The sequence below is a fragment of the Tursiops truncatus genome, chromosome 3 (genome assembly GCF_011762595.2).
Source record: "Tursiops truncatus isolate mTurTru1 chromosome 3, mTurTru1.mat.Y, whole genome shotgun sequence".
Classification (NCBI taxonomy): Eukaryota; Metazoa; Chordata; class Mammalia; order Artiodactyla; family Delphinidae; genus Tursiops; species Tursiops truncatus.
This window is the reverse complement of record NC_047036.1, coordinates 165,600,608-165,722,503: the sequence shown is the minus strand read 5'-3', so window position 1 is coordinate 165,722,503 and position 121,896 is coordinate 165,600,608. Positions and strand designations below refer to the sequence as shown.

The following is a 121,896-nucleotide window of genomic DNA, read 5'->3' as shown; positions in this document are numbered from 1 at the left end:
TGGCCCCTTCCTCCACCTTCAAAGCCAGCAATGGCTGGCTGAATCTTTCTCATCCTGCATCACTCTGACCTCTGCCTCCATTACCCCATCTCCCTCTCTGACTCTGACCTTCCTGCTGCCATCGTGTAAGGATCTCGTGACAGCATTGGGCCCCCCCTGGGTAATCCAGGATCATCTCCCATCTCAAGATCATATCTGCAAAGCCACTTTTCTATGATTAGGTTGTTTGTGGATATTGAGCTGTATGAGTTGTTTGTATATTTTGGAGATTAATCCCTTGTCGGTTGCATCGTTTGCAAATATGTTCTCCCAGTCTGTAGGTTGTCTTTTCATTTTGTTTATGGTTCCCTTTACTGTGCAAAAGCTTTTAAGTTTAATTAGGTCCCATTTCCTCATTTTAATTTTTATTTCCATTATCCTAGGAGAGTGGTCCAAAAAGACATTGCTGCTATTTATGTCATAGAGTGTCCTCCCTATGCTTTCCTCTAGGAATTTTATAGTATCCAGTCTTACATTTAGGTCTTTAATCCATCGTGAGTTTATTTTTGTGTGTGGTGTTAGGGAATGTTCTAATTTCATTCTTTTACATGTAGCTGTTCAGTTTTCCCAGCACCACTTACTGAAGAGACTCTCTCTTTTCTCCATTGTATATTCTTGCCTCCTTTGTCGTAGATTAATTGACCATAGGTGCGTGGGTTAAAGCCCATTTTCTATGTAAGGTGACACATTCACAGGTTCCAGGAATTAGTACACATACCTCTTTGGAGGGGAGTAGACATTATTTTGCCAATCACAGCTCCCTCCCAAGTTCAGGGGCTGAGCCAGTAGGAGCCTCTCCGTGAATTACGGTTGTTACTAGCATGATCAGCTGGTCATGACTGATGTTCTGACTATTTGTACCTGGAACTTCAGCACCTCGAGGGTAGGTCTCCATTGTTGAATCAATGGCTTCTTCCTTCTGGAGAAACAGGTCTCGGGATGTCAGCACCACGGACAGCGAGGGCGCTATCCAAGGTACTGCTTAAGCCCACCCCTCTCTACCTCCCCCTCCGAGCCCCCGACATCCCTGCCCCTTCCAGATTCTGGGGGGCACATTAAGCTGAAAATTCAGCCCAAGTGTGCCCCCTGTTGACGTCTCCACCCTAACTGCCTCCCACTCCACCCTCACTTGCCCCTCAATTCCATTAGCATTTCTTCTGTTACTCAACTCTCCATAGATTCCTGCCTTGGAGCCCTTTGTAGCTGAAATGTTTGTTCTCAAATACCCCGCCTTCAGATTGTCTGAAGCTACTGTTTAAAGCATTTTCCCCACTCCCACTGCCCCGTTTTCTTGCCTTTTATTTATTATTATTTTTTAAATTTTTTATTTATTTATTTTTGGCTGCTTTGGGTCTTCGTTGCTGCGTGCAGGCTTTCTCTAGCTGTGGTGAGTGGGGGCTACTCTTCGTTGCGGTTCGCGGGCTTCTCATTGCGGTGGCTTCTCTTGTTGCAGAGCACGGGCTCTAGGCGCGCGGGCTTCAGTAGTTGTAGCACACAGGCTCAGTAGTTGTAGCTTGTGGACTCTAGAGCACAGGCTCAGTAGTTGTGTTGCACGGGTTTAGTTGCTCCGCGGCGTGTGGGATCTTCCCGGACCAGGGCTCGAACTCGTGTCCCCTGCATTGGCAGGCGGGTTCTTAACCACTGTGCCACCAGGGAAGCCCCTTTCTTGTCTTTTAATCATGCTCGCTAAACACAGTTGCTTCACTTGTTTATCATCTGTCTCTTTGAGACATGACCAAATATAAGTTCCAGCACTGGAAGAACCTTTGTGTAGAAGAGCTTCTGGCCTATGGTAGGTGCTCGGTAATGTTTGTCAAATGAGGTCAAGCTCTGAAGGTAAAGCAAAGATACCTGTGATGTCTCCCACTCTCTAGGAATCTCGAGACCCCCCACCCTGAAGCCACATAATGTCCTCTTTCCCTTAAGCACATATGAGCACCACCAATAGCAATAACAATGATAATTCATTTTTGGAGAGATTGCCATATATCAGGCCTCATGCTGATGCATGCATATTCTCCCTCTGGATTCTCACAATAGTTCTATGGAGGACATATTATTATTATTATCCCATTTCATAGAAGAGATAACTGAGGCTCAAAGAAGGGGTTAAGTGACACAGTGGCTACGAGAGGCAGCCAGGCTTCATATTCATTAGCCTACCCACCACCCTATGCTATCTCCCTGGGAAGCGGATTTATTGAGGTTTCCATGCTAGGCTGCTTTCCTGTGGACAGCACTTGATCCTCAGGAAAGAAATCTTCCATGGATCTAGAAGGAGCCCCCTGGTCACCCAGCATCAATGTCTCCTACCTTCTCTCACTGATGCTGGGAAGGCTGGGACCCCTGGCACCTTGGAGTTGGAATGGAGCTTGTTATGGGATGAATTGCATCCCCCCCCCCAAATTCATATATTGAAATCCTCATCCCCAGTACCTCAGAATGGGACTTTATTTGGAGATAGGGTCGCTAAGAGATAATAAAGTTAAAAGGAGGTAATTCAGATGGGTCCTAATCCACTATGACTGGTGTCCTTATAAAAGGGGGAATTTGAATCCAGACACACATAGAGGGACAGCGATGTGGAGACACAGGGGGAACATCATTTACAAGGCCAAGGAACACCTGAGACTTTAAGAAGCTAGGAGAGAGGCACAGAACAGGTTCTCCCTCACAGCCCTCAGAAGGCACCAACCCTCTTAACACTTTGATCTTGGACTTCTAGCCTCCAGAACTTCTAGCCTCCAGAGACAAGAAAAGTTGTTGTTTAAACTACCCAGTCTGTGGTCCTTTGCTATGGCAGCCCTATTAAACTAATAGAGAGCCCTTGGCTGGACCCAGGTACCATGATGTAGATGGGTTGGTGTATCATCAGGATAATTTGGATTATGCTAACCTGTGGGCCTGAAACAATACAAAATTAATTTCTCACTCCCAGGACGTATCCATCACAGGTCACCTGGGGATTCTTTCCCATGTGCCACACTCCATGACCCAGGTGATGAGCAGCAACTATCTGGAATGTTTCAGGTCACCATAGCTGAGGAAACTCTCTGGCGGGCCTCACACCAGCAGTTAAATACTCTGGCCCGGGAATGACACAGCATTTCTGCTCACTTCTTATTGGTCAGGACGAGTCACAGGGTCCTACCCAACCAAGAAGGGGCAGGACGGAACAGCCCTACCATGTTCTCTCAGAAGAGAGAGCATTGGAAACATTTGGTGAACGTTCATGACTAACAGAGTGAGTTGGGCTTTCACTGGAGCTTCAGACAACTTCTCTCTGAGATTTAGCTGATGCTAAGAAATCTTGGGGTTCCAGGGAGGGCCTGGGTTCTGGGTTGAGGGTCTTCCCTGCAGCCCACAGGAGCTGGACAAGAGTGGAGTCAGAGGAAGCTGATGGAGCCAGGCTCACAAGAGGGGTGTGTGTGTGTGTGTGTGTGTGTGTGTGTGTGTGTGTGTGTGTGTGTGTGTTTCTGGCCAGGTCTCTGGAAATGGCCATATAGAGATCAGACAGGGAAGTGACAACAATGTCTTATCTGGGAAGCTGAGTTAAAAGACCTCTTATACATAGAGTTAAAATATGACCCAGGGCTTCCCTGGTGGCGCAGTGGTTGAGAGTCCGCCTGCCGATGCAGGGGACATGGGTTTGTACCCCGGTCCGGGAAGATCCCACATGCCGCGGAGCAGCTGGGCCCGTGAGCCATGGCCGCTGAGCCTGCGCGTCCGGAGCCTGTGCTCCGCAATGGGAGGGGCTGCAACAGTGAGAGGCCCGCGTACCGCAAAAAAAAAAAAAAAAAATGACCCAGCAATACCACTCCTGTGAAAATATATGTCAATTGATGAGTGGGTGAACATACATATCCATACAATGGAACAGTATTTGGACCTAAAAAATAATGAAGTACTGATACATGTTACAATGTGGATGAAACTTGAAAACTATGCTAAAGGAAAGAAGCCAGATACAAAAGGCCGCATACTGTATTATCCCATTTGTATGACTGCTTCCATTAATATGAAATATCTAGAACAGGCAAATCCCTAGAGAAAGACAGATCAGTGGTTGTCAGGGGCTGGTGGGAGGGGGAAATGTGGAATGATTGCTAAGGAACACAGGGTTTCTTCCTGGGGTAATGGAAATGTCCTCTTTTTATCGAGGTATAATTGACAAAATTGTAAGATATTTAAAGTGTCCAATGTGGTGATTTGATAATGGACACAGTGGGAAAGGATGCCTCCCCAACTAGTTCATTAATACATCCATCACCTCACATGTTTACCTTTCCCTGTCTCTCCCTCTCTCTCTCTGTGAGAACACTTAAATTCTACTCTCTTAGTCAATTTCAATTACGCAATACAGTGTTATTAACTGTAGTCACCATGTTATACATTAAATCCTCAGACCTTATTTGTCTTCTAACTGAAAGATTGTACTCTTTACCAACCTCTCCCTATTTCTCCCACCCCCATTCTTTGGCAACCTCTTTTCTTCTCTCAGTTTCTATGAGTTCTACTTTTTTTTTTTTATGCTTTGTAGCTATTTTATTTATTTATTTATTTATTTGGCTGTGTTGGGCCTTCGTTTCTGTGCGAGGGCTTTCTCTAGTTGCGGCGAGCGGGGGTCACTCTTCATCGCGGTGCGCGGGCCTCTCACTGTCGCGGCCTCTCTTGCTGCGGAGCACAGGCTCCAGATGCGCAGGCTCAGTAGTTGTGGCTCATGGGCCCAGTTGCTCCACAGCATGAGGGATCTTCCCGGACCAGGGCTCGAACCCGTGTCCCCTGCATTGGCAGGCAGACTCTCAACCCCTGTGCCACCAGGGAAACCCTATGAGTTCTACTTTTTTCTTTTAGATTCCACGTACAAGTGATTGCAATATTTGTCTTTCTCTGGCTTATTTCACTTAGCAGAATGCCCTCCAGGTTCATCCATGTTGTTGCAAATGACAGAATTTCATTCTTGGGACTTCCCTGGTGGTCCAGTGGTTAAGAATCTGCTTTCCAATGCAGGGGACACGGGTTCGATCCCTGGTCGGGGAACTAAGATCACACATGCTTCGGGGTAACTAAGCAACTTCTGAACCTTCACACTCTGGAGTCCACACGCCACAACTAGAGAGAAGCCCACGTGCCACAACGAAGATCCCACATGCCGCAACTAAGACCCAATTCAGCCAAATAAATATATATATATATTATTATATATTTAATTTTTTTCATTCTTTTTATTTTTTAATTTTTTTAAAGATTTTTTTTGATGTGGATCATTTTTTAAAGTCTTTACTGAATTTATTACAATATTGCTTCTGTTTTATGTTTTGGTTTTCTGGCCCCAAGGCATGTGGGATCTTAGTTCCTCGACCAGGGATCGAACCCACACCCCCTGCATTGGAAGGCGAAGTCTGAACCACTGGACCGCCAGGAAAGTTCCCTCATTCTTTTTTTTTTTTTTTGCGGTACGCTGGCCTCTCACCGTTGTGGCCTCTCCCGCTGCGGAGCACAGGCTCCGGACGCGCAGACTCAGTGGCCGTGGCTCACGGGCCCAGCCGCTCCGCGGCATGTGGGATCTTCCCGGACCGGGGCACGAACCCGTGTCCCCTGCATCGGCAGGCGGACTCTCAACCACTGCGCCATCAGGGAAGCCCCTCCCTCATTCTTTTTAAAGGCTGATACTATTCCATCACATATACAGTGGAATGAATATATATGTATATATCTCACAGTTTCTTTACCCATTCATTCATCAAGGAACACTTAGGTTGTCTTCATACCTCGGCTATTGTGAATAATGCTGCTATGAAATAGGAGTGCAAATATCTCTTCTAGATAAGGATTTCATTTCCTTCGGATGTATATCCAGAAGTGGGATCACTGGACCATACGATAGTTCTGTTTTTAATTTCTTGTGGAAATTTTATACTATTTTCCATAATGGCTGTACCGATTTACATTCGCACCAGCAGTGCACAAGGTTTCCTGTTTCTCCGCATTCTGTGATGGAAATGTTTTCAGATTGACAGTATGATGGCTGCACAACTCTGGGAATACACTAAAACCCACTCAATTGTACACTTTCAATTGGTGAATTGTATGATATGTGAATTAGATCCAAAGACAGGGCAGGGGCCCTTTGGGAGCAGAGGACTTGGTGATTAAAAACAGGGGCCTGGGGGGAATTCCCTGGTGGTCCAGTGGTTAGGACTCTGCACTTCCACTGTAGGGGGCACGGATTTGATCCCTGGTTAGGGAATTAAGATCCCACAAGCTGTGTGGTGCGACCAAAAAGCAAAACAAACACACAAAAAACGGACCTGGACACTTCTCCAAGTTGGGTGGGGAGCTGCCCCTTGCCAGCTGGGTGACTCAGATTCCTCACCTGTGTCTTCTACATAATTTTAGTCCCCAACTCAAAGGGTTGCTTTGTGATTTAAGTTGAATGGAACAGAGCTCCTTACAGGAGGATGCGCATGTGTACGTACACACACACACACACACACGCACACACACACACACACACACACACACACACCCCTTCTTGGATCAACTCATCTCTTTGCCACCAGGGGGCGGTCCTGCTATAGTGTTTGGCCTATGGGTGGGGTTAAGTGTGGAGTCCCAAGCTAACTGCCTCCTTTTTTTTTTTGTACTTTAAGGTAAACAACATTTATTGGGCGGGGGCAGGAGGGTGCTTTTTCTCACTATAAAATGATTACCAGCGTGCTTAGTTAAAATTTTAAAACAGATAAAGCATAAAAATAAAGGTAATATATGTTCATTTGGAAATATATACTCATGATATATGCTCATTAGAACATTCAGAAAACATGGAGTATAAAAAAGGAGCATAAGTCATCTGAATTCTATCACCCAGAGGTGAACACTGCTAATAGTTTCTTCTCTTTTCCCCGTTTCTTCCTCTATGTTCAGTTTAAATGTCCCAGTTTTGCTTTTATTGAAACTCAGAGCCATGAATGAAAAGACAGACAGATTTGATGATATGGAAACACGCTGAACAAAGACAAAAGGGCCAACAAAGCAGCAGCCTGGAAGGAAATACTTGCAATAAAAATGATAGGCAAAAGGGCAATAATTGCTAATGTTTTATTAGCTGCTCACTGCATACTGGATACTGTTCTAGGTGCTTTATATACACAGCGTAATTTAATCCTCAACCCTGTGAGATGGGTACTATTATTATCTCTATTTCACAGATGAGAAACAGAGAGGTTAAGTGACTTGCCCAAGGTCACACAGCCAGTAAACAGCTGAGCTTGATTCAAAGCAGCTTGGCTGTGGGGTCCATACTCCTAACCCCTACATCATCTGGACTGTGTAAGCAAGCTAGGAATATAATAGCAGAAAAAAGAAAAAGAAGACAGCAACATGCTCTGTCTCACTAGTAATCAGACAAATTTTAGTCCTCATTCTTTAACTTGGCAAACATTAAAAATATTGCAGGCGTCAGGTCTTATGGAGAATTGGATGAATAATAATCATTGCCACACTGTCAGGAGGGGGAAATGTAAATTATTGCAAATTTTTGGGAAGGGAATTTGACTGTGGTCGAACAAAATATTTAAAGCACATCACCTTTGTTCTGGCCACTCTACAGTCAACAACTGATCCCATGAATATACGTTCCCAAGTGTGCTCATCTAAGACTTGCTTGCAATGATGCCGTTGCTTGTAAAAGCAGAACGTGGAAAACAGTCTTGATGACTGACAATAGGGGCATAGTTAGACAAATCAGGGCATGGCAGACTGTGGGAACACAGCACAGTCATTAAAAAGAATGAGACAGACCTATATTACTGACATGGAAAAAATCCCTGTGTATGTTACTGGTATATTGCTCAATGGGAAAAAAAACCACATAACATTGTATACAGTCTGACTGCATTTATATTAAAGAACACGAATGATACACAAGTATGTACGTGCATAAGACGCCCTGGGAATCTATTCGAAACAATTGACAGTAGTTCCCTCTTTGGAAGAAGTGGCAGGGCGACAGTTAAAGGGGGAACTTCTGTATCTTCACTTTTTGTATTGTTTGACCCTTTTTACAATGAGATTGTACTATTTCAATAAATTTTAAAGCCCCCAGAAAATAACTTGTTAAATATTCCTCTAAAACAGGACTACTCCTCCTCTCCCCTGCCAACATGGCTGCAAAATTATTTAACCAGTTCTTTCCTGCTGGGCATTTAAGTTGGTTCTAACTTTTCACTGTTACAAATGAAATTGGGATGAATATCCTTGTATGTTCATCTTTCTTTGCCTCTGTGATGATTCCTTTACGCTACTCCCAATGCATTAGTGAAGAAATAAATAGGCAACACGTATTTATTGTTTCTTTGCTTATGCTCTTAGGGAAAATAATGCCAGATGTGGAAATACTGGATTAAAAATAAGTGGTTGGGGAATTCCCTGGCAGTCCAGTGGTTAGGACTCCGTGCTTTCACTGCTGAGGGTACAGGTTCAATCCTGGTTGGGTGAACTAAGTTCCCACAACCTGTGCTGCGCAGCCAAAAACATAAAGAAAAAATTTAAAAATAATAAAAAATAAGTGGTTTTGTTAAAGTTCTCGATGCATTTTGCCAAGTGGCCTTGGAAAAAATGATCCTCACCACCAGCAGTGGAGGAAAAATTTCACTCCATGGAACACTTAAAGACATAGGACAGGATCCCAATTTTAAAATATCCACTGATGCAATTGAAAACCGAATAGCTCACATCCACGTAGTGTATTATGTGCCAGGCTCTGTTTTAAGCCTTTCATAAATCACTTTTTGATTTATTCCTTGCAACAATCTGACTTTGCCTCTTACTTTAAATGGAGGCAAGGAGGACGGAGTGACTTGGTCAGCGGTCTGAGTTTTTGAGTAAGAAGCCCAGAGTTGAACGTTGAACCTCTAACCAGAATGGCTTAAGGCTCTGTGTTCATGCCTTTTCTAATATCAAGGCAATCTTAACTTTTTTTGCAAATGGTAAGTTAGTAACTATTTTCCCCTTTACGGACCATAGTTTACGTCATGACTACTCCACTCTGCCCTTGTAACTCGAAAGCAATAAGACAGGATGTCTATGAGTGCACGTGGCTAGGCTCCGATAGAACTTATTTGTGGACACATGAAATTTGAATTTCCTGTAATGTTCAGGTATTGTCAAATAGTCTTCTTTGGATTTTTAAAAAAGTCAAAATCATTCTGAGCTTGCAGGCCATACAAACACACGCAGTGGGCCAGTTTTGGCAAGTGAGACATAGTTTGCCCAACCCTGTTTTATTTTTTATTTTTATTTTTATTTTTTTTGCGGTACGCGGGCCTCTCACTGTTGTGGCCTCTCCCGTTGTGGAGCACAGGCTCCGGACGCGCAGGCTCAGCAGCCATGGCTCACGGGTCCAGCCACTACGCGGCATGTGGGATCCTCCTGGACCGGGGCACGAACCCATGTCCCCTGCATCGGCAGGCGGACTCTCAACCAACTGTGACACCAGGGAAGCCTGACCCTGTTTTATTTTTATTTATTTATTTATTTATTTATTTTTTGAACAGCGGCGCACCCTGCAGGATCTTAGTTGCCTGACCGGGGATCGAACCCAGGCTCAGAGAAGTGAAAGCACGGATTCCTAACCACTGGACCGCCAGGGAGTTTCCAATGCCTACCCCTGTTTTAGATGTTCACATAAATCAAAGATATTAACCCATTGTAATTAATGTTGCAAATATTTTATACCAACTTATTTTATGGCTTGTTTGTTTGTTTGTTTGTTTTTGGCCATGCCACACGGCATGTGGGATCTTAATTTCCAGACCAGGGATCAAACCCGCGCCCCCTGCAGTGGAAGTGCGGAGTCGTAACCACTGGACTGCCAGGGAAGTCCCTTATGGCTTCATTTTTTTACTCTTAATTCTTTTATTGATCTGAAATTTATTTTGTCGCATGATGTATGATAAGGTTTGAACTAAATTTCTTTCCCAAATGGTAAACCAGTTGTCTAAGTTACATCTATCGAATATTCCATCCTTTCCCCACCAATTTGAAATGCCATCTTTATTATGAATTATTATTGAATATTTTAAAAATAAATTATGCTACATTTTTTAAAATTTTTTATTTATTTTATTTATTTATTTTTTTGGCTGCGTTTGGTCTCCGTTGCTGCACGTGGGCTTTCTCTAGTTGTCGTGAGCGGGGGCTACTCTTTGTTGCGGTGCGCGGGCTTCTCATTGTGGTGGCTTCTCGTTGTAGAGCACGGGCTCTAGGCGCGCGGGCTTCAGTAGCTGTGACACGCGACCTCTAGAGCTCAGGCTCAGTAGTTGTGGCGCACGGGCTTAGCTGCTCCGCGGCATGTGGGATCTTCCCGGACCAGGGCTCGAACCTGTGTCTCCTGCATTGGCAGGCGGATTCTTAACCACTGCGCCACCAGAGAAGCCCTATGCTACATTTTGTAGATAAGAAGAGAGATATATAGACAGTTGAAAACTAGAGTCTATTCTTTTCTGTTAATGTTTATTTATTCTTATAATAGTACCACACTATTTACATTGTTGTCATTTTATAGTAGGTTTCATTCTCTTTTCCAAAATTTTATTATGATATTCTTGCCTATTTATTCTCCCAGATATATTCGAGGTCAGTCTTCAAGGTCTTTTCCCAAGTGGCTTCCCCCAAGCCCACTGGAATGTTTATGTGTAAGTTTTTTTTGTTTTGTTTTGTTTTGTTTTTGCGGTACACGGGCCTCTCACTGTTGTGGCCTCTCCCGTTGCGGAGCACAGGCTCCGGACGCGCAGGCTCAGCGGCCATGGTTCACGGGCCCAGCCGCTCCACGGCATGTGGGATCTTCCTGGACCGGGGCACGAACCCGTGTCACCTGCATCGGCAGGCGGACTCTCAACCACTGCGCCACCAGGGAAGCCCTATTTGTAAGTTTTTTAAACCTATAAGTCAATGCAGAGAATGTCAGCAACCTTATAACATAAAGTCCCCCATTCATGAATAGGTTTTAGTTCTCCATTTAATTCAAGCCCTCTTGAGTTATATCTCACTTGTCCTGCACATTTCTTGTTGGTTTTATCTTAATTTTTATTATTATTGTGAATGAATGTATATTTTTATAAGTTGATCATCTCTGGCATTTGGGAAAGCTATTGAAGGGAGGAGATATGGGGATATATGTATAGCTGATTCACTTTGTTATAAAGCAGAAACTAACACGCCATTGTAAAGCAATTATACTCCAATAAAGATGTTTAAAAAAAAAACACACACAGGCATTTGGGTGATGTAATAATGAACTCCCAATCTGCTCACATCAATCCCTTGGAATAAATTATGGAGAAATCTGGATGACAGTCTTTCTAAAATGTATTACATGGAGTTAACTTTAATAAATTTATATAGCATTAATCCAGGTATGCCTGGAAGGCATTTAAAAAATTTTTTTTAATTAAAGAAAAGAAAAGCTATTGTTTCATATTTTTATTTTGTAACTGGCCACATTCATTAGTTCTAATAATTTTCAGTTAGCTGTCTGAGTAGACAATCATGTCAGTGGTGGACTGTCTCTGTTTCTTATTAATCGCATGGCATTTCTGATTCCTGCCTTGTTGCGTTGGCTAGCACTGTTAGAAATAAAGCGGAACAATACCGGTGATATTGGCCATCTTCATTTCTTGTAAATTTTTGTGAGAACTCACCTTGAGCATGGTGTTGGCTTTGATTTCAGAGTTTTTATCAGGAAAGAGTGTTAAATTGACTGACCCTCTGTAATGCACATTGACAGGTATGGTAGGTAAGCTGGGCTATTGAGATGATGATTGCCATATGATGTTTCCTTTTCAATTTCTTGATAGGACATATTACATTGATTTTCTAATGCCGAACCGGCCTTGCATTGCTGAGATAAACCCCACTTGATCATGATGTGTTTTCTTTTTAATATATGGCTGGACTCTATTTGCTAATATTTTTTAAGAGTTGTCTGTGTCCGTATTCATGAAAGATATTGGTCTGTGGGATTTATTTTTCTTGTAATATCCTTATCTGGTTATGGTATCAGGATAATGCTACCCTCACAGAATTAACTGGGAAGCATTCCCTCCTCTTCTTTTTCTGTAAGAGTTTGTTTAAAATCAGTATTATTTTCTTTCCTTCAGTTTTGTAGAATTCACTGGTGAAGCAATCTGGGCATGAAGTTTTCTTTATGGGAAGGTATTTAATCACAAATTCTATTTTTTAGTAGACACAGGCCTATTTAGGTATTTATTTCTTCTTTTTTTTATACGCACATATATATACATGTACATGAAATATCTTTATTGTTAGTTTTACAAAAACAGGGTCATATTATTCACACTTTTCTGCATTTTTCTTTTTTAAATTTAATTTTATTTATTTTTTTATACAGCAGGTTCTTATTAGTCATCCATTTTATACACATCAGTGTATACATGTCAATCCCAATCTCCCAATTCATCACACCCACACCCACACCCCCTGCTGCTTCCCCCCTTGGTGTCCATACATTTGTTCTTTACATCTGTTTCTCTATTTCTGCCCTGCCAACCGGTTCATCTGTACCATTTTTCTAGGTTCCACATATATGCGTTAATATACAATATTTTTTTTTCTCTTTCTGACTTACTTCACTCTGTATGACAGTCTCTAGATTCACCCACGTCTCTACAAATGACCCAATTTCATTCCTTTTTATGGCTGAGTAACATTCCATTATATATATATGTGCCACATCTTCTTTATCCATTCGTCTGTCGATGGGCATTTAGGTTGCTTCTATGACCTGGCTATTGTAAATAGCGCAGCAATGAACATTGGGGTGCGTGTGTCTTTTTGAATTATGGTTTTCTCTGGGTATATGCCCAGTAGTGGGATTGCTGGGTCATATGGTAATTCGATTTTTAGTTCTTTAAGGAACCTCCATACTGTTCTCCATAGTGGCTGTATCAGTTTACATTCCCACCAACAGTGCAAGACGGTTCCCTTTTCTCCACACCCTCTCCAGCATTTGTTGTTTGTAGATTTTCTGATGATGCCCATTCTGACCAGTGTGAGGGTCCTTTCTCCCTCTCTTCTCCTTCTGGGACCCCTATAATGTGAATGTTGTTATGTTTAACGTTGTCCCAGAGTTCTCTTAGGCTGTCTTCATTTCTTTTCATTCTTTTTTCTTTATTCTGTTCCACAGCAGTGAATTCCACCATTCTGTCTTTCAGGTCACTTATTCATTTTTCTGCCTCAGTTATTCTGCTATTGATTCCTTCTGCACTTCTAGTGCAGTTTTCATCTCAGTTATTGTATTGTTCACCTCTTTGTTTGTTCTTTAATTCTTCTAGGTCTTTGTTAAACATTTCTTGCATCATCTCGATCTTTGCCTCCATTCTTTTCCCGAGGTTCTGGATCATCTTCACTATCATTATACTGAATTCTTTTTCTGGAAGGTTGCCTATCTCCACTTCATTTAGTTGTTTTTCTGGGGTTTTATCTTGTTCCTTCATCTGGTACATAGCCCTCTGCCTTTTCATCTTGTCTATCTTTCTGTGAATGTGGTTTTTGTTCCACAGGCTGCAGGACTGTAGTTCTTCTTGCGTCTGCTGTCTGCCCTCTGGTGGATGAGGCTATCTAAGAGGCTTGTGGAAGTTTCCTGATGGGAGGGACTGGTGGTGGGTAGAGCTGGCTGTTGCTCTGGTGGGCAGAGCTCAGTAAAACTTTAATCCGCTTGTCTGCTGATGGGTGAGGCTGGGTCCCCTCCCTGTTGGTTGTTTGGCCTGAGGCGACCCAACACTGGAGCCTACCCGGGCTCTTTGGTGTGGCTAATAGCAGACTCTGGGAGGGCTCACGCCAAGGTGTACTTCCCAGAACTTCTGCTGCCAGTGTCCTTGTCCTCACGGTGAGACACAGCCACCCCGCACCTCTGCAGGAGACCCTCCAACACTAGCAGGTAGGTCTGGTTCAGTCTCCCGTGGGGTCACTGCTCCTTCCCCTGGGTCCCGATGCGCACACTACTTTGTGTGTGCCCTCCAAGAGCGGAGTCTCTGTTTCCCCCAGTCCTGCAGAAGTCCTGCAATCAAATCCCACTAGCCTTCAAAGTCTGCTTCTCTGGGAATTCCTCCTCCCGTTGCCGGACGGCCAGGTTTGGAAGCCTGACGTGGGGCTCAGAACCTTCACTCCAGTGGGTGGACTTCTGTGGTATAAGTGTTCTCCAGTTTGTGGGTCACCCACCCAGCAGTTACGGGATTTGATTTTATTGTGATTGCGTCCCCTCCTACCGTCTCATTGTGGCTTCTCCTTTGTCTTTGCATGTGGGGTATCCTTTTTGGTGAGTTCCAGTGTCTTTCTGTCGATGATTGTTCAGCAGTTCGTTGTGATTCTGGTGTTCTTGCAAGAGGGAGTGAGAGCACGTCCTTCTACTCCACCATCTTGAACCAATCTCCCCTATCTATTTCTTCTTAAGTAAGCTTTGGTAGTTTTGCATTTCAAGGAATTTGTTTATGCCATGTAAACTGTCAAATTTATCAACATAAATCTGTTCGTAAAAATACCCTCATTATCCTTTTAGTGTCTGAAGGGCCTACAGTGATATCCCCTCTTTTATGACAGTGTGAAAGTACTTTACAAACCTCTGCTTCTATCGCATTTGCCATCGTCCCGCTGGCCAAAACAGGTCGCATGGCTAAATCATTACTTCAATAATCTGCCACACGGTTCCTCTTCGTGGTAAGTTTCTGCCCCTAAGGAACAGATTTGTTCATATTACTGGCTGAGTGATTTTGCGTGACCAGTTTTATTTCTATAGGTGTAACACGATTATTGGCCATACATCAAGACTGCTTGTTGTATGGGCTACCTGTCCACACTGCACCCTGCATCTCCTCCTCTCAGAGTACTCACTGCAACTGTAATTAATGAATTGTGTCTGCAGCTATTCAGTGTCTGTTCCCACTAGAACATAAGCTCCACAAAGACAGAGACTATGTCTGTCTTTGTCTGGCTTGAATCCCCAACTTCTAGGGCCGCGTAGTTGCTCTTTAATTGATATATTCTAAATGAAAACCTACAATGCAACACATGACTTTTATCTTGACAATTATCTTCATGTCTTGGATACGTAATTTAATGGGGAAGCTGAGAAGCTAGGTGAGGGGGGCAGTGAAACTGATTCCACAAGCATGAATTGAGGACCTACTATAGGCATGATTCTGCTAAAGGAATGACTCTGTGGCCAGCAGAGCTAGAAGGGGCTGCTTCTCTCAGAAGTGAGCTCCCTGTTCATGGAAAGAATCAAGGATAGGCTGGATGAGAGGAGACAGAGATGCTCTGTGTGTGTGGGGGGGGTTGTTGGAGCTCTGGGTGAAGACTTGTACTAGCCAATGTTTTGAGTTCCTTTCGTGTCTAATATTCTTTTTTGTTTTCCCCAGAGTTTTTTTATCTTCCAGTTTTATTGAGGTATGACTGACACACAGCACTGTCTAAGTTTAAGGTGTGGAGCGTAATGACTTGACTTACATACATCATGAAATGATGACCACATAAGTGTGGTGAACGTCCATCATCTCATATTGATACAAAATTAAAGAAATAGAAAAAATTTTTTCCTTGTGATGAGAACTCTCAGGACTTATTCTTAATAACTTAATAACTCTTAATAACTCTCTGAATAGCTCTCATATGTAACATACAGCAGTGGTAATTACATTTCTCATGTTGTACGTTACATGAGGTACAGAACTTTGCACCTCTTTGGTTTCTAATAGTCTACAGTTCTGCTGCAGGGATTAAATTTGGGGAATGATAGGAAGTGGAAAAGGAGTATAAGGGAGGATGCTAGGAGGAGGAAGGGTGGAACTGTGGGGGGAGAACAGCTTTGGAGAGAGCAGAGCACAGGCATGGATGGTGGCTGGGGAATTTTAGGTGAAGTTTCCACTCTCTCTCATCTCGCTTCTTCATCTGACTCCCTCCCTTGGGCCTCCCCACACAGATACCCTTGAGACCACTTTCCCCAAGGTCACCATTGATGGCTACGTCCTTGTATCTACTTGTGATTGCTCACTCCTTCTCCCATGGACCCTCCAAGCCAGCCCCGAACACTGGGGATCCCTCTCACCTTCCAGAAGCTCTCACCTGCTTTGTCCTCAGGCTGTGTCTCATTTTCTTTGGGGCTTCAACTTCTCTGGCTCCACAGGGTATCCCCAGCCCTGACCATGACTCTCTTGAGGGGCTCACACACCATGGGATCATAGCAGATGGGGCCATCACAAGACCCCAAAGTTTGTGTGATTTGCTTTTTCCAGTGTGTCCCTTAGCTGTGCCCTTGGAGTTGAAAAGGGTGGATGGGCACAGCAATGAATTCAGAGGATGATAACAGAACCTTCATTTGTGTTGAATCCCCACAGTCTTCAGCAATGTCCAAAGAGCAATCAGAACCCCCTTCTCTCTCTTCCTCTTCCTCCTTCCCCTACGATCACCTTAGACTTTGCTTTTCTAACCTGCGAAGTCACTTCCTCCCTTCTGTCTGCCCACAGACCTCCTCCTACCAGAGGAGGGAAAGAGAGAAAAGAATGAAGTGGATAGAAAATTTCTTCCCATCAAGGACATGCAGAGGACAGAAGCCACACTTGAGATAGTCTCTTTCCCTTGACCTACATCAGTAACGAGTATCTGCATGAGTGTGTGTGTGTGTGTGTGTGCATGTACAGATACTTGCATTCATGAGTGTGATCGTATGGGTATTATTGGGTATTTTTAAAAAGCTTATTGGAGTATAGTTGATTTACAATGTTGTGTTAGTTTCAGGTTACAACATAGTGATTCAATTATACATATACATACATTCATTCTTTTTCAGATTCTTTCCCCGTATAGGTTATTACAGATTTTTTTTTTTTTTTTTTTTGGCTGCACTGCACGGGCATGTGGAATCTTAGTTCCCCAACCAGGGATCAAACCCGCAACCCCTGCATTGGAAGCACGGAGTTGTACCCACTGAACCACCAGGGAATTCCCTATTACAGAATATTGAGTAGCGTTCCCTGTCTATTTTATATATAGTAGTGTGTGTATGTTGATCCCAAGCTCCTGATTTATCTCCTCCCCGCATGTTTCCCATTAGGTATATTTTAAATGTCCAGTATGTATTCAGGGATATTTACTTAGTATTTATATATGTGTCCCACTGCATGTGTTTATTATAGACTAATTTTTAGAGCAGTTTAAGTTCACAGCAAAATTGAGCATAAAATACAGAATTCCCATACACCCCCTCCCACTCCCATGCATAGCCTCCCCCGTTCTCAACATCTCCCAGCAGACAGTACATTTGTAATGACTGACGAACCTACACTAACACATCAACATCACCCAGAGTCCATAGTTGACATTAGGGTTCACTCTTGGTGTTGTATATTCTATGGCTTTGGGCAAATGTATAATGGCATGTATCTGCCAGTATAATATCACACGGGGTGTTTTCACTGCCCTAAAAATCCTCTGTGCTCTGCCTCTTCACCCCTCCTTCCCCCGCTAACCCCTGGCAACCACTGATCCTTTAACCGTCTCCATAGCTTTGCTTTTTCAAGAATGTCCTGAAGTTGGAATCATACAGTCTGTATCATACAGCCTTTTCAGACTGGTTTCTTTCACTTAGTCGTCTGCATTTTTCAAAGTTCCTCCGTGTCTTTTCATGGCCTGACAGCTCATTTCTTTTTAGCACCAAATGACATTCCATTGTCTGAATGTCCCACAGTTTATCTATCCTGCTGAAGGGCATGTTAGTGACTTTCAAACCCTGTTGTGGGACTTGTCTGGTGGTGGAGTGGTTAAGACTCCGTGCTCCCAATGCAGGGGGCACCAGGTTTGATCCCTGGTCAGGGAACTAGATCCTACATGCATGCCGCAACCAAATTAAAAAAAAAAAAGCTCTGCTGTGTTTTTGTGTGAGGAACAAAATGGGCCAAATTATCCCTTTGAGACTATTTTACATTCTTGGAAGCACACGGGGCATCACCCATCGTGATCTGTAAAAGATTATGAACTTCTGCCCTCCTTACATCCCTCTGGGACCTGACACTCCATCTGTCCAAGACGAAACTCATCATCACCCCCTCCCTCACCCAACCCGGCCTCTCATCCCATGTCCCCATCTCAGCCCATGACTCCACTGTCTACCCAGTTGTGAAAGACAGAGATCTGAGCATCTTCCCAAACTCCTTCCCCCCCACCCCCCATCAATCAGCAAGTCCTGTCAATTCTCTCTCCCTTTTTTTTTTTTTTTTGGCCTGGCCGCATGCAGGATCTTAGTTCCCGACTAGGGATTGAACCCGGGCCCTCGGCAGTGAAAGCACCAAGTCCTAACCACTGGACCACCAGGGAATTCCCCAATTCTTTTTTTTTTTTTTTTTTTTTTTTTGCGGTAGGCGGGCCTCTCACTGTTGTGGCCTCTCCCGTTGCGGAGCACAGGCTCCGGACGCGCAGGCTCAGTGGCCATGGCTCACGGGCCCAGCTGCTCCGCGGCATGTGGGATCTTCGCGGACCGGGGCACGAACCCGTGTCCCCTGCATCGGCAGGCGGACTCTCAACCACTGTGCCACCAGGGAATTCCCCAATTCTTTCTCTTAAACACATTCTGAATCCTTGCTTTCTCTCTAGTCCCAAAGCCAAACCCTAGGATTGGCCTCCTAAGCCACGCACGCTTCTGTGGTCCACCTGGCCCGGGTAGAATTGTTTTGGAGATCCCAAGCCCCTCAAAGGCAGCCTTGAGTCTCACAGACATGCCTAGGTCTTTCTGGACTAAGTTTCCAGATTTGACCTCACCACCTGCACACCTGCATGGTTTTCAATGGGAGAGTGATTAATTCAGGCTGCCGGGGACATTTGGCAATGTCTGGAGACATTTCCGGTTGTCACAATCGGAGGGTGGCTGCTACTGGCATCTAGTGTGTTGCGGTCAGGGACGCTGCTAAACATCCTACAGCGCACAGCACGGCTTCCCACAGCAAAGAACCATCTGTCCCGAAATGTCAATAGAGCCCAGGGTGAGGAACACTGTCCTAGAACCACTCAGATCAATCCACAGACCAGTGCTGGTCCCATCCAGCTGATTACCCATCCAGATAAGAGAGTACAGAAAATAATAAGCGTTTAGAAACTTTCTAGTAACTTGGCCTCGTCATTTATGGATTATTGGGGCTTGTGATTTGCATGTTTTATACGTTCCTTATTTTTTAACCATTTTTTATTTTTTTAAGATTTGTTTTTTATGTGGACCATTTTTTTTTACAAGTCTTTATTGAATTTTGTTACAATATTGCTTCTGTTTTATGTTTTGGTTTTTTGGCCATGAGCCATGTGGGATCTTAGCTCCCCGACCAGGGATTAAACCCTCACCCCCTGCATTGGAAGGTGAAGTCTTAACCACTGGACCACCAGGGAAGTCCCCTTTAACCATTTTTTAAATTGAAGTATAGTTAATTTACAGTGTTGTGTTAGTTTCATGTGTATAGCAAAGTGATCCAGTTATACATATATACACACATATACATATATGTGTGTATATATGTATATTCTTTTTGAGATTTCTTTTCCACGTAAATTCTTTTTTTAATTAATAGGCTTTATTCTAGAACAAATTTAAATTTACAGAAAAATTGAGCAAATAGCACAGTTTCCATATAGTCTCTCCCCCAACTCACACACATAGTTTCCCCTATTAGTAACATCTTACACTAGTCTGGGACTAGTGAACCAATATCAATACATTATTATTAACTAAAGTTCACGCGTTATTCATATTCCTTCGATTTTCCCCGAATGTCTTCTTTCTGGTCCAGGATTGCACATGACATTTAGTTGACACGTCTCCTTAGGTTTCTCTTGGCTGCAACAGTTTCTTGAGCTTCCCTTGTCTTTGATGACCTTGACAGTTTTGAGGATTATGGTCGGTATACAGGAGGATGCCTCTCAACTAGAATTGTTTTTGATATTTCCCTCATGTTTAGACTAGGGTTATGGGTTTGGGGGGAGAAGGATCACAGAGGTAAAGTGCTATTTCCCTCACAGCATCTCAAGAGTACATGTTATCAACCTAATTATGACTTTGGTGTTGACCTTAATCACCCAGCCGGGTGATGTAGTGTGTTGAGCAGTTTTCTCCACTGAAAAGTTATTCTTCCCCCCAATCCCGCCCTCTTTACACACTGTTCCTTTGGGGAGGAGATCACTGTGTGCCGTTCTAACCATCCCTCAGGGTGCGGCACCTACATAAATTATCTGGAAACCTTCCATACCTGTCCTACATTTGTTAATGTATTCGATTATTTCTTTGTATCAGTGCAAACTAATGGACATTTCTTTTTATTCCTGGAGTTATAATCCAATACTATATTAGTGTCTTTGTTCACATGGCTCTGGCTTTGGCCATCGGGAACTCTTTCAGTCGGCTCTTGTGGACCCACAATATACCCCCATCCTTGATCCTTGTCGGCTGATCCTTGGTTTCTGGCACTATGCGTTTCTTTTTCTTATTTGGCCTCACCGCGCGGCTTGCGGGATCTTAGTTCCCGACCGGGGATCGAACACATGCCCTCTGCAGTGGAAGCATGGAGTCCTAATTACTGGACCGCCAGGGAAGTTCCATGCATGCCCTTTTCAATCTTCTTTTCCCATTGAAATTCATTTTTATTGCATTTTAGGGATTGGGGGAAAAAAAATTGGTCTGCACTGGCAAGAATTTGAGAAGCACTCCAAAACCTTCCAGCATCTTCCTCTATGTCCTTCACTCACACCCAGCTACAATGACCCATCCCGAGCACCAAACTTCTGCCTGCCCCAGAGCCTTTGCCCTGGCAGCTCTCTCTGCCTGGAACGCTCTCCCTCCAACTGTTCCAGGTCATCATTCCTGTCTCTGCCCATCTCCCTCTCCTCAAAGAAGCCTCCCTATTCCAAACTAAAGCAGCCGCACCCTGGTTATCTCCAGTACACTCGCTTTGTTTTGTTACGATCCCAATAGTTTGTCCGTTTCTGAAATGATGTCTTTGATGTATTTGTTTATTGCCTCTAAATGGGAGTGTCATGAGGACAGGCACAGCCCTGGGCATGCACAATAGTGTTTTGGTTTTTAAAAACATTATTTTGAAATATTTTAGAAATGTTTCCCTGAGGTCCCTGGGGGTCTGATAATAATCTCCCTCTACTCTGGCCAACCTTCAGAGGGGCCACCATGCGGTACTGTCACGGTGAGGAGGACAGAAACAGTGGCCATACCTGAATCCCATCACCACAGCTTGCTTTGGGCTTAGAGGCACAGAGAGGGGACCCCAACCCTCCTCCTCTGCTCTGAGATCCCCACAACTACAGGCCTCACCCAACCCCATTTGAAGGTCATAGATATTTAGAGAAGGTGGGCCAGCCTCGGGATGGAAGTTTCAGCGGGTGGAACTTGGATCCAGGTGACTTGGGCTCAAAGCCTCCTTCCATTCTCCTTGCCATGTGACTTCCGGGCTCTTGGCCTCAGTTCTTCTGTCTATAAGATGGGTATAATACTCACTATGCTGGGGGGGCGGTGAGGATTAGATGAGATTGTGCTGGGCATATAACACTCTCGAAAACTGTTACCTGTTAGCATGATCCCCGAAGCGCACACACGTGCAGAATTTTGCAGATGACTTTTTTTGGGTTCATACAGTTCCCTAAACCTAGTCCTGAACCCTTGACCTATACAGCCTCTAAGTCGTCCCCACCCCCAGCTTAATAAAACCAGGGCCCATCGAATGACAGGAGGCTTGAGAGCCAGGCCCCGGGTGAGCGAGGATGCTGGAAGCAAAGATGCCGGGAGGACAGAAGGGGACGGCGGGGAGGGGGCCACCTGGTGCACACAGGGGAGCCAGTGTGTCCGGAGCTGCCTGGGCCCCAGGAACAGGCCCCGGGGAGAGGTAGGACGTCGATTCCAGCAGGCGTGGGTGGGGCGGTCCAGCCCAGCAAGGCATTCCAGTCCGGCCGGTGTGGGGCTGGGCTCCAGGAGGCCCCCGGCTCCTGCTCTGACGCCGCCGGAAGCCCCCTGGCTCTCGCCTCCAAGGACGCCTGAGGGCCTGCGGGGCGCCTCCCAAGGCGGGAAAACCTTTGCCTGCATGCTCACAGCGCTTCCCCCGGCAGAGTGTACCAGCAAGCGGCAGGCACCGTCTTCACCCATGTTTACCCTTGGGGTCCACAAAGGTCACGAGAATCTCCCCAGGGAAAGCAAACACACGTGTGCGCCGGCAGGACACGCCACGCTCCCAGGAGGCGATGGGCACGAAGGCATGCGCTTCCCCGCCAGGTCACCTCCCCATGCCCTGAGCCCCAGATCCCCCGACAGAGCCGCAGATGGGGACACAGAAGCCCAGTGCGAAAAGGACTTGTCCAGGTCTTTCGCGGGGGGCGCTGGGACACGGGCCAGGGCACACGCACCACGCACATCCCACACGTGCGCTCAAACACATCTACACTAGCCCCGTGGTGCGTGCGCCCACACCTGCTACTGCACGGGCACATCCAGACAGGAGGGCCCACGCCCCAGCTCCCCTCCTTCAGGCACACCCACCCACTGCCCCATGACACCCACGCCTCAAACACGCCTGTGCAACGCATGTTAAGGGGATGGGGAATTTCTACAAAGGCTGGGGCTCAGGGACCACCATGGGTGGGGGGGAGGGGTGGTTCTCAGGAGGCTGACTTGCTGTAGTGATTTCTCATCTCATAAAAAAATTTTTTTTCATTTACTTTCTTTTTTAAATTATTTATTTATTTATTTTTGGCTGCGTTGGGTCTTTGTTGCTGCGCGTGGGCTTTCTCCAGTTGCGGTGCGCAGGCTTCTCATTGCGGTGGCTTCTCTTGTTGCAGAGCACGGGCTCTAGGTGCGTGGGATTCAGTAGTTGTGGCACGCGGGCTTCAGTAGTTGTGGCTTGCAGGCTTGGTTACTTCATGGCATGTGGGATCTTCCCGGACCAGGGCTTGAACCCGTGTCCTCTGCATTGGCAAGCGGATTCTTAACTACTGTGCCACCAGGGAAGCCCTCATCTCATAGAATTTTATACAGTCAAGAAACACTGTTCTGTGCGTGTCTGTGTATAGATTGAAAACCCCCACCGTAATTGTAAAAATTCACCCACCTGGTCTCACTTATATATGACAAACAAGTGCATCTAGATGCACACAAATACCCTTACACACCCACAAAACCATTCAAAACACAACTCCTTACACATGTACACCTACTCACACACTACAGCCATATGTTCACAACCAGGCACCCATAAATGCACTTACACATAAAGAGATACATTCAGATACTCAGTTTACATTCAGAAACCAGATACACACTCATACATGTGCAAACTCACACTCACAGATCCGTGCAAATATCCACAAATCCACACAGATGTAAACGCCAGCTTCACACACACAAATACACAAAATACACTCAGCGATACATGTCAACAAATAAGCAGATAACATATAAACCCAAACACATACGTACACTTATTATACACATGAAACTACACTCAGGTATACACATCGGGACATACACAAAGACCTCACACTCACAAGCACAAACACTTGTGCATTCACAATTACACACAGTTAAGAGGCACACAGTAGATATCTTGACAAAAAAACACAGGGGACACACAAGCAAATATTGACTATCCACAAATAGAGGCTCAGACATTTACAAGTACACCAGGCAACCTCCACACAGTTGCATCATGTATACAAATATCTGCGTTCACACACACACAAATATATTCTCTCTCACACACACACCCCTTCATACTGCCATACACAGTCAAGCTCATACCACACATAGATTTGCTCACACAAATATGCAGTTCCTAGATAAATAGGCACACTTGCACTCTCATAGATGCATCCAGAAATGGACATTCTTCTACAGTTATACCCACTTCCACTGTTTACGCACCCTGTCACACCACCTTATCTCACACCATATACCCAAACACAGTCACCCACAAATACACTCACATGTAAATACACATATCTGAGCAAAACACATTCCACAATCGCTACCCCCATACACACACCCGTGTGCACACAATCATACTCATAGACTCATATACAAATGCACTTAGATACAAATACATCATCCTCATTTACACACAACTGGAGCCCAGCCCCCAACAAATTCTGTTGATACCACAAATGCACACACAGACATTTGCAAATATACCCAGTAACAGCCATTCAACCACACTCACAGATACAAGCTGTCACACTCCTGCATAATTACACACACTCTCAGTTTGTCGCACATACTCCTTCACTGACATTCATCACACCCTGACACAAAAGAGATGTCCATTGAGATGCTCACAAATAGGAAAACTCACAAATGCACTGACAAAACACAAATACCCACACACTCCTGAATCCTCAGGACACCAACACCTACACAACACAGATCCTTGTACACACAACACACATGAAAAACAAGGACGCGCGCGTTGTCACATTCGCACAGATACGGACACGCAGACACCCTCAAACACATTCCACACCCTCCTTTCACCACCCAAACACGTCCAGAGATGCACACACTGATGCGAATACAGACACACCTTCTTGGACGCTCACAAGACACAATGAGAGACAGGTGCACACACGCGCGCGCTGCCTCCAGGCCGGGAATGACAAGCTCACACTCACATCTAAGGAAACACAGTTGGGCAGGCACACACACCCGCAAGCAGAGAGGGTCCCTCACCCTCCCCAGCGCGCGCGCGCACACAGGCGCGCGCGCGCACACACACTCCTCCGCAGCCTCCCCCGCCACCACCGCAGTGTGGGCCCGCCCCACCCTGCGGCGGCGAGGGGCCGGGAGAGGCGAGGGGACAGGGTCGGGGGCCAGGCCCGGGGGCGGGGCACACCTGGGCTCCGCCCCGGGGCGGGGCCGACGCAGCGTCGTGAGCGCGATCGGCCGCACCTGGCTCGCCTGCGGCCGCGGCGGTGACGGTGGTGGTGACGGCGGGCCCGGCCAGGGTGCTAGCGCGGCGCAGCCCAGCCCAGCTCAGCCGGAGCGAGCGCGGAGCCGGTGCCCGCAGCCCCGGCGCCGCCATGGTGGAGGCGGCGCCCCCCGGGCCCGGGCCGCTGCGGAGGACCTTCCTTGTGCCCGAGATCAAATCGCTGGACCAGTACGATTTCTCGCGGGCCAAGGCGGCGGCCAGCCTGGCGTGGGTGCTGCGGGCCGCGTTCGGGGGCGCAGGTACCAGGCCGGGGGAGAGGGGGCGGCAGGTGCGGGGGGCGGGGCGCCGCGCCGGGGAGGCCGGGGCCGTGGGAACAATAGCGCCGGTCGCCGGGGGTCCCCGGGCCCGGGCCCCTGCGCGCCGGGCCTCTGGGCTTCCTGCTCGGCCCAGGCGGTGGACTTTGCCCGGCCGGCTGCGGGAGCGCGGTGGGGGTGGGGCCGGCGGCCCAGCTCCGCGCCGGGACCCGGGCGTCCCGGACCCCAGGTGACCCGGGCAGGGTCTGCGGGCCGAGTGTTGTCTCCCACTGCGGGCCTCGCCTGGCTGCCCTCCCCCCCCTTTACACACACATCGTGCGCCCGCGAGGACCCCCGCCCCCGTCCAGCCCGGACGCACACCCCGCGTCGGCCCTGCCTGCTCTGCGGGCGGTGAGGGGAGCGGGAAGCCCCTGTTTCGCCTCCACTGCCCCGGCCGGCGGCTGGCAGCTGTGACTTATTGCCCCATTTTGCTTAGGAGGCGGGCGAGCCCAGCAGAAGGGAAATGGCTTTTCCAAGATCGCCGGGGGTGGGGGCCCAGGTGCAGGGCCTTCTCCCACTTCCTCCCCCCGGTTCACGTGTGTGAAGAACTCAGGCCACCCCACCGGGGAGGATGCGAATGGGTTCCTAGGATTTGCGGCCCAGGGAAGGCTCAGTAATGGCCCCATGCCAGAGCTGAGAGTCAGGGCCTGGCCATGGGGAAGACGAGTTAATTAAGGTCTGGGCCTTCTGGGGGGACGCCCTGCCCTCCCACTGGTCCTGCCCACTGGTCTTGGCACCAGCTGAGCACAGCCCATCATACCTTCAGTGGCCTTCCCAGAACAACCAGTTCTGGGTGTGGGTCTTGGTGACAGCTGTCCGGCTCCTGGTTCCGCCTGAGCCTGTCTTTCTCCCAGTCTCTTTCCCTGCACCCTCCCAAGCAGGGCCCACTCTGGGGCTCACCGCCCACAGGGATCTGCTTGAGAAAGGGGGTGGGGGTGGGGGGATGGTTGGCGGGGAGAGACCCACGTCTGCCCCAGCCCCTCGCATCCCAGGTTATGAGGCCACAGAGGACTCAACTTTGGGAATCAGAATTGGCATTGAGTCCCACGCTCCACCAGAATGTGGACGAATCAACCCAATTCTCTAAGCTTCTGTTTAGTCCTCTATAAAAGAAGGCATTTGTGCACTTTGTTATCCATTTCACAAATGTCTGCGGGGCACCCACTAAGTACCAGGGCAGTGCTGGGGTGATTGGGGTCCCAGTTCCTCCTCTCACAAGGTGAGAGAGACTGACCACAGGATTATTCTGTTTCTGGCGCACAAGTACACACTAAGTGGATGTTGCTATTCCTGCTGCCGTGACCAGTGGTATTTTTATTAACGATAATATTATTCATCATCTGGTCAGGGGACAGAAGAGAAATTACTGTACCATTTCCCAGAAAGAAAAGTCAGGTCCCTGGGGGACGCCCTGACTCACCCGGTTCTGTTCTCACTGACCCAGCTCCCCTGCGTTGTGTGACATCCTTCCCGAAGGTCACGTTGAATCTGCCCCCCCACCCACGTTCTCCAAACAGAGGGGGTCTGAGGAACGTGGGACCCCAGGCTCTGAGCGGGAAGTGGGGAGCAAAGCCCTGCTTGGTTCATGGACTCTGGGACTCTTTACTGATGCCTGTTGGGTGCCAGTCCAGTGCTGGGTGCTCAGGATGGAGAGAGGGGGATGAGACGAAACCAGATCATTGCTGCTAAGAGTGATAAAGTCGGTGATGTCCAGTTAATGTCGAGGCGTGCTGAGGGCCTTCCAGCGAGCAGCTGGGGGAGGAAAATCCCTGAAATCTTCCAGGGAGGGGAGGAGAAAGGAAGGCTCCCAAGAGGAGGGAGCATTTGAACCTTGAAGGGTGTGTAGGAGTTTGCCAGGGGGAGGAGACCAACAGCGAGTTCTCCAAGAAGAGTGTACAGGTCCCAGTGGTGGCCAGGAGTGGCCAGGGAGATGAGGGAGTCTGGTGCAAGTGATGAGGGCCTCTCAGGCCATGGATGGGGAATCTGAGGGCCCTGGGGAGACATGGAAGGTGTTTGGGGACTGACCAGATGAGATCAGATATGCAGTTGCCCCGGGGGAATAACGGCTGGGGGAAGGGGTAGTTCTGATGGCCCCAGGGTACAGGCCTGAAGAGGCTGGGCAGGAATGCAGGCTAGTGGGCTCCACAGAACTCAAGCTCAGAGATAAGGAAGGGTGGCATCTTTACGCAAGTTTGGAAAACACCACATGCAGTCCCTTAGGTCGCCAGAACCTCCAGGTGATGCTTAGGGAACTAGGGTCCCATCGGCTCTGCCGTTTACTATCTCTGTGATCTTGGCCAAGTCATCTTAGCTCTCTGGGCCTCGGTTTTCTTATCTGTACAACAGATAAGAATAAGTCTCGGAATAATTCAACGAGCAAATGCACACAAGGCGGCAGCGGCGGTGGTGGTCCAAGGGCTAGCTGCGCTTTAGCTGTGCTGTCCAGTGTGGTAGCCACGAGCAGCATCTGGCCAGTCTGAATTGTGAGGTGCTGTACATGTAAAATACGCAGTGGCTTTGGAAGCCTTTGTACCAAAAAAAAAAAAGTGAAATATCTCGTTAATAACGTTTTTATGTTGATGATGTGTTGAAACGATAATATTTTGGGTATATATAGGGTGAAATATATTACTAAGTTAATGTTACTTGTTGCTACTTTTTTAATGTAGTGACTATAAAATTTTAAACTTCCTGTGTGGCTCACATTCTATTCCTATCGGACAGGACTGCTCTACAGTAAATGGTCAATAGAACACTTTATAGTATAGAGCGGTGGATCTCAACCAAAGATGAGTTTGTCACTTAAGGGACATTTGGCAGTGTCTGGAGACATTTCTGGTTGTTGCTACTTGAGAGAACAGTACTCTTGCCATCTAGTGAGGAGAGACCAGGGATTCTGCTAAATATCTTAACAATGCACAGGACAGCACCCCCCTGCCCCAATTCCCCACACCTCAGCCCCACTAAACACAAAATTATCCAGCCCCAAATGCCAGGTGTGCCGAGGTGGAGACAGACTGGTGTAAAGTAAGGACTTGATAAACATTAGCTATCGGTAGCTCTAGCTCAAGTTGTCATCTTCAAGGCCCTGACAAGCCCTGCAGGAAAGAAACTTTAATTTTGCTGATGGGACCAGGAAGCAACCGGGCGCTGGAGAGAGGGGGAGGAGGGTTTGGCTTCAGGGGATGCCAGGAGCTGAAACCAGATGACTGATTGGATGTTGGAGCCGGGAGAGAGAAGGAGAGATGGTGATCTGTCTCTCACTGTGATGGGGACAGAGAGAAGGAGCACGTTTGGAGTAAGACGCTGAGCATGATGGGCGTTGCCTGGGCTGTGGCAGGTGGCAGTGTTCAGATGGCCATGGAAGCCATCATAGTAGCGGGGGCAAGTCCATTGACAGGGCTGTTCAGACAGAGCTGTTGGGAGCCCAGCATCAAAGAGGCATGTCAGGAGGTGGCCTGGCTTGAGTGGTGGGAGAGAGAGAAAAAGATGCCAGGGGGAGGAAGTTTTCTGGAAGAAGGAGGTACTCGGCAGAGAGCCCAGGCAAGATAGTGGGCATTGGAAGGCCACTGCTGGCCTTGGGGAGGCCGGGAGCTAGGAGGGCAAGGGCAGATCAGGGAGGTTGGGACAGGGGAAGGGTGGAAGGAAAGAAAACCTGGAGAACTCTTTTTTTTTTTTAATTGAAGTGTAGTTAATTTACAGTGTGTTAGTTTCAAGGGTACAGCAAAGTGATTCAGTTATACACACACATATATATATACTTTTTCAGATTCTTTTCCAGTATAGGTTATTACAAGAGAATGAGTATAGTTCCCTGTGCTATACAGTAGGTCCTTGTTGCTTACCTGTTTTATACATGGTAGTGTGTATATGTTAATCCCAAACTCCTAATTTATCTCCCCTGCCCATCATTTTTGTTTACCCTAAGTTTGTTTTCTATGTCTGTGGGTCTATTTCTGTGTTGTAAATAAGTTCATTTGTATCATCTCTTTTAGATTCCACATATAAGTGATATCACATGATATTTGTCCTTGACTGACTTCACATAATATGATAATCTCTAGGTCTGGAGAACTCTTCTTTCAAGGGGCAGAGAGATGGCCCAACTCTACATGGGGTTTGGGTATTAAGTAGGAAGGTCAAGTGTGAGTTTAGGGGGTGGGGAAAGAGTGGGGGGGTGGGGCAGGGAGGGGCTGAAAGCCAGGGTGCCTGGGTCCTTGTAGGTGAGGGTAGGGGCCTCTGGAGAGCATCGCTGTGAATTCAGGCACCTGAGGAAGGCCTGGTACGACACATTCAAATGTTCTTAAGCAGTAGAATCCTGCCCCCTTCCATCCTTTCAAACACGAAGCCCAGTATACAAAGCAGCAGCTCTGACTGGGATGAGTTGGTGCCTCCCTGGAAGACCCATAAGGGCACCTCCAACCGCCTTGGCCTCGGCTGCCTCCTGTCTACCTCCCACATCTTCCTGGCGGCTTATTCTGATCTTTCTCCTCCCCACCCTTGGGTCCCACTTGGTTGGGGCTCTGCCACCCCTCCTCCCTCCACATGCGGCTTCCTCAAGCCTCTTCCTACCCTGCCCCCCTCTTTCAGGGTTTTTGTGGCTGCCTCTAAGCTCCAGCCCCTCCTGTACCCCCATCTCAGCCACCACCCCCTTTCTCTTGCCTTCCGCCTCCCTCTGTCTCTCTTCCCCCTCACTCCCAATGGGGCCCTGGGTGCCTCTCCCCCCTCCCCTTCAGTCACCAAGTTCAGGCCATTCACCCGCCCCCCACAAAGTATTTGCAGTCTGTCCCCCTCCCCCATTGCATGTCCTGTCATCCCACCCCCTGCTTAAGGCCTGGGTTTGAATCCCAGTCCAGAGCTGTGTGGCCTTCTTGGTGCCTAGGTTTCCTCATCTGTAAAGCGGAGTTACCACGTGTGCCCTGGCTGCTTCTTCCTAGGGTTGCCTGAAGGCAAAGCGAGTCCGCTGGGGTGGTGTAGGGCACCCAGGGAGATCGATTCAGTCACACTGTCGTGCAGTCCTTAGGTGAGGGCGAGAGGGGAGGCTACAAGACCCCGCCCATCTGGCCTCCGCCCCCTCTCCTCAGGGTCCAAGAGCCCGCCATCTCCCCGAGGCATGTGCTCTCTCCCACCTCCTCGCCTTTGTATGCAGACCCCCTGCCTGGAACACCGTCACCCCTTCCTCTGGCAAACTCCCCCACACCTGCACCTCGTGTCTCAGGCCAGGTGCCATATTTTCCCGTCCCGGTGCCATCCTCCCTGGTCCAGACCCGCAACGACCCACCCCCCATAATTGGGTCCATGTAATTGTATGTATGCGGAGGGGTTATGTCCGGTAGCCCTGACCCGCCATGATCCACCCCCCCTCCTCGCCCCGGCAGAGCATGTGCCCTCGGAGCTGTGGGAGCCCTTCTACACCGACCAGTATGCACAGGAGCACGTGAAGCCCCCGGTGACGCGGCTGCTGCTCTCGGCTGAGCTCTACTGCCGGGCCTGGCGCCAGGCGCTGCCGCAGCTCGAGACGCCCCCCAGCCCCTCTGCGCTACTGGCCCTGCTGGCGCGGAGGGGCATGGTGCCCGCGCTGCCCGAGCGCCCGGTGCAGGAGGCCGACCTGAGGCACCAGCCTATCCTCATGGTAGGCCACGCCCCTACCACGTTAGGTCCCGCCCACCAGGCCTGGCTCCTCCCCTCATGGCTGCTCCCACCAGGCCAGGCTCCTCCTGCCAAGCCTGGAGCCTCCCAAAAGGCGCGAACTCTGGCTCCTGAGGGCTTGCCTACCCGGCCCACCAGATCCCTAAGGCCTAGTTTGTGACCTCAAAGCTTGGACTGCCTCCGAAGTCCCTCCCACTTCGAGCCCCTCCCACCTCCAGGTTCTTCCTCTTTCTTCTCCCTGGGAGGCGCTCTGGTCTCACCCTGCAGCTCTTTGCCTCCACAGGGAGCCCACCTAGCTGTCATTGATGCCCTCATGGTTGCCTTCGCCTTTGAGTGGACAAAGACACTGCCTGGTCCCTTGGCCCTGGCCAGCTTGGAGCACAAGCTCCTTTTCTGGGTGGACACGGTAGGTGGGGCTTGGGCCAAGGTGGGCTGGTGGGGGCCAGGATCACCCAGTGACTGGAGCACTGACCTCTCCCTGCTCCCCAGACCATCCGGCGGCTGCAGGAGAAGACAGAGCAGGAAGCTGCCCAGAGGGCATCTCCCGCGGCCCCTGCCGATGGCGTGGCCCCAGCGCAGGCTTCGGTGAGCCTGGGGCGATGGATGGAAGGAAGGGCGGCCCCTCGAGGGCTGGGTGGGCAGGTTGGAGCTGTGCCTCGAGGCCATTCCTACACTGGGGGGGCTGGAGGTGACTCTCTCTCTCTGCCCTCTCCCCTCTGCCGCCCCTGCCACTCTCCTCTCTGCCTCTCTGGCATCAGTGTCCCACACGCTGGTACTGGAAGCTGGTTCCTGTAAGTGGGGCTCTCTCTCTGCCCCGTCTGCCTGCCCTGCTTGTCGCTGTCTGTGTGTCTGTTTCTGCCTGCCTGTCCTGCTCCCTCTCCTGTCTCTCCCCAGATATGAGCAAAGGAAGTAGGACCCCAGCCCTGGGGGCACAGAGAGAAACCCTTTGGGAACCAAGGGAAGGGGGGAATCTCTGCTGTTCCTGAAAGGACAGACTTCTCCCCGGTACATGACTCACCTCCCAGTAATCAAGAGGCTTGTCCACTTGAGCCAAGGTGGGGAGAGGGAGGACCCCAGCCCATCAGACACATGGATCCTGACCCCAACAGGCAGGGCACATGGAGAAGACCCCTCTAGCCAAGAGAAAGATCCTCAAACCCAAAAGAGGGTAGAAGAACCTTCCTGAGACTCCAACTTCCCTAAGGACAGCTCCCTGCTCTCAGTTTTGGGGGCAGTGGGGTGTCCATCCCTGAAGTACAAGGGGAAAGTGACCACTGCAGGTGTCGGGGGTTGGTTTTGGGCTGAAGTCCCTGCCTTTGCTCACTTCAGGGTCTCCTTCCGCCCACACTAGGGCCGGGGTTGGGGGTTCCTCTCCTGCCTTCCTGCTTCCTCTGCATCCCCTCCCCCAGCTGTGACCTGGGTCTTGTGTTGGGAGGAGAGGATTCCCTGCATGAGTGGCTGCTCTGTGGGGTCCCTCCTGGCTGGGAGGAGCTGGGGTCCCCAAAGCCGGCCAGGGTGCAGTCAGGGAGCTGGATGGCCAGGGCTCAGGACAGGGGTCAGGGCTGTCTCCTCCCCCACCGGAGGTGTGCTTGGGGGCCCAGCAAGTCAGCACCCCTCCCGCCCCGCTGACAGCTGCTCCTCTCCCCCCAGCACGCAATTGCCTTCTGTTTGAAGGAGTCGGGGAGCAAACCCCCCATGGTAACGTATCCCCCACCCCAGGGTCCCAGGAGTCCCTGTCCCCAGCCCCCGCTGCTGGCCTGGCTGCTCGCAGACACCTCCTCTGCCTCTTGCTGCTGCCCTTCCCCTGCTCCAGGCTGGCCCCCCCCCCACTCTGGCTCTGGGACCCCCGGCTTCACGCCCCCTCGTGGCGGAAACCCCAGGCCTCCCCGCCCAGCCTGCATGACTGCTGACCTCGGAGGGGGCCAGCTTGACCTCTGACCTGACCCGGCTCCCACCCACAGATCCGATATCGCAAGGACCGCGCCGTGGCCCGACGCGCCCCCTGCTTTCCGACCGTGACCAGCCTCCAGGACCTGGCAAGTGGGGCTGCGCTGGCCGCCACGATCCACTGCTACTGTCCCCAGCTCTTGCGCCTCGAGGGTGAGTGAATGCGCCTGAGCCAGACCCCGTCCTTGCAAGCCTGGCACCCAGGCATTGGCGTCTGTCCCCAGAGTAGTACAGCGATTGTAAGTGCAGCTCCCAGAATTGGCAGACCTGGGTTTGAAGCCCTCTCTTCCCGTAATGAGCTGTGTGACCTTGCACAAGTGTCTAAACCTCTCTGTGCTTTATATAATTCACTCCTGCAGCAGATACTGATAGAGTACGAACTGCCAGGTCCTGTTTTAGGTGCCAGAGCTCCAGCCAGAACGATACAGACCCGTTCCTGACCTCAGGCGGCTCACATCCTAGTTGGGAGAGAAAGACAATAAGTTCATCGAGAGGAATGTTCCGGATGTTAGGTGCTCTGAAGGGCACTGGGTAGTCAGGATAAGCTTTCTGAGTTGAGTTCTTGGGGAACTAGCACTCCAGGTGATGGGAACAGCAGATGCAAAGGCCTGAGCAACAGCCTGTCACGGTACACACCTTGTGAAGGGGGCCTAGCCTGGCTCGTCAGAGGTCCTCTGTGCATGTTGGCTGCTGGGCCCCCGCCTCCCCGGGGCCCCATCCTCCTTCCCTCAGAGCTGGGGACGCAGGCATCCTGTCCTTACAGAGGTGTGCCTCAAGGACCCCATGTCTGTGGCGGACAGCCTCTACAACCTCCAGCTGGTGCAGGATTTCTGCGCCTCCCGCCTTCCTCGGGGCTGCCCGCTCTCTCTCGAGGACCTGCTTTATGTCCCACCGCCCCTCAAGGTAAGGCCATCTCGGGGCCTTGTGGGCAGAGGGGGTGTGTCGGGGGCCGTGCGCCTGGTTGGCTGACCCTACTTTCCACCTCCAGATCAACCTGATGGTGCTGCTAGCGGAGTTGTTCATGTGCTTCGAGGTGCTGAAACCCGACTTCGTGCAGGTCAAGGATCTGCCTGATGGTCACGGTGAGGCCCGACCCTGGGTCCGGGGGGCGTGGGAGCGGGGGAGGCCAAGCCCTGCCTGACCCTCCGCTCTGTGCTGCAGCTGCCTCCCACAGGGCCACGGAGGCCTCCCCACCTCAGAACAACAGCGGCAGCAGGTACCACTCCCCTGTTGGGTTGAGACTACACAGCCACAATGGGCTCCTCCTCCTGCGGGGACGGGGAAGGGAGATGATCTGGTCTCCACTCCCAGGAGGGCCGAGGGAGGGGGAGAGGGGGCCCCTCGGCTGACGCGCATCTCTTGGCAGTTCTCCTGTCTTCAACTTCCGCCATCCACTCCTGTCATCTGGCGGCCCCCAGTCCCCACTCCGAGGATCCACAGGTGAGGGCAGGGAGATGGCCTGTCACTGGAGACCCCCATCCAAAGACCACCCCAGCTGACCTCATGTTGTCCCTCTAGACCCCTCCATTGGGTCTCTCTGGCACCCGAATGACTCCTTGGTGACACTCGTTGTCCCCCCAGTGACCTCCCCAGTGGCTCAACAGGACCCCGTAGTGACACCACCCACAGTTATCCATCTGCATAATGACCCATCAGTGACTCACCCGTTGACAACCCGTGGCTGACGCCACCCAGGGTCCCCATTGACCCCCCGAGTGAGCACTGAGTGACCACTCACTGCCCCTCCCCAGGCTCGCTGAAGTCCTCCCCGTCCATGTCCCACGTGGAGGCCCTCGGCAAAGCCTGGAACCGTCAGCTCAGGTGAGCGCATCGCAAGGGCCCGGGCAGTGGAGCGGGTGGGGCCCAGGTTTGTCCCAGGGGCTGACCCCTCCCTCCGGCCGCCCAGCCGTCCCCTTTCCCAGGCCGTGTCGTTCAGCACTCCCTTTGGCCTGGACAGCGACGTGGATGTTGTCATGGGAGACCCCGTTCTACTCCGCTCCGTCAGCTCAGACAGCCTGGGTCCCCCGCGCTCTGTGCCAGCCCGGACCCCCACTCAACCAGCCCCGGAGACTGGCGACCTGCCTACCATCGAGGAGGCCCTGCAGATCATCCACAGTGCCGAGCCCCGGCTGCTCCCAGATGGGGCTGCCGACGGCAGCTTCTACCTCCACTCTCCCGAGGGGTCCTCCAAACTGCCACTGGCTTCCCCCTACCCACCCGAGGGGGCCACCAAAGCACCCACCTACTCGCCCCACCCCGAGGGCCTCTCGAAACCGTCTCCCTGCCCAGTGGGGGAGGTATCGAAACCGCCAGCCCTGTCTGAGGGCTCCCCGAAGGCGGCGGCTTCATCCCCAGTGGCCAGCAACTCTGAAGTGAAGATGACCAGCTTTGCTGAACGCAAGAAGCAGCTGGTGAAGGCCGAGGCTGAGGCAGGGTCCCCGGCAGCCACCCCAGTGGCACCAGAGGCCCTGAGCTCAGAGATGAGTGAGCTTGGAGCCCGGCTAGAGGAGAAACGCCGGGCCATAGAGGCTCAGAAGCGACGGATCGAGGCCATCTTTGCCAAGCACCGCCAGCGACTGGGCAAGAGCGCATTCCTGCAGGTGCAGCCGCGGGAGGCCGGCGGGGAAGCAGAGGTGGAGCCGGGCCTGGCCCCTGGTGGGGAGCGGCCGGCAGGCGAGGGCCAGGGTGAGCCGTCGCCACGGCCAAAGGCAGTGACCTTCTCGCCGGAACTGGGCCCGGTGCCCCCCGAAGGGCTGGGGGACTATAACCGGGCGGTCAGCAAGCTGAGTGCAGCGCTGAGCTCGCTGCAACGGGACATGCAGAGGCTCACGGACCAGCAGCAGCGGCTCCTGGCCCCGCAAGAGCCCTCTGGGCCTGCCCCGCCTCCCGCAGCATGGGTCATCCCTGGTCCCACGACGGGCCCCAAAGCCGCGTCCCCCAGCCCCGCCCGGCGTGCTCCAGCTGCCCGGCGCAGCCCCGGGCCTGGCCCCAGCCCCACACCCCGGAGCCCGAAGCACGCACGGCCGGCGGAGCTGCGGCTAGCACCCCTGACGAGGGTGCTCACGCCTCCCCACGATGTGGACAGCCTCCCCCACCTGCGCAAGTTCTCGCCGAGCCAGGTGCCCATGCAGACACGCTCCTCTATCCTTCTGGCGGAGGGGCCGCCTCCCGAGGAGCCCGCGGGCCGGCCTGCCCTCGTCGAGATCCCGCTGAGCAGCCTGGAAGAGCCCACGGCTGAGGATGACGGAGATGGGAGCCCCCCTGGTGCTGAGGATTCCTTAGAAGAAGAGGCATCTTCAGAGGGAGAGCCCCGGACCGGGCTGGGATTCTTCTATAAGGTGAGTCACCTGAGCAGGTGGGGGAGGGGCCAGGTGGGTAGATGGATGGATGGTCAGGGATGGGTGGGCGGGTGGGTAGACAGGCAGTCGCATGGATAGGGCTTTCCCAATGGATGGACAAACAGATGGAACTGGGGGGGGTGGGGAACAGAGGTGGACGGGTGGTTAGCCAGGTGGCAGCGGCAGACAGACAAGGTGTGTATGTCCAGATGGACACATAGATGGGGTGGGTGGATAGACAGAGGGAGAACAGGTAGTAGACAGTTGGACAGGGCTGGGCGGATGGATGGATGGGTGGGTGACGGACAGATGGACAGGAGTGGGTTTAGACAGATGGGGCTAGGGTCCTCTATGGTATCCCCTCCCTCCTGCTCCCTCCTTCATCCCCTACCGGCTCCCCTTCCTGACTCTTCCATATCCAATCACTCTTCTTCCTGTTGGCATCCCCAGCCTGGGCCACCACCTCTTACCTGGACACCAGCAGTCATGTCCTGATTGGTCTCCACTGCCCACCCCTCACCACACACCAATCCCTGGCCATTTTCAACTGAGCGGTTAGCAAAATTTATTTAAAATGTAAATTGGACCTTGTCACCCCCTTATTTCAAACCCTTCTGTAGGTCCTCTTTGCTCTTAGAATAAGTTTTTCCCACGGCTGTAGGCTCTGCTTGCCCCTGACCTCATCCTATGGCATCCTCCCCAGCTCTGCATCCCAGCCACACTGGCCTCCCTGCTGTTCCACACCTGCTAGGCTTGTTCTGGCCTCAGGGCCTTTGCACTTGCTATTCGCGCTGCCCAGAATGCTCTCCTCACCGCTCACCCCCACCCAGTTCAGTCCTCATCATCATTCTCTGAGGTTGCTTCCTCCGGGAGGCCCCCTCGGTGTCCCCAGGCCAGGATAGGTCCCTCCCCACAGTGTAGACTGACAGCAGCCTCTGCTGGTGTTCACCAATGTTGGTGTGACACCTGATTGCCTTCCTCGCTGCGTTAAGCGCTTGGTGTGCCCAGAACCCAGCATGGGGCTGTGCTACAGCAGGTGCCCACCAAGTGCCTTCAGACCAATTACAAACACTCAAGGACAGGCGAGCGGCTGGCAGGCTGGGTCGACACAAGGTCAGACTCCAGCCGAGCCAGGGGAGGGACAGCCAGCTACACTTGGTGCCTGCCCCCAGGATGAAGACAAGCCCGAGGACGAGATGGCCCAGAAGAGGGCCAGCCTGCTGGAGCGTCAGCAGCGGCGGGTGGAGGACGCACGGCGGCGGAAACAGTGGCAGGAGGCCGAGAAGGAGCAGCGGAGGGAGGAGGCTGCGAGGTGAGGCTGGACCCAGCCTGGGGAGTCTCCCGCCACTGGCGTCCCCACAACCTGACTGCTTCGATCCCCTCAATCTGCAGGCTGGCCCAGGAGGAAGCAGCCCCCGGGCCCCCGGCCCCCGCAGCTCCTGCGGCTCCTGCCTCAACCGCAGCCCCTGCCACCCGGGCCCCAGCCGAGGAGGAGGTGGGCCCCCGGCGGGGGGAGTTCACGCGGCTCGAGTATGAACGCCGGGCCCAGCTGAAGCTGATGGATGACCTCGACAAGGTGCTGCGGCCCCGGGCGATGGGGAGCGGGGGGCCGGGCCGGGGCGGTCGGAGGGCCCCCCGGCCACGCTCCGGTTGCTGTGATGACTCGGCCCTGGCGCGAAGCACAGCCCGTGGCCTGCTGGGTGAGGCCCCCGTGGGTGTGTGGGGCGGGAGGTGCAGGGCACATCCGCAGGGCCGAAGCGTGGGCTCCCAGGGGTCAAGGCTTCCACAAGGATGTGGGGCTGCAGCGGGGTAAGGGCCGTGGGCAGAGCTGGCCTGGGGTTCTCTCCACGGCTTAACAGGGGAAGGGCCGCTTCCCACAGCCTGGCGTGGTGGGGTGAGGTGGGGAGGTCATTCTCCAGCGAGGCTGCGCAGGGCGAGGGTCTCGGACAGGGCTGACCGCACATTCCCTCGCCAGCCGGCCAACTAAGGTCCCCTGGGCATATGTGGAGGTAAGGGGACTTCAGGTGGGGCCTGACCTGACACCCTCTGCTGCCAGGCTCTCGGCTCAGCAAAGTCTACTCCCAGTCCACCCTGTCTCTGTCCACTGTGGCCAACGAGGCGCCCAATAACCTCGGCGTGAAGAGGCCCACGTCTCGGTGAGTTTAGCCTGGGCGGGCAGGTGTTTGTGTTCCAGGTGGCCTCTCAGAGAGAGAGGAGAGGAGAGGAGAGAGGGAGGGAGGAGAGAGGGAGAGGGAGGGGGAGGGAGAGCGAGAGAGAGGGAGAGAGAGAGAGAGAGGGACAGGGAGAGGGAGCCTTAGGAGGGTGATATGGCACGAGGGTGTGCGTCTGCCACCAAAGATGCAAGGCTGCACACCTGAGACGGGTGTTCAATGTGCCCGGGGCCGGAAGAGGGCCCTGCGTGGACTTGGGAGCCCAGATGATGTCAGTGGATGCGTCCTGCCTGCTCGGCTGTGTCCTGGGCTCGCCCTTCCCGGGTCCCACAGCACACTGATTGGGAGGCTTCGTCCACTGCTGACCGCACCCCACCCCTCCCCCCGCAGGGCTCCATCTCCATCCAGCCTCATGTCCCCAAGCCGCCTGCCTGGCAGCCGAGAACGTGAGTGGGAGAACGGCAGCAACGCCTCCTCCCCGGCCTCAGTGCCTGAGTACACGGGTAGGTGGGACTTCGGGGGGTGAGCACCGGGCCCCACCGGCGCTCCCGGTGGTCCCTGCTGACCGCCCCGCCCCCTAGGTCCGCGGCTGTACAAGGAGCCGAGCGCCAAGTCCAACAAGTTCATCATCCACAACGCCCTGTCGCACTGCTGCCTGGCGGGCAAGGTGAACGAGCCGCAGAAGAACCGCATTCTTGAGGTGGGCCTGGGCCGGGGCTGGCGGACTGGCGGCGGGCGGGTCGCAGGGGCCCTGCTGGCCTGGCTAACTGCTTCCGCCCCCCACCCAGGAGATCGAGAAGAGCAAGGCCAACCACTTCCTGATCCTCTTCCGCGACTCAAGCTGCCAGTTCCGGGCCCTGTACACGCTGTCCGGGGAGACGGAGGAGCTGTCGCGGCTGACAGGCTATGGCCCCCGGACGGTCACGCCCGCCATGGTGGAGGGCATCTACAAGTACAACTCGGACCGAAAGCGCTTCACCCAGATCCCCGCCAAGACCATGTCCATGAGTGTGGATGCCTTCACCATCCAGGGGCACCTCTGGCAGAGCAAGAAGCCCACCACTCCCAAGAAGGGCAGCAGCACCCCCAAATAGCCCCGTCCCGGGTGGTCCGCAGGCCGGGCCCCATGTGCTCTGGCCACCGCCCTCCTGGGGGACAGCCCAGAGGACAGTCCATTGGTATGCCCGGGTCCTGTCTGTCCCCCCCGTGACCTCGCCTGGGTGGGGCTGGAGTCCCCACCCCCTTACTTTGGTCCCGTCCTGCTGTGGGGGCTGAGCTGGGAGGTTCAGGGACTCAGGGCTCAGCTCAGTCCCCCGTCTGTCCTCCCCACCTTCTCGAATAAAGTAATTTAAAGAGAGCTCGACTGAGGCTGGCTGGGGTGCCTGGTGACATCTCTGCCCGAGACGGTTTCCCATACTCGCCGGCTGTTCCCTGCCTCCCGTTCCCTCTTGAACTTGCTCCAGCCTCTCCTCTGCCCCCTCGACACGACCCGGCCCCCAGGGCCCCGTGGCTGCTTCCCAGCTGCCTCTTAACTGACTTCCTGGGCACCTGAGGCCTCTGGCCAGCCCTCCCCGCCCCCGCTCGCTTCAGTTTTCTCCTCAGTGTGGCTGTTATTATCGGCCCGTCCTGGCATTTGGTCCTTGGCCAACTGCTGAACGTGATCTCTCCTCCAGCTGCCTGCCTGCGTTTCTAGGCTCCGTGGCCGCCTCTGGGCCGGGGGTTCCTGTTTCTCTCCTCTGAGCTACACGTCCAGGGGTCTGGTTGCCGCCTTGGCACGGCCGCTGGACGTCTCAAGTGGAGAAGCTACATCACAAGCTCGAGCGGGCGGAGCTCGGGTCTCCCTGCAGCTCAGCCCCTCCACCGCCACTGGAACGCACACATTCACCTCCCGAGGGCCTCTCTGGCTCGCGCGCCTCTCTCTGTCCCCGTGACTGCGCCCCCAGTCACCTCCTGCCACAAGCCGGTCCCCACAGCAGCCTGCCTGACCCGTTCAGGGCACAAATCCGGTTAAGTCCCCGAATGCTTAAAATCCTTTACTAGCTTAGAGCCCGCTAATGGCTTCCGGGAGCTTAGGACTAAGGACCGCACCTAGGCCATGGCCCACGGCTGAGGTCTGGCTCCTGGCAGCTGTCCAGGGAGAGAAGCGCCTTGCTTAGATCACAGAGCTGGTTGGGGCCCGCCTGCCTCCGGAGCTCTCAGCCCAGCCTCTTCCCAAGGGGAGGGGGATGCCCTCATCCAAGGAAGAAGGGTTCGTGGTAGGGAGGCTGAGTATCTCTATCTGCTGAGAGGGAGGGGCGCAGGGGCCCCCTCCAGGCTCAGGGCCTCAGGCGGCAGAGAGACTGGCCTCTCGGAGCCCAGAACTGGCTCTGCGGGGTTAGGGTGGAGCGTGTGCCCTGGCCTGGAGCCCAGCTGCCCCACCTCCCCACACCGGCCAATCTGGGGGGTGGGGTGGGGGGCAGGGCGGCACTGAGCTGGCAGTCCCCAGGGGCACCGAGGCAGTAGGAGAAGGCGGGGAGGAAGGAGGCTCAGACCAGAACGTACAAACACAAGCTTCACTGGGGGAGCGGTGGAGGGGGTAGGGGATGGGAGTCAGTCTTCCTTCAGGCTCCCGAACACGGCGGCCGGCACGCTCTGCTGCTCCAGGCGCACCTCTGGGGGTGAGGCGAGGAGGACTCAGTCACCTTCCAGGAGGGGGTCCCGCCCCCGCCTCCGCCCACCAGCCCGCCTGGCCAGCCGGCCTCTTACCATTGGGCTCCAGGTCCATCTCGTCCTCGTCCTCGCCCAGCTCGATCTCCTCCGGGTTGGCCTGCTGGGCCAGCTGGGCCAGCTCCTCCCGGGAGGCGTCACTCCTGGGGAAGGCAGGCGGCCGGGGGAGGGGGCCACACTGCTCAGCTAGGCCCGGCAGCCCCCCAACCTCCCCGCCCCTCCCCCCTGCAGAGCTGGCCCGCTCCCAGCTCGGCTCCACCGCCCCGCCCTCACCTCACAAACAGGATCTTGCTCTGGGCCCGCGAGGGCTGGTCCTGCTCGGCCTCAGCCGCCAGCTGCTCGGCCCGCTGTTCCAGCAGCTTCATGTCGTCCATGCCGCTCTGCCCGGGGGCCAGGTCGGACACTGTGGGGGGAAGCGTGGGGGTCAGACGCCGTGGGCAAGCTGTCCTCAACCACGGCCTTAGGTGCCTGCCTCGGTCTGAGTGCTGCTGGGCGCCCCCCGACCTGGGCCTGAGGCCCTGGCCCTCGAGGAGCTCCCAGCCTGAGGCAGGGGAGGCAGAGGAGACCCTGATGCTCCCAGACCCGGGAGACCACCACTGGGCCACAGCTGCTCACCAGTGCCCGTGGCGCTGCCCGTCACCTTGAGCATCTGGGAGGCCATGAAGTTGACCTGAGTGTTGTACGTGGCCTGCACGCTGCGGCGGATCCGCAGCATCTCCCGGATGGTGTCCTCGTTGCCGTGCCGGACCTCGAAGTCCTTCCACGTCTGCCAGAAGGCCCCGGTCGTCTGCAGAGGGGCGGGGCCGGGGGACGTGAGCCAGCTGGCTCAGCCGCAGACTCCCACACCCACGGGCCCGGGACCCGTCCCTACCCGGGGGTCACAGATCTGCGAGCAGAAGCTGTAGATGGCCCGGGCGCGGTCGATCTCCCCGAGCTTGCACTCCATGTCCGCGAACCGCAGGCACATCTCCCGGGCGTGCTCGTCTGACAGCACCTGGGCGGGGTCGGGAGGGATCAGGGAGGGTGGGATGTGAGGCGGAGGGGGCCGCCCCTCTTGGGGAGCCCCGGTGGTTCCCAGCACACCAGGCCGGCCCCTGGGCGGGCGGGCCTCCCCACAGACGCGCGCACCGGCTCGCTCGGATACCCTGCCTACAGGACCCCTTGTTCCCCCTCTCTAGCCCCAGCTCCCCACCCCACCCCCTGCAGCGGGCACCTCGATGGCCTTCTGATAGATGCTGCGCGTGTGGGTGACCCCGTAGATCTCGGCCGCCCGCTTGATGTAGATGTTGAACATGTCGTATTGCTGGGCGGGCTCCACGGCCCTGGTGGCGCGCTCATACACGGCCATGGCGTGCCGGGCCAAGCCCCACTCCTCCTCCAGCTGCGCGTACAGCAGGTACAGGGCTGTCACAGGATGCAGCGGGGGGCGGGGATCAGAGGTCAGTGGCTGGGCCCGTGATGCCCCCTCCAACCCCCCCCCCCCACCGAGCCCACCTGGCCCTCCTCACTCTTTGCGTATTTGGGAGGGCAGCCATCCAGCGCCTGCTCAAACAGGTCCCGTGCCCGCTCCAGCTTCTGGCCCCCGTAGCGGGCGATGAACTTGGTCAGGTAGGTACTCCAGATGTCGGACACGTTGGGCCACTTGAACAGCGAGATGCCACGCTCGTATGCCTGCCCCGAGGGAGAGTCGTGTGAGTCCGCAGGGGGAGACTCCTTAGGGCTCAGCAAGTAGGCCCCTTGTCTGCCCACCTCTCCCCATCCCACTTCTCCCCGTGATCACGCAATCAAAGCCCAGCCAAGAGTGTCTGTGCACTGCCTGTCTCCCTGGACAGGCTGCAAGGACCCCGAAGACAGAGCTGGACTAGGGCTCACTAGGATCAGTCAGTGACTTTATGGCTGAAGAGGAGGGTGGAACCTCAGCTTGCAAACACTGCAGCCCGGTGTCCCGGAAGAAGGTTCACCACCCAGGCAGAGGGGCAGGGCCTGCCACTCAGGCAGAGGGGGCACTCGCGCGCATGTATGACTTCCCCGTCCATGTATGTGCACAGTCTCCACTTGTACACGACAAAACCTCAGACAGTGGGGCAAAGCCCCGCCACACGTACACATGCACATGGAAAACACCCCACGTGCCTACAACCCATCGCCTGAGCAGCAAGGCAGGGGCACCCCCGCACACACAGGCAGAACTCCGTGCCTGTGACAGGCTGACCTGTGTCCCCCCCAAATTCAAGTTGAAATCCTAACTCCCCGTACCTCAGAACGAGACTGTGTTCTGAGATAAGATCTTTAAAGAAGCAACTAAGTTAAACAGAGAGGACTTCCCTGGTGGCACAGTGGTTAAGAATCCGCCTGCCAATGCAGGGGACACGGGTTTGAGCCCTGGTCCAGGAAGATCCCACGTGCCGCAGATCAGCTAAGCCCGTGTGCCATGACTACTGAGCCCACGAGCCACAGCTACTGAAGCCCGTGCACCTAGAGTCCGTGCTCCGCAACGAGAAGCCACCTCAATGAGAAGCCCGCGCACCACAACAAAGATCAGCCCCCGCTTGCCGCAACTACAGAAAGCCTGCACGCAGCAACGGAGACCCAACGCAGCCAAAAATAAATAAATTTAAAAAAAAAAGAGATTAGGGTAAATTTCATTCCAATACAACTGACAGCCTCACAAAAGCAGAGCTGGGCACAGGAGGAACACCAAAAACACACAAAAAGGTGTCCACGTGAAGACACAGTGAGAAAACAGCCTCTACAAGCCAAGGAGAGGGGCCTCAGAGGAAACCAGCCCTGCCGACGCCTTGATCTCAGGCTTCCGACCTTCAGGACTGAGAAAACACGTCTCTGTTGTTTAAGCCTCCCAGTCGGCTGTGATGGCAGCCCGGGTAGGGACAATGCCGTCCGGGGCCCCCTCACCTTGAAGCTCTCTTCAAAGTACTTGTGCTCCTCCAGGAACATGGCGTAGTTGATGACGATTTGGGGCGTGGCGATGCGCAGGTCCAGGATGCGGTCATAGACGGCTTTGGTGGACTGTGGGGCAGGGGGCCGGTCAGAGCGTGTCCCAGGGGTGGAGTCAGCGGCCCTCCGCGGGGCGTGTCCCATCCCACGCCCCCATCCCATCCTGGCGGCTCACCTGGAAGGTGCCGAGGCTCTCCTCCAGGTCGGCCAGCATTGACCACACCTTCAGAGACTTGTATACGCGGTTCTGCACGGGCTCCGAGCCGTCGAAGTACTCGGCGCGGCGGGCGGGCAGCGCCGTCGCCTTCTGCATGGGCAGCGCCAGCAGGGGGAAAGCCGCGGGGGTGTCCAGGACCAGATCACACACCCTGAGGCTCCCCCACCCCCTCCCAACCCGGGCTTGTGTTTACTCGCAGCAGCCGCAAGGCCTGGTCGTAGTTCTCGTGCCGGAGCTCCAGCTCGCCACACTCGCACCACACGCTGGCCAGGTCGTCCACCTGCTTGAAGCTCACCTTGGTGGCTTTCTCCAGGATGATGCGGGCCTGTGGGGCGGGCAGAGGCCAAGCTGAGACCCCACCCACCCGCCCGGCTGCGGGCGCTGGGCGGAGGACCTGTAAGTACTCGTTCATGCAACGCGCACTGGCAACACGGCACTCACGTCATCCAGCTGCCCGTTGTCCTCGTAAAACTTGGCGAATGCAACCCACAGGGTGTGGGGCTTGCCGGTCGCCTTGAAGGGGTCCACAGTCTGCACTGCCTCCGTGTACGTGTTAATGATCTGGGCAGGAAGGGTTGGGTCAGGCTGGGCAGGGCCCTGGTTGGGGAGGGCGGGGCCTGGGGATGGGGGGCGGGGCCGCCACGTACCTCCCTCGGGCGGCCCTCGTGCAGGGCCACGCGCTTGTGCCACTCGTGCACGTGGTGCGGGTTCTGGCGCAGCAGGACGCTGTTGAGGAGCAGGGGCCGCCGGCTGATGAGCTGCTCAAAGCGAGCCAGGCGCAGCTCCAGGTCCACGTCGTCTGGGACCCGTGGGAAAAGACAGGAGCGGCGGGGGGAGGCCTCAGCACGCGGCCCCCGGCCACCTCCGTCTCTCAGGTCTCTCCCTTCAGCCCCCAGCTCCCCCCCACCGTCCATCCGGGCACTCCCTCCCTGAGCTGCCCCAGGGCCACCCTGACCTCACACTTGCCCTGGGGCCAGGCTACTCTGGAACCCCCTCCAATCCCCACCATTCCCCCCAGCCCTTCTTCCCTGCCAAGCTCTGGCCCAGGCCCCCCCACCATGCCTGCTGTCCAGCCAGCTCTCCCTTCCCGCCAGTGGCCGGCCCAAGCCCCACTGAGATGTGTTCCCAGTCCTGGCTACCCGCCAAGATCCCACCCGCAGTGCCCATTCAGACTCCCTCCCTGCTGGCCTCTGACCCCAAGCCCCACACCTCCCTGACCCAGCCACTCGGGACCCCTCCGAGCCCTGCGGCCCACCCCTGCTGCTCACCCTCCTCCTCCCGCCCCAGCTCCGAGGCCGTCTCCATCTTCGCCGCAATCATGCTCTCCTCGAACTGGGCATAGCTGTCGAACACCTGGGTGAAGTCCCGCACGGTCATCACGGTCCGGATGGCCTCCTCATACACGTCCCGAGCCTGTGGGGATGGGGAAAGTGCTGGCAGAGGAGAGGCACGTGTGCCCACCGCATGCACACAGGGCATCCGGCAGCACCGCCCTTGGCACCAGTCCCAAATCGGAACCCCCGGAGGGCCTTTCCCGGGCCTGCCCAGCTCCGTCAGCGCACGGCCGTGGTCGGAGCTCCCCTCCCGTCCTCTGCCAGAGTGAGCTGGAGGCTTCAGCTCCTTAGCAGTAAACTGACAGTGACAGCCCCTCACGCAGAGTCACTGCGGGGCTCGAGTGAGACGCATAAAGGGTCTGGCCCCAGTGAGACCCAATAGGTGACCAGCCACCCTGCAGGGACCCTAACCTCAGCCTGCCATGGAGTGCTCAATCGTTGCTACAAAGTACCCCTCACGCCTGCCCGATCCCCCTTCTGCAGCTCACATTCTCCCCATCACCCCCCACACCAACCCCTGAGGGCAGCATGAAAGGAAAGGGCTGGCGTGGGCGAGGCGCATCCCCACCAAGGGCGGGCCCGTTGCTCTACCCCTGGCCCTGGCTGATCCTGCCCCTCTGCCTCTGCCTGGCCGCTGGCTCCAGCAGCCTCCTGGCCGGTCTCCTGCTGCCGGCCTCGGCCTGTGCGCTCCATTCAAAGTGTCAGCCTGAAGGGTCTTTGTAAGACACACACCTGGTCAGGCCTATGTCCTGCTCACGGCTGGCTGGCTGGCGGCTCCCCGCAGCAGGACACAGCCGGCCCCTCCTCAGCCTGCAGGGCCCCCCTTCCCTAGTCCTTCACCACCCCCTCTGAGCCCCCTCCAGCTCCTCCTTCCCACTCTGCTCCCCCCGGCACCCCCCTCCCCAGCCAGTCCCAAGCCAGCCCCTCTGGGGACCTCTCAGAGCTCCACACCCCGCCCCCCACCCCGGCCCCAAGCTCGCCACTCCATGGCCCGATGAGGAGAACAGCCAACGTGGACACTGACAGAAACACCAACACCTCGGGAGGGACCCTCACACCGGACACCCGCTCGGTGCCTGAGTCCCAGTAGGCAAGGAAGTGACTGTCACTCTCATTTTGCAAATGAGGACACCCAAGCTGAAGCAGGTCCAAGGCCAGAGCAGAGAGATCCAGGTCTGGCTGGCCTGAGGTGGGTGCACTCGCCGGCAGGGCCGTGATGCCTGCCTCTCCCCACCTTCAGAAAGGCAAAAGCGGTCCACGTGCACGTCTTCTGCTCACACGCGTGTCCTCAGGCATCCCCCAATACTACGTGCTGGAGGGAGACCCCACCCCGCTCCCGGAGCCCCACGTGCTCAAGCACCTTCTCGAAGTGACCGCTGCGGATGTAGTAGTCGGCCAGCGAGCACCAGAGCTTGCCCAGTTGGTCGGTGAAGCGGGTGAGGCCCCCGCGGATGATGGCGTCCACACTGAGAGACTGCACCTTGTCTGGGTTCTGGGAGATGAGGTCGCAGAGCTCGTGCCACAGCTGCAAGGCATGGGAAGGAGCGTCAGCCTTGTCCCTGAGAGGGCGAGCCCTCCTGCCCAGCCGTCACCCCGGGGCCCACCTGGTAGTTGGACTTGCCGGCCTTGGACACGAAGCGCTCGTCGTTCACCACGGTGGCCAGGCGCTGTGCGGCCTCGTCCAGCCGGTCGCTCGACTTGAGGTACTCGATGTACTCCTCGGCACTCTCGGGGCTCAGCTGGGCACCCATCCACCCGCCAGCTGTCAGTGGGGCCACAGGGCCATGCCGCCATGCCACCATTCCCCCTCCCACTCTGGGCTTTCTGTCAGCCACCCACCACTGTCCCGGACAAGAGCTCGCCCCACACACCCAGTCATAGCCACACCTGTCCAGCCTGGGCCTCACTGGTCCAGCTCCAGCCCTGACTGGGCCCTGACTGGTCCAGCCTCAGCCCTCACTAGTCCAGCCTGGGCCCTGACTGTTCCAGCCTGAGCCTCACTGTTCCAGCCTGGGCCTCACTGGTCCACCCCCAGCCCTGACTGGTCCAGCCTGGGCCCTGACTGGTCCAGTCTCAGTCCTGACTGGTCCAGCCTGCGCCCCAGTGGTCCAGTCTCAGTCCTGACTGGTCCAGCCTGGGCCCCAGTGGTCCAGTCTCAGTCCTGACTGGTCCAGCCTGGGCCCCAGTGGTCCAGTCTCAGTCCTGACTGGTCCAGCCTGGGCCCCAGTGATCCAGTCTCAGTCCTGACTGGTCCAGCCTGGGGCCCAGTGGTCCAGTCTCAGTCCTGACTGGTCCAGCCTGGGCCCCAGTGGTCCAGTCTCAGTCCTGACTGGTCCAGCCTGCGCCCCAGTGGTCCAGTCTCAGTCCTGACTGGTCCAGCCTCGGCCCTAGTGGTCCAGTCTCAGTCCTGACTGGTCCAGCCTGCGCCCCAGTGGTCCAGTCTCAGTCCTGACTGGTCCAGCCTGCGCCCCAGTGGTCCAGTCTCAGTCCTGACTGGTCCAGCCTGCGCCCCAGTGGTCCAGTCTCAGTCCTGACTCGTCCAGCCTGGGCCCCAGTGGTCCAGTCTCAGTCCTGACTGGTCCAGCCTGGGCCCCAGTGGTCCAGTCTCAGTCCTGACTGGTCCAGCCTGCGCCCCAGTGGTCCAGTCTCAGTCCTGACTGAGCTTAGGCATCAGTGGTCCAGCCTGCACAGCCCCTAAACAGCACCATGCTAAGCTTTTCAGGACGCGTAAGAGACATTATAAGTTCAGGAAAACTACACAGTGCCTCCCCGCTATCTGCACCTCGATTGTCAGCCCTGCCTGTTATTTGTTTCCCTAGTCGTTTATTTCCTATTCCCTGCTCTCCCGTGGCTGCAGTTTTACTCTGATTTATGGGGTCAGGTAATATGTATCTGTCTGCAAAGTCAGACTGAAAGCTCCATGGAGGCAGCAACTGTCTTAGCCACACTGTCCCCGGCACCTGTCTTAATACCTGACATGGTTACTAGCAAACTGTCTGGAGATTAAACACAGAACTCACAAACAAAACCCTGTCTTAAGAAGCCTTGTTCCCATATTCTGTCTGTTAGGGCAGACAGTGTCCCAACGAGCCGGTTTCCGGAAAGTCTTGACCTGGGGGAACCGGCCCACCTGCCTGAGCCTGGCCCCATCTCGCCCTCTGAGGGGCTTACCTTGAGGAAGCGCCGGTAGCCCCGCACAGCAGTCTCAGGCAGGGGGTGTGAGCGCAGGAAGCGCAGGTACAAGGGCCAAATACGAGAGTGCTGTGTGATGGGCAACGCTCGGAGGGCACGGTCGAAAGTGCGGCGCGTGTGTGTGACGCGTCCCTGGTCCATCAGGAACTGGCAGTAATCTAGCCACAGCCGGGGCATCTGCAGGTGCGGGGAGAGGCAGGGTCTGAGCTGCCAGCACCACCACCAGGCCATAAAGACACCAGATGTCCATTGCAGCAGGACCCGGAAGTCCCGTCCCCCTGGAACCAAGTCTCGCTCAACCCTGAGTGCACAGAGGCCACAGGACTCCAACCCCCTGCTCTGTCCACCTCCGTGGACTCTGAGCCCCACCTCCCCACTCATCCCCTGGCCCAGCCAGGCCCCCTCCCCACCTTGTGCATGAACACAAAAGCCCTCTCGTGGCAGTTGTTGACATCTTCGTAGGCAGGGTCGGTCACACAGCGATGCTTCACCTGTGCCCGGCGCGCCTTCAAATAGCGGTACCAGAGTTTGTAGCTGGGGGGGTGGGGGGAGAAGGGAGGGGCAGACAATGATCGGTCAGCTTCACGGACCTCGGGACCCTTCACTCTGCCTCACGAGACAAGTGCTGGGAGAAGGGGCCCAGGGAGGGGTGACAAGTCTCTGCGACAGGGGAATGGCCGGGACGTCAGGGAAGGTGTGCTCACAGATCAGGGGATGTATATTCGGCGACACAACACATAGCAGTCACGTGGGATGTACTGGCAAGTTCTGGGTTGATTGGATAAGGTGGGGTGGGTGTGGGGCTGGGGCAGGCAGGGCAGCTGCAACCAATCTCACCTGCAGGGCAGCAGCTTCAGCGCCCGCTCATAGAGCTGATTGAGTCTGGGCTTCGGGGCACCCTGCTTAAACTCAATGTAGCGGAGCCAACATTTGACGGAGAACTGGTTCCGCATGATTTCCTCCTCATAGGGGAGGTCCTCCTCCTCCTGCCAGGGCCAGGGTACAGGGAGAAGACAGACCTGTTCTCAGAGCCTGCGCGCAGCACCACTCCACTCCAAACTCCAGACCCCTCCCCAGGTCCCAGATCCCACACTCCTCACCATCGGGAGCCCGGTCACCAGACACCCAGATACCAGGAATCTGGTCCAGACCCTTCAGAATACTACTGCCTACAATCTGACCCAGACCATCAGACTCCTTGGTCACAGCGTTCTAGGCCAGATATGAGACTGTCACCCAGACATCACTCTTTTGGCCTTCCTAATCAAGCTATCCACTCTGGCTCAGATCACCAGACTCTTTTGCCACCAAGACCCTGGTCCGACGCCAGGCCTCTGCCCTAGACGTCAAGTGTCTCCTCCTCACAACATGGCTCTTCCCAGACACGAGACGTTTGGCACCTCAGGACCCCACTAGCCAGAGTCTAGCTCAACTCTGCCCCAGAACTTGGAAGCTAGACCCTTATCTCAGAAAGAAAGGTATGTACAGGATGCCTAGCCTTTAACTCGAGACACCAAGAATCTAGTGAAGATGCCAGGCTTCTACTTCAAACACCAAGCCTTTGACTCTTCAGGAGTCCACGGGCCATCGCCTGATCAGCTCCACATCACCCGGTCTTTACTTCTGATTCCAGGGTTCTCCCGGTCCAGACACCATGCCCTTATCCCAGAAACTATAACGCTCAGGACCAAACGTAGACCGTTACCCAAGACATCAAGATTTTACCACTGAAACCAGAGACCTGGACTGGTCGTCCTGCCTTTACTTCAAACACCAGGCCTCTCAAGATTGAGCTACGCGAGTCTCCCTTCTCTCCCACTCCCATTTCCGCCCCAGGCCCGGGACGCCAGGCCCTTAACTCCAACCACCTGCTCTTTGCTCAGGTCACCTGGGCTCTAGCACCAGACCTCTGCTCCTGACCAGCCTGGCCCGTACATCATGATCCGGTCTCTGGCCCGTAAGGGTCCTCCTGCCCTCAGACCGGCATAACTTTGGCCTAGATCCCCCGGGCTGCCATGCCCGAATCTCCTGAGGCATCTAAGCCCCAGTGCCCCCAGGCAGGCCACCCCCGGGCCCGCCGCGGACTCACGAAGACAAGGTCCGGCCGCTCGGGCCTCGAGAGGCGCGCCATCACCACCATTTTTCTGGCACTCCAGCTACGCGCAGGAGTCGCGTTATAATGACGTCTCCGGCTGAAGGCCCGCCCCCTCGAACCAGGCCCATTTCCTATTGGTTGAACCCTTCCCGATTGCGCGCCCTGCGTTGTTGACTTTTACGTAGACGTCCAGCTACCGGAAACAGAGAAGAAGCGCCTGAATATGACGTCATCACGAAGCTCATCGGACCAATCAGGTTCAGCAGTGGAACCCTCGGACTCCCAATGGGCTGCTGTCTTGCTGGATGGTTGCCTTTGGGCGGAAGCGGCTTTGAAGCCTGAGAAGAGCGAGATGGGGGTGAAGCTGGAGGTGTTTCGGGTCAGTGAGCAATGGAACGGTTGCAGGCCTGGGCGCGGGGTCTTCCTGGTTGAGGAGGAGGCTCTGAAAAGGGGGACCTCTGAGAGAGGGCGCTCTGGAGCGAAAGCTCCTGAGATTTGATAGGGACCTTTACGGTTGGAACCCCAGAGAAGGGGGCACAGGGTTCGGGGCTCTGGGAGGGCTGGTGTGAGGAAAGCCTTCTGAGAAGGGTGATCTGGGGAGGGGGTGGGATAATGAGATCTCAGAGAGATGCCTTTACTGTAGTACGAGCTTTTCTGTTCCTGGGGCGACTGTGTGTGTGTGTGTGTGTGTGTGTGTGTGTGTGTGTGAGAGAGAGAGAGAGAGAGAGAGAGAGAGAGTGTGCGTGTTTCTTTGAGAGGGAGTCTCCCGGACTCGGAGGGGGCTTTTGGAGGGGGCTCTTGGATTATGGAGGCTAGACTTTAAGGTGTATGGCTTCTGTACCCTTGATGGGAGTTTTGGGGTTCTGGGGGCGCTGGGGAAGCACCACTGGTCTCTGTCAGGGGATGGTCCTCCAGGCTCTAAGCAGCCTCTGCACAGTTTGGGGGTGGTGGGGGTGACTCCTGGCTCTTCTTATCTCGCCCCTGCCCTTCCAGATGACCATCTACCTCACCTTCCCTGTGGCTATGTTCTGGATTGCCAATCAGGCCGGGTGGTTTGAGGACTATGTCATACAGCGCAAGGTGGGCACAGGTTCATTCCGGGGGTGGGGGAGGTTATGGGGCACCAAGCTGATGGGGACCAGTGTCTGCCTCCCCTGAGCCAACCCTGCCCTGGGTGTGGGGCTCTGGAGGCTCCTGGCTTGTGTATCCAGCTGTGACTTTGTCCCTACAGAGGGAGCTGTGGCCCCCTGAGAATGAAGACAAGGTAAGCAACCTCCTTTTCCTCCCACCGGAGGAGGGAGGAACGTGGGTTCCTGTGGCCATCATGGGACCCTCAGTCATGGACAGGGAACCGAGAGTGGAAGGACACGTGATTTCCTTATTGCCCTCTCCCTGAAGGTTGAAGCTAATCCCACTTGGACCTGGGTTATAATTGGCATAGGCTTCCAGTGTAGTCACTGAACTGTGAAGTGGTGGTCTGGGGGATTAAAGGGAGGGGTGCTGAGAAAGAGGTCCAGGCCCTGAGGTGTGTACGCCCCTCCTTCCTTCCCATCCCACTCCCTTACCCAGCGCCAAGAGCTAGAAGAATTCAAAGAAAGGATACGGAAGCAGCGGGAGGAAAAGCTCCTTCGTGCTGCCCAGCAGAGGTCCTGAGGCCTCCAAGTGCCTGAATCCCTGCCTCTCCACCCACAGAATGACACACATACACGGTTCTTCGTTGCTCGTGGAAGTGTTTTATTGTCTGCTTTGGGGGGCCAAGTGGGGCCCAGGACGCCTCAGGCCCTCACGGGGCTTGTGTCTGGGGCTGGGGGCTGCTGTTTCGACGGAAGCTGAGTGCAGTCGGGTCCTGAGGGGTGAGGAGGGGTTGGGGGCTGAGGGTCCCGGCTCGTTTCTGTACTCCATCCTGTAGATGCAGAGGGGTCAGCCAGAGGGCCAAGGGCAGTGCTGGCCGGTGCAGGTGGCAACCGGAGTCCCACCTCCCCCCATCTGCCCCACCATCCCTGAGCTTCTCCACTCCTCAGTTACTCAGCATTTAGGGTGGTATTTGGGAGCTGGTGGGTCTTGGGGACGTCCCTGGGATCTTGATCAGAAGCCAAGCTGTGGGTGAGTACGTGTGACATGGACACATGGGTGTCTGGAAGTGTCCTGGGCATGAGCTCGCATGCTCTCCACCCTCAAGGTGTCTTCCCAGGAGTGGGTCTATTCTCTCTCGCCTCCTTGAAGTTCTCAGACTTGGGAGCGGGAGCCACAAGTTCTGGCCACAGCTCTGACTTTAACACGCCCCCCGCATGACCTTGATGTCTTCCCAGCCCTGTCTGGGCCTTTGTCCTACCTCTGAACTGGGGTATTGGATGAGCTGGGGTCTTGTGCCTGGCAAGTACGCAGGGTGGGCGCTCCTACCAGGTGCTCATCCCCAGGGGCAGATGATGGACAGGGGTGGGGGTGGGAGGCAGGGTTAGAGGGATCAGTGTGGCTGGTCTCTCCTCAGCCCTGGCAGAACATCACCTACCTTGGGGCCCAGGGGCTGGAAGCCAGGCAAGGCGCTGACTGTCACACGCTGGTCATCCATGCGGCGGCCCTGGGTACTGGCCAGCATGTCCATGAGACTGTCCATCTCGGGTGCAGGGCCGCTCTCTGCATGAAGCAGAGGCCGTGGGGAAGAACTCAGCCCGGCTGGAGGCCCCCAACCCATCCCTCCACCCCCACTCACATTCTCCAGGAAGCATGCTCACATCTGCCCCCAACCCGCAGACATCTCTGTGCCCACTTGCCTGCTCACTTTCTCAGACCCTTGCCCACTGGTCCCCTAGATGGGCACTTGCCCCGTTCACACCCCCCCCATCACGCCCACTTCCGCACACCTCCCTGCCCGCTCTCACGGCCCTCGGAGGCTGGGCCCGGCCCCGCCTGCAGTGAGCAGCGCTGCTCCTCCATCCGGCCGCCCTGCACGTGGCTCAGCAGGTTGAAGAAGCCCTCCTGGTCTGGGGAGCCCGCCTGGGGGGCACACACACTCAGTCCGGCCGGCCCCTCAGCTGGAGGAGCCCTCAACTCCCCTCCTGGCCGGCCAGCTTCCCCCCGACCCCCGGGCCTGCCCTGCCCCTTCTGTGGCTCTCACCATGGTGCCCGCCGATGTGCTGCTCTGCAGAGCTGCTCCAAATGAGACATGAGTCTCCTTCTCAATCCCGGCCCCCGCCCCAGGGGCCACACCAGCAGTGCCATGTCACGTGGTGCTGCCCCAAGGGAGAGGGCCACCGTCCTAGATTGGGGCCTGACTGCGGGGTGGCCCGGGGGCTGGGACACGAGCCAGGGGAACGTCCCCCTGACAGCTCCTGAGTCCCAGCATCCCTCACCTCACAGGGGGTCAGAACTAAGAGCCCTGACCTCTGCCCTGGGGCTGGGTTAGGCACTCGGACCCTCCCGCCCACCAGCACCTTCTTGGGCAGCAACTGGGTCGGGGGTCCCAGGAGACTCACTTGCTAATTAGGTGCGCTACAAACTCATTAGCCTTGTCATTCACGGGTCCTTGAGTTGGTGGTGTGGGGGGGCGGGGCCTGCTCACCTTGTCGCAGGAGGCCGAGCCCCCATCCTCCTCTTCCTGGTCCATCATTGTCCCTGCTCCCCTCCCCTGGGTCCTGTCCACCTCTCCACTGGCCTCTGCCCTGGCCCCGTGCCAGAGAAGGCTTTTTAAGAGGCTGGGACGTGGCGGGGAGTGGATACCCAGCCCCAAATCCCCAGCTCACGCCCCATCTGCTCCCACCCAAGCTTAAGCCCCATAAAGATGATCCAGATAATCGTTTTTGCAGCGTGAGGCGGGGGCTGCCGTGGGGGCAGGAGGCAGAGTGACCTGGGTTCGGACATTGTTGGCCCGGCAGGACTCGCTGGGCCCCAGGGACTCTCAGGTGGGGTGCAGCAGTCGGCCAAAGCAGCGCCCCCACAGTGGGGAGCTTGGGCGGGCTTGGTCCCATAGGGAGAGGACAGGGCCCTAGGGCAGCCGAGGTGAGGTCTGAAGCTACCCAGCTTGCCCACCGATATCTGCCAGAAAGGCAGTTGCCGTCCGCAGGTGGTGGGAAGAGGGGAAGCTGGGCCCGAGGACCCCTGAGGCACCACCGGCTAGCCTCTGTCTCCTGGCCACCCTTCCTCTCTGCTCACTGTCCCCTGGTCTGGTTGCCCACCCCCTACTCCCAAAACAGGAAGGTCTGGTAGCTCCTGTCTCCCCACCACCAATGCCAGGTTGGTCTGTCTCCTCTGATCTTCCCCCCAGCCCCGCCTAGGAACTGGAGGCTAGACTCCTGGGGAGGAAGGTGCCTGCCCCCTCCGCTGAGCAGCTATGGCTCTCCCTCAGTGCCCCGGGAGAGGAGGATGCTGGGAGGATCCCACCTGCACCCCACCCCATCCCCAGGATGCCTTTCTGGAAACTAGTTAAAGTTTCTTCTCGGAATACACGGGCCACGCTCTCATCACCTCTGCTCAATTGAAAAGCTTTGTCCTCCTCTCCAGGCAGCCCTCCACCATCCGGAGCCCCCATTCACACCCTCCCCATGGCCCCAAGACCCGGATGCCAACGTGATGTCCTGCTCCTCCCCGGACATATTAGTTTCCCAGGCTGCCTTAACAAAGTGTCCCAAACTGGGTAGCTTAGAGCAACAAACGTTTATTGTCATACAGTTCTGGAGGCCGGCAGTACAGAATCGAGGTGTTGGCAGGGCTATACTCCTGTAGCATGGAAGAGACGGTCTTTCCTTGCCTCCCCCTGGGTTCTTGTGGCTGCCGGCAGTCCTTGGTGTCCCTTGGCTTGTAGCAGCAGGACTTCAGTCTCTGCCTCTGTTGTCACAGATGTCCCCCTTGTGTCCTTCACATGGCTGTCATAAGACGTGGACACCAGTCACATTGCTTTAGGGATTCACCCTCCTGCAGCACGACCTCATCTTTACTAATTGCACCTGCAGAAACCCTATTTCCAAATAAGGGCACGTTCTAAGGTTCTGGAAGTTAGGACTTCAACACACTTTTCTGTTCTGTGGGCAGCCTTGCACCCATAACAGCAGAACACCTTGGTCACCCTCACTGAGTAAAATGAGAGGCGGCAGACCCTACAGAGCCTCACCACCAGGGGACAGGCTGAGAAGCTAGAGGTGGTCCCAGCTTCCTCAGGATCTCCCAGCTCCCTCCTTTGCCCCTGCAATCCATCTTTCCTCCCAGGAGCTGCAAGGGTCCCTTCCTTCCCCTGCTCAGAACTCTCTCTTGGCCCCCACTGTCCTCAGGAGAAAACCCGAGCACCTTGGGATCATGGGAATGTTCTAAACTTGACTGGTTATGCCGGCCATCGTTTAAAAATCTACAAATAACAAATGCTAATGAGGGTGTGGAGAAAAGGGAACCCTCCTACACCATTGATGGGGATGTAAATTGGTGCAGCCACTATGGAAAACAGTGTGGAGGTTCCTCAAAAAACTAAAAATAGAACTACATTATGATCCAGCAATCCCACTCCTGGGCATATACCCAGACAAAACTATAATTTGAAAAGATACATGAAAAGATATACCCAGTGTTCATTGCAGCATTGTTTACAATAGTCAAGACATGGAAGCAATCTAAATATCCGTTGACAGAGAAATGGATAAAGAAGATGTGGTAAATATATACAATGGAACATTACTCAGTCATGAAAAAGAATGAAATAATGCCGTTTGCAGCAACATGGATGGACCTAGAGATTATCATACTAAGTGAAGTAAGTCAGAAAGAGAAAGACAAATACCATATGATATCATTTATATGTGGAATCTAAAATATGACACAAATGAACTTATCTACAAAACAAAAACAGACTCACAGACATAGAGAACAGACTTGTGGTTGCCAAGGAGGGGAGAATGGGGGATGGATTGGGAGTTTGGGATTAGCAGATGCAAACTATTATACATAGAATGGATAAACAACAAAGTCCTACTGTACAGCACAGGGAACTGTATTCAATATCCTGTGATAAACCATAATGGAAAAGAATACATACATAGGGACTCCCCTGGTAGTGCAGTGGTTAAGAATCTGCCTGCCAATGCAGGGGACACGGGTTTGAGCCCTGCTCCAGGAAGATCCCACATGCCATGGGGCAACTAAGCCCGTGAGCCACAGCTACTGAGCCTGCGCTCTAGAGCCTGCGAGCCACAACTACTGAGCCCATGAGCCACAACTAAAGAGCCCATGAGCCACAACTACTGAGCCCATGTGCCACAACTACTGAAGCCAGCACGCCCAGAGCCCTGCTCTGCAACAAACAGGCCACCGCAATAAGAAGCCCGTGCACGGCAATGAAGAGTAGCCCCCACTCACCGCAACGAGAGAAAGCCTGCGTGCAGCAAGGAAGACCCAACGCAGCCAAAAATAAATAATTAATTAAAAAAATATATATATATACATATATGTATATTCTCAGAATCACTTTGATGTACAGCACAAATTAACATTGTATATCAACTATATGTCAATAAAGTAAATTTAAAAAACAAAATTGACTGGTGATGGATACACAACTGTGAATATGCTAAAAGCCATTAAATTGTATGCTCTCCGTGATCAAATTGTATGGTATGTGAATTATATTGCAATAAAACTATGAAAGAAAGAGAGAAAAGGGGAGGATGGGAGGGAGGGGGAGAGAGAAAGAGAAGGTGAGCAGGAAAGAGAAAGAGAAAGAAATAAAAGGAAAAAGGAAAGAAAACCCCAAACTCCTACATAGAGAGAACAGCCATCCTGGTTTGCCCAGGACTGTCCCAGTTTTAGCACTGAAAGTCCTGGGTCCTGTGAACCCCTCAATCCAAGGCAAATCGGGTTAGTCCTACTACGTCCCACAGAGGTCTGGCCTCCGTAGACCCTCCATCCTCACCTCACTCCAGCCACTCCTCTGAGCTCATCCCTCCCTTCTCTCTGCATGGTTGCTCCCTGATGTCATTCAGGGTTAAGCCTAAAGGCCACACCCATAGGGTACCCCTCTGGCACCACCCTCAATAAAGCGCCCCCCACCGTGGCACTTGTTATCAGGTCACTGTTTATTTCCTTAAGGCATAACCGATTATTTTCTATCCCCTCCTCCTCCATTCAACTTTAAGTGCTGCCTGGCAGGCTTTCTTGTCTTATTCACTGTGGTCAGTCCCATGCCTGTCCCATGAAAGTGGCAGAGGACCTGGCACCTGGCCGACTCTTAAGAAACATGGTCAAATAAAAGCATGGGTTCGGGAATGAACGAGCTTAGGACTCTGCATTCACACACGTGTGTCACACTTTAAATCCTCATTTAAAGGATGAGGTGCTGCTGGACTGGGCCCTTTGCATGACAAGGTGTCAGCCCTTTGCTGGTGCACAGCAGGGGCAGGCCCTGAAATTTCTAGTCCAGCGTGAATTGAGGTGTGTGTGTGTGTGTGTGTGTGTGAGAGAGAGAGAGAGAGAGAGAGTATGCAAGCCGTTGAGCATGCCACTGAATCCACGTGCGTATCAGCAAGGCCATGACCAGCATACCTCCCGGGGACAGACTCGTGTTTCAGATTGCAATAGGCCTACTCATCACGTGGCCTTGGACAAGGGTCCGGCCTAGCCCCTGTTTCATTGTCTATCCCGCATCTCCCGTCAGGGTCTCTGGCAGGATCGACTGAGAACCTGGCACGGGTCCCTAGCACACAGTAGGTACAGGCTTAGCTTCAACCATCCCTCCAGGCCTCCTCCCCAGTTTATCAAGTGTTGCCTAAGCCCGCTGCTGCTGCTAAACTCGGGTACGTTAGATAAGTGGGGCACGGGTTTGTGGCCCCGCGGCTCCGGGTGGGCACACAGTATCTTTCAGACAAAGAGAAACTTCGGGCAGGGTGGAGCTGTGCCTGGGGAAGATGAAGAGGTTATTACTGCCTTGCGATCCCACTTTCTCGCTGCACACAAGCTAGGGAAGTGTGTCTGAGCTCACGTCTGTGAGTGCGTCGTCCGGCGACTTGGTGCGCGTCTGCGTGGACTCATTCGAGGGTCGTCTCCACACGGAACCCAGCAACCTCTCTGAAAACCGACGGCGGGGCGGGGCCAGGTGCGCAGGGGGCGGGAGCCAGGCCCCGCGGGGCGGAGTCCACGTGGATGACGTTCAGGGCCACTCCCCCACCTTGGGACAGACCCGGAAGCGGCGGCGCCCCTAGGGGAAGATGGCGCCCTCGGGGCTGAAGGCGGTGGTGGGGGAGAGTGAGTGCCGCCTCCTGGGGGCGGGGGGCCGGGTGCGCACGGACTCTGGGACCCAAGCGGCGGGGAGTTGGGGGCCTGGCTGGGCATCGAGCACCTGACGCTCGAGGGGGCGGACGGGGACTTGGCCTCAGCTGGATGTCCCGTCGCTCCCTTGAGAGAGCGGAACAAAGTTGGGAGACAGAACTCCGGGGACCTAAAGGAATCAGACTAAGGGTGGCGTAGACAGGCGCTGGGCAGGGACTCCTGGGCCCCCTAGGGTGCCAGCGGGGGGAGGGCACACCTGGACATCCAGACTCCCGGATCTCAGCCGGGCGAAGTCCGGCGAGCTGGACTCTTGGGGCCCCTGGTGCGGACGGGGTCCGGGCCTGGGTGCGCTGGTCAGCGACCCCAGGTGGTGAGAGTGCTCAGGCGACGCGTCCGGACCCCTATCCAGGTCCATGGGTGGGGGACGCCTTCCTCCTTGCCCGGTCGCTACGAACCCCATGCAGCTAGAGGACCCAGGCATCCAGGCCCCGCAGGCTGGGTTCTTGGGGGAGGGGTGGAGGTCGCCCCCTCCCCCACCTCCGGTAGTTCCGGCCTCAGCGGCTCCTTCCGCCCTGGCCGTCATGATAACTGTGGACACGACACTCTTGCCGGGCGGGGCTGCCTATCCACTCCCTCCACTAGGCAGGGGCCAGTGTGGCTCAAACCCCCAAAACCCCAACTGAAAAAGGAGTCTCCTACATAGGAGTTACTGGGGAGATAGGAGAATCGCTGATTCCATTATACAGATGAGGAAACTGAGGCTGGATGTTGGGTAATGGGATGACCACAGCCAGGCATGCCTCAGACCAGGGATCCAGGGGTCCTGTGTTCTGGTCCAGGGGAAACTGATGGAGGTCAAATGAGGGTGTGGCTGAAATATACAGGCCAGGAGTACTTGAGTAGCAGATAGGGAGGCTGAGAGCCCAGCTCTGGAGGCAGGTAGACCTGTTATGTGAGTCTTGGCTTTCCAGTTATTCCGTTTATCTGAAGCATAGTTATCCAGTGGCTACTTATGCCTCAGGGACTCGCCACTTAAGTGCTGAGGGTACTTTTGCAACTTACTTCTCTTCTCTGAACCTCAGTGGCCCTGTCTATAAATTGGGGGTGACTAGGAGCCACCTCACAGGACTGGGGGGGAGGAATAAATGTGAGTTCAGATGGAGGTCCAGCCCGGGACCCAGAAGGTTTGGGGGCACGGTGGGACCAGAGGAGCTGGCATCCTGAGCCTGCCCCTCACTTCCCCGCAGAAATTTTGAGCGGAGTCATTCGGAGCGTCAAGAAGGATGGGGAGTGGAAGGTAGGGGTGAGACAATGCCTTGTCCAAACCCATGTGGGGGGCCCTGAATGTGGGACTCCCTCCAACTCCTTAAGGAGGTTGCTGGTCCACAGAGGTGGGGTCAGGTGGGCCAGTCTGGGATGCGGTGGGTTGGGGATGGGGTCCTGGGTCCTCGTGTTCAACCAGCTCTTGAAGCTGTCAGGCCTGCCCACTGCCCCAGCCCCTCCTCAGGGACAGGTTCAGCCTCTCCCACCCTCTTGTCTGTCCGCCGGTCCATCTGTCCATCCATCTGGACAGGTGCTCATCATGGACCACCCGAGTATGCGCATCTTGTCGTCCTGCTGCAAGATGTCAGACATCCTGGCTGAGGGCATCACCAGTGAGTGGACACTCCCACCCCATGCTGCCCAGATGGGACCTGAGTGTGGGATCCCCTCAAATTCTCCAGAACTCCCAAATATGCAGCTTACCGCACAGACAGCCCTGATTTGGGAGCCCATGGCTGTGCAGCCCCTGTATGTGGAACCCCATGTAGGACTCTCAGTGCGTGACGTCCAGAATGGATAACTTTCTATGGGCGATCCCCAAGGGGTATGACTATGTGACCCCCAAATGTGCAGGACCCTGCCCATGTAGCTCTTAGCTGTGTGACCCGTGGGTGTGCACCTCCTGCTTTGGACCCTTAGGGAGTGCAGTCCCCCTGCTTCACTCCAGGATCTGACCCTCCTTCCCAAGTGTCCAGCTCCCTGAGTCAGAGACTCCCCATGTGCCCTGGCCCCACTGCCATCATGTGCCCCTTCCTCTGTTCCTACTAGTTGTGGAGGACATCAACAAACGGCGAGAACCCATCCCCAGTCTGGAGGCCATTTATCTGCTGAGCCCCACGGAGAAGGTGCCTATGTGAGCGGGTGTGTGCGCGCATGTCTGCAGTGTATGGGGGACAGGCAGCTGGCTGGAGGCTGGGGCAGGGGATGGTCAGTCTAGGGGCCAGGCCTGGAGAGTAATCCGCATTCCTCAGTCGGTGCAGGCCCTGATCGCAGACTTCCAGGGGACCCCGACCTTCACCTACAAAGCGGCACACATCTTCTTCACCGACAGTGAGTGAGGAGAGCCAGTGGGGTGGGGGTCAGGGCGAGGGGGTGTGTGGGCTGCCCTGGCCTGATGCCCCCTCTTGCCCACCCCAGCCTGCCCCGAGCCCCTGTTCTGTGAGCTGGGCCGCTCCCGGCTGGCGAAGGTGGTGAAGACGCTGAAAGAGATCCACCTTGCCTTCCTCCCGTACGAGGCTCAGGTACAGCCCAGCCTAGTCCTGGGAAGGGGTGGGGGTCTGTCACCAAACGTCCCAGGTTCCCTCAGAAACAGGCACCAAGACAAGTAAAGGGGACACTGAATCAGAAAGCAAAGGAGCCAACACCGGGCGGAATGAGCTCCTAGCGCTGTGGCACCCGGAGTACTGTCCCACTGGGTAACGGCAGGGGGCAGCATAGAGCTCACCTCAGCGTCGTCCCAAGTTGGAGGGGACTGAGGTATTTCTCCACCTCCTTCTCTAGACAGGAGTTGGGGGCTGCCCCAGGCCTGCCTCCTAGATGGCAGAGCAGGCTCCAGAGACCAGAGGAAGCCCCAGGGAGTGGCAGATGGCGGCTGCTGGAGTTGGGCAAGGCTACACCTCCAGCGGCGGCTCTGTGCCCTCCCAGGTGTTCTCCTTGGATGCCCCGCACAGCACCTACAATCTCTACTGCCCCTTCCGTGCCAGCGAGCGGGCACGGCAGCTCGAAGCGTTGGCCCAGCAGATCGCCACCCTGTGCGCCACACTGCAAGAGTACCCGGCCATCCGCTACCATAAGTGGGAACCCCACCTGGATGCCACCCTCTGACCTTGACCCCCATCCTGTTTCCAACCCCAGCCCCAGTCCTCACCCTGGTCCCTAACCCCATCCCCGACCCCCAGTCTGCGCCTGGCCCTCCCCAAGCCCACGCCCTGAGCCCCCCCCCACATCTGCCCACCCCACCCCCAGGGGCCCAGAGGACACGGCCCAGCTGGCCCACGCCGTCCTAGCCAAGCTGAACGCCTTCAAGGCAGACACTCCCAGTCTGGGCGAGGTGAGGGGGCTTTCTGGGGAGGTGGGGGGAGGGCCCAGCCAGGGTCAGGGTCAATGTCCTCATCCCTGCCCACCCCCTCCACCCCAGGGCCCTGAGAAAAGTCGCTCACAGCTCCTCATCATGGACCGGGCGGCCGACCCCGTGTCCCCACTGTTGCACGAGCTCACCTTCCAGGCCATGGCCTATGACCTGCTGGACATCGAGCAGGACACGTACAGGTGGGTGGACCCCGGGACTCGCCATCTGCCATCACTGCGGACCTGGGTCCTCAGCCAGTGCGCCCGACGCTCATGTCTCCTGCTCCCCCAGGTATGAGACCACGGGGCTCAGCGAGGCCCGGGAGAAGGCCGTGCTGCTGGACGAGGACGATGACCTGTGGGTGGACCTGCGGCACATGCACATCGCAGATGTGTCCAAGTACGGGCACGTGGTGGGCGCCGGGGGTATGGGCCCTTCCGCACGCGGTCCCCACCCCCTCCCACACCTCTGTGGACCGGGTACATGGCCTCCCGCTGTGGGTGAGCGCCCCTCCACGAGCCACACCCCTCCGCTGGCCTCCCCGGTGCGTCCCCAGTGTGGGCTCGCACGTGGCCTGTGTCTCCTGGCTCCCATCCCCTGGCCGTGCAATGCCCCCCAAGTCTGCCGTCAAACTACGGTCTTGGCACCCGTCCCCATCCTGCCCCCTGCCCACTCTCACTGCCAGGAAGGTCACGGAGCTCCTGAAGACATTCTGTGAGAGCAAGAGGCTGACCACAGACAAGGTAGGGTGTGGGCCTGTGTCAGGGTGGGCAGCTTGGGAGGAACGCCCCTCCCCCCCAAAGATGGGGGCGGGGCCTCAGTCTGGATCCCTAGCCTGCAGCAGGGGCCTCCGGTAGGCAGGGCCTGGCTCACGCTCCTTCCTGTCCCCAGGCCAACATCAAAGACCTGTCCCACATCCTGAAAAAGATGCCACAGTACCAGAAGGAGCTGAACAAGGTGAGCGGGGGCGGGGAACCTGCCCCCTCCAACTGCCACCCCGTCTCCACCCTGGCTCACCTCTGTTACCCCAATTCCCACCTCTGCCCCTCAGTATTCTACGCACCTGCATTTAGCTGATGACTGCATGAAGCACTTCAAGGGCTCTGTGGAGAAGCTGTGCAGTGTGGAGCAGGTGGGGTGAGCCCAGGGCAGGGGTGGGGGTCTGTGGAGGGGAGGCTGGGCGTGGGGGGCGGGGTCTGTGGGGAGGCAGGGCCTGTGAGGGAGGCGGGGCCTGTGAAGGGGCGTTTTCTGGGGTAGAGTATGGCTTGTGGGGGTGCCAGGCCCGTGGAAAGGTAGGACCAGGGTAAGGGGCGGGGCCTATGGAGAGGTGTGGCCTGTGTGAGGGGTGGGGCCCGTGGGGAAGAGGCTGGGGCTGCGAGGGGGTGGAGCCTATGGAGAGGACGGGCGTGTGCGAGGGGTGGGGCCTCTCTGCGAACACGTGTAGAACCTTCAGAGACCTGGTGGTCAGATGAAATGAAGCCCAAAGGTCTTGCCGAGCCCCCTGGGATGGCCCTGCCCCGCCCCGTCCCCCCACATAGTGGCTGACCCCCATGCCCCACAGGACTTAGCCATGGGCTCTGACGCAGAGGGCGAGAAGATCAAGGACGCCATGAAGCTGATCGTGCCGGTGCTTCTGGACGCCGCAGTGCCAGCCTACGACAAGATCCGGGTTCTGTTGCTCTACATTCTTCTACGGAATGGTGGGTAGGGGGCAAGGGGGGGCCTTGGTATACCGCCACTCACCGCGGTCTCCAGTGATCCTGGGACTCTCTAAACCCCACAGTTGCCCTGCCCTCGGGATGCCCCCAAACCCCACAGATACCCCTGTGGACCCTGGGCCTCCTTCCATTGGCCTCCGTTGGCATGGAGAGCCTGCAAATCTATGACGTCTCCAAATTTGGCCCCCTCAACTGATTCCAGAGGGCCCCCCAGTCTACTACTCCCTCTGGGATTCGCATCCAGAATTCTAACATCAGGAACGCCCCCGCGCCAGACTGGTGGCTCCCCTGGTCCCGAGGGTCTCTGAACTGTAGGCTGCTCCTGTCATGGTTCTGCCACCTCCTCACCCCACCGCAAGCCCCTCAACCCAGAAGTGTGCATGGCCACCTCTGTCCCCCCACCCTCCCCTCCCCCACAACCCCGTGAGCATCCCATCCACGTCAGCCCACCCATCGGCCTCCTCCAGGTGTGAGCGAGGAGAACCTGGCCAAGCTGATCCAGCACGCCAACGTGCAGGCACACAGCAGCCTCATCCAGAACCTGGAACAGCTGGGCGGCACTGTCACCAACCCCGGGGTATGCTGGGGCAGAGACTGGGGGGGAGGCGGATATGGGGGTGGGGCCGCCTGGGGAGCGGGCACTGAGTCAGAGGGCAGTGACTGGGGGCGGAGGGCACGTCACCAGGGCAGGGGTACGCAGGGCATGATGTGGTTCTTGGAGGACAGGAGGCTTGAGTGGGGTCTGGGGACCGGGGGGCACCAGGGCTGTCCCCAGCCTCGGCAGTCATAGGAGAAACAGGGCGGGCAAGGCATAGTCAGAGCCCCAGTCCATGTGGTCCGAGTCCCGGGGGCGGATAGCCGGGTCACCAGCATGGGGCACACAGTTGACCCTGGGCTCCCAGAGGTCTGAGGGCCACCGACCTGGGCGGGACACACATGGCAGCTTCCTGTGCTCCGACCTCCACACATTCCGCTTCCCCTGACCCTGCCTCCGCCTCTGGCCAGGCGCATCTCTCATGTTCTCCCCTTGCCGGTTGGTCCTCCGTCTCTCTCCCAGGCGCCCGTCTGTCGCCCTGTCCGCCACTTCTCAGTTCCCTTGCTTCTGTGTCCTCCCACATCTGTCTCCATCTTTCTCTCTTAGTCCTGATCTTTCTGTTTGTGGCATCTTTGTCTCACTGCCTCTGTATTTCTTCCTCCCTCTCTCTCATTTTCCCTTCCTCGCTCTCTCTGCGTCTGTCTCTCTCTCTGTCTCCCTCCTTCCTTCTGTCTTTCTCTCTCTCCCCTTTCTCCATCTTTGTCTGCAACCTTCCCAAGTCCGACAAGCCCCCAGCCCCATTTATGACCCGCCTCCTTCTCCCTGATTCCCCCACTGACCCCGGCCCGCCCCACCTGTAGGGCTGTGGGACCACAAGCCGGCTGGAGCGGAGGGAGCGCTCAGAGCCCACCTATCAGCTGTCCCGCTGGACCCCGATCATCAAGGATGTGATGGAGGTACCGCTGCTGGGGGGTTGGGGCCTGACCCCCATCCCCTGCCCCTATCCAGGCAACGCTCAGCCCTCTTCCTGATCACCGTCCTAAGCCCCCAGGCTTAAGGGGAAATCCTTCATTATGGGCATCCCTGTGGCATCCGATTTGCGCTGTCATGGGGGCAATCCCAGGCCCACACTGGAGGAAGTGGGGTGTCAGAGGGGTCCCTCATAGGGGAGCTTCATTTCCTCTCCACCTGCTGGTCCCCTCCTCTGTCCCCCTCTATTCACTCCTGCCCCCCAGAAAGCCCCCTGGGTCCCCCTTTGTCCTCCCCATGCCAGTCCCTGCCCGTTCTGGGAACCAAAAGTAGCAGCAACACAAAGGACTAGGCCAGGGACCTGGCTTCCTGGCCTCCTGCCGTTTGTGTGGAGTCCGGGCACCTCCGCCTGCTTGGAGACCGGTGACCTCGGCCCCCGTGTCCCCATGGACTCTGCATGCTGAGACTCCTGGGTACCTGAGGGGCAGGGAGCTCAGAATCCTGGGTTCCCAAGGGTCTGTGGGCCCACACTTCTGGGTCCCTGCGGAGCTGAGGAGGAGCAGGGTCCTTAAGAAGTTAGGGGCCCAGAGTCCTGGGTCACCAAGGGGCTGGAGACACAGATGGTGGCCCCCATCTGCCAGGATCTTGGCCCATGAACACACCCTATGGAGGGGGCCCCAGGCCGTGCACCCCGTCGCCCGGGCCCCTCTCTTCAGCCTCCTCCTCTGGCCCCAGGATGCTGTGGAGGACCGGCTGGACCGGAAGCTGTGGCCCTTCGTGTCTGACCCTGCACCCACGCCCAGCTCCCAGGCTGCTGTCAGGTGAGGCCCAGGGATGCCCCCGCCCCAGCTGTGCCCAGGCCTGTGGGAGGTGAGGCTTGGGTATGGGGGTGGTGGTCTGCTGTTGCGACTGACCTTTCCCTGTCTCCCCCGGGCAGCGCCCGCTTCGGCCACTGGCACAAGAACAAGGCGGGCGTGGAGGCCCGGGCAGGGCCCCGGCTTATCGTCTACATCGTGGGCGGTGTGGCCATGTCAGAGATGCGGGCCGCCTATGAGGTGACCAGGGCCACTGATGGCAAGTGGGAGGTGCTTATCGGTGAGTGGCCAGGACTGGGGCCCCTGGGCTGGGGTGGGGCCGGGAGCCTGCCCCTGTGTGTGGGTCCCTGGGGGACTGACAGCTGCGTGCCTTCTGGGTGCCCAAAGCCTAGAGCCTCCACAGGGCCTGGGTGAGAGGATACCGGATACCTGAGGGGCTAGGGCTTGGCTTCCCAGGGAAGGGGTCGCCTAGGAGTGGACCCCTCTCTCTCCGAGGGGTGAGCCTTCTGAGGCCTTAGGGTCAGGGCCTGGTTTCCCGAGCACCCCACCTGGGGGTGTCAGGGGCCGAGGCCAGTCCCCCAACCCCATCCTCCTGCCCAGGCTCCTCACACATCCTCACACCGACCCGCTTCCTGGATGACCTCAAGACGCTGGACCAGAAGCTGGAGGACATTTCCCTGCCCTGACCCTCCCGCCCCCGCCTGACCTGCCCCCTGCCCTTTTCAGAGAAATAAACTCCCATGTTTCTGCCAGCTGGCACCCACCTCACTTTCTTTCCATGGGAGCTAGACGAGGACTGCCACCCTTGGGTCCCATTCCCTGACCTGTGCCTCAGGCCCCACCCCATCCTGTTGTCCTTCCAGAGGGCATCCCAAGCTCTAATTTGAATATTGGCTCCAAGATCTACGAGCTGCTAGGTTTTGGCCAACTTCTTGGGTCCCCCTTCCAAAAACATGGGGGCCAATGACGCCAGTGGCTTTGCAGAGGAGGTGAAATGGCGCCGAAAGCTGACGGCACCGGAAAATGACAGCAGCTGCTCCTCTACTGGTACTAGGGTTATCTCGGCTGCTCCGATGGGACCATCAGTAGTAGTGTTAACAAGCAGAACAGGCCCTGTATCCCAGCACCCCCAGCCCTTCAGGAACTGTCTCAGTGGGGCCTGGGGCCACACGAGGCCAGGGGTCTTCTCAGGCTCCTAGGATCAGAATCTGCATTTGTGTGAGGAACACAGCAAACGATGCCCATTTCCCACCCCAGAGAGTTAGAACTCTCCCTGCTTATCCTCCTCCCCGCCCCCACTTTCTCCAGGCTGTTCACAGGGGCTCCTAACTGCAGGACTTATCAGACCCTTCACTGGGTATGTTAGTTTGCTAAGGCTGCCATAACAAAGTGCCACATTCCGGGTGACCTACACAACAGAAATTATTCTCTCACAGTTCTGGAAACCGGGAGTCCAAGATCAAGGTGTCGGCGGGGTTGATTTCTTCTAAACCCTCTCTCCTTGGCTTATAGATGGCCATCTTCTCCCTGTGTCCTCACATGCTCTTCGCTCTGTGTGTGTCTGTGTCCTAATCTCCTCTTCTTCTTCTTTTAAATTTATTTATTTTAATTTATTTTATTTTTGGCTGTATTGGGTCTTCATTGCTGCACGCGTGCTTTCTCTAGTTGCAGCGAGCGGGGGCTACCCGTCGTTGAGGTGCACGGGCTTCTCATTGCGGTGGCTTCTCTTGTTGTGGAGCACGGGCTCTAGGCGTGCGGGCTTCAGTAGTTGTGGCACGTGGGCTTCAGTAGTTGTGGCGCCCGGGCTTCAGTAGTTGTGGCTCACAGGCTCTAGAGCGCAGGCTCAGTAGTTGTGGTGCATGGGCTTAGTTGCTCCGTGGCATGTGGGATCTTCCCGGACCAGGGCTCAAACCCATGTCCCCTGCATTGGCAGGCGGATTCTTAACCACTGTGCCACCAGGGAAGCCCCTAATCTCCTCTTCTTATAAGGATACCAGTCATATTGGCTTAAAGTCTACACTAATGACCTCGTTTTGACTTAATTATCTTTTAAAAATCTTGTCTCCAAATACAGTCACATTCTGAGGCATGGGGGTTAGGATTTCAGCATATGAATTTTCTGGGGACACAGTTCAGCCCATAACACTCAGCTAAAGTGAGATGTGAATCTCACAGCCTGAATAAGATAGATGAAGGCCCTTCTCTCTGGAGCACAGACACACAGCCAGGCTGGCAGTCTGTGGCACATGTGGCTGTGGGAGCCCCAAGAACATGGTAATCCACTCAGGGGCAGCCTGGGAAGGCTTCCTGGAGGAGGTGGCACTTAAGAGAATGAAAGTGAAGAGGAGTCTGGGAAGGGAGGGGAGGGCACAGTGGAGGCAAAGGCAAGAGAGCAGAATGGAGCCAGAGGGAAAGGTCTTGAGGGACGACAAGGTCTGAGAGCCACCTGAGGCCTGAGTGAGGATTTGGCCCCTGCTGGGATGATGGGAAACTACAGAAAGGATCTGAGCAGGGTCAGGTGGGGGCCCCAAGTCTAATGTTGGCGATGGGGCTCAGCTGGGATGAGTGCCTTGGGAGGGGGCCCTGGTGGGCGGGTAAATTGGGTATAGTGCCCCCCAGCGGAGCGCTACCCATTTCCATCCTGTCATCTCTGGAGTTGTGGCCCCTCCAAGACTGGGACCAGGGGGGCATGGGTGGACACAGGACACTTGAGGCCCTCCTTCCCTGCCCACGGAAGACTTGGCCCTGATTTTGAGGTCACCTATCCTTTTGAGAATTCAGAGAAGTCTAAAGACACTCTTCCCAGAAAAATTGCACGGACAGTTTTGCAGGTAGGGCCTTGGAGAAGCAAAAACCCCTCCGATTCAGCAATTCTACTAAGATTTATGCGAAACGCGTAATAGGGCAGAAAGATGGACGTGCAAGGCTGTCGAGTAGATGAGGTGCAGGGGAGAAAGTGAGTCATCTCAGACCACTGAGACGGCTGGCCCTGGATGCCCCGCCCCCCGCCACGGCTTTGGCAGAGAAGCCTTTCTACTGGGAGACGGAGTGGGAGGGAGATGGATTTAAAAGTTTAACTTTTAGGGACTTCTCTGGTGGCGCAGTGGTTAAGAATCGGCCTGTCAATGCAGGGGAGACGGGTTCGATCCGTGGTGGGGGGAGATCCCACATGCCATGGAGCAATTAAGCCCGCGAGCCACAAATGCTGAGCCTGTGCTCTAGAGGCCGCGAGCCACAACTACTGAGCCCACACGCCTAGAGCCGGTGCTCCGCAACAAGAGAAGCCGCCGCAATGAGAAGCCCGCGCACCGCAACGAAGAGTAGCTGCCACGCCCCCACGCGCAGCAAGGAAGACCCAACACAGCCCCAAATCAATTAATTAGTTAATTTTTTTTTAAAGTTTAACTTTTAAACTCTCCTCCTTGGAAAGCCGCGGTTTTCTTCCGGGACCCGCCTAGGTAGGTAAGCGCTCCGAGCGCCAGGGGGCGCTGTGGCTCAATTTGCTGGCTGCTTTGATCTTTAGCGTCTGTAACCCGAGCTTGGGTGACCCTATTAGAGAGGGCGGGGGTGGGGGAGGAGGAGTAGGTCATGAGTTACTCAATAGTTCTCAGCGCCAGCGAAACTCTGTTGCTTAAATCGCCTCGGCCTCTGGCCCTTATTTGTACGTAGACGATGTTGTAAAGGCTCCCACCTCAGGGCATTTTGATTCTACAAATATTCACGGACCACCCCCATCCCCGCCCCCGAAAATGGGCCACAGCAGCCGGTAGTGTCAGGCCCTGACCACGCCCCAGGCACCCTGCCAAGCCCTCCACATGCATTACACAGAATTCTCAAAACCCTCGTGTGAGGGTAAAATCCACCCTCTCTCTGCGTCCTGTGAGACCTCACGTCAGGAGCTCCATGATGTCATGTCCCTACGATTGGTCGGTGGGATGGGGGCGGGCGGGAGGTGTCCCTGGTTTCCAACAATTCTCCACATAAAGGTTTTAGCAGCCATGGATTCCTTCCGATCTCTTCCTTTTTTTTTAAAATTTAATTTTATTATTTTTTTCCCCGACGCTGCGAGGCTTGTGGCATCTTAGTCCCCCAACGAGGGATCGAACCCAGGTCACCGCAGTGAAAGCGCGGATTCCTAACCACGGGACTGCCAGGGAATTCCCCAATTTTTTTTTCTGTACTTTAAAATTTTATCTATTTATTTATTGCCAATATCTCTTGAAGATTATTTTCAAACTTGTCATTCCTCCCACTGGAATCAGCTGGGATCCTTCTTGAAAGGACTCTCAGCAACTACTGAAGTTGGTTCGTATGGAAAGTTACAACCTAGCGCGTTTTGTTACGTGTTATTGTGGGTGTGGATTAGGTCGCTGAATCCCCGGGAGGCAGCTGGACACGTGAGCTCATCAGGGAGGCCTGGGGTGGGAATAGACTCCAGAGTCACTGGTGGTCATGGTATAAGCTTAGAGGCAACATCCAAGAACCACCGACTGCCACAATAATAATATATATACCACGATAATATAGTATTAATATAATAATACATCATTATTATTTAATACTGTAAGATGGCCTGGCCCCGGCTGGGCGGTAGTTCTCAGGATGTGCCAAGAAGGAGGACTCCACAAAGTGAGAAAAAAGGATTCCTCAGGTCAGCATCAGGGCTTCAGAAGGTCAGGAGGGCACCCCTGGGGTGGTGAGCACTGATGCTCTTGGTTGTGGGGACATGGGGACACATCATAGCAGGGAGGCTTCTCAGCCCATGCTGTGCAGGGCAGGGGGCTCTGCTAGAGCAATATCTCATCCAAGTTAACAGGAGGGAAAAGTTTGTGGTCTTGAATTTGCTTTACTTAAAAATAAAAGTGAGCGGGGGAGATAAATTAGGAGTTTGGATTTCTATTTTTTTGTTTGTTTTTTTTTCTGCACTGTGCAGATCTTAGTTCCCCTACCAGGGATGGAACCCCGGGCCCACGGCAATGAAAGTGCTGAGTCCTAACCACTGAACCACCAGGGAATTCCCAGGAGTTTGGAATTAACATAGACACACGACTATATATAAAATAGGTAAAAAACAAGGACCTACTGTCTAGCACAGGGAACTATACTCAGTATCTTGTAATAACCTATAATGGAAAAGAATCTGAAAAAAAATACATATATGTGTGTGTATAACTGAATCACTTGGCTGTACACTTGAAACTAACACAGCATTGTAAATCAACTCCACTTCAGTTTTTTTAAAAAACTAAAAAAATAAAAGTTTAAATACTTTACGGTACATTTAGACAATGGAAACTGACCCTGCATTAAAAAGAATTCACCCAAGAGAAAGGAAAATATACATCCACACAAAGACGTGTCCAGGAACGTTCATGGCATTATTCATAATAGCCCAAAGGTGGAAACAATCCAAATGCCCATCAGCTGGTGAATGGAAATCAATGTGGTACGTCCAGGCGATGGAACGCAGCTCAGTCAAGGACCAAAGTACATGTTATGACATTAATGAACCTCAAAACACTATGCTAAGTAAATAAGCTTGATGCAAAAGACCACATAGTGTACGATTCCACTTATATGAAATGTCCAGAGTAAGCAAATTCACAGACAGAAAGTGGTTGCCTAGGGGTGGGGGTGGGAATAGAGAGTGACTGCAAAGGAGCACAAGATTCCTTTTAGGGGTGATAGAAACTTTCCAGAATTGGATTGTGGTAATGGCTGTGCAACCCTGTGAAACTTACTACAGATCACTGAGTTGTACAATTGAAATGGAGGAATGTGGTATGTAAATTATACTTCAATAAAGCTGCTTTAAAAAAGAACGAAAAATTGAGGATCCCAGACATGGTGGAGCTGCCGGCTGGGCAGAGAGGGGTGGAGGTGGGATGGTGAAACCCGCAGGACCCTAGCAAAGCAAGAATTGCCTGAGGCCTCTGGGGGAGGGGCTGAGTGGCCCCGGGGAACCCAGCAGATGTCAAGGAAGCAAGGCAAGCTTCCCCTTTTTTTTTTTTTTCTGTAAAGTTGCTCAAAATCTGAAAACACAAGTTAACCAACAGCTACTGCCAAAAATATTGTGAAAAGACTCCTGGAGGTGAGGAAATAGCCCTGAAAGTGGGAAAGTTCTGTTCCGGTTGGGCTGAGATGGGGTCCCCAGGGCTGAGGTATTGAGGGGACAGGACAGGAAGAGGAAGTTTTGGCTGGTGGCCCCTCCACATTGAGTGACCACTCAGAGCCTTGATCCCTCTCTGTGGCTGGGGAAATTCTGGGAAAATATTGATCCCCCTCCCGAAAAAAAGCTACGTTTGAAGCATCCATTACATACCGTGCCTCATTCTGTAACGTCTACATAGATTTACATAAAGTATTTGCTGGATGAAATAAGTCAGATGGAGACAGACAAATACTTAACTGTGGAATCTGGTTTTCCCCCAGCTTCGTTGGCATAAGCTTAAGGTGTACAACGTAGTGATTTAATACATATATACTGATCAAAGAAATGTTCACATATTGAGATATAGGGAAAGTCATTCTGGCTTATACATGAGTTAACTTGAATTTTATGCCAACAGCCTGTTTGTGGCCTAAGCTAACAGCCTGTTTTATGCTAACAGCCTGTTTGTCGCCTATGAAAACTACATTGTGCATCTGCTTTAATTATTAAAGAAAAGGGCACATTGACCAGAAATAAAGAATGTCCATGTTCAAAACAAAGATTAAATGCCTCCCTTCCTGGGATGCCAGGGCTGGTCCTCCTTTGATGATAAGACTCCCTTCCCAGGCGCCGAGGTCATACCGACTCGCTGTGTACATGATGATCTGTTTTTTTTTTTTGAAACCTTGAAGGAGCATCTCCCTGACTTGTTTGATGTCCTTTGTTCTGACAAGATATAAAACTGCGCTGAAAACCATGCATCTCTGGGGCAGTTCCTCAGAGTTATCAGAGAGGCCGTCTTCCAGGCTATAGTCCTCAGTTTGGCTCAAATAAAACTCTTTCCTGGGACTTCCCTAGTAGTCCAGTGGTTAAGACTCGGCGCTTTCACTGCTGGGGGCGCAGGATCAATCCCTGGTCCGGGAAGTAAGATCCTACAAGCCAAGAGCTGCGGCCAAATAAATAAATAAATAAATAAGGACTCCGGCATCCAACAAATCTGGATCTGAAATCTCCCCTTCGGGAGTGACTCAGCCTCACCCAACATCAGTTTTCCCATCTGTGAAATGGGGCACAAGGTGGAGGCTGTCAGGAAGCTGTGGTCAGACTCTCCCTCCCGTCTCCACATCATTCCCCTTTTCTTTAAATTTTTTTTAAACATCCTTATTGGAGTATAATTGCTTTACAATGGTGTGTTAGTTTCTGCTTTATAGCAAAGTGAATCAGCTATACATATACATATATCCCCATATCTCCTCCCTCTTGCATGTCCCTCGCACCCTCCCTATCCCACCCCTCTAGGTGGTCACAAAGCACCGAGCTGATCTCCCTGTGCTATGTGGCTCCTTCCCACCAGCTATCCAGTTTACATTTGGTAGTGGTATATATGTCCATGCCACTCTCTCATTTCGTCCCAGCTTACCCTTCCCACTCCCCGTGTCCTCAAGTCCATTCTCTACGTCTGCATCTTTATTCCTGTCCTGCCCCTAGGTTCTTGAGAACCCTTTTTTTTTTTAGATTCCATATATATGTGTTAGCATACGGTACTTGTTTTTCTGTTTCTGACTTACTTCACTCTGTATGACAAACTCTAGGTCCATCCACCTCACTACAGATAACTCAATTTCATTTCTTTTTATGGCTGAGTAATATTCCATTGTATATATGTGCCACATCTTCTTTATCCATTCATCTGTCGATGGGTACTTAGGTTGCTTCCATGTCCTGGCTACTGTAAATAGAGCTGCAGTGAACATTGTGGTACATGACTCTTTTTGAATTATGGTTTTCTCATGGTATATGCCCAGTAGTGGGATTGCTGGGTCGTATGGTAGTTCTATTTTTAGTTTTTTAAGGAACCTCCATACTGTTCTCCATAGTGGCTGTACCAATTTACATTCCCACCAACAGTTTTTTTAATTTTTTAAATTTTATTATGTTTTTTATTATTGAAGTACAGTTGATTTACAATGTCATGTTAGCTTCAGGTGTACAACACAGTGATACAGTGTTGAGATATATATATATGATATTTATTGTTTGTACTTTTTGATGATGGCCATTCTGACCAGTGTGAATATATACCTCATTGTGGCTTTGATTAGCATTTCTCTAATAATTATCAAGGCTTTTACTTTTATTTTCTTTCATCCTTGTGGGACAGGAAGCAAGTGTCAATGATTCTCTTCTGATTGGCAGAGGTACCTGTCATTGCGACATTCATCACTAGGCCAAGTTATGTAGCAAGGCAACCAGTCAGAAGCGTAAGTTGCCTCTGGAAGTCAGTTTCACAACAAGTGGCAACAGTTTCCAGTCCTCTGAGTGATACAGGCCTCTTTGTTCAAAATTACTTCAAGGACAGATGTATATTAACAGAGGTGAGAACAAACTGGTAACACTTACCAATATTCACAAGATCTGCAGCACACAGGAAAACCAGTTGTATAGGTAGAAAAATCTCCTTCTCTGTTACTTCAGGACAGTTTTCCTTCAGATCTTTGGGAAACTTCCTTTTTTTTTCCAATTATAATTTAAATTATAAGTATTTGGTGGCAGTGGTTACACAACTGTATGCATTTGTCAAAACTCAGAACTCAGTAAAAAGGGCGAATTTTGCCGTATGTAAATTACACCTGATTTTTTAAAAAAGCAATACTTGGGAAAAACAAAACATTCATGCACTATGCAGGTATATAGACTTGTCAAAATGTATGCAACTGAACACTTAAGATAGATGCATTTTATTATATGGAAATTATACCTCAATAAGATTGATTTTTAAAAATTGTAGTTATGTGATTGCCCTATTGTACTTTTTAAAGACCTGGTTCTAGAATTGTATTAAGTAGTATTAGATGTAAAAGGTCACTAGAGCTCAGTTTTGCTGGTAGAAATCAGGGAGAATAAAGGGATTTTTTTTAAAGAGAATTAAGGGGCTATCGATGACAATAATCAATAAACAATCAATAATAGCAATAGAAAGAGTTTTATTTTAGCCAAACTGAGGACTATAGGCCAGAAGACAGCTTCTCAGAGGAAAACTCTGAGAAACTGCTTGGGAGAAGCAGGGTTTTCAGCACAGTTTTATATCTTGTAAGAACAGAGAACATCAAAGAAGTCAGGGAGACACTCCTTCAAGGTTTCATAAAAACAGATCAGCATGTACACAGTGAGTCGGTAGGACCTTGGCGCCTGGGAAGGGAGTCTTATCATCAAAGGAGGACCAGCCCTGGCATCCCAGGAAGAGGGGCATTTAATCTTTATTTTGAACACGGACATTCTTTACTTCTGGTCAATGTGCCCTTTTCTTTAATAATTAAAGCAGATGCACAATGTAGTTTTCATAGGCCACAAGCAGGCTGTTTTACCTAGCACAAAATTCACATTAACTCATGTATAAGCCAGAATGACTTCCCCAGACCTCAGTATGTGAACATTTCTTTACCAGGGCATATATAACTCTTTCCTGCTACTGAACTAAGGGTTTTCAAACTGAGTCCCTGGGGAGCCCCAGGGGGTTCCACACATTCTCTCTGCTTTTCACCCTGCCTGTAGTTAGAGCTGCCCACTTCTTTTGCATCCTTCAAAAGTTATTTTTTTTAATTTTTTTAAACATATTTATTGGAGTATAATTGCTTTACAATGTTGTGTTAGTTTCTGCTGTATAACAAAGTGAATCAGCTATAGGCATACGTATATCCCCATATCCCCTCCCTCTTGCGTCTCCCTCCCACCCTCCTTATCCCACCCCTCTAGGTGGTCGCAAAGCACTGAGCTGATCTCCCTGTGCTATGCAGCTGCTTCCCACTAGCTAGCTATTTTACAGTTGGTAGTGAATATATATGTCAATGTTACTCTCTCACTTCGCCCCAGCTTACTCTTCCCCCTCTCCGTGTCCTCAAGTCCATCTCTACGCCTGTGTCTTTATCCTGTCCTGCCCCTAGGTTCATAGCAGCATCCTTCACAATAGCCAAAAGGTGGGAACAACCCAACTGTCCATCAACAGATGATACACGAAATGCGGTATGGACATAAAATTGAATATTAGCCTTAAAAAGGAATGAGGTTCTGATCCATGCTGCAACATGGATGAACCTTAAAATGTTATGCTCGGTGAAATCAGGCAGGCACAAAAGGATAAATATTGTATGATTCCACTTATTTGCTATATGAATAGGCAAATTCATAGAAATAGAAACTAGATGAGAGATTACCAGGGGCTTCAAGAGGAAGTGGGACTTAGTGTTTAATAGGTAAGGTTTCAGTTTAGGATGGTAAAAAGAAAGTTCTGGAAATGGACAGGGCTGATGATTACACAACACTGTATGGCTGAAATCAAGCCATACTCCCTCTAAAGACTAGGGAAAAGTTGGTTCTTTGCTTCTTCCAGCTTCTGGTGGCTTCTGGCATTCCTTGGCTTGTGGCCACAGCATTCCAGTGTCTGCCTCGGTGGTCACACTGCCTTAAGGCTGCTGAATTTACACTTGAAAATGGCTAAAATGGTACATTTTATGTTACGGGTGTTTTATCACAATTTTTTTAAAAATCCATCCATATTGGAAACAAAACAAACCCAAACAATGTGAAAACCATTCTTAGCTCATGAGTCATACAAAAAGAGATGGTAGGCGGGACTTCCCTGGTGGTCCAGTGGTTAAGACTCCGTGCTTCCATTGCAGGGGGATGGGTGTTCGATCCCTGGTTGGGGAACTAAGATCCCGCATGATGCTCAGTGTGGCCAAAAAAAAAAAAAAAAAAGATGGTGGGCTAGATCTGGACCATGGGCCGTAGTTTGCACACTTCAATTGTCGATTATTCTATCGAAGGAATAAACCATGATTTTATCTATCTCTTCTATGGTGATAGCTTTTTGGGAATGAACATGGCATGCACTTCTCAAACAAGGACATTATTTTGGGCACGTTTGTGTGCCCCCTCCCCTCCGTGCAAGTTCCTGTATCTGTCCCTGCCCCATCGACTATGGTTCCTGGAATTATCCCCCAGGTTCTACCCTCTGGACCAGTCCCAGCCTGGATGTGGGAAGAGAAGGCTCTTGAAGGAGAGGCTGTGGCACCACTAGGTCCCTGGACTCTACCCTGGGGGCTTCCTCTTAGCCCCGGATGTGGGAAGGGAGTCCCAGGATGCCAGGGGTCTTAGCCAAGACAGGAAGCCCCACACTCGGAGGCCTTAAAGAGAGAGCTGAGGCAGAGGCACGTCATTCGTGTCCAAAATTGGGCCTGCTGAGTCCACGGAGTGGGTAAGTGACAGTTGCTCCCGCCTTTAGGGGCAAAGCTGGGCCTCCAGCCCCGTCCCCCGTGGGGACCCAGGGTTCCCGATCCCACACATTCTGTGGGCCTGACCCTTCCCAGGTTGGAGAGGGGCTGATGCAGCTGGGGTCTCTCGGTTCCCTCTTGCAGCACCTACAGGATGAAGGCTCTCTCCCTTCTCCTCCTCCCAGTCCTGGGGCTGCTGGTGTGTGGCAAGTTGACGTGTCCCATGGATAAAGCCATCAGTGAGAAGATCCAGGAACTCACCAGCTCCCTAAGTGAGCACCCTCGCATCCAACCTCGGCAGGGGCCTCAGGGGCCCCTCTGATTCCTGACATGGAGCGAACGTCAAGCCAACCCCAACTCCAACCCCAACCAAATCTCAACCCCAAACCCAACCCAACCCCATTTCCCCCAGCTCCACCTTTAGCAATAGCTCCAAACCCTCCTCCCTCCAAAACACCCACCTCAAAGCAGAATCTTGAGAGGTGATGAGCTCCCGACCCCCTGGGCCTTCCCCAGGGGCGGTTTCCTTGAGCCCCCTGCCCGTCTCCAAACCACCAGGGCCTGGGCAGCATGAGATTGGGGGAGGGGCAGCTCGGTTTCACAGTTACCTCGGTCACTCCTTCCATAGATCCTGCGGCAATAAGGAACATTGGCCTGGACTGCCGCAGTGTCACCTCCAGGGGGCACCTGGTCACTTGCCCCGCAGGTGAGTACAGAACCCGTGGTCCAGGCTCTCAGTTCTGTTCTCAGTACCCCATAACCCCCTCCCCTAGGTCCAGCCTCTATTTCTCTAGGACCACAGAGTCTCAGCCTCTACTTCTGTTAATGTCCTGGTCTGCACTCCCAGCCTTGTCCCTTCTCCCAACTCCCGGACCCCATTTCCTCAGGACACTGGTGTCCAGGCCCCCGGCCTCCCCGCCGCCCACGCTGCCATTCCCCTGGAACCCCAGGCCCGCAGCCTCTGGCTCAGAGTCCAAGCTCTCTCCTCCTCGCTCCGCCTCGTAGGTTTCGCCGTCACCAGCTGCACCTGCGGCTCTGCCTGTGGCTCGTGGGACGTGCGCGCCGAGACCACGTGCCACTGTCAGTGCGCCGGCATGGACTGGACCGGAGCTCGCTGCTGTCGCCTGCGGGCCGAATAGCCTAAGGTTGCGCTTGCGGGGCGGTGGCGCGGGCCTGGGTGTGTGGCCGGGCCTCGGAGGGGCGGGTTCCTGTCTCAGAGGGGCGGGGTTGGAAATAAACCTCCGAGAAGATGATGGAGAAAGCCCGGGACGTGTGCTGTTGTCTTCTGTGGGGTGTGGGTGACTGAGCCGGCATCTTCAAAAAGAGCAAGGCGCCAGAGGGAGGGGGGTGGGGGACAGCCGTGACTTTCTTCCGCCCCATTCCCCCCTCCTCCCTTGTCCGCCACTTCTACTTCTGAAAATGGGGCCTTAACTTCCCGTAATGACAACCACACCCAAGGCTCATGACCTAAGGGAGTGTAACCTTTATTTATTTATTTTTGGCCACACCGGGTGGGCATGTGGGATCTTAGTTCCCTGACCAGGGATCGAACCCGCGCCCCCTGCATTGGAAGCGTGGAGTCTTAACCACTGGACCAGTAGGGAGGTCCCGAGAGTGTTACCTTTGAGGCCACCTTGACGGTCACCCTAAGGTCTTGGGCCTCCTGGGAAGTTGCTGGGCCATTCTCCCCCACTGCTCACAACGAAGCCTCATCGGGATCTGGGTCTGGACAGGACAGGAACCCCCAACCCCCTACCCCACATACACTCCAGGGCCTCAAGCCACCAGCAGCCCCAGCGTCAGGGCGCATCCCTGAATCCATTGCTGAGTCCAGAGTCCTGAGCACCATCCCTCACTCCCCACCTGCATCAAGGGACATTCGTACCCCTCATGAACACTCAAATATGAAAACACAGGGCAGGGGACTTGTTTGCTCTTTGGTGTATCCTGGCGCTTAGAAGAGAGCATGGCACATAGTAGGTGCTCAGGAAAATGTCTTGAATAAATAACACACACACAGGTCAATACACCACCTAGGTACACACACTACACGTATGTACACAGTTACACACAGCCATGTGCACACACAGTGCACAACCCAGTTACCACTGTCACACAAAGACACCATGCCCACAGACACACACATGCCCACTGTGGAGAGGGACCTAGGGACACATAGACACATGTATGCCTTGGACAGACACTCGTACTTCCAACATCAAGTCCCCACCCCAGCTTGGATGACGTTGGTCTCAGTCTGGAGTCAAAGCCCTAGAAAGCAAATCCTCAGCATTGCTGCGGGCACAAATCCAGGTGATTCAAGATCCGGTTTCCTGAGAATCTTGACCCAGGAGTCTCAGCATCCAGCCCCTGAGAGATGCAGACAGAGACTTCAGAACACTTAGCACCCAGTCTTTTTTTTAATTATTCTTTTTTTAATTAATTAATTTATTTATTTATTTATTTATGGCTGTGTTGGGCGCAGGCTTTCTCTAGTTGTGGCGAGCAGGGGCTACTATTCGTTGCGGTGCGCGGGCTTCTCACTGTCCTGGCTTCTCTTGTTATGGAGCACAGGCTCTAGGTGCACAGGCTTCAGTAGTTGTGGCTCGCGGGCTATAGAGCTCAGGCTCAGTAGTTGTGGCACATGGGCTTAGTTGCTCCGCGGCATGTGGGATCTTCCCGGGCCAGGGCTCGAGCCCGTGTCCCCTGCATTGGCAGGCAGATTCTTAACCACTGCACCACCAGGGAAGCCCCAGTGCCCAGTCTTAAGAGGGACCCAAGACTTAAATGTCACAGACCCCAGCAGCACACTCCAGAGGCTGGAGAATGGGTGACAGGGTGGGTTTGTGGTTTTCAGGATGTTTTGGACTCTCTTCCCATGGACAGCCACCCCCTACGATGGTACACCCACCTGTCTGATCATGGTAGTCGTGAGCTGAGATCACACAAACACTTCTGGTGCCCATGGAGCCCACCAGACCCCAATCCGGGGATTCCCCTCCCAGGTCCTCCCTCCTAACCCCATCTTGGCCATGGGGTTGGAGTGGGACCACAGAATCAGAAGAGTGTTAGGGACCAGAGAGGGCGAGCGTAGTACCTTGTCCATCCTGCTCCCTCGCTGTCCCCTGACCCTGATGCGAATGCCTCTTTGTCTCCAAGACCCACAATTGTCCACCTGTATCTGGACCCCAAGAAGAGCCTTTTAGAGGTCTCAGTTCCAACACAGTCATCCTCCTGTCTCAGAGTGCAGACTTCGACAGGCAAAGCCCCTTCTTAAGCCTCTTTCTTCATTTGCCAACTGCCCAGCCCCCTGTAGTAGCCAAGCTTGTGCTAGTTGCAGGTGCCGCAGACCCCCCGTCAAGCTAGCTCGAGCAAAAGTGGAAGGACATTTCTGGATTATGTAACTGAGGGGCTCAGGGTTAGAACAACAGACTCAGGTATGGCTGGATCTAGGGGCTCAGATAATGTCTCCAGGACCCGACTCCGTGTCAGGTCTGCTCTCCGTAGTGCTGGCTTCACTCTCAAGCAAGTTCTCCCCTGTCACAGCACCAGACTTATATCCTGGCAGTCTGACAGAGGGGAAAAAAGAGAGAATGCCCTTTGTCCTGGTTAACCCAATAAAAGCCTCAGGCTTGGGGACTTCCCTGGTGGTCCAGTGGGTAACACTGCGTGCTCCCAATGCAGGGGGCCCAGGTTCAATCCCTGGTCAGGAAACTAGATCCCGCCTGCATGCCGGCACAACCAAAATATGCAAGCAAACAAAAGAATCCCTAAAGCCTCTGGCCTGAGTCTCATTGGTTGAGTCTGGCTCATTTTGCCCACCCCTTTGCCAAATTTTGGACTTTGATTGGCTGGGCCTGGATCATGTGCTCACCCTAAACCAATACCTGGTTAGGACACATTTTCTTTCTTAAAATTGAGACTGTTGCTCCATGAAAGGATCTGGTCAGGCAACCCCATGGGGCCCTCTTAGGCCGCCATGACACGGTTGCTTATGGATTTCCAGTTCCGGGGCTACCTTTTTCTCAAAGTCCAGAGGGCTGGAGCCTGGTCTTAGCCTCATCGGAGCCAGGGAAATGTGTAATGCCACGGCCCCGCCCCCTATGCCTGTCCATCAGAGCAGAGCCAGTTCCCCATTGGTCCATCTCTTCTGTAGCTATTACATCAGCAGGGGCGGGGTCACATCTCTCAATGGCTGACTTCTTTGTAAGAGGAGTTGGAGGAGCTGGCATCTAATCATTATTAAATTGATCGTCCTTGAACAGGCAAGATTGGCAATACTTTAGGAAAGAGAACATTATCCTCACCAGCCAGATCTCGGGGACCATTCCAAAGTTATCTAGAATTTAATCACATATTTTAAACCTAAAACATACTCACTTTCCACACATAGAAAGTTTTAAACTTATTTTTTCCAAAGGGAGTGTAACAGAGCAGGACCCTACGGGGCCTTCCCAGGACAGACACCACCTCCCCCCATGTCCTCTGCCTGCCTCTTGTCTGTAGAAAAACTTTAGCCAAAGAATAAATTTAATCAGAGAAATGAAAAAATGCAGAACCAAAGAAAAACAAATAGGACAAAATAATAGTTTTGCCATTAAGCAAAGTCAGGACCTTTAGTTCCTCCTCAAGGGCTATAGATAATATTCTGAGCCATAGGCTTTGAGCTGCTTAGTGGATACCAAAACCCCTACCAGGTGGGGGAAGTTGACTACGTGATGACCAGACTGTAGCCATGACATAAGCTGCCGCGTCTTACACAATTTTGAGAACTGGCCTCAAGGAAATGGGAACAAACCAACCCTGGAACTGAAGATTAATTGTACTTAAAACAATCCAGATGACATTGATCAGACCACTGCATGAACAACTTCAAGGTAATTGTCGGAGCCGACTCTACTGTTTCTGCATGTAGACCCCTCCCTCCATCTATCCACCCCTGAAAAGCTTTTGCCCCCTGATCGGCAGCTGGGAGATGTCTTTTGGACATGAGTCTGCCTTCTCCCCAGGTTGCTGGCCTCCTGAATAAAGCAACCTTTTCTTTTCAACCAACACTTGTCTCTCGAGTATCGGCTTTTGAGTGGTGATATGCCAAACCTGAGTTCAGTAACAGGAGAAAATTATAATATTCTAGACCAGCACTGTCCAATATGGCAGTGAAATGTAGCCAGTCCAAGTTGAAATGTGCCTTAAGTGTAAATACATGTTTGGTTTTGAAGACTTAGTACCCCCCCCAAAAAAGGTAAACTATCTCAATAAACATGTGGTTCACAAACAACTGATTAAAAAATCGTCTGAAAAGCTGAATAGACATCTTTCCAAAGAAGACATACAGATGGCTAATGGGCACATAAAAAGATGCTCAACATCACTAATTATTAAAGAAATGTAAATTAAAACCACAGTGAGATAACCCCTGAACTTATCAGAATGGCTTTTATTTAAAAGCCTACAAATGACAAATGTTGGCAAGGATGTGGAGAAAGTAGAACCCTTCTACACTGTTGGTAGGAATGTAAATTGGTCCAGCCACAATGCAAAACATTATGGTGGTTCCTCAAAAAACTAAAAATAGAACTAATATATGATCCAGAAATTCCACTCCTGGGTATATATCCAAAAAATTGAAAACACTAATTTGAAAAGATAAAGGTACCCCAATGTTCATAGCAGCATTATTTACAATAGCCGAGATATAGAAGCAACCCAAGTGTCCATCAACAGATGAATGGATAAAGAAGATGTGATATACATGTGTGTATATACGTATATACATATACATATATACACACATACATACACACAATGGAATATTACTCAACCATGAAAAAGGATGAAATGCTGCCATTTGCAACAACATGGATGGACTTGGAGGGTATTATGCCTAGTGAAATAAGCCAGACAGAGAAAGACAAATACTGTATGTTATCACTTGTATGTGGAATCTAAAAAAAATTTTTTTTAATGAACGTATATTAAAAAACAGAAACAGACTCACAGATATAAAGAACAAACTAGTGGTTACTAGTGGGGAGAGAGAAGGGGAAGGGACAATGTATGCTTAAGGGATTAAGAGATACAAACTACTATGTATAAAGTAGATAAGCAACAAGGATATATGGTACAGCACAGGGAAATACAGCCCTGGAGTATAGTCTATAAAAATATTAAGTCACTGTGCTGTACACCTGAAACTAACATAATATTATAAACCGACTATACTTCAATTTTTAAAAACCCTGCCAAAAATCCACATTATACTCTATCAGAAGGCACCACTCTAGACTTAAAGAAAAAATTCCTTATGTACTTTGTCTCATTTTAATCCCCAGTTCTCAAGGTCAGATAGACACAAAGAGAGATTTAAGACACCTAGACAGAGTGTGAGCGCATGAATATGTATAAGCATGCAAATGAGCATGCCATGTGTACATGTGAACAGATATGCGACTGGGGGTATTCAGGAGTGTGTGTGTGCAAGTGTGTGTGTGGGTCTGGGTAGGCGAGCGGATGTGTGGATGAGGCTGGGTGTGTTTCTGAGTGTTTCTCTGTCAGGGGTCTCCAGGTGGAGGAGGAACTACTTCCAGGGTTAGGTCAAGGTGATGTCTGGCATCAGTCCCAAATGTAGGGGTGGAGTTCCAGTGGTTAGTCCCATCGCCTCATATCCGTTCCTCTCCTCCAAGGGGCCTTGAAGAAGTAGAACTTCTCAGGGTGGAGCTGAGGGGTGGGACTAGGGCAGAGGGAAGGTAGGTGTGGGGACCTAGGAATCCTGCCTCCAAGGCTGGATGCCCCTGCCCCCAAAGGTGGGACTCTGGGGTGCCACAGCATTTCCCATGAGAGCAAGAGGAGATGGGAGGATGAGGTTTATCCAGGTAGACACACACACACACACACACACACAGCGCTTCCTGTAAAGTTCCTGACCATCCTCTTTTTTAAGAAAAATTATTTTATTGAATATAATTGACATATGACATTGCATAAGTTTACGGTGTACAACATGTTGATTTGATACATTTGTATATTGCAAGTTCCTGACCATCCGATTCTGTTTCTGGGTCTATGGGCGTCTCTTCTTGGTCCCCCCTGAGACCACTGGTCTCCTAAGATCCCTCTCTAGGTTGGGGTGAGAATGTCCCAGGGTGGGAGGGTCCTGCATCCCTGAAAAGAGGAGGCTGACCTCTCTTTCCTCTCCTCCACCCCGACCCAGAGACTTCCTCATCTTCCCAGACACTTTCTAGTGGGTGGGGTTGTGTGTAGACAAATTGGTAGGCTGGGGACTACGGAGGCTGAGGAGAGCTCCATGAACCAGGAGATCAAGATGCAGGCGGCAGCCTTCAAAAACAAGAAACGGGGGTCCCCAGCCAATGAAGGTTAGACACCTTGGGTGGGGAGGGGAGAGGTACAGAGCTGAAAGTGGGGGCCGGAGGGTTCCTTCCCCCACCCAAAGTGTGTGTGTGTCTGTTTATCACCCAAATGTTCACTCACATCCTCTCCGCTTAATCAAGTTGTAGATCTGAGTTCCCCACTCCTTAACTTTACACCCAGAAGCTTGTTGAGCGCAGTGTTCCGTGAACCAAGTCGTCTGAGGCCCCCTCCCACCCTCACCCCTGCCCCAGCGCTCTCGGCAGTTTTCTTCAATCCCTCTCACTGACCTGCCCACAGGTGCAGATGACCCTGCCTATGAGAATATCACCTTCAAAACCCAGCACCAGCCAAAGGGCAGTCACTCACCACCCAAGAACAAGGGTAAGCAGCCGCCCACTAGCCCACATCACACAGCCTTGGAAGGGGCCCGTGGGAGGGACAAGGGGCCGTGTGTGGAGGTCAGGGCCAATGGGGTGGGGTGTGCTGACATCAAGGCTTGTGTGGGACAGCGGTGGGGGGGTGGCTTTGAGGAGGTGGTGATGATGATGGTGTGATTGTGCCGGTGGAGGTGCTGGTGAAGGTCTGGGTGTTGGTGACGGTGAGTAGGGGACCACGTAGTGGATCGGGACAGAACCACCTAGATAGAGCTGGTGAGGGTGCTCATGAGGTCCTGGTGATGGAAACAATGCTGGCAACAACGGGCATTGATGTTGGTGGGTGTTGGTGACAGGGGTGTTAAGGGGGGCATGATGGTGACAGTGTTAGCGATAGTTGCTTGTGGCACTGGCCAGGGTGCATGCTGGTGGCAGTGTTGTTGATGGCCACAGCTGCTTATGGTATCGGGAACAGTGGGGGTAGGTGAAGAGCTGTCGCCGGCGTTACAGTCAGTGTTGATGGTCTGAGTGGCAGTGTTGGGCCCTGGAGATGACCTGTCCTGCCTCTACCCCTGTTCCAGCCCAGTCCAAGCCAGCCTCCGACCCTGCCCAGGTCCCCCATTGGTTGCCTAGAGCCACGATGAGCCTGTATGTTCTCCTCGCTCTGTCCTGCGTCGTCCTCTTAGCCTTTGTCCTGGTGAAGAGTGAGTGAGGTGTTTTGTTCTGTTTTGGTGGTGGAGGAAGGGGCTGGGGCAGTGTGGAGGGGTTCCCAGGAGCTGGGGCGGTCCAGCGCTGCTCCCAACTGCAGACCTGAGGCGATTCTAAGGTTTTCTTGCCTCCCCACCCCATCCTGAACAGATTCCAAGATGTCCCAGGAGCTGCTCGTCTTGAGAACGGAGCTCCAGAAGGGTGAGGGAAGGACCTGGGTCGAGGTGGGGGTAGGGAGAGCAGAGGTGACACAGACATCCCTGACCCACACCCTCAGTCTCTCTTTCGGTGGGAGAGTGCCAGGACGAGGAGAAGAAGCGCTGGAACGATGTCAAGCAGGGCATTGACACGGTCAAGAGCAAGGTCCATGAAGGGAACCAGAAACTGAAGACGCTGGCGACAGGTGCCCTTATAGATCTCCACTGGGCGAATTTGCCTCCATGCCCAATATTGGGCTGGGTGCTGGGGAGTTGGGGGAGGGGACAGCAAGGGTCCCGCCCTTCCAGAGCACAAGGTTTGGAGAGGTGATGGATGTCACCCTCCAAGTCACTTGGGGAGTATATAAATGCATGGGAACTCCAAGTACATGGGCTGTGTGGCACCCCACACTGGGGGCCGGGCAGGGAGAAGGCTTCCAGTAAAGCTAAGAAAGGCCCACTTCCGCTTTTGCCCGTCTCTCCCCAGCCTCAGACATGAACCAAATCAGGACTACATTACAGAAAATCCTCCAGACGCTGAAGATGCTAAATCCACGTAAGTTGGGCCCAGGGGAGGCGGATGAGGGGCCCCCTTGGATTTGGCCCCAGATTCTCTTTCAAGAGTGGGATCTGTCTGACCTCGGATCTCCACCCTTCGCCCCCGCCCCCACCCCGCAGAGCCCACACCTCAATAAAAGAAAAGACATCAAAGCCCTGGCTACACCTCGGAGGACAAGATAGCACCTCTCAGTGAAGATGGAAAATAGGGCTCCCAGCCTGGTCTGAAGCTGCGCTTTATCCCACGTGTAGAAAATCATGTGTCCTGGTGAATGTGTTGTGGAGTTGCGTGTGTGCCTATGTGCTCGTGTGTCGGGGTAAGCACTTCATGGAGGGTGGGTATTTCAGTGTTTCCCACAGGAAGGTGTTATGGGTGAATGTTGAAGGTGGGAGTCACAGCGAGTATGGTGTGCACCCCTATGTCACTGTACATGTGATGCACACGTGTATTGCGGCGTGTTGTGAGTGTAACGCATGTCACCGTGGGTGGCTGTGGCGACCACAGAAGTGTGTCACTGTGGGTGTGGGTGTTGGTGACACGTGTTACACGTGCCCATTTCAGCGTAAACACATGTGTGTCCTGAGGGATGTTGTGTGATGGAGGCGTGAATGGGTGGGGTGGGCACACCATGGGAATGCATCACTGTAATTGTGGGTGTGTGCCCTGTCACACCCACCTGTCACGCTGTGCCGGCCTGAACAGGTGTGTGTCAACACGAGTGTGCCTGATTATGCCACTGAGGGTGTTCAGAGCGTGGACCCGCATGTGTCCATTTGTTTCTGCACTCACATTCCGTGATTCATGATGATAAAGGCCAAGGGGAAACAACGCGGCTTTCAGATCTGTTATTGGTGTGGCTGGGGAGCTTTGGAACCTGGTAGGGAGGGTCTGTAAGTGTTCAGACTCGGAGAATGAGAAAGGTCACACGGTGAACACGTGGACGTAATGCCAGGAACCCTGGGGGCACGAGGGGGCATGAGAACCAATGTCTGCAGTGGGTCCCAGTGTGTCCATGAATGTGTACCCTGGGAGCGACTGAGTCCCTGCGCCGCTGAGTGTGTGCCCATGAGGGTCTGTGGCCTGAGATGTCCAATGTCTCCCTAAGTGTTCATGGGCCCACGAATGTATGAGCCCCTGAGTATGTACTGTGCTCGGGAATGTATCTGTCCACAGGGCATGTATTCATGAGGGCATATGCCCTTAAGTGTACTATGCCCATGGCTCATGGATGTACGTCCTCTGAGAACTTGTGCCCACGAACATGCGCATGGACCCTAAGACAAGTGGACATGTTCGCATGGACATATGTGTGTCCCTAAGACAGGTGAGTGTGTGTGCATGGGCGTACGTGTGCCCCCGAGACAAGTAGACATATGCCCAAGGACGCACATGTTCCCAAGACAGAGACGTGTGCCCATCATCAAATGTGTGCTCCTGAGCAGATGGACGACCCGTGCCACTGTCCCAGACAGATCACGGGCCAACCAAGGCCAGCGAGGCCCCTGGCCCGGGCCGCACCCCTCTGTAGGGCCGCGCGGACACGCGCGCCCCCGTGCGGCCACTGTCTGGAATCACAGAGCGCGCCCCGCCCGTCCCGCCTCGACGCCTGCGCACGCCGGCCCTTTGCGGCGCCGTAAAGCAGCTCGGCCGAATCGGCTGCCGCAAGTCCCGGTGAGACCCCGCCCGCCACCACCCCTCCCGGCGCCGTGCCGCGTCCGCTCCCCAACCCCTCTCCGCGGGTCTTTGGGTCCTGGGTCAGGGTCTTGGCGTCCACGATCCCCGGAATCCCTCTTCGGCCCACCCCGGGGGACCACGAGGAGGGTGGGCTCCTTCCCGGTCCCTCTGCCTGGTCCACGCCGGGGCCGGGGTCGCGGGATCTCGGTCTTTCCACGGCTTAGCTCACCAACCCTATGGCAGGTGGGTGGAGGGGTCTCAACACTCCCCCTCCCCTCTCGCGCGCTGGGCGGCCCCCATGTAGGCAGCTGCGCACCGGGGCAGGGGCGTCCTGGAGCTCCTGAGATTCCTGGTCTTTTCATCCCCCACGCAGACCTGGTTGGGACCCTCTCAGCAACCCCAGACCCTTCCGGCTTCTGGCCAGGTCCCTGCGTAGTGGGGCGGGGTTCTCAGTTACCCCTCCCGACCCCACCCTTAGCAGGGGTGTGTGTGTCTCAGAGCCCTTGGGATTCCCCCTCTCCCGCCCCATCCGCTGCCATTCCCATCGCTGATCCACATTTTTTTTGGTTTTTTTTTGGTCTCAGCACCTCTTAGGGATTTTCTCCCAGCAACCCCCTTCCGGGTCTCTCGCCACCGACAGCTGTGGCTTCACGCCCTGTGATGGGAGGATCACTGCGCCCCTTCCTGGCTCCCCTATAACCCCCGGATCCGACAGTCCGCCCCCTCCCTCCTTCCACGGTGCAGCTACCTTTCTGGAAAGCACGCGGGTGGGGTGTTCCCAACGCCTTCTCTGGCCGCCCCCCCAGTCTTTTTACAAACGCAGGCCCACTCAAAGAGGCATGCTTCGTGCATGACAAATTGGTGCTGCCCGAGGGTGTGGGTTTGGAAGGGTTCCCAACATCCTCTCCTGGCTTGCTCCATGTGTCTTGCCTGTTCCCCAAGCTCCCAACCCTTCTGGCCGTTGGTCTCCACACACCCCCTACTCCTCTCTCCCAGTTTCTCTGACTCCGCAGGGGAGAGGCAGGGAAGTTCTCTTCACCCAGGGAAGTCAGCGCTGTTGCTGCTGGAGCGCATGGCGGGGGGAGGGATAGCTGCCAGTGTACGCTCACGGCCCCCCATCCTCGTCCCCTTCCTGCCCTAGGTTTGACGCCCCCCTCCCCGCGCACTAGTTTTCTGGTTACTCGTACAGGCGGCGGAGGGCTTAGGTCGGTGCTTTGAACGCACAAGGGTCACCTGGAACTCGAAGGGGGGTGGTTTCGAGCGCCCCCTTCTGTTCCCCCTCTTGTCTCTCCTCCCACCTTCCCCCTCTACCCCCCTCCCTCCGAAATCCTCTCCTAGCCTAGGGTACAAGCCTACCCCGTCTCCCGTTTGGCCGTGGCTGGCTAGGCGTAACGGAGGTATGCTTTACGCACAGGTGGGTACCTCCTTTCCTTCTACTCATCTCTTCCCACGTGGGAAATCACTGATGGAGCGCACAAGGGAGGTGGTAGAGAGGGGCTCCTTCCCGCCTCTGACACCCACGTTTTCTCGTCTCCCCGCAGGGCAGCGGCGGCATGGAGGCGCGCTTCACGCGCGGGAAGTCGGCGCTGCTGGAGCGCGCGCTGGCCCGGCCGCGCACCGAGGTGAGCCTGAGCGCCTTCGCGCTGCTCTTCTCCGAGCTGGTGCAGCACTGCCAGAGCCGCGTCTTCTCTGTGGCGGAGCTGCAGGCTCGCCTGGCCGCGCTAGGCCGCCAGGTGGGCGCCCGCGTTCTGGATGCGCTGGTGGCTCGCGAAAAGGGCGCCCGGCGCGAAACCAAGGTGCTGGGCGCCCTGCTCTTCGTTAAGGGCGCCGTGTGGAAGGCGCTCTTCGGCAAGGAGGCCGACAAGCTGGAGCAGGCCAATGACGACGCCCGCACCTTTTACATCATCGAGCGGGAGCCGCTCATCAACACCTACATCTCCGTGCCCAAGGAGAACAGCACGCTCAACTGCGCCAGCTTCACGGCTGGCATCGTGGAGGCGGTGCTCACGCACAGTGGCTTCCCCGCCAAGGTCACGGCGCACTGGCACAAGGGCACCACGCTCATGATCAAGTTCGAGGAGGCGGTCATCGCCCGAGACCGGGCCCTGGAGGGCCGCTGATTTCGCCCCCCCTCCCTCCGATAAAGGATGAAGATAGCCCCCTTCCCAAGCGTGTCTTGTGTCTTGTGTGAGGGCCTCAGAGATCCGCTCAACACCTTGACCCGGGAACTCCCTGGCGGTGCAGTGGTTAGGACTCGGCACTTTGACACTTTCACTGTCGAGGGTGCGGGTTCAATCCCTGGTCAGGGAACTAAGACCCCGCAAGCCCCGCAGCGTGGCCAAACAACAAAAACACCCACCTTGACCCAGGCCCCTGCCTCAGGCTGCTGAGGGATGCCAAGGCCCAAGCGTGTTTATTTATTATTATTATTTTTTTAATATTTTATTTATTTATTTGGCTGCTCCAGGGTCTTAGTTGCGGCACGCGGGATCTTTTAGTTGCGGCCCGCGGGATCTAGTTCCCTGACCGGGGATCGAACCCGGGCCCCCTGCGTTGGGAGCGTGGAGTCTTAACCACTGGGCCACCAGGGAAGACCCCCCAAGCGTGTTTATAGTACAATGGGGAGGTGGGGTGGGGGCAGAGGGAAGATAAACCAGGCCCAAGGAACTGCTGGTATGGCTGCAGGAGGGAGAATGCTGGCACCTTCTGGAATCGCAGTTGGAGGCCATCCCTCGGCTGAGGAGGTGGGGGGGGGGGTATCAGGATGGAGAGATCAGGCCAAGGGAGACTCCTTTAGACCAGGGGCTGGCACAGTTTTTCTGTAAAGGACCAGAGGGTAAACAGTTTGCACCCAGCAGCCTCTGTCCAGCTACTTTGCGCTGTAGACAGCAGTAGGTTAAGGAGTGGGTGTAGCTGTGTGTCTAGAAAACAGACAGAGGGTGGTTGGTTGTCAACCCTCCACACCTTTTTCTTTTTAATTTATTATTTATTTTATTTTTGGCTACGTTGGGTCTTAGTTGCTGCACACGGGCTTTCTCTAGTTGTGGTGTGCGGGCTTCTCATTGCAGTGGCTTCTCTTGTTGCAGAGCACGGGCTCTAGGCGCACGGGCTTCAGTAGTTGTGGCACGCGGGTTCAGTAGTTGTGGCGCACGGGCTTAGTTGCTCCGCAGCATGTGGGATCTTCCCGGACCAGGGCTCGAACCCGTGTCCCCTGCGTTGGCAGGCGGATTCTTAACCACTGCACCACTAAGGAAGTCCCCAACCCTTTTTTTTTTTTTAGACCCTTGCTACTCAGAAGTGTGGTCCCGGGCCTCAGTGTCAGCATCCTCCAGGAGCCTGTCGGAAATGCAGACCCTCAGGCCCACCCCAGAGTAACCACTCAGAGTCTGCATTTTAGCGAGGTCCCCAGGGGATTCCTGTGGGCAAACTGGGGCGGCTGCCCCCCTCCACCCCCCAAGAGTTTCCAATGCTGCAGGTCTGGGGTGAGCCGGGGATTTGCATCTCTAACAAGTTCCTAGGAACTTCTGTTAACTCCAGGGGCCGCACTTTGAGAACCCTGGCCTTAGAGACCTGGTTCTCAAGGGGAAACAGGCAGGCTCACTTGAAAGTCATCTGGGTGCTTAAAATAGTTTGCGGTTCATCTCTAAACACATGATCCCATTACCTGAACACATGTTCCTTGTTGACAAAGGAAAATAACTACATTTCAGGCAAACTGCCCTTTTGCCCACCACCCTTGGTCTCTTGATCACTCCTCACACTTCCCGCCACCCCAATGAAAGCCCTTCAGGACTTTGGAGGGGAAAATTTCTTCACATTTTCGCTTCCCCCCACCACGCCCTTGGCCAAGACCTGAACAAGTGTGTGTTTTTTTGTTTTTTTGCGGTACGTGGGCCTCTCACTGCTGCAGCCTCTCCCGTTGCGGAGCACAGGCTCCGGACGCGCAGGCTCAGCGGCCATGGCTCACGGGCCCAGCCGCTCCGCGGCACATGGGATCTTCCCGGACCGGGGCACGAACCCGTGTCCCCTGCATCGGCAGGCGGACTCTCAACCACTGTGCCCAGGGATTCTCGGTGGGGGAACGCCCTGGGCCAAACTCCTGGATGGGCTGCTTTCCAACTCCAGGCTTGATGCTCTGCCTCTCAGGAAGACGTCCACCTGTGCCCCCGTGTTCCACCTACCAACCAGGACTAGGCCAGGCTGTCCACCGAGCGGGGAGGGACCTGGCTGGAATGTCCCCGGACCGTGCACTCCAAGAGAGCAGGCACTCATCTGTCATGCTGTGTCCCCAGCTTGAGGACAGGTAGCCCTCAGTACATGTCTACTGAATGAATGACTCTGGTGGCCTGAGGCTGTTCATTCTGGGCCCCCAAATGTCCCTCTCAACCTTGATCAGGGCTAATTGTGGGGACCTGAACCCACTGCATGTTTTGCTGAGTGACAGACGAGGAACATTTTTAGCAGGGGAGAAAGTTGTCAGGTGGGCAACAGAGAGAAGTCACTGGGGGCCAGTGGGTGGGCGAAGATGGCAGGAGGCCTGGGGGGTGGGGACCCTGGGGGACTTTCATGGAGGCCAGGTGGGAGGGTGGGGACACTGCGGGGGGCTGTCACCTCGTCCAGGAGCCAGAGGAGGTGGCCTGGGGCAGTGGCAATGGGGATGGAGAGAAGCAGGTAGGTTTGAGATGAGATAGCCTTTATGATGGGAGGGACGTGGGGGTGGGTGCTTGGAAGATGCTATGGAAAATGACCAGTGTGGGTGGACAGCTGGGCAGTGAGGACACAGGAACGAGGAGGAGAAAGTTTGGGAACAAGTCCTGCTGGGCTGCGGGGAGGCCACAGGACGGGGTTCTGGATAGAGGCTGGGCCTGTGATGGAATCTGGAGTTTCCGAGCTTCTGACAACTCTGCAGGCCCAGGCGCCCCAGCCCTAGGCCATAGTGGTGCCCAGTGGCCCTACATGTTCTAACTGGGATTCGACGGCTTGCGTGATGCTAGGTTCCTGCCAAGACTCCACTTAGACACCCACACAACACACACACACACACACACACACACACACACACACACACACACACACCACAAAAGCACAAATCGACATGCAAAGACATCCACACAACACACATACAAAGATTCAGACAGGGCTTCCCTGGTGGCGCAGTGGTTGAGAGTCCGCCTGCCGATGCAGGGGACACGGGTTCGTGCCCCGGTCCGGGAAGATCCCACATGCCGCGGAGCCACTAGGCCCGTGAGCCATGGCCGCTGAGCCTGCGCGTCCGGAGCCTGTGCTCCGCAACGGAGAGGCCACAACAATGAGAGGCCCGTGTACTGCAAAAACAAAAAAAAAAAGATTCAGACACACGGACAAACAGTACTATCCAACCACAGATACCTACACAATGCAAAACTGCACATGCCCCACGTGCACACAGACACAACCCAGAGGCGTCTACACAACACACACACAAAGATACAGACCACAGGATACCACCAAACCACACAGGTACACAACGCATACACATAGACAGACACAGACAAATACACAGAAATGCACAGAGGTACACACACACACAACTTAAACACACAGAGACAACACACAGTGGGACTACAGATGCAAGATAGACGCACCCAATGTGCACACAGATACACACAACGTAATCACATGCACACATAAACACAAATGCACATATAAGTGTACCGAAACATACATAAAACGCACAGAGACACACACCACAGATATGCAACGCACACGCGCAAGTACACGGTCATACAGACACACACGTACGCCCTCTACCGGCCTTCTGCAGAACTGTTTCCAAAGAGGGCTTGATGGACAGAAGCAGGGCCCTCCTCCAGCAGCCCTCCTGCTGGAGGAGGGGAGGAGGGCTGGACTTGGCCCTCGTCCCCCCCACCCCCCATCCCCCACAGGCCTCAGTTTCCCCTTAGGACCTCTCCCTTCACCTCTGTACCACCGCCCGGCTTCAATCACCCCCAATCCTTGCTACTTCCCACAACTCTGTTCAGCCCCGTGCATCTCCTGTGCATCGCTCGTTCATGCGACGAAAAAACTCATCAATAGTCAATCTAAGAAAGAAACGGAAAAATTTATTGGAGCCAACCTGAGCATTATAACCCGGGAGACAGTCTCTCAGAGAGCTCTGAGGGCTGTTCCGAAGAGGTAAAGGAGGCCAGTATAGATGTGATTTTGGAGAAGGGGGGTTCGTGCAATCGAGCAGTCATCTTTTTATTAATTTTTTTAATTTTAACTTTAAATTTTTTATTTTTGGCCGCACCACGTGGCATGTGGGATCTTAGTTCCCCAACCAGGGATGGAACCCACGCCCCCTGATTTAGAAGCACAGAGTCTTAACCACTGGACCACCAGGGAAGTCCCTCATCTTTTTTTTTTTTAATTTTATTGAAGTATAGTTGATTTACAATGTCGTGTTAATTTCTGCTATACAGCAAAGTGAGTCAGTTATACATATATATTCTTTTTCATATTAAATATTTGAGTACTCATCTTGGTAGAAGGTTGCCGCTGTTCTTGAGGAACGGATATCTTAGTTAATGGTGTTAGTGGTTTCCTAAGGATGGGATGATGCAAGAAACTGAGTTCATAAAATTGTCTCCTGGAAATCCCGGTCTATCCGAGGGCCAGTTCTGCCAATTTTCCTACAGCACAAAGTGCCTCATCCTGTTACAATCCCCTCCCTTTCGGTCTTAATTTCGACCAAAGTTTGGGAGGCATTTCGTGACCAATTTGTCCCATGGTGCTAGGAATGCTCGTTCCCAGGCCTGGCGAAGATTTCATGGATACAGCCACTCAGTGTGCTATTAGTGGACTGTTACAGTAGCCAAAAGCTTCTGGACTACCTCTCTTACTAGCTCATTATGGTCCAGGCAATGGTTCCCTCTGTTGCTTCTTCCCATAGCTAGAGTTACATTATTACAATCACTGATCTTATAAGACTATGTATATGATCAACCATTTCAAGTCACCTAATCATGATTAAATTTACCTGAGGCTCGATAACACATTTTTTAAAGTCTTCTTTTTAATACATTTATTTATTTTATTTTACTTATTTATTTTTGGCTGTGTTGGGTCTTTATAGCTGCACATGGGCTTTCTCTAGTTGCGGCGAGCGGGGGCTACTCTTTGCTGCGGTGCGTGGGCTTCTCATTGCGGTGGCTTCCCTTGTTGCAGAGCATGGGCTCTAGGCACGCGGGCTTCAGTAGTTGTGGCTCATGGGCTCTAGAGTGCAGGCTCAGTAGTTGTGGTGCACGGGCTTAGTTGCTCCGCGGCATGTGGGATCTTCCCAGACCAGGGCTCGAACCCATGTCCCCTGCATGAGCAGGTAGATTCTCAACCACTGCACCACCAGGGAAGTCCCTCGATTACACCTTTCGTAATGCAAGAAACAATAATCTGGTGAAAGAGGCAGAATACAAGTAATATAGCTAGTGGCATTAATAAGGTCATAAGTAAGTATTTAAGCTGAGAACTACCATTAGGTACTGCCCAGGATCGCCCCAGGTTGTCTGACCAGTCTGTTCAGCATCCATCTCTATCTTTAAGGAAAATGGTATATTAGCATTGTATGGAAAGTTCACCGAAGATGTCTGCACCTATAAGGCGAGTGGTGGCTCGTCGTGACCCCTTACAGATTGTGGAAGGAATGTCACCGTCTAAGGAGTTACAGGGCTGGCGCCAGAGGGAGAAAATTGATCTTTATGGTTGAGTAGGTATTTCTGCCGTTGGGGAGGTCTGGTTCACACATAATGCAGATGCGCCATGCACACAAGAGGGCGAGGGAGGAGACCAAAGGGCAGAGGAAGAATTTTATGTTTAAATTTTTCTCGTCTCCCCTTAAAATGTGAATTTGTTTTAAAGCACATTCTCCGCATTCAAAGACCTTATTCTTTATTTTTAAATTAATTAATTAATTTTTGCTGTGTTGGGTCTTTGTTTCTGTGCGCGGGCTTTCTCTAGTTGTGGCAAGTGGGGGCTACCCTTCATCGTGGTGCGCTGGCCTCTCACTATCGCGGCCTCTCTTGTTGGGGAGCACAGGCTCCAGACGCGCAGGCTCAGTACAACTGTGAATTTTTATTTCATCACTGTCATTCACTCACTCATTCATTCATTCATGCATTCAGTGAGACACTGGACACCATGATGGGCCCTTGGGGCTGATGTCATGAACAAGCTGGACAAAATCTCTCCCCTTGGAGCTGAGACGTTCTCTCTGGGGAGACAGACAAATGTCAGATGGTGACGGATGTCAGAGACATAAAGGAGATAGGAGGAGGGGGTGTCAGAGGCACTATTTAAATAGTGATCCAGGAAAGCTCTCTGAGTAGGTGACGTTTAGCCGGAACCCCTGCAGAGAATGAGACCCCCAGCTCATGGATAGGGGGAGGGATCCCCAGCAGGGGAAACAGCACTTGCAAAGGGCAAAGACGAGCCCGCAAGGCCCTGTGTAGCTGTCACCTGCCCCTTCTGCACACGCCTGGGGATCCCCTGGGCAGTAGGGTCTATTGGAGGAAATCGAGGGGGGCTGGTGTGATAAGTAGAGTGGGCCCAGCTGCGACCCCTGCCCCGGGCTGAGCACAGCATTGCCCACCACCACCTGCCTTCTCCCCACCCCATCAGCCACATTCCTTATCTCTTGACTGGTCCTGTCTCTCCTCCTCCACGACCCCACCCCCGGTCACCATCTTCCCTCCTGGACAATGGTGGCAGTCCCCTCTCCACAGCCGCAGGACCACATCTTCTCCCGCTTCCAACCCTCCATGCCTCCCCTGCCTGGAGTTCAAGGGCTTTACCTGCTGCTCTTCAGCCTCTCCGGCCACACCTTCCCCCACCCCCACTCCCTACAAGACTCCCCAGGTGCACTCTTACACCTCAGGGCCTTTGCACTGGCAGCTGCCACTCCTGGGGTGCCAAGCTGGCCTGCAGTGACAGTTTGCACGGAGGCCTCCCTGACTGCAGAGGCCGGGCTGGAGGCCTCCTCTGAGACCCCACAGTCCTCTGTATTCCCCTTACCCAGTCCATCTGTGTTAGGTGGGCCTCTCCTGGGACCCAGAGCTCCCCGCGGGTAGGACCTGGGCCCCCTTCCTGGAGGGGCTCTGAGCTCACAGGCAGATGTGCCCCTCCTTACTCCCCTTCCCAACCGTCATCCACGCAGAGAGCAGGTCAGCAGGAAGAGGAAAGGCACGTGTGGGATGGGAAGCGGCTGGCTCTGCACTATCACGTCCTGGAGCTCACGTGGCTGATTTTGTTTTTTTGTGCTGTTGTGGGTGGCGAGGGCTTGGGTGGGGGGTCTCAGGATGAGGGGGACACAGAGGCTGGCTTGTCCACATCCTTCCTTCTGGAGGGACTCCCAGGCCCAATGCCCACTCCCTCCAGCCCCTCCAGGCCCCAGCACATCCCCAGGGACCAGGGGGGCTGAGCCAGCCCATCCTGGGAATCCTGAGAGCATTCCAGGACTGCACTGGGAGATTCGGGGGTTTCTCTCTGACATTGCCCATGGTTCTCTGAGAGGATGGGATATTGTGTGGGGACCAGGCTAGAGGATGGCTCCCAGCCCCCTAGAGATACAGGGACCCCGGGCTCCACCATCAGGGACCCATGCTCTGAGCTTCCTGGAAACCCAGGAATCCAAACCCTTAAGGACCCAAGAAGCCAGGACCCCAAGCCCCACACTCAGTGACCCAGGCCCCTAGCCCTTTGGAGATCCAGGATTTCAGGACCCCAGTCCTGACTTTCAGGACCCCAGAAATCCAGGCCCCCAGCCCCTTAGGGACCCAGGAAGCCAAGACACTAGTCTCTTTTTTTTTTAACACTGGGTCTGTTTTATTTATTTGTTTGTTTGTTTATTCCGGTTTTTTGGCCATGCTGCATGGCTTGCGGGATCTTAGTTTGCCGACCAGGGATTGAATCCCAGCCACGGCAGCGAAAGCCGTGAAAGCGCCAAGTCCTAACCACTGGGCCGCCAGCGAATTCCCCAAGATCCCAGTCTTGACCCTCAGGAACCCAGAAATCCAGGACCCCAGGTCCTCAGTCCCTCAGGGACCAGGGCCCGAGACCTTAAGGACTTTGGTCTAGGATGGTGAGGTTTTTCTGCTCCATCTGGCTCTTCTGCAGGCTGGTTCCCTAGGTTGGTCAGGACGGTAGGAGTGCTGCCCTCTTCTGGATATACCTGGTCACTGCTTCCCCCGACTGGGTGACTCCCCACAACCCGCGTGGGTGAGAGAAGGCCACGGAGTCCCAGCTCCACCCCCTTCTCCTGTGGGCCTCAGTTTCCTCATCTGTAAAGTGGGTATATGCACAGTTCTCTCACGTAGGCTGTTGTGTGCATAAGTCCTTCGGCACGATTAAAAAAAAAGTCTCTTCCGCAGGATAGAGAGAAGCCAGCAACAGATGGGAGCGCTGTTAGCACTATTTCCCGAAACACATCAATGTCGCATATCTCCCATTATTAATACCCTCCCCCGCCCCCCGCCACAAAGCACAAAGGCTCTTGGAAGAAAACTCCCTGCAGCCAGCAGGGCCCTGTGTGGCTGGCACCTTCCTTGCCTGCATTGTTCCTTTGCTCAGCTCCAACCACATCTGCACACGTTTCTGTTTTTTGAGCCCTCTGGCTGGCCCTTCCTCATCCTCCAGTTCTCTGCCCTCCAAGAGAAGTGGTCCCAGCTAAAGCGGCCCCTAGCCCCTCAGTCACCCTGTCAATGGTCTCTATGACCCCCACCTGTGAAGGTGTCTGGTTTGCTTATATCTTGCACAGTGCCCATTAGAACACGAGTTCCAGAAGGGCAGGGGCAGTGCCTGTTGTCACCACCGAGTCCCCAGCCCGTGGCGCAGGGCTAGGCACACAGTAGGTGCTTTACAGACATCACATCTGTAGGAGTTTCTTAATGACTGCTGTAAGGAATTACCTCAAACTGGCTGGCTTTAAACAACGTAAGTGTATTATCTTGCAGTTCTGGAGGTCAGAAGCCCAATACAGGTCTCACTGGCTAAAATCAAGGCGTGGACAGGGTTGCCCTCCTCCTGGACATTCTAGAGAGAATGTTTTCTTAGCTTTTCCAGCTTCTAGAGGCCCCCCACTTTCAATGGCCTGTGGCCCCTTCCTCCATCTTCAAAGCAAACAGTGTAGCATCTTTCAACCTTTCTCTGACTCTGATCCTCCTGCCTTTCTCTTATAAGGGCTCTTGGGATAACACTGGGCTTACCTGAGTAGTCCACGATCATCTCCCCATCTCCAGATCCTTAACTTAATCTCAACTGCAAAGCCCCTTTCACCCTGTCAGGTTGCCTATTCACAGGTTCCAGGGATTGGGACGGAAACATCTTTGGGGGTCATCGTTCAGCTGATCACAGCACCTGAGGAGGTAGATGTTATTATTGTTCCCATTTGATAGATGCAAAAACTGAGGCTCAGGGAGGCAAAGTCACTTGCCTAGGCTCACCCATCGAGTAAGTGGCAAGCACAGGTTCTAGACTCTGGTCCTTCTGTCTGCGTCTGTCAAATCCATCCATTTGAGCCATCTGTGAGTGGACGTGGGGACACAGGAGAGGGAAGAGTTGGGGGCGGGGTGGTGAGGTGGATGGCAAAGGGGCTGCCAAGGGGACAGGAGGAGTGTGTGTTCTGTCCTACCCTAGGGGCTTCCCCAGATACCTCAGCCAACCCAGTAAGATGCCTCAGGATCCCGGACGGGGGGTCCTGGAATTGGGGGGGAGGGATGCGGGAGGTTGGAAACGACAAGCTACTCTGTCCCAAGTTCACTTCCTTGGAAAACGGGGTGACAGATAGGGCCGTTCCATCCAGGAAACCCTGGCTGGGCTCCAAGGTCATCTTTGATTTGCTGACTCAGCCCCAGACAGTGGGGTCATGTGGTCACTCAGGGGGCTGTTGGTGGGAACACCTACTGGGAAAGGGTAAGAGGGTGGCCGGAAGGGGTCTCTTCTGCCCCCAACCCCCTGCTTCCCAGCACAAGCCCCTTTGGCCTCTCCAAGACAGACCCTGCTTTCCCTCCCCCTCCTCACTCCTTAGGATAGAAGTGCAGGGAGCGGGGGGACTGCTTTTCCACAATGTTCCACTTCCAATTTCACCACGTGGGCACACCACCTTCTATTTCTCCTCATCACCTCCTCTTCATCACCTGCCAGACTGTGAGCCCCAAGAAGGCAGCAACCACAACCTGAACCCCAACATTTCATTATGACAATGTTCAAGCAGACAGAAAAGTTGAGTTTTAGAATGAAAATCCATCCCTACATTCTACAATCAACACTGTCTATATTTGCTTGATTACAAATCTGTTCATCCATCCACCCCTCAATCCATTTTATTTTTCATGCATTTCAAAGTAAGGTGCAGACATTAGCTCACTCCAGCCCCCTACATATCAATACTAAATCCCCCTCCCAAATGCTCCAACCCACAGACCGTGAACGAGAGGTCAATGTTCACTGGCTGCTCTCCTAACTTTTTTCCCTTTTGAGTAAAATAACTTAGGATGAAATACACAAATTCCAGCAGTGTTTTCTTGGAGCTTTGACAAATGCATTCACCTGGGTAATCCAAACTTCTATCAAGGTACAGAATGTTTCCATCATTCCAGAAAGTTCTTTCATGGCCCTTCTCAGGAAGTCTCTGCCTCTGATCCCGGGGAACGATTGTGCCCACAATTTTCCAAGCTTGAGTAGTTCTGCCTATTCTAGAACTTCATATAAATGGGCTCATAGCGTCTATACGATTTTGTGGGTGGCTGCTTCCACTCAGTCTAAGGTAAAAAAACAAGAGGTTATTTTTACCTCTTGTTCTCCATTGGAACTCCAGTGCCTGGCATACAGTAAGTGCACAAGAAATGTTTCTGGGTGAGAAAATGATGGCATTGAATGCATGAATGAATGAAAGAAATTGCTCCTTGTTCACGGAGACTTGCTCTCCCATCAGCTCTCCCCTCTCCAGCTTCTCTCTGGCCAACCTCCTCCTCGGTCTGCTGAAGCACCACTGTTGTCACCCCCAGAAGGCCCCTCTTTGGGGTGCAGTCAACAACCCTTCTATTTGTCTCTGTTCAGGGGGCTGTAGTTCCAAACAGCAGAGACCCCTCCCCAACCTCCCGCTTCCCAGCCCCCTGCCCTGTCTCATCTTCCCGTGAAAACATGTGTTATCAGGCACATGTAAACCCGTGCTTCCTGCTTTCCCACAATATCAGCTTCAATTTCCAGCCTCATTTCCGCCCCTCCTGCTCTTCTCTAGATAAGCACCTCCACCTGGTTCTAGAACGGCTAAAGCCTCTCTTGGGTCAAAAATACCCTCCCTGAGCCACCAGAGCCTGGAGACATCGCTGAGTACTGGAGATGCAAAAAGGGTGCAACCACTTTGGAAAACTGTTTGGCTTATAAACTTAATCACTTACCTACTATCTGACCCACTCCCAGGTGTTTACCCAAGAGAAGTGAAAACTCAAATCCATAAAAAGTTCTGCATGAGATTATTCACAGTAGCTTGGTTCATACTCTCACATTCAAACAACACAAACATCTGTCAACAGGTGACTGGATACACAGATGGTGGTCCAGCCGATCAATGGGAGATGATTCAGCAATGAAAAGAAACAAACTACAACAGCGTGGGTGAATCTCAAAAACACTATATGTCCAGAGAAAGAATCCAGGCACAGAGCACTACACACTGTACGATTCAGTGTATATGGCATTTGAGAAAAGACAAATCTCATCAATAGTGACGGAAAGCAGGTCAGTGGTGGCCTGGGGGAGGGGAGGAGGGGAGGATTGATTGGGAAGGGACAAGAAGGAATTTTAGGAGGTGATGGAAATGTTCTAGATCTGCAGTGCAGTGGTGCTTACACATCTGTATATATTTCTCAAAACTTGTTAAGTTGTAAGCTTGAAATAAGTGCATTTAAAATAAAAAATTTTTTTCAACTGTTGTAAAATAAACATAACATAAAATGTACCATCTTAACCATTTTTAAGTGGACAGTTCAGGAGTGTTAAGTATATTCGCATCGTTCCAGAATTGTTTCGTCTTGCAACACTGAAACTCTGTACCCATTAAACAACAGTATTTGTCCTTATTTCACACAGCATAATGCTGTAATATGTGTCAGAATTTCCTTCCTTTCTAAGGCTGAATAATATTCCATTATATGGATGAGTATGTTTGGTTTATCCACTCATCCACTGATGGACACTTGGGTTGCTTCTCCCTGTTGGCTATTGTGAATAATGCTGCTATGAACACGGGTATGCAAATATCTCTTCAAGACCCTGCTTTCCGTTCTTTTGGATATCTATCCAGAAGTGGAATTGCTGGGTGACATGGAGTTTCTTGGGGGGAGCCTGACCCTCGTGACCTTGATTTCAGTCCAGTGAAACTAATTTTGTTTGTTTATTTTCTCTTTTTGGCCGCACTGCACAGCATTCGGGATCTTAGTTCCCCGACCAGGGATCGAACCCATGCCCCTGCAGTGGAAGCATGGAGTCTTAACCACTGGACCGCCAGGAAGGTCCCAATGAAACTAATCTTGGACTTCTGACCTCCACAACTGTAGAATAGATGTATATTGTTTGAAGCCACCGAGTTGGCAGGCATTTGTTACAGCAGCAGTAGGAAACTCATACGCTCTTCCAAGCTGACTGTCTGGAAATCCATCAGTCTGGTCAACAGTCTACTAGGTATTTTATCTATCCATAAGTCAGATGGCTCCTGGGAAAGGTCAATGCCTTGCTCTGGGTTGGCGTTTATTTATTTATTTATTTATGGCCACACCACTAGGCATGTAGGATCTCTGTTCCCCCACCAGATATCGAGCCTGCACCCCCTGCAGTGGAAGTGTGGAGTCTTAACCACTAGACTGCCAGGGAAGTCCCCTACGCTGCAGGTTAGAGGATTCAGAGAAGGTTTGGGGGTTCCCTGGTTACAGCACTGAAAGATTCTGTCTGGCCAGGGAGTTGGGGTGCTGTTCCCTCCTGTTCCTGCTCCATGGATGCTCTCAGGGCTGGGCAGCTTGGGGGCTCTAAGCAGCTTTGGTTCTGGGCTCAGCTCTGCACAGAACTAAAAGCTGCTAGCCTGTCACTCCCCTCAGTTGGACAGTTGGATCCGTCTCCACTGGAAATGCTGGGAGAGCCCCCAGGTCCCCAAGACAGGAGCAGGAAGCTTTGGGAGTGCAGGGTAAATTCAGATCAAAAGTCTCCAGTTGATAAAGCCAGGCTGTGTGCACCCCACACCCCCCAAATGGGTTCAGCCACAGCTTACACTTTCCAACACTCTCTACCTGCAAAGCCCTCCCTTCCCAGCTCCATGTGCTGAAATCCCATTGTTCTTGGAAGGTCCATCTTCTCTGGATGTATTTCCTGAACATCCCACAGAACCTGGGTGCCCGAGACGAAAGGGACATGCTCATCAGATCCGGGCAGCCCCTCTCCCACCTGTCTCAGGGCCTTGTGTCAGGCTGCCCGTAGTCTCCACAATAGGGTGACAGTCTCCTCAAGGAACAGGGCCAGCACTGCAGCATCTCAGCAGAGTTCCTCTCCCTGGGGACACAGGTGGCTCCTTCAAACGCACCATGTATTCCTCAGTCGAGTCACTGGTCACATTGTCCCAGGGGTAGGGATGGGGGTCAGACTCATTCCTGTGTCCCCAGTGCCCTACAGCCCCTGGCCCAATGCAGGTTACCCACTGGGTTTGGGGGGTATCATAGGCCCCTGAGGTCAGGGTCACTCACATGGGTGACATCAGAGTCCCTGAGATAAAGCTTAGAACAGCTAACCAGAGCCAGGAGCCAAGATTCATTTCTCATTTATTGATGCTCCCTCGGGCTGCAAAGAAAGCTCTCAAAATCCCTTCTTTGAGGCCTTCCGTCTGCATGGTAAATAAAGTAAATTAAACAGCTCCATCCTTGAGTTACTTGACCTTGGTTAGGGAGGGCGATAGGGTCAGATCACAGGGCTGGGGAGCTCAGATTTTGGGGTTGGGTGGGGACTAGGTGAGGTCCACGGGTGAGGGGTTGCAGTGAGGCTAGAGCGGAGGTCTCAGAGTGCAGTTACTGGCCTACGCTGTGGGTGGGGCGGGAAATTAATGGAGGTGGGCGGAGCCAGGACGGTGAGCGGCTCAGGCGATTGGACAAGTGCCAGTGGGCGTGACTCTGGGGCACTAGGGGAGGTCAGCAGCTGAGCCTCTTCTCACAGATCCAGCTGTCGTCCCTGTTGTCGCACGGTGCGTCGTTCCACATCCCCGTGCGGAGAATCATGATGCAGTCCTCGCGCCCCAGCGAGTCGTTGGGCTCCCCCTGATTCCAGTGGCTGCAGTGGTTTAGCGGGGGTGTTGCTGGGAGGCTAGGCTGAGGATGGCCATGGGGTCCAGCCTTCCTTTCCGGGGTCTAGCCTGTTTATTGCTTGGGGCTAACCTAGACATCCTGAGGGTCTAACCTGAGCACACGCACCTGGGATATAACTTTCTAACCCCAGAATTTAACCCTAGTCACTTCCTGGGTGTAGCCCGCCCATCCCTAAGGAGGCCCGGAGATCTGGCCGAAGCGCTTCTCCTAGGATCCGAACTGTCAGCCTCCCCAAGTCCCTTCCTTCACCTGAAGCTGAGCGGGACTCCGTCCACCCACTGGTAGCCCCGGATCCTGCGCGCCCTGCGCACGGCCCTCAGGCCCAGCCAGTAACCGCGGCCACCAGTGTTCCGACTTAGGAAGACCTGGGCAAGAGGGGAGACTGAGCCACGCGTCCGGCCGGCCCCGCCCCCAACCACGCCCCCTCAGGTAAACTCCTTCTCCCCGCCCCCCGCCCCCCAAAGCCGGAGCTGCGCACCTGCTCATCCAGGCCCCCGACAATCACCAGGTGCGCTCCGGCGCCCTCGCAGTGGCGCTGCGCCTCCACCCACGTGGCCCGTTGGGTGGAGAAAAGGTAACAGGAGCCCTGGAATGGCAGCCACGACTTGGGGCACTCCTCGCAGGAGCCTGCAGGGTGGCGAGGATCAAAGAGGTGATTTGCTCCCAAATGGAGCAGATGGTGAGGATTGGGGAGGGGAGTGTTGGAGCACTGGGCTCAGGGTCGGTGCCACTGAGACCAGGCCAAGGTCAAAGGGCGGGGCCAGGCGGATCAGGGAACCCTGGGGCCCAAGGGCGGGATCCACTTGTCCTCTCCTCTCCCCTTCACCCCTCCGGATCGTGCTCACTGTTCCCGAGCCGGACTCCTTCCAGCGCTCGGAAGAGCTCAGTGCGGATGTTCTCACGGTCCCTACCGGCTTCAGCCAAGCTCTGGGTCACTGCGAGGTAAAAGGAGTCCAGGTTATAGCTAGGCTCAGCATCAGTAATAGAGTCATGATCAGTTAAGGTCAGCATCCACTTCCGTAGTCATTGCCAAGGTCAAGAATGACAGCACCCATTTTTGGATTGGGTTGTTTGTTTTTGTTATTGAGCAAACAACCCAATCCAAAAATGGGCAGAAGACCTAGATAGACATTTCTTCAAAGAAGATATACAGATTGCCAACAAACACGTGAAAGAATGCTCAATATCATTAATCATTAGAGAAATGCAGATCAAAACTACAATGAGATATAATCTCACACCGGTCAGAATGGCCATCATCAAAAAATCTAGAAACAATAAATGCTGGAGAGGGCGTGGAGAAAAGGGAACCCTCTTGCACAGCTGGTGGGAATGTGAATTGATACAGCCACTATGGAGAACAGTATGGAGGTTCCTTAAAAAACTACAAATAGAACTACCATATGACCCAGCAATCCCACTACTGGGCATATACCCTGAGAAACCCATAGTTCAAAAAGAGTCATGTACCAAAATGTTCATTGCAGTTCTATTTACAATAGCCCAGAGATGGAAACAACTTAAGTGTCCATCATCGGATGAATGGATAAAGAAGATGTGGCACATATATACAATGGAATATTACTCAGCCATAAAATAAACGAAATTGAGTTATTTGTAGTGAGGTGGATGGACCTAGAGTCTGTCATACAGAGTGAAGTAAGTCAGAAAGAGAAAAACAAATACCGTATGCTAACACATATATATGGAATTTAAGAAAAAAAAAAAGGTCATGAAGAACCTAGGGGTAAGACGGGAATAAAGACACAGACCTACTAGAGAATGGACTTGAGGATATGGGGAGGGGGAAGGGTAAGCTGGGACAAAGTGAGAGAGTGGCATGGACATATATACACTACCAAACGTAAAATAGATAGCTAGTGGGAAGCAGCCGCATAGCACAGGGAGATCAGCTCGGTGCTTTGTGACCACCTAGAGGGGTGGGATAGGGAGGGTGGGAGGGAGGGAGATGCAAGAGGGAAGAGATATGGGAACATATGTATATGTATAACTGTATGTATATGTATAACTGATTCACTTTGTTATAAAGCAGAAACTAATAATTGTAAAGCAATTATACTCCAATAGAGATGTTAAAAAAACAGCAACAATGACATCACGGTCAAGGACTGTTATAGCTGGGTAGGGTCCAGTTGCAGTTGGGGTTAGGAGTTGCAGTCAAGGTCAGAGTCCAGAGGTCAGGGTTAGGATGGAGGACACGACTGGGGTCAATGGTCAGGATCACAGGACAGGTGGGGGTCACAGAAGGGTCCGGAGGTGAATCAAGGGTAGGGTAACAGCCGGGGTGAGGGGTCAGGGATCATGGCAATGTCCTGCCCTCACCGCGCTCGCTCAGTTCTTTCAGGGCGCTCTCCTGCTGGATCAGCTTCGACTGTGCCTCTCTAAGCTTGGTGTGCACGGTCTGCAGCTGCGCCTGAGTCCCCAGGCCTGGGAAGGGGGGCGAGGATGGGGACGGGACATCTGAGACCAGCCTGCCACCCCCGCTACACGCCAGAGCCCAGCTCCCACTCGCCTCCTCCAATCCCGGCCACAAGCCCCGCACCCTCGGTCCACCAGTCTCACAGCAGCTATTGCAGGCTCGGACCTCCTCCTTCAGGACACCCAGCACCGCCGTCTGCTTCGAGGCTGGAACGATCCCCCGTCCACCCCACACACTCCAGGTCACCCTCGCGGACTCACAGGACCCTGCCCAACTCCAGGGCCAGTCTAGCAGACTGTGAGGTCCCCACCGACCCACCCACTACCCCGACGCCAGGGTCCAAGACCCTTCCGCCCCCGAACTTTGGGGACCCAAGAGCCCCTGTTCTGCACGTACAGTTTGTCCTCAGCAGATCCTGCTGGCCAAGCAGCGCCCTGCGCTCTGTGGAGGCTGCAGAGAGAGGGGGACTCGGGAACTCTCCCCGCGGCCCGAGGGGTGCAGGGACCCTGATCACCGGACACACAGAGTGGGTGGACAGGCGTGCAGCGCACGTGATGTGCACACACACCGACAAAGGACAAACACATTCACAGGCACATATGCACACACGTGGGTGCACACAAACTCTGTTCTGACGTGTTCACACTCAGACCCAGGCAAGGGCCTGGGACCTGGCCGGTGTGCTCAGGGACGGAGAAAAGGTCTATGTCCCCAGCGGGGCTGGACACGACCTCCCCCGTTGTCCAGTCACTCACCCTTGGAAAACAGGACGCTCAGAACGAGGGCCCACAGGATTGTGACCACCAAGAGAGCCAGGGCCAGGAGGAGGGGTCTCTGTCCCCAGCGTCCCCAGTGCCCTGGGATAACACAGATGGACTCCTGAGTTCCTCCTGAGTTCCTCCGGTACCAGGACCACCCTGGATCCCTGGGCCCTGAGGACTGAACCCTGGATGCTTGGGTTTCTCTCAGGAAACTGAGATTCAGAGAGGTACGGTAACTCGTCTGTGGTCACACAGCCCCTAAGTGGCGGAGTTGAAATTTTAATCCAGGTCCAGCTGGCTCTAGGGCCTGTGGTGTCTCTCCTGCACTCACTACGTAGGCCCTCTCTGGGCTGGTCCTCTCCATGCTCCCATCAAACCCCAAACCACTGGTCAGAGAGGGACCCCAGGGGACCTGTGAGGCAGCCCCATTGCTCATACCTCCGGGGACCTCCTCCAGCCTGCCGTCCCACCTGCTGTACCCGGCCATGTCCATGGTGAACAGACATCCAGCTCTGGGAGTAGATATAAAAGTAGCCTCATCCTTCTCCCCGCCCCACCCACCCTCTTCCTTCCTTCCCGTCTCCTGTGTCTCAATTCCTGGTGCAGAGAACCACTGACCAATCACAGCGATGGGCCCTTTCTGGGCTGGGCTTAGCTGGGCTGGACTGGGCAGGGAGGGGAAGTGGGGAGCTGAGGGGGGTTAAGGGAGGGTAGAAGGAACGGGGGGAGTGAAGTGTGTGTGTGTGTGTGTGTGTGTGTGTGTGTGTGTGTGTAGTCCCAGCCTCTTGGGCGCCCATCCCCAGCCCCAGCCCCGACCATCACCAGGTACGTGCTCCAGCAACAAGTTCCAGGCTCTGCTGAGGCTTCACTTTGGAGCTCAGTCCGCATCACTTATAGGTCTGGCGTTGGCCTTCCTCCTGAGAGGGGCAGGCTGAACCCAGCCAAGTTCAAGGCGGCTCCCTGCGGGTACCTGAGAAAGTCCCTTCAGGTGTGCCCCCCCAACCCCACGCCAGCTGCTCATGGCTCCTCCACTCCCCTGCAGGTGCCTGCCAGGAGCTACCTTTGACCCTGACCTTCATTCAGTCCTCTTCGACTAGAAGGGAGAACACAGCCAGTTGTTCCATGGAGGCCAGCTAAGCTTCTGGACTCTACTATTGGATGTGTGTGTAGGGTGTCCATATGCAGCTTCTAGAAGCCTCTGTTTTTCTCCTCTGTGCAAAGGGGGACAGTGACAAGGCCTCCCTCCAAGGGATGCTGTGATAAAGAAATGAGGTTATGCACGGCAAGCCTTGGCACCATCCCCAAGCACAAAATCCTCCAAATGTCATTCATTCTTTCAACTAATATTGGACACCTACCACATGCCAGGCATCGATCAGGGAACTGAGGATACATCAATGAACTAAAGAAGAAACTTCCTTTTTTCTTGGAGTTAACATTCCAGTAGGGGGTGGGGAGAGACAGATAGTCAATCATGAACATAATTAAAAGGTAAGTTGGAGATTGGTTCAAGATGGCGGAGTAGAAGGACGTGCTCTCACTCCCTCTTGCAAGAACACCAACAACTAACTGCTGAACAATCGTCAACAGGAAGACACTGGAACTCACCAAAAATGATACCCCACATGCAAAGACAAAGGAGAAGCCACAATGAGACGGTAGGAGGGGATGCAATCACAATAAAATCATATTCCATAACTGCTGGGTGGGTGACTCACAAACTGGAGAACACTTATACCACAGAAGTCCACCCACTGGAGTGAAGGTTCTGAGCCCCACATCAGGCTTCCCAACCTGGGGGTCCGGCAACGGGAGGAGGAATTCCTAGAGAATCAGACTTTGAAGGCTATAAGACACTGATGAAAGAAAGTAAAGATGATACAAATAGATGGAGAGATATACCATGTTCTTGGATTGGAAGAATCAATATTGTGAAAAGGACTCTACTATCTAAAGCAATCTACAGATTCAATGCAACCCCTATCAAATTACCAATGGCATGTTTTACAGAACTAGGACAAAATAATCTTAAAATTTGTATGGAGACACAAAAGACCCCGAATACCCAAAGCAGCCTTGAGGGAAAAAATAGGAGTTGGAGGAATCAGACTCCCTGACCTCAGGCGATACTACAAAGCTACAGTCATCAAGACAGTATGGTACTGGCACAAAAACAGAAATATAGATCAATGGAACAGGATAGAAAGCCCAGAGATAAACCCATGCACATATGGTCAGCTAATCTCTGACAAAGGAGGCAAGGATATACAATGGAGAAAAGACAGTCTTTTCAATAATTGGTGCTGGGAAAACTGGACAGCTACATGTAAAGGCATGAAATTAGAACACTCCCTAAAAGCAGCCTAAATGCCCATCGACAGACGAATGGATAAAGAAGATGTGGTACATATATACAATGGAATATTACTCAGCCATAAAAAGAAACAAAATTGGGTCATTTGTTGAGATATGGATGGACCTAGAGACTGTCATACAGAGTGAAGTAATTCAGAAAGAGAAAAACAAATATCGTATATTAACGCATATATGTGGAACCTAGAAAATGGTACAGATGAACCAGTTTGCAGAGCAGAAATTGAGACACAGACGTAGAGAACAAACGTATGGACACCAAGGGGGGAAAACGGCGGAGGGGTGGTGGTGGTGGTGTGATGAATTGGGCGATTGGGATTGACATGCATACACTGATGTGTATAAAATGGATGACTAATAAGGAATAAATAAATAAACATTAAAAACCCAAAAAACCAAATGAATACGTGTAACAACAACAAATCTTGAGGAAAAACCAAGCCACCAGCCTGGCAAATGTCAAAGTGTTACCATTTGCTGGTAAAAAATAAAGTATTTTAAGTTCAGATTAAATTAAATTAAATTAAAAAATAAAAGGTAAGTTGAATAGCACGGTGGCTCTCAATTGAGGGCAATTAATCTCCCCAGGGGATATAGAGCAACGTCAGGAGACATTTGTGCTCATCACAGTTGGTGGGTGTGCTACTGGCATCTAGTAGGTTATAAACTAAGGATGCTACTCAACAACCTACAATGCACAGGACAGGCCCCCACAAGCAAAGACTCATCAGTCCCCAGTGTTCATATGCTGAGGATGAGAACTCTAATATTGTGTATTAAAAAGTCACAAGTGCTACAAAAAAAAAAAAAAATTAAAGGAAGACAAGTCAAGTTGGATAAAGGACCCTGGAGTGCTGGGCTGGGGCAGTGACCAGCAAGTAGGGTGGCCAGGGTTGGGCTCGCTGAGATGAAAAAATGTTTTTATTTTTGTTTTTTTGTAAGGAGCGCTTCTTGCATTGCAGCCCCCCTTGTAAATGCATACACACACCTTCCGGCATCCTCTCAACAACCCTCAGAAATAGCAAACCGTAGCCACTTTGTGTTTAAAACTTTTATTCGATGCCTATTCTCTTGCCTTGTTTCAGGAAGGCATGGGAGAGACATATATGATAAAATAAAATGAAAAGACGAGAATTGTTTTTCTTTAAAGGAAGACACTCATTAGTATAACTCAAAGTCACGTGTTCTACACCGTCTTCCCAAGGTCCCCAGTGGGATTCAGCTCCTGAGCACATCCTGTACTGGCTCCTTCCCTTCCCTCTCCCACTTCCCTACATTTCTCCAGGGACTTCTAGAACCACCGCCCAGGTAAACTACAAGTCCTCAAATCCTTATCTTAGGTTCTGCTTCTGGGGTGACCCAAAGACTCCTTGGCCGTTTCTACAGACCAGCAGAGTAACACACTCAGCCTGGCAGGGCTCCATAAGAGGTAGCTGCTATTATTATTATTATTTTTTTTTTTTTCCGGTACGCGGGCCTCTCACTGTTGTGGCCTCTCCGGTTGCGGATCACAGGCTCCGGACGCGCAGGCTCCTGACGCGCAGGCTCAGCGGCCATGGCTCCCGGGCCCAGCCACTCTGCGGCATGTGGGATCTTCCCGGACCGGGGCGCGAACCCGTGTTCCCTGCATCGGCAGGCAGACTCTCAACCACTGCGCCACCAGGGAAGCCCTAGCTGCTATTATTTTTGCTGTTGATATTATGATCTTTCCATGGTTGCCATCCAAGATCAACTGGGACCTCTAGTTAAATGAATTGTCCAGGTTCACGGAGACAGTCTGCCAGAAAAGATTTTAGAATTGCTGATTTGTAGCCCGTTTTCCTGGTGGTAATTATAAGGAGGGTTGTCAGGGGATGATAAAACTGGATTGCTTCACCTTCACGGGAAGGAATCCAGAGCTCATACAGGAAAGGTGCCTTGCCCAAGGCTACCCAACCAAGAGGTGTTGGTGCCCTGACCCAAAGCCATGTTCCTCCGCCACCGAGACAATTCTCGTAGCTATTACGGGAGACTGAAAGATCCCGGCCAAATCCCACCCATCTCCTACACGAGCCTCCCTGCGATGTGACTTTGTTACTCCTCGTGTCACGTGGAATCAATTTCCTCTCACTCAGAATCTGGACCATCCACGTGACTTGCTTTCAAAAGTGGGTGTGAGAAGAGCCACCACGTGACTTCCGGGTCTGGGTCCCAGTGTGCTTTGCGGCTTCCGCACATGAGCTCATGGGATGCTACAGGTCTCCTTGTTAGAGAGCCTGGCTTTGATCCGTGAGGATGAGAGGCCACATGGAGGGGAAAGCGGTCCACCTGGCGGCCAGCAGCAAAGGTCCTCTTGGCTCTTCCAGCCGTTCCAGCTGCCATCCCAGTGCAGCAATGCAACCGATTCTAGGCTAGACCAGGAAAGGAGTCGCTGGGTAAACCCATGGAATTGTGAGTTTTAAGCCCCAAGTTGTAGGGTGATTTGTTATCGCGCGTAAATAACTGTAACAGTCATAAACGTAAACAAGCACATTCTTGTACTCCAAGCAAACGCAGTCTGGAGTATGGGGTGAGTAGGGAGGGGAGCCCCTTTCGCCTGGCAGTTGGGTATGTCAGAGAATGTTCCAAGACAGAGCAGACGGGCCCTTTTTTCCTTTCAACCTGGACGTTCTCAGAAGCGTGACCCTTGTCTCCAGAATCTCAGCCCCCACTCAGGTGTGAATGCAGTCATTTGGTTTCTGGCATTGCAGCTTTCCCAGTGACTTGGGTTGACCACAGCAACTGCTGCTACTCGGAACCAGGCATCTTGTGGACTTCTCTGAGGCACATTACCTGGTGGCCATGCCAAACTTCCTGTGGCTTCTGGGACACGTGCTTGTCTAGTGTGTGTGCTACCCTATTGCAGGCACTTTCCTAGGCACTGGAGATTCAGCAATGGACAGAAGTGGCCAAAATTCCCATTTTTAATGGATATTACAATCTTGTGGAAGGGAGGACAGTAAGCGAATGAATATGTACTATGTATTCTAGTGTCATAGAGCAATAAATATATACACTATCCTATCCTATCCCACCAGGGAGTGAAGGAAAAATGAAGTAGTATACAGAGATAGTGAGTGATTTGAGGCAGCTGTTTTAGGATGGTCAGGAAAGGTCTTTCTGAAAATGCAATATTCTTTGGAAAACGGTTTGACAGTTCTTCAGTCACTTAAACATAGAATTACCATGTGACCCAGCAATTCCACACATAGGTGTGTACCCAAGAAAAGTGAAAACATACATCCACACAAAAACTTGTACATGAATGCCTATAGCAGTGTGATTCATAATCGCAAAAAAGTGGAACTAAGCCAAATGTCCATTAACTGATGAATGGATAAACACGATGTGGTACATCCAAATGATGAAATAGCATACAGCCTTAAAAAAAGAACAAAGTCCTGATACATGCTATGACGTGAATGAACCTTGAAAACATTATGCTAAATGAAAGAAGTCAGATATAGAAGACCACATATTGTATGATTTCATGTATAAGAAATGTCCAGAATAGGCAAATCTATAAAGGCAGAAAGTAGATTCGTTATTGTCTAAGGCCAGGAGTGATGGGGGAAACTGGAGGGTAATGGTTACGGGGTATGGGGTTTCTTTTCAGGATTATAAAAGGTTCTTACATTGGTTGTGGTGACAGATGCACATTGTGTGAATATGATAAAAACCATTGCATTGTAAGGGTGAATTAGATGGTGTGTGAACTATAGTTCAATAAAACCAGGAAGATAGGGAGAGTGAAACATGGGAATAGCCATGAACATTTTAGAGGAAGTACACTCCAGCCAAAGGAAATAACAGGTGCAAAGGCTCAGAGATTTACTGTCATTTATTTAATAGACATTTATTCAATACCTCCTGGGTACCAGACACATCCAACGGCTGTGGATATCGCAAAGAAGCAGCTGCAATCTCTGCCCTCATAGAAGTCACACATTAAACCAAGAATTCCAATTACTATGTTACTGAAACAAAGTGTTCTATAAACTCATTTCTTTTTCTAATCAATGGCTTTCTCTCTTACTTTCCTGATTCGCAAGCAGCCCAGGTTTTCCTTCTTTTCTCTTGAATTGTCCAAGAGTCTTTAGGGACCCTAAAACCCAAGTGTGGGAGGAGAGGGAGCAGAAAGGTTTCCACCCCAAGTGGAGACTGGATCTGAATCAGACCCTTCTTGCAGTTCCTCTCCAAACCACAGAGTGACGCTGTTGAAGACTGGTCTCCAGGGTCCGACCAATGAGATGGGCAGCCTTTTGGGTCCAGATACCCACAAGGCAATGCAGTCCTTTGCAGGAGGGCAATTATAATCCCCCCAAGGGACATGTGGGCTGAGATACAGACCAGGTACCCACCATCGCAGGAACTCCTCATCTTAAGTTGCACACAAATTCATTGAACAGATATTTAACGACTGCCTACTATGGCCTCTTATGCATTCATTTAACAAATATTTCTTGAGTTCCTACTATGTGCCATCCCCTGTTGAAGGCCATGTCATGGCAAATAAGACAATCAACCCCAGCCCAGCTGGATCTAAATCCAAATATTTGCAAAGCCAAACTTTGGGGAAAATATCCGGTAGAAAGGATTTCTTAGAAACAGACTCACAGGGACTTCCCTGGTGGTTAAGAATCCGCCTGCCAATGCAGGGGACATGGGTTCGAGCCCTGGTCCGGGAAGATCCCACATGCCGCGGAGCAACTGAGCCCTTGCGCCACAACTACTGAGCCTGCGCTCTAGAGCCCTCGAGCCACAACTACTGAGCCCGCGTGCCTAGAGCCCGTGCTCTGCAACAAGAGAAGCCACCGCAATGAGAAGCCCGCGCAGCGCAACGAAGAGTAGTCCCCTCTCGCCACGACTAGAGAAAGCCCGCGCGCAGCAACAAAGACCCAACGCAGCCAAAAATAATTAAATACAATAAATTTATTTTAAAAATTAAAACTCTATTTAAAAAGCCTGATTTGTCAAGTGAAATCCTTAATGGCTTCATTTTCAATCCCTTGTTATCCCCCCCTTCCCCACCTTCTCTCTCTCTCTCTTTTTTCGCCCTTAGTTAAGAAAAAGTCTTTACGTTTTTATCACTGTTTACGTTTTAACTCCTTTTGCTCTTTTCACTGAATCTCATTGTGGCTTTTGATTGTGTTCCCTGACTCCTGGAGATTTTGAATATCAGTATATGTTGATTCACTCTTCTGGTTTGATTTTCTATAAATTGTACCCTTTTACCCATCTTTTTCTTTTTTTCTTATTAATTTATAGAACTTCACTAGTGAATAAGTAAAACTTGGTGGGCACACACTCTGAAACAAACGAGTAATAAACTAGTTGCAGAGGCAGCTGTGGTCTAGATCCCAGTAACCTAGGATGGCAAGAAGCAGAAAGCACTCGAGGTGCATAGCACTGGGACATTTCTGTAACTTACACACACAATCACACCAAGTGTGTAAGGATGTGTATCGCCCATGTCATGATCCTGGAGAGGCAGCAGCAGTGAGTGGTGGCTCGAAGTGAGATCTTAGTTCCCTGCCCAGGAATTGAACCTGGGTAGCCTGGATGAAAACCAGGAATCCTAGCCACTACGCCAGCAAGGGCTAGAGGCTAGAAGCAAATTTCCCCTGGCTCTTACTCCCATTGAAAAATGCATTTCTCAAGGAGGCAAAAACTGTAAAAACAGGTGCAAAGTGTATTATTAGAGGCACAGCACAGCACAAGTGGGAGAGCACATAGAGAGACAGTTTGTTTAGTTAAGACGGAAGCAAGGCAGAGATACACACCTGTAGAGAAAAGGGTGTGGGCGTCCTCCCTAATGAGGAGAAGTGCAGTAAAGAGGCTGGTCCATCATTTATATAGGGCAGTTCTTCCGGGTCTCTGTTTACCTCTGGCCAATTACCTGGTTTCTTTTTCCACACCTGACCTGCCCTAGGGCCCTCCCCAACACGCGTGCACAACTTTTTTCCAAGATGGATTCCAGCCCAGAGGGCTATGGGGGGCCTTGGCATCACCTATCATGGGGTGGTGCCCCTTCTTTTTGGACCCCCAAGGAGCCTGTGCAGAAGCACAGGTGCAGTGTCTCCCTTGCCCAAGGATGGGACGTATATGACCCTTTGATCTTTTCCTCAAGCAGGGTTTAGCCCCTCTCTGTTCCTGCCCTGACTGTTATCTTAAAGTGTCCTCAGGGGACAAAGCCTGGCTATTTACGCTGTTTCTGTTGTTATTTCCATCTCAAAGTGCAAACAGGAGGCCAGTTGTACTTAATCTGGAGCGCATCTATCTCCTGCCTCAGTCAGAGAGGCTGCCTGTAGTACAGAGTGGGGAAGAATGGTTAGACATGAAAAGTCAGCAGTACTCAGAGACCAATGCAGGGCTGAGGAAGATTATTGTCCATAGAATGGGAGGGTCCCGCTCCCCTTCCTAGAAGTCCTCTGGTTCCGGGACACAAGATCCATCTTGCTTTTGTCATCAGAAATGGAACCTGAATCCACAGGGGCTGACAGCTGCCTTACCAGCAGGAGGCTACGGTGGGGCAGGACCTTCAGGGAGGACACACCCTCCTCCTGGGGCTCTCAAGGACAGCAGTACTCAGGAGGGATGAGGGCTCAGTGGGAGGAAATGGAAGGAAAAAAAAATCCACAAGTGTTGCACAATCTCACCAGAATATGTTCTTAGGAAAGGATCTAGATGGAAAGGATTCATCAGCCCTTATGGAGGAGAAACAATGAATTTGTTTGGGGACACAAGAAGAGGTTTTCTGAAAGAGGTAACACTGGAACTGGGTCATCAAGGACTTGTGCACTGTTGACAGAAAAAGGAAGGGTCTACCAGGCAGAGGGCACAGCCAAGGCAAAGGCAAGGAGGCAGGAACATGGGTCTCTCTTGTATATACCTGTAGCTGAAGCTGCCTTGGGGAGGTCGGGGGAGATGTCCGGTGTTGCCAGGCAACCAGAAGGCTGTCCACTCCCTGTCTTGTGCCCAGAATTTGTCACAGGGGAAATTAAAGGGAAAGGGAGGTCCCAGGCACAAGCCTGGCCACAGCCCTCTAACCTTTAGCCCTGGCCCACTCCAGGGAAGGGAGACCCATTGCGGGGGGGCGGGGGGACTGGGAGCAGGGAGGTGGTAAACATGTGACCAGGGACTTTAGAATACCATTTTTTTATAAATGAATTTTAAATTAATTTTTATTGGAGTATAGTTGCTTTACAATGTTTTGTTAGTCTCTACTGTACAACAAAGTGAATCTGCTGCACGTATGCATATATCCCCTCATTTTTGGATTTCCTTCCCATTTAGGTCACCTGACCAGGGACTTTAAAACCATGTGATGAGTCTGGGAGGCACAAGGGACTATGAGGACCCCTAGAGGCATCTGACTCAGCCTGGAGGATCCTGGAGGACTTCCAGGAGGAGGTGATGCCTGGAGAAAAAAAGCCAGAATTATTCTGGAGGATGAAAGAGTGTTCCTAGCATGATATTAACACTTGCAAAGATTGGGAGAAGAGAGGGCCTATGACTCTTCAGAGAAGCTGAGACTAATTCAGGGGCAGTAGTCTGAGAATGGGGTGCCAGCTGGGGACAGATCATACAAGGACTTGAATCGTGGAGACAAGGGGTTTGGACTAGTATGGGAGGAAGGTGAAAGTCATGGGATTCAGTCCCAAGGCCAAGACCACTCTGTGACTTCCATTCTCTCCAGAGACAGGAAGCTCACTACTCACCAGGGAACCCAGCTCAGGGCAAAGGGTATCTTATGCTTTGGTTGCGGCTGTTAGTTTTGGCTTTGCTCTGGGCGTGCTTTATTTATTAAGCACGCACAAAGATATGCCAGAGAAAAACATGAAAACCCGCGTGCCTTTCACTCAGCTTTATCAGGTTCTAACTTCTTCGTGTTTTTGAGATCTTCTTAAAAGTAAATAAATTATAACTGATAGCCCCATATGCCCCCTCTGGTCTTATTTCTCTCCTTCCTTTCCCAAGGAAAATGCCCTCCCGAACTCGGTGTTTATTCTATTAAAACCTATCTGAATTATGTGTGCATTGAGACAATATATGGGGTTGTTTTGCACATCTGGAAGCTTTACCTAAACGGGACCATGTGGTCTACATCCTTCCACAATTTATTTCTGTCCCCTCCACATTGCAATTATGAAATATATCTATTTAACACTCATTCCTCATTAAAAAAAAAAAGATAAACACAAGAAAATAAATGCTGAAGTAAACAAAGAACAGGATAGAACTTCCTTCATTTGATAAGTGGCAATTTCCAGGAACCCACAGAAATGTCTGACTTGTGAATTATGAAAAACATTTTTGGTAAAATCAAGAACAAAATAAGGATGCCCATCTTGCTATTTCCCCAGTGCAATAATAAATAAGACCTAAAAATTTTGGAAAGGAAGAGTGAATGTTAACAGTGATCCTATTTCCAGAAAGTCCTAGGGACTTAACTTCTGGACTAATTAAAGGACTCACCAAGATTAATGTACAAGGGAGCAAGCTTCTATGTTCTAGCAGTGAACATTGGAAAATAAGAAACAAATCCTCTACCTCATATAAGAAAATCCCTTGAACCTTAAAGAATAATCATAACAAGACTATGAATAAAGCTGTTATTCTACTAAGAATGTGTCTGAACAAATCAAGACAAAAAGTGAGTTCCCCAAATTCTCCCTAATTCTCCCTAAATGAATGGATAAATTCAATGCTATCCCAATTAAAATCCTAAATCGATTTTTTGATAAAATTCTTTTATTGTGGTAAAATATGCATGACATAAAAATCTACCATTTTAACCATTTTATTTATTTTTAAAAAACTGAAGTACAGTTGATTCACAATGTTGTCATTTTAACCTTTTTTTTTTTTTTTTTTTTTTTTGCGGTACGCGGGCCTCTCACTGTCGTGGCCTCTCCCGTTGCGGAGCACAGGCTCCGGACGCGCAGGCTCAGCGGCCATGGCTCACGGGCCCAGCCGCTCCGCGGCATGTGGGATCTTCCCGGACCGGGGCACGAACCCATGTCCGCTGCATCGGCAGGCGGACTCTCAACCACTGCGCCACCAGGGAAGCCCTTAACCATTTTTAAATGAACAGTTCAGTGGCATTAAGTACATTCACGTTGTCGTGCAACCATCACCACCATCCATCTCCAGAAACTTTCCATCATCCCCAACAGAAACTCTGTCCCCATTAAACACTCACTTTCCATCCCCTCCTCCAGCCCCTGACAATCACCGTTCTACTTCCTGTCTCTGTGAATTTGACTCTTCTAAGTACTTCATATAAGTAGAATCTTAATTAGATTTTTTTGAGTCTTTTTAAAGAAACTTAATTTGGAAAGAATTTTAGAATCACAGATGAGTTGCTACCAAAATACAGAGTTTGGTGTACCCTTTATCCAGCTTCCTCTGTCAGTAACATCTTGCATTACCATCGGCGAGAAAATTCCTACCGGTACAATACTAACTAAACTCCAGGATTCATTAGATTTCATGTTTTTCCACCAGTGTCCTTTTTCTGTTATAGGATTGCATCCAGGATCCCACACTATACTTAGTCATGGTGAAACCCTGTAACTCACATTGGGATTTGAACCCGCACGCTGGGACTCGAACCCAGCCCAAACCCAGATTGGGACTTGAACCCCCAGTCATTTAACTGAGATCACACACCTGGTCTCAGGACTTAATGAAGTTTAGGTTCTTGATGTCTCATTGCAGAAAGAATTCAGTGAGAGACAAAATGATAGGAAGTGGATTTATTTAGAGAGAAACACACTCCACAGACAGAGTGTGGATCATCTCAGGGTGCGAGAGTGGCACCGGGGTATGGGGTGGTCAGTTTTTGTAGAGGTGGGTAATTTCAAAGGCTAGTGAATGGGAGGAGAATTCCAACTATTTGGGGGAAGGGGTGGGGATTTCCAGAAACTGGGCCACCGCCCACTTTTTGACCTTTATGGTCGGCCTTGGAACTCTCATGATGCCTGTGGGTGTGTCATTTAGCTTACTGATGTGTTACAATGAGCGTATACTGAGGCTCAAGGTCTAGTGGAAAGTTGACTCATCCGCCATCTTGGACCTATTTGGTTCTAAGCAGTTTATGTCGTGTCCTCGGGTTATGTCATTCCTTTAAAGGTTGTGCCCTGCCCCCTTCCCTCCTGTTTCATTTGTATTAGTTTGTTCAGGCTGCCATAACAAAGTACGACACACTGGGGGGCTTAAACAACAGAATTAATTTTCTTGGATCTAGGGGCTGGAAGTCCAAGATCAAGGTGTCAGCAGGGTTGGTTTCTTCTGAGGCCGCTCTCCTTGGCTTGTAGATACCCATATTCTCCCTGTGTCCTCACATGGTCTCCCTCTGTGTGTGTCTGTGTCTTAATCTCCTCTTCTTACAAGGACACCAATCACATTTATCACATTTATCCATTTATCCACCTAGGAGTGGAATTCCTGGATCTTATGATAACTCAATGCTCAACAATTTGAGGGACTTCTGAACTGTTTTCCAAAGTGGCCACAGCATTTTATATTGCCAGCAGCAGTGCAAGAGGGTTGCAATGTCTCCACATCCTCGAGGACACTTGTCTTATCTGGTTTCCAGCTCTAGTGGGTGTGAAGGTTTTGATTTGCATTTCCCTTGGGGGCACTCATTAAAAATGCAGATTCCTAACCCACTCCCAAGGCAGTCTGATTCAGTGAGTCTTGGATGAGGCCCAGGAAAATCAGGGGGGTGGTCTTTCTTTTCTGATAATTAGGTTAACTTCTCATTCAAGCCCCAGTGTCCTCCTGGTGGCACATCTCATCACAACGGAACATGTGTTCGACCCATACAATTAGATGAAGCTGAGGCCAAAGAAGGTAGAAATGGAAGAGCAGCATCTCTGATCCGCCGACGATCACTGTAAAAAAGGACTTTCAGTGACCCATGCCAATTAATCATTTGCTGTTTGTGTTGTTTTTCTGTTACTTACAACTGGACACGTCCTGGCTGACAC

General features: G+C 53.0%; 9 protein-coding genes and 2 long non-coding RNA genes across 18 annotated transcripts; 6 read left to right on the top strand and 5 right to left on the bottom strand.

Annotated features, from left to right (window-relative positions):
- Positions 1 to 24,990: 24,990 nt before the first annotated feature.
- CAMSAP3 (calmodulin regulated spectrin associated protein family member 3) lies at positions 24,991 to 39,825 on the top strand. 2 transcript variants are annotated; one of them, XM_033854485.2, is made up of 18 exons: positions 24,991 to 25,309; positions 30,742 to 30,995; positions 31,296 to 31,418; positions 31,502 to 31,597; positions 32,663 to 32,710; positions 32,974 to 33,112; positions 33,723 to 33,862; positions 33,948 to 34,041; positions 34,121 to 34,175; positions 34,326 to 34,399; positions 34,711 to 34,780; positions 34,866 to 36,297; positions 37,470 to 37,609; positions 37,690 to 37,997; positions 38,354 to 38,453; positions 38,859 to 38,971; positions 39,050 to 39,168; positions 39,257 to 39,825. In XM_033854485.2, exons 1-18 carry the CDS (start codon positions 25,162 to 25,164, stop codon positions 39,560 to 39,562), a joined length of 3,759 nt encoding a protein of 1,252 aa, XP_033710376.1. In that variant the 5' UTR covers positions 24,991 to 25,161; the 3' UTR covers positions 39,563 to 39,825. The 2 variants fall into 2 exon arrangements, with proteins under 2 accessions (XP_033710376.1, XP_033710377.1); XM_033854486.2 differs by lacking the exon at positions 32,663 to 32,710 and having other exon boundaries at positions 24,993 to 25,309.
- Positions 39,826 to 41,006: 1,181 nt separating this feature from the next.
- On the bottom strand, positions 41,007 to 51,071 carry XAB2 (XPA binding protein 2). Of its 2 annotated transcripts, XM_033854488.2 has the most exons (19): positions 50,962 to 51,071; positions 49,710 to 49,858; positions 49,283 to 49,406; positions 48,852 to 49,049; positions 47,285 to 47,419; positions 47,041 to 47,205; positions 45,615 to 45,759; positions 44,994 to 45,145; positions 44,788 to 44,907; positions 44,540 to 44,671; positions 44,305 to 44,436; positions 44,088 to 44,201; positions 42,683 to 42,845; positions 42,388 to 42,578; positions 42,046 to 42,168; positions 41,790 to 41,961; positions 41,448 to 41,577; positions 41,214 to 41,317; positions 41,007 to 41,119 (listed from the first exon to the last, which is right to left on the bottom strand). In XM_033854488.2, exons 1-19 carry the CDS (start codon positions 51,010 to 51,012, stop codon positions 41,058 to 41,060), a joined length of 2,562 nt encoding a protein of 853 aa, XP_033710379.1. In that variant the 5' UTR covers positions 51,013 to 51,071; the 3' UTR covers positions 41,007 to 41,057. The 2 variants fall into 2 exon arrangements, with proteins under 2 accessions (XP_033710379.1, XP_073659430.1); XM_073803329.1 differs by lacking the exons at positions 49,283 to 49,406; positions 49,710 to 49,858; positions 50,962 to 51,071 and having other exon boundaries at positions 47,285 to 47,442; positions 48,852 to 48,992.
- A 167-nt stretch (positions 51,072 to 51,238) lies between these two features.
- PET100 (PET100 cytochrome c oxidase chaperone) lies at positions 51,239 to 52,689 on the top strand. The gene is made up of 4 exons (XM_033854484.2): positions 51,239 to 51,346; positions 51,961 to 52,047; positions 52,199 to 52,231; positions 52,537 to 52,689. The coding sequence occupies exons 1-4, from the start codon at positions 51,320 to 51,322 to the stop codon at positions 52,618 to 52,620; spliced, it is 231 nt and encodes a 76-aa protein (XP_033710375.1). The 5' UTR covers positions 51,239 to 51,319; the 3' UTR covers positions 52,621 to 52,689.
- Positions 52,690 to 52,750: 61 nt separating this feature from the next.
- Positions 52,751 to 54,574, bottom strand: PCP2 (Purkinje cell protein 2). The gene is made up of 4 exons (XM_033855112.2): positions 54,527 to 54,574; positions 53,829 to 53,961; positions 53,477 to 53,601; positions 52,751 to 52,870 (listed from the first exon to the last, which is right to left on the bottom strand). Exons 1-4 carry the CDS (start codon positions 54,572 to 54,574, stop codon positions 52,751 to 52,753), a joined length of 426 nt encoding a protein of 141 aa, XP_033711003.1.
- A 1,028-nt stretch (positions 54,575 to 55,602) lies between these two features.
- On the bottom strand, positions 55,603 to 59,758 carry LOC117311783 (uncharacterized). Its single transcript, XR_004526058.2, has 3 exons — positions 59,465 to 59,758; positions 58,922 to 59,162; positions 55,603 to 55,826 (listed from the first exon to the last, which is right to left on the bottom strand). It is a non-coding gene; the product is annotated as an uncharacterized lncRNA (long non-coding RNA).
- On the top strand, positions 59,087 to 67,388 carry STXBP2 (syntaxin binding protein 2). The gene is made up of 19 exons (XM_033854483.2): positions 59,087 to 59,184; positions 60,456 to 60,505; positions 60,782 to 60,863; positions 61,300 to 61,376; positions 61,503 to 61,581; positions 61,669 to 61,772; positions 62,176 to 62,324; positions 62,497 to 62,581; positions 62,669 to 62,799; positions 62,891 to 62,998; positions 63,285 to 63,342; positions 63,491 to 63,556; positions 63,651 to 63,731; positions 64,161 to 64,299; positions 64,785 to 64,894; positions 65,713 to 65,808; positions 66,557 to 66,642; positions 66,759 to 66,916; positions 67,237 to 67,388. The coding sequence occupies exons 1-19, from the start codon at positions 59,148 to 59,150 to the stop codon at positions 67,320 to 67,322; spliced, it is 1,782 nt and encodes a 593-aa protein (XP_033710374.1). The 5' UTR covers positions 59,087 to 59,147; the 3' UTR covers positions 67,323 to 67,388.
- A 2,303-nt stretch (positions 67,389 to 69,691) lies between these two features.
- On the top strand, positions 69,692 to 79,330 carry RETN (resistin). Of its 3 annotated transcripts, XM_033854482.2 has the most exons (5): positions 69,694 to 70,094; positions 77,789 to 78,041; positions 78,202 to 78,329; positions 78,686 to 78,763; positions 79,063 to 79,329. In XM_033854482.2, the coding sequence occupies exons 2-5, from the start codon at positions 77,905 to 77,907 to the stop codon at positions 79,194 to 79,196; spliced, it is 477 nt and encodes a 158-aa protein (XP_033710373.1). In that variant the 5' UTR covers positions 69,694 to 70,094; positions 77,789 to 77,904; the 3' UTR covers positions 79,197 to 79,329. The 3 variants fall into 3 exon arrangements, with proteins under 3 accessions (XP_073659423.1, XP_033710373.1, XP_073659422.1); XM_073803322.1 differs by lacking the exon at positions 77,789 to 78,041 and having other exon boundaries at positions 69,692 to 70,094; positions 79,063 to 79,330; XM_073803321.1 differs by lacking the exons at positions 69,694 to 70,094; positions 77,789 to 78,041 and adding an exon at positions 71,131 to 71,287 and having other exon boundaries at positions 79,063 to 79,330.
- LOC117311780 (uncharacterized) lies at positions 76,123 to 79,064 on the bottom strand. The gene is made up of 2 exons (XR_004526057.2): positions 78,519 to 79,064; positions 76,123 to 77,601 (listed from the first exon to the last, which is right to left on the bottom strand). It is a non-coding gene; the product is annotated as an uncharacterized lncRNA (long non-coding RNA).
- A 5,984-nt stretch (positions 79,331 to 85,314) lies between the features above and the next one.
- MCEMP1 (mast cell expressed membrane protein 1) lies at positions 85,315 to 88,084 on the top strand. Its single transcript, XM_019944073.3, has 7 exons — positions 85,315 to 85,430; positions 85,723 to 85,806; positions 86,381 to 86,503; positions 86,658 to 86,708; positions 86,785 to 86,910; positions 87,192 to 87,260; positions 87,383 to 88,084. The coding sequence occupies exons 1-7, from the start codon at positions 85,361 to 85,363 to the stop codon at positions 87,397 to 87,399; spliced, it is 540 nt and encodes a 179-aa protein (XP_019799632.1). The 5' UTR covers positions 85,315 to 85,360; the 3' UTR covers positions 87,400 to 88,084.
- A 751-nt stretch (positions 88,085 to 88,835) lies between these two features.
- Positions 88,836 to 91,101, top strand: TRAPPC5 (trafficking protein particle complex subunit 5). 4 transcript variants are annotated; one of them, XM_073803320.1, is made up of 3 exons: positions 88,919 to 88,934; positions 90,276 to 90,351; positions 90,479 to 91,101. In XM_073803320.1, the coding sequence occupies exons 2-3, from the start codon at positions 90,337 to 90,339 to the stop codon at positions 91,055 to 91,057; spliced, it is 594 nt and encodes a 197-aa protein (XP_073659421.1). In that variant the 5' UTR covers positions 88,919 to 88,934; positions 90,276 to 90,336; the 3' UTR covers positions 91,058 to 91,101. The 4 variants fall into 4 exon arrangements, with proteins under 4 accessions (XP_033710369.2, XP_073659421.1, XP_033710371.1 ...); XM_033854480.2 differs by lacking the exon at positions 88,919 to 88,934 and adding an exon at positions 88,970 to 89,180; XM_033854478.2 differs by lacking the exon at positions 90,276 to 90,351 and having other exon boundaries at positions 88,836 to 88,934.
- Positions 91,102 to 104,753: 13,652 nt separating this feature from the next.
- Positions 104,754 to 109,048, bottom strand: CLEC4G (C-type lectin domain family 4 member G). Its single transcript, XM_033855176.2, has 9 exons — positions 108,947 to 109,048; positions 108,503 to 108,604; positions 108,144 to 108,197; positions 107,891 to 107,953; positions 107,651 to 107,755; positions 106,153 to 106,242; positions 105,786 to 105,934; positions 105,557 to 105,672; positions 104,754 to 105,272 (listed from the first exon to the last, which is right to left on the bottom strand). The coding sequence occupies exons 1-9, from the start codon at positions 108,999 to 109,001 to the stop codon at positions 105,134 to 105,136; spliced, it is 873 nt and encodes a 290-aa protein (XP_033711067.1). The 5' UTR covers positions 109,002 to 109,048; the 3' UTR covers positions 104,754 to 105,133.
- Between the last annotated feature and the right edge of the window lie 12,848 nt (positions 109,049 to 121,896).

What these genes read in the sequence shown, in the direction of transcription:
- XAB2 (XM_033854488.2), bottom strand. Translation starts at nt 51,012, where the DNA reads ATGGTGGTGATGGCGCGCCTCTCGAGGCCCGAGCGGCCGGACCTTGTC. An exon ending in AGGCCTTGCGGCTGCTGCGA is followed by an intron (nt 44,437 to 44,539) that starts GTAAACACAAGC and finishes CTGCCCATGCAG; the next exon opens with AAGGCGACGGCGCTGCCCGC. An exon ending in GGGCAGCGCCACGGGCACTG is followed by an intron (nt 41,578 to 41,789) that starts GTGAGCAGCTGT and finishes TTCCCCCCACAG; the next exon opens with TGTCCGACCTGGCCCCCGGG.
- PET100 (XM_033854484.2), top strand. Translation starts at nt 51,320, where the DNA reads ATGGGGGTGAAGCTGGAGGTGTTTCGG. An exon ending in TGAAGCTGGAGGTGTTTCGG is followed by an intron (nt 51,347 to 51,960) that starts GTCAGTGAGCAA and finishes CTGCCCTTCCAG; the next exon opens with ATGACCATCTACCTCACCTT. An exon ending in CCCCTGAGAATGAAGACAAG is followed by an intron (nt 52,232 to 52,536) that starts GTAAGCAACCTC and finishes TCCCTTACCCAG; the next exon opens with CGCCAAGAGCTAGAAGAATT.
- RETN (XM_033854482.2), top strand. Translation starts at nt 77,905, where the DNA reads ATGTGGGAAGGGAGTCCCAGGATGCCAGGGGTCTTAGCCAAGACAGGA. An exon ending in CTGCTGAGTCCACGGAGTGG is followed by an intron (nt 78,042 to 78,201) that starts GTAAGTGACAGT and finishes TCCCTCTTGCAG; the next exon opens with CACCTACAGGATGAAGGCTC. An exon ending in GGAACTCACCAGCTCCCTAA is followed by an intron (nt 78,330 to 78,685) that starts GTGAGCACCCTC and finishes CTCCTTCCATAG; the next exon opens with ATCCTGCGGCAATAAGGAAC.
- STXBP2 (XM_033854483.2), top strand. Translation starts at nt 59,148, where the DNA reads ATGGCGCCCTCGGGGCTGAAGGCGGTGGTGGGGGAGA. An exon ending in ACCAGAAGGAGCTGAACAAG is followed by an intron (nt 63,557 to 63,650) that starts GTGAGCGGGGGC and finishes TCTGCCCCTCAG; the next exon opens with TATTCTACGCACCTGCATTT. An exon ending in AGCTGTGCAGTGTGGAGCAG is followed by an intron (nt 63,732 to 64,160) that starts GTGGGGTGAGCC and finishes CATGCCCCACAG; the next exon opens with GACTTAGCCATGGGCTCTGA.
- CAMSAP3 (XM_033854485.2), top strand. Translation starts at nt 25,162, where the DNA reads ATGGTGGAGGCGGCGCCCCCCGGGCCCGGGCCGCTGCGGAGGACCTTC. An exon ending in CCAGCTCTTGCGCCTCGAGG is followed by an intron (nt 33,113 to 33,722) that starts GTGAGTGAATGC and finishes CTGTCCTTACAG; the next exon opens with AGGTGTGCCTCAAGGACCCC. An exon ending in GGATCTGCCTGATGGTCACG is followed by an intron (nt 34,042 to 34,120) that starts GTGAGGCCCGAC and finishes TCTGTGCTGCAG; the next exon opens with CTGCCTCCCACAGGGCCACG.
- PCP2 (XM_033855112.2), bottom strand. Translation starts at nt 54,574, where the DNA reads ATGATGGACCAGGAAGAGGAGGATGGGGGCTCGGCCTCCTGCGACAAG. An exon ending in GCTCGGCCTCCTGCGACAAG is followed by an intron (nt 53,962 to 54,526) that starts GTGAGCAGGCCC and finishes TGTGCCCCCCAG; the next exon opens with GCGGGCTCCCCAGACCAGGA. An exon ending in CCGTGAGAGCGGGCAGGGAG is followed by an intron (nt 53,602 to 53,828) that starts GTGTGCGGAAGT and finishes TGCTTCATGCAG; the next exon opens with AGAGCGGCCCTGCACCCGAG.
- MCEMP1 (XM_019944073.3), top strand. Translation starts at nt 85,361, where the DNA reads ATGAACCAGGAGATCAAGATGCAGGCGGCAGCCTTCAAAAACAAGAAA. An exon ending in GGGGTCCCCAGCCAATGAAG is followed by an intron (nt 85,431 to 85,722) that starts GTTAGACACCTT and finishes ACCTGCCCACAG; the next exon opens with GTGCAGATGACCCTGCCTAT. An exon ending in GAGAACGGAGCTCCAGAAGG is followed by an intron (nt 86,709 to 86,784) that starts GTGAGGGAAGGA and finishes CCACACCCTCAG; the next exon opens with TCTCTCTTTCGGTGGGAGAG.
- CLEC4G (XM_033855176.2), bottom strand. Translation starts at nt 109,001, where the DNA reads ATGGACATGGCCGGGTACAGCAGGTGGGACGGCAGGCTGGAGGAGGTC. An exon ending in CCGAGCCTGCAATAGCTGCT is followed by an intron (nt 107,756 to 107,890) that starts GTGAGACTGGTG and finishes CCCCCTTCCCAG; the next exon opens with GCCTGGGGACTCAGGCGCAG. An exon ending in AGGAGTCCGGCTCGGGAACA is followed by an intron (nt 105,935 to 106,152) that starts GTGAGCACGATC and finishes GCCACCCTGCAG; the next exon opens with GCTCCTGCGAGGAGTGCCCC.